Source organism: Microcaecilia unicolor, chromosome 8, assembly GCF_901765095.1.
Source record: "Microcaecilia unicolor chromosome 8, aMicUni1.1, whole genome shotgun sequence".
Lineage (NCBI taxonomy): Eukaryota > Metazoa > Chordata > Amphibia > Gymnophiona > Siphonopidae > Microcaecilia > Microcaecilia unicolor.
This window is the reverse complement of record NC_044038.1, coordinates 67,587,029-67,731,207: the sequence shown is the minus strand read 5'-3', so window position 1 is coordinate 67,731,207 and position 144,179 is coordinate 67,587,029. Positions and strand designations below refer to the sequence as shown.

Genomic DNA, 144,179 nt, shown 5'->3' with positions numbered 1-144,179 from the left:
GCCTCTGACTCTGACCCGGAGGCTCCGGCGTTATCCGGGCCCTCCGCTAGGCCCGCGAAGCCGGGGTACATAGGGGCATATGGCGGTGGCGCAATATCGTCTTCGTATGCTTCCGTCGTAGCAAGTATCGGGGCCTTTGGGGGCTTCTTTTCGGGCAAACCCTGAACTTTCCCTCGGGTTTCCTTCGGGGTTTTCATTCTAGAAAGTGTGTTGGTAGTACTGGGCGTGGTTTCTGCTTTAACAATGGTAGCAGGGGGCGTGGTCTCAGTGGCCTCTACGCTAGGGGCGGTCGGCCGTATAGGGGCGGTCCCTGCGGCCTTCTGAACGGCAGCGGTTGCCGGGCTTTGGAGAGCGAAGGCATAGGTCGGCAGGGCTTTAAGTTTAGTTTTCCGGCCCTTCCTCTGCTTCACCACCATGAGGGCGGCTTTCTCTACCTTCCGTTGGGCCCAAGCCGGCGGATCCCGGACTACATCCAACCACGCTTGGATGTATGGAATGTCCTCGGGGCAGCCTGGGTTCCCTTCAACTATGACAATATTCATGACCGCCGCCACCTTTTCATACTCAAATGACCCTCCCGGGGGCCATTCAGCAATCCCTAGCCCTGGCCACATAAATTGACATCGCTGTATCATCCCGGCCCTGCTACACTTATCTTGATCGAACACTTCGCTAAAGTGTTTCGTCATTAAATCTAACGGTGTGGACCCACCCCCGCCCATCCTAACCTGAGTGCCAAAGGACAGGTGACGGACAAAGGGGGAAAGGGGTGGTGGAGGAGTAAGGGGTCTCGTTCCACCAGACACAAAAGGTTCAACACTCGGCCTGACCAGATCGCGGTCGCCCGGCCTGGAACTGCAAGCCCATTCACACACTTTCATACGCCACAAGAAACCCTCCCGTTCGCCGCTCGGTTTCGTCGTCGGAGCCTAGTGAGTTTCGGGACCTAGTCTTATACCAATAGTCCGTATTAGTCACTGGCTAAAAGAGGGTGATCACGCCTCTTCTTCGGTCCTACTGGGCCGGTCACTACGTAGAGTATACTCGCCTGTCCGCCGGGGTCGCAGGCCGCGCCGTCGTACGCTTCTCTCTGAAATAGAAAAAGGTGCCTTGCCGGAACCACACAGCCCCCTCTACAGTCAGGCGGAGTTGATCGGCCCTCCTCCGGGAGATGGACGCTGAAATCAGCGGTGGCCACTCACCACCTTCTCGGAAGGGGATCGATGACCCGTTCCGACCGCAGTGGGGGAGGGGAAGAATATAATCCGATTTCCCTTTTGATAACACTCCTGGCTGGCTCGCCAATGAAACAGGCTAGTAAATCAGAAGACAAAAGGCCAAATTTGGTTCCAACCAAGGCAACTTTATTGCTAGCAAGTGAACAGTACCGAGTAGTCTCGGGACACTGTGTGTCGCAAATCACCTGACACTTACATTTATACTTCCCTACTGGGCCTGCGCACTAGGCCCCTTACACGTCACATTTGGCATGCGCAGTAAACAGTTGTAGTTCTTACAGTGCATAATTGTAGTTCTCAGTACGTACACACGTCATAATACTGAAAAGATACTGGCAAGAGAAACGAAACTTAGCAGCTTATTCTACATACACACAATGCTCCTTTCTAGCACAGGAGATAAGGCTCGTCGGCTCAGAGATGCAGGGCGGGGTGTTAGCACCCTCCAAGGCCACCTATTCATGGGGCATCTACGTGCAAGCTGATCTCGTATACGCCTTGCTACTACAGTTACAGTTACAAGCTATATGTCTAATAGCCCTGCATTCTGTCTTACATTAGTAAACAATAAAACTGAGTAAGGCACAATGGTCCAGTGCAGTGATAAAGTATGGCTAAAAGCCAAAAGCAGAGGTAGAATACATAAGTATAAGTCCATCAATAGGCACAAAACATGAGGTTGTTCGGGTAGGCAGTAGTATTCGGGTAGTATCCAGTGTTCCACTCCTACACTCTCTCCCTCCTTTCTTCCAAAGTATACATATTGAGATCTTTAAGTCTCTCCCCATTCACTTTATGACAAAGCCACTAACCATTTTAGTAGCCACCCTCTAAACTGACTCCATCCTGTTTATATCTTTTTGGAGATGCGGTCTCCAGAATTGTATATAATATTCTAAATGAGGTCTCACCAGAGTCTTATACAGGGGCATCATCGCCTGCTTTTTGTGCTAAAGTAGTAAACAAATCTTCTTTAGATTGTCCAATGAATGAAACCTAACCACATTAACGCTGAGAAGACAAGTGAATGCTAAGTGTCAACAGTGGTGGTTTCTGGGGTCCTTTTCCCACAAGATATGGCCTCTGGAATTACATACAAAATTCTGTGGGCCCTCTTCAACGACTTGTACAAGGACATTAACACCTCCCTTTTTCTGCTAGTGATTCTTCTCTATGTAGCCCAACATTCTTCTGGCTACAGCCACTACTTTATCAACTGTGTTTCGCAGCCTTGAGATCCTCAGACAGTATCACCCCAAGGTCCCTCTCCTGGGCCATGCGTATCTGCTTCTTGCCCCCTAGCACATACAGCTCCTTTGGATTTTTACTCCCCTTTGGATTTTTACTCCCCAAGTGCATCACTCTGCACTTCTTCACATTAAGTTTTAACTACCAAACATTTGACCATTCTTCTAATGTTTGCAGTTCTCTAAACTCTGTGGCAAATCTTTGTGTCATCTGCAAAAAGATACACTTTTCCTTCTTACCCTTCAGCCTAGGAGCCAACTTTTCAAAATTAATGGGTGTGCTAAGCCCAATGGAAATAATCCTTCCCTGGACAGATACAAGGAATTTTCTCAATATTAGGGGTGCTCACGCATCCACAGCACCCACAGAGTCGGCTCCAATGCCCTTCAGCAATGTCACTCACAAATATATTGAACAGAAACAGCCCTAGGATCCCTGAGGCACACCACTATACACCTTTCTTTCCTCTGAGCAAATTCCATTTACCGCTACTCTTTGTCTGTCAGAGCACTCCGTATGAGCCTTCGTGTCTCTTTATCAGATCTTTTGATTCCATATGTTCCAGGAAAGACTCTCTGCTCCCAAGATGAGCACTCTTTAACAATACCACCAGTAGGCTGTGTAAGGCTAGAACGTACTTGCTGGTCTGTATTTTACTACCTTACTAGCTATCCTGAAATTCCATCCTCAAATATCATTAGGTGGGAGCATCCTTCCCTAGGTTCTATATCGTTTTTATTATTTTAACTATGCCATTTTGGCTTTCGTTCTACTTTTCTTATTTTGAAGTCTGTTTTAATGTTTTTTCTTAAAGAAGCATATTGAATGTAAACCACTTTGATGCCTTGGAAGAAGGTTTCTATAGAAATCAGGGCAAGGGACCAGATGAGTGTGCAAGATCCCTACAGATTGAATTTCTTAGGAAAGAAGTGGAGGAGCTGAGACAGGAGATGCACGGCTGAGAAGCGTCCAGCACATGTAAGATGACACTGGACAAAAAATGACAGCTGGACATAGATCACCCGATCCTGCAGAATCAACACCCTGGTTCCACCTTCCCTAGAACTGAAAAACTGATATAAAACCTAGAAGTGGAAGACATGAAAACCATCCCAGGAACAGGAGAAACTGGACTCAAAACCCCAAAGATGCAAGACCATTGACCACTAGGTGGTTGGTGAAGGACCCCTTTTTGACGGATAGGTAGCAAAATGGAATCAGCCACTGGGCCATGGCCTGAGCAAAATTTTACCCAACATGGCATCAGCAACTAGAGAGCTTGGAAGTATGGATTGGTTTGTTTGCCCCCTTCCCCAAACAAAAAAAGGTGTTCTACTGCCCTTGTTCTGAGGGATACAGAGGTATCCATCTGTGTCAATCCAACATGATGTCCCTGGAAGTGTTCTGTCTGCCTGGTTCCAAGATTCAAGACTTTATGGAGAGTTTTCCAAGACTCATTAAGCTTACCATTATTTGATGCTGTTTATCCATATTGGCTTAAATGATACTGTTAGATACCCACCCAAATATATCAAAAGTGGCTGTGGTTCTAAGAGAGAAGATGAAGCAGATGGATGCACAGGCAGGGTTTGCCTCAATCCTCCTTATCAAGGGTAAAGGTTAAGGCAGTGTAGCTCACCTCCTGGAAATGAATGCACTATTGCATGGCTGATGTCATCAAGAGCATTTCAGCTTGCTAGACCATGCACTGCTGAACAGATAACATATACATAGAGGGGCATAATCGAACAGAAGCGCCTATCTCCATGGGCGTTTATCTCCGAGAACGGGTCCGTGAAGGGGCGGACCGAATAGTATTTTCGAAAAAACATGGACGTTTATCTTTTTTTGAGCTGGGCGTTTTTGTTTTTCAGCGATAATGGAAACCGAAAACGCCCAGCTCAAAAACGAATAACTCCAAGACATTTATTCGTGGGACGGGCCAGGATTCGTACTGCACCGGTCCACCTCACATGCCAGGACACCAACCGGGCACCCTAGGGGGCACTTTTACAAAAACAAAAAAAAAGGTAAAACAGCTCCCAGGTGCATAGCACCCTTCCCTTGGGTGTTGAGCCCCCAAAATCCCCCTCAAAACCCACTGCCCACAAGTCTACACCATTACTATAGCCCTAAGGGGTGAAGGGGGGCACCTACACGTGGGTACAGTGGGTTTGGGGGGCGGTTTGGAGGGCTCCCATTTACCAGCACAAGTGTAACAGGTGGGGGGGGGGATGAGCCTGGGTCCACCTGCCTGAAGTCCACTGCTCCAGTGACCTGCATACTGCTGCCAGGGAGGTGGGTATGACATTTGAGGGTGAAAATAAAAAGTTGTGAAACGGCATATTTTGTGGTGGGAGAGGGTTCGTGACCACTGGGGGAGTCAGGGGAGGTCATCCCCGATTCCCTCCAGTGGTCATCTGGTCATTTAGGGCACTTTTTGGGGCCTTATTCGTGGAAAAACAGGGTCCAGGAAAAGTGCCCTAAATTCTCGCTAAAAACGCATATTTTTTGTCCATTATTGGCGAAAGGCGCCCATCTCTGATCGGCAGATAACCACGCCCCAGTTCCGCCTTCAACACGCCCCCATCAACGTTGTCCGCATCCGCGACGGAGTGCAGTTGAAAACGTCCAAATTCGGCTTTTGATTATACCGCTTTATTCGTTTTTGGGAGATAAACGTCTATCTCCCGATTTGGGTCACAATATAGGCGTTTTTCTCTTTCGATTATAAGCAGGATAGTTACATAGTTGATGACAGAAGACAAAGACCTGTACAGTCCATCCAGTCTGCCTAACAAGATAAACACATAACATAAGGTATGATAAGTGGTCCACTTATCAAAAAAAGGGCAAAGTGTCTTCCGCAGAAGACTGGCTAACCTGCTGAAAAAGGCTTTAAGCTAGGGTTGTTTGGCATGAAAGAACAAAGCCCCAAGATAAGTAAAAGCTCTCAGGTAAGTAAAACATTAAACACTTGTATCGAAAATACAAAAAGGAATGTACTGTAATATCTAATGCTCATAGTATGGAAAATAAAGTTCAAGATCTAGAAGCTGTAATAAAACAGACCTACTTGGACTTAATGGCGATTACAGAGATGTTGTACATGGAGAATCATGACTGGGATTTAGTTATACCAGGCTATATTCTAGTCAGGGTGGGCAGGGTAGGAAGAAAGGGAAAAAGGAGTGGCTCTCAATGTAAAAAATAATATTAAAGCACGAGAATTTCAGAGCTTAGCAGATAGCAAAGAGGAACTGTGGTTTAATGTGGTGTGATTATACAAACCACCCTCTCAAACAAAAGAAACAGATTTAAGAAAGCATTCCAAACACCATTGTGAAAAGAGAAGTGCTATTTATTTATTGGGATTTATTTTACCGCCTTTTTGAAGGAATTCACTCAAGGCGGTGTACAGCAAGAATAAGTCAATCATAAGCAATAGACAATTACAGCAGTAAAAATATTCAACAATACAAAGTATGGCATAGTTTGCTACATTACAATGTCAACACAATACACAATAAGACACTTTAATAGTCAGAACAGGGTTTAAGCAAAGATGGAACATATAGATAAATAAGATAGAGTAACAGGAGTAAGAAAATAAGAGACTAGCTTAAAGGAAGTTGCTTGAACATTATCTTAGCTAGGGTAGGAGTAGATAAACATGTCCTGCTATAGTATGTGCAGCCAGTGTCATTTACTTCTTCTATTAAAGGCCTGGTTGAAGAACCAAGCTTTCACCTGCTTCCTGAAGTAGAGATAGTTTTATGTTAAGCAAACTCTTTCAGGGAGTGCATTCCAGAACGTGGGGGCTATTCCGGAGAAGGCTTGTGTGTAGGTATCACATCGTGTGATGTGATTTGGAGAGGATGTAGTTAGGGAAATTCCTTGGGAGGAGCTTAGTGACCTCGAAGTTGTGTAGAGAGAGATCCTGTTCTTCAGGTACTTTGGGCCATTTCCTTTAAGGGCCTTAAAGGTCAAAAAGAGTTTTAAATTTGGCTCTGTATTGTACTGGTAGCCAGTGAAGTTTATGCAAAAATGGTGTGAAGTGGTCATTTTGCTTACAACCTTGCTGCAGCATTCTGAATCAACTGGAGCTGGTGCAAACCTTTTGTAGTCAGACCAGTGTAGAGTGCATTACAATAATCCAGTCTTGATGTTATCATGGCATGCTCAACTGAGACAAGGTTTGCCTTCTCAATGTAAGGAGAGAGGCAGTGTAGTTGTCGCAAGTGATATAAGCTGCTCTTAAAGGTTGCTTGGATATGGGGGATCACAGTAAGTGTTAAATTGAGCTGTATTCCCAAGGTTCCTGACGTGATTTGAGGGGGGAGTTCATATTTCCCCCAAAGAAATTTTGATGTCAGGTATGTCCCCACTTGTGTTAGGGACCCATTTTAGCCCATTCTTGAATTGATGTTAGACAGGTAGTCAGTTTATTCAGGGCTGTGGGTAAGTCAAATTCAAAGGGTATGAGTAGCTGCACACTATCTGCATAGATGTAGAACCGAGTGTCCATTGACTGAATCAGCTTGATAGGCGATTTCAATTTGATGGATGTTGATTGGGACATCCCAGCTGTAATGTAATCTACAATTAAAGAGATCTTGAATTCTCTACCAGTAGAACTGGTCCAGCAACTGGTAGCAGAACCCATCAGTAACAGGAGGGGCAATGCTGAACCTTGTGCTTACAAATGGGGAGAGTGTTTCTGATGTTATAATGGGTAATCATCTGGCATCCAGTGTGGTTTAGTATTAGGACATGAGTGGAGAAGGTTCATTTAAAAGTGAGAGTCCTAAACTTCAGGAAAACTAACTTTGTCAAGATGGGGGGATACCTCAAGGAGTTGGTAGCAGGATGAGAACATCTGGGGGAGTAGAAAAGAAGTTGGCAAAATTGAAAGGAAGTATTGTAATGGCTAAAACCATTTTGTAAGGAAAATAAATAAAAGTAAGAGGAAAAAAAGCCACTATGGTTTCCAGAGGTAGCTGAAAAGTTAAAGAAAAAGAGGTTAGCCTTCATAAACTACGTCTCTTGTAGAATGAGAAGGACAAGCAACAATATTTGGAAAGGCTAAGGGAAGCTGGTAAAATAGAAAAGCAAATATGCACATGGAAGAAAAATAACCAATACAGTAAAATGGGAGGACAAGATGGTTTTTCAGATATGTTAATGCTAGAAGGCAATGCAAAAGTGGCATTGTGAGACTCAAGGGTGAAGGGAGGGGGTAACATATGTAGAGGCCGATGAAGATAAATCAAATTGCTTGATAAATATATCTGCTCTGTGTTCACAGATGAAGAGCTGGGAGTAAGACAACAGAAGACAAATACAAATAGGAATGGAAGTGAGGTAGAACTTGAATGATTTTCAGAAGTCATGAGAAGTTAGCTAAATTAAAAGTAGACAAAGTGATGAGGCTAGACAGGATACATCTGAGAATATTGAAGGAACTTAGGGAAGTTCTAGCAGCTCTACTGTGTGAAATTTTCAATGCTTCTTTAGAGTCAGGAGTGGTCCTGAAGTGCTAGAGACAAACAGATGTAGTTCCCCTCCACAAAAGCAGATGTAACGAGGAGGCTTGGAACCACAAGCCAATTAGTCTGACCTTGCTGAGTAAATTAATGAAAATGCTGTTAAAACAGAGGACTGGGCACATTCTGGAATCCAGTGGATTACAGGATCCAAGGTAGCCTGATTTTGGTCTTATCAATTTCTTTGACTGAGTGACCGGAAAATTGGACTAAGGGAAAGCATTAGATGTAGTGTACTTAGATTTCATCAAGGCCTTTCCCATGGTTCCACATAGGCAGGACCAGTGTGACTGACTGCAAATTGTGCATTCACAGGAGGCAGCAGCTTCAGGAGGGTGGCATGGCAGTGAGTTAGCTGGACCTATGTTTAGCAAAACAGTGGCAGGCAAACGGAAAAGCATAATAACTGGAATTCAAAAGAAGTGTGGTGGCCTTCGAGGGCATTCCTGCATTGAAGGTCTGATGTAATTAAAGTAGATATATGCTGTAATATCCAGGGAGTATAACCTTAGCACACAAGAAGTCTGTTCTTTACTGAAAGGTACTTTATTGACTAAATGTAGCTAATTTACTCAGTTTGTAGATTCTCAGAAGCTTGTTGCCCTAAGGCAAGATACTTCATAGTTCTGAATGCTGCAACAGAGGGTGGAGAAAGAGTTTTGAAGAGAAACAAATACTGGCCCCACAAATAGGGCAGTCACACAATCATAGAAGAATGCTTGATAACAGAATACCACACCTAATTTTGGTTGCAGCATAGTCACATTCATTGTCAATACTTGATTAAACCAGCAATCCAACAGTGTTGCAAACTGACAACATTTTACTTGCTATTAACCTTAAGATGTCTCCCCTCCCCCTCTGAGATACACTCACAGCATGTGATGAATGTGACACAAAAAAAAAACCCCACACTTATTCTTGATATGCCGTTTTTTATTGTTTTTATTTTTTTATTTTTTGAGGCGTGCAAGGGAAGAGAAAGAAGACACAGGAGATGCTGGACCATAGTAGTGGAATGGAAGGGAGATAAGGTGCTAATAGAGAGGAAAGATGCTGGACAGTAGAGGTATAGGAGAAGGGAAAAGGGAACAGAAGATGGTGGACCACAGGGAGTGATAAAGAGAGGCGATGAAGGCCTGCAGGGGAGAGAGAGGGGAAGAGAGATGGGACAGCAAAATATTGGACCCTGGAGGTGAAAGAGAAAGGAGAGAGATGGGGAGATGTTGAACTGCAGTGAAATGAAGGGGAAGAGGGAAAGGGAAGACGCTGGACTGCAGGAGGGCAAGAGAGGACAAGGAGATATGTTGAACCATAAGGGTGGAGGAGATGGGGAGATGCTGGACTATTAAGGGAGAAAGAGGGGAAAGTGCTAGGAAGGGGAAGGAGAGGAAAAGAGATGACTCTGGCTGAGTTCTTTCATGATAAGGTTCACAAGATTAAACTTGAATTCTCAACCAGGTCACCTCCACCTCTCCTTCCCTTAGTCCATTCTCTCAACCCTCCAACCCCTGCCTCCTTTTCTTCCTTTTCTGAAATCACTGAAGACAAAACTACACATCTTATTTCCTCCTCGAAACTAACTACCTGTTCCTCTGATCCTATTCCCACCCATCTACTTAACACCAGCGGCGTAGCTACTATGGGGCCACAGGGGCCTGGGCCCCATAGATTTGGCCCTGGACCCCCCTGCCATGACCCTTTTGACCCCCTTCCCACCCCAACCCTCCCCCACCGCCGTCGCGTACCTTTGCTGGCGGTGGACCCCAACCCCCGCCAGCCGAAGTTCTCGGCCGCACAGCATTGCTTGCTGAATGATCTGATCAAGTTTCTGTGCGTGCGGCCGAGGGAGAGGGGAGATCCTGGGCATGGTAGAACCATGTATTCGCCAGGGTGGAGAGGTGGGCAAGGAGATGAGTGAGAGGAGGATGGATAGAAATAGAGCTAGGAAAGTGATAAAAGTGAGCAATCAGAGAATGGTTGGGAATAACAGACAGGGGGGAGGGGAGGGGTGAGCAACAGATAAAGAGCTGTGGCAAGAGGGTACAGAGGATGGAAATGTGGCAGTGGGGAGAGGATGAAAGACAAAGGAATAAGAAGCTGGGGAAGGAACAAAAAGAGAAATGGAACTGCTAGAGGAGACAGGCTGAGAAGGAGATGGAAGGTTGATAAGTAGGTGATAAAGAAACAGGAAAACTGAAAACTGGAGGGTGAGAAAGAATGTAATGTTTAAGTGGATGGAGAAGCAGAAAAGAAACAAACGGAGTAAAGATCAAAATTGAAAAATAAATATTGTGAAGAGTATGAGGACATGGAGTGGGAAATGGCCAGGGAAGGGGAGAGAAGGGCTCCTTCGGGGTGGCCTGAGTCCACCCATAGGGGTGGTCGCTATAGATTCCGGTCCCCAAGGATCCAGCATGTTAGGGACAGCAGTTGGTCACCTTCCTCAGAGGAAATAGTGCGAGCCAAAGACTACAATTCCCAGCAACCCCTGAGGGAGACACAGAGTAGAGCCATGGACTACCTTTCCCAGCAACCCCTAAGGGAACACCAAGTAGAGCCAGGGACTACAATTCCCAGCAGCCCCTGAGGGAGACACAGAGAAGAGCAAGTAAGAATTATTCACACTACTAGTCCCAGAGGGCTAAAGGGAAGGAGGAGACTCTGAGTAAATTCAATCAGGGGAACGGAGCAGCTGGGAGGGGGCAGGGTAGAAGAACCCATGGATTGGCAATCAGGGGACAGTGGGGAAAAAGAGAGAGAGGAGAGCCTGGAAGAGGAGCCTATGGATATCTTAGCTCTTGCCAAAGCTAAAGGTAGAGAGTTAAGAGGGCAGATGGCAGCCTGGTTCTCTGGCTTGATGCAGGGGGGCAGAAGGTGGCTGCATCAAAGGAAGAATTAAGGAATGAATGTTTCAACCTGGGTCAAGTGGGAGGTTGTCAGGAGTTGGTGCTGACAGTGAAAGGGTGGGACCCTTACATTCCCCTGGCATGGTAATAGGTGGAGAGGGGGGAAAAGGTTGAAGCGGAAAAGTGAACTGTTTAAATTGAGGTTTGTGTTGTGATAAAAGGTGAACTGTTTAAATTGGGGGTTTGTGCTGCAACACTGACTCTCTCTCTAATCAGGGAAGTTGCAGGAACCTGAGAGAAAAGGGGGGGAGAAGGGAGCGCACAGATACTCCCCTTCCCTTCCGTAGAGAAGGGAGAGAGAGAGAGGGATTGTTTCAGAGGGAGTTTGGAGCTGAGTGGGGGAAGCGGTGGTGGATTCTGGGACACACTGGGGGCCACACCCTAGTCCCAAGCAGGGGACAGCTAAGGGGGAAACCTCTAGACTGTAAAAGCGAAGAGGTTGAGTGGGATAGCACTGACTGTGGATTACAATATAGCTCTCCCTGTGGTCCGGTGGATTGCAGAGGACCTTGTGGAATTCTAAACCCCCAGAACGCGGAGGGTAAAAAGAAAACTTCCAGACTGTAAAAGTGCAGAGATCGAGCAGGGCAGAACACAGGCTATGGGAGCCCTATCATGCTCCTCCGTGGCTGGGAGTTTTACAATATTCAGTGAGGAATGAAGAAGACAAGAAGAGAGAAAAATGGCAAAAGGCCAACAGACACTGGAGAGTTTTAAAAATTGCAGAGGAAGGTAGAACTTTATACACTAATCAATTTATTGAAGCATGAGCTGTTGAGGACCAGAGTTAGTTGGCAAACAGAAGAAAGCAGAAGAGAGATACTGGGATCAATATGAATGGAGAAATAAAATGCCCAGAGAATTTTATTTTGAATTTATTAATTGAAATACGTTAGCATTGGGAAATGTGCATCTCTAATGTGTTTGTATTTTGTTTAGACTTCTTGGGGTTCCCAATTCAGTTTTTGGCTGCACACTTCTATTTCTAATTTGTGGTCCCTTGTTCTGTATTTGGTGATGGTCTTATCTGTGTTTTGTGTGTGTCACCAAGGTGTGGTATTCTGTTAGTATGTTGTTACTATATAGCAATCTATAGCATACACTTGTTCTGTTTTCCCAGTAATAGGTGCACTGGTGTTCTAGGGCATGGTGTAATATTTGAACTGCTGCCATTTCATAATTAGGGTTGGTGATATGCGAGTCTTACGAAAGGTACCGGGGGGGTTGGCACTGGAGAGAAGACATGTAGAAATATGGTGTCCTTACTATAATACAGGGATCAACCACCAAATAGTTAAATACATAAATAAAACAAGATAGATAAATAGGATAAAAGTGCTCTGGTATCAACATTCAAAAATGTATTTAGAAATCTATAATAAACATATCTGTTAGATATTATCAGTACAAGAATAGGAGCTCATAAATCACACACACTAGGAGTGGCCTAGTGGTGAGGGTGGTGGACTTTGGTCCTGAGGAACTGAGTTGAATTCCCACTTCAGGCACAGGCAGCTCCTTGTGACTCTGGGCAAGTCACTTAACCCTCCATTGCCCTATGTAAGCCACATTGAGCCTGCCATGAGTGGGAAAGTACAGGGAACAAATGTAACAAAAATAAATAAATAATAAAATATTCATTTTCACATTCAATATTGTTAATTCAGTGCAATGAAAAATGCTCATCTTCAGTACTGTTAATTCAGTGCAAATGAAAACATGGAAAACTCAAAAGACATTCAAGGTGTGCACTCCTAAGAAGAGCAATCCTACCTAATATGTAAAGTAAAATTAGAAACCTTTTTTTAAAAAGTTTTTTCTTGGATTGAGAGAAGGGGATCTTCTCCCGCCCAGATTGTTGATACAGAATTTGAATTAATTTGGTGGGTAGGGTGTATTGCTATTTATTTATTTTGCTTTTTTTAACTTGGAGTTCTGGTGTATATGTGTGTGCTGTCTCTTGCTTTTTCTTATTTTATTTAGGCATTCTTTTTGTTTCTGCTTTTTAAATATTATGTAAACTACTCTGATTTGTCTGACAATATGGGTGATATATCAATTTTTAAAAAACTATTAAGAGGGTAAAACAGATAAAAACGAAAGTGCTATCGCTTACATTTCTGCAAATAAATTTCAACAACTATAACGGCATATATCTTAAATACAAAATCTATGGTATTTCAAAATACATATCTATAGTGACCAAGAGTTGCATGTGAATGAAATACCCAAGGAGCACTGTGTTTAAAAAGGATGGTGTTAGCCACAGAGGACGTGTAGGGGCATAATCGAACGAAAACGTCTATGTCCATGGGCGTTTATCTCCAAGAACGGGTCCATGAAGGGGCGGACCGAACCGTATTTTGGGAAAAAATAGACGTCCATGTTTTATTCGACAATTTGTGAGCTGGGCGTTTTTGTTTTTCAGCGATAATGGAAAATGAAAGCGCCCAGCTCAAAAACGAATAAATCCAAGGCATTTGTTCGTGGGAGGGGCCAGGAGTCGTAGTGCACTGGTCCCCCTCACATGCCAGGACACCAACCGGGCACCCTAGGGGGCACTTTTACAAAAAAAAAAAAAAAGGTAAAAGAGCTCCCAGGTGCATAGCACCCTTCCCTTGTGTGTTGAGCCCCCCCAAATCTCCCTCAAAACCCACCACCCACAAGTCTACACCATTACTATAGCCCTAAGGGGTGAAGGGGGGCACCTACATGTGGGTACAGTGGGTTTGGGGGGCGGTGTGGAGGCCTCCCATTTACCAGCACAAGTGTAACAGGTGGGGGGGGATGGGCCTGGGTCTACCTGCCTGACGTCCACTGCACCCCCTAGTAACTGCTACAGTGACCTGCATACTACTGCCAGGGAGGTGGGTATGACATTTGAGGGTGAACATAAAAAGTTGTGAAACGGCATATGTTTGTGGTGGGAGGGGGTTTGTGACCACTGGGGGAGTCAGGGGAGGTTATCCCCGACTCCCTCCAGTGGTCATCTGGTCATTTAGGGCACTTTTTGGGGCCCTATTCATGGAAAAACAGGGTCCAGGAAAAGTGCCCTAAATTCTCGCTAAAAACGCATATTTTTTTTCCATTATCGGCGAAAGGCGCCTATCTCAGATCGGCCGATAACCACGCCCCAGTTCCACCTTCACCACGCCTTTGACATGCCCCCATCAACTTTGTCCGCATCCGCGATGGAGTGCAGTTGAAAACATCCAAATTCGGCTTTCGATTATACCGCTTTATTCGTTTTTGTGAGATAAACGTCTATCTCCCGATTTGGGTCGCAATATAGGCGTTTTTCTTTTTCAATTATAAACTGGATAGTGGGCTAGAGAAATAAAAAAAAATGTAAAAATAGCATAAGGAAATGTAAGCCAGAATTTGAAACAGGGTACCTGGGTTGATGAAAATGGTAGAGCGGCTGTTTATGAGGGCAAACTTAAGCAATCTTTCAAAAAAATCTATAATCTGATAAACAAAAGAAAAAACGGTTAAAGGCAGTGGTGTGCTGGAGCCAGCTCGCACCGGCTCACAAGAGCCGGTTGTTAAATTTTCTTCCAGCTTGCGAGCCGGTTGTTGAAAATAGCGAGCCGGCTCTGGCTCTCCTCCCTCCCTCCGGATCCGCCTCACCGCCCGCTTGTTTTTTGAATTCTTTGGGGCAGGCAGTCTTGCCTGCCCGCTTCCAGCGCTGACTGTCCTCCCTTGCCGATTCGCCCTTTAAAAATGGCCACCGAGACTTCCAGAGGCGGCCTCGCGAGACTTCAGCTGAAGTCTTGACGGCCATTTTGAAGCGCGAGTTGGCAAGGGAGGACAGTCGGCGCTGGAAGCAGGCAGGCAAGACTGCCTGCCCCAAAGAATTCAAAAAACAAGCGGGCGGTGAGGGACCGGATCGGGAGGGAGGGAGGAGAAGAATTCACGAAACAACTCGGGAGGGGGTGGCAGGGGGGAAAAGGGAGTCGCTGCTGGGCATGGGTGGATGGAGGTGGTCCCTGGGTATGGGTGCATGCAGGGCAGGGCAGAGGAGGGTCACTGGGTATGGGTGCATGCAGGGCAGGGGAGAGGAGGGTACACTGCTGGACATGGGTGCATGCAGGGCAGGGGAAAGGAGGGTCACTGCTGGACATGGGTGCATGCAGGGGAGAGGAGGGTCACTGCTGGACATCTGAGTGCATCCAGGGCAGGGCAGAGGAGGGTCACTGGGTATGGGTGCATGCAAGGCAGGGGAGAGGAGGGTACACTGCTGGACATGGGTGCATGCAGGGCAGGGGAAAGGAGGGTCACTGCTGGACATGGGTGCATGCAGGGGAGAGGAGGGTCACTGCTGGACATCTGGGTGCATGCAGGGCAGGGCAGAGGAGGGTCACTGGGTATGGGTGCATGCAGGGCAGGGGAGAGGAGGGTACACTGCTGGACATGAGTGCATGCAGGGCAGGGGAAAGGAGGGTCACTGCTGGACATCGGTGCATGCAGGGCAGAGGAGGGTCACTGCTGGACATCTGGGTGCATGCAGGGCAGAGGAGGGTCGCTGGGTATGGGTGCATGCAGGGCAGGGGAGTGGAGGGTCACTGCTGGACATGGGTGCATGCAGGGCAGGGGAGAGGAGGGTACACTGCTGGACATAGGTGCGTGCAGGGCAGGGGAAAGGAGGGTCACTGCTGGACATGGGTGCATGCAGGGGAGAGAAGGGTCACTGCTGGACATCTGGGTGCATGCAGGGCAGAGGAGGATCGCTGGGTATGGGTGCATGCAGGGCAGGGGAGAGGAGGGGAGAGAGAAGAAATGCTGGACATGGATGGAGGGGAGAGAAGAGTGAGGAAGGAGATGAGATGAGAGAAAAGGAAGAGAGGAGAAAAACTGCACATGGATGAAGAAAATAGGCAGAAGCTGAGGACCAGAAATGAAGAAGAAAGGAGGAAAGAAATAAATGGAAAGGAAGCCCTGGAAACGGAGTTAAGAGGACAGATAGCAGCAGAATCGGATACTGGGCCAGCATGATCAGAAAAACAGTCACCAGACAACAAAGGTAGAAAAAAAATCATTTTATTTTCATTATAGTACATAAGTACATAAGTAATGCCATACTGGGAAAAGACCAAGGGTCCATCGAGCCCAGCATCCTGTCCACGACAGCGGCCAATCCAGGCCAAGGGCACCTGGCAAGCTTCCCAAACGTACAAACATTCTATACATGTTATTCCTGGAATTTTGGAGTATTCCAAGTCCGTTTAGTAGCGGTTTATGGACTTGTCCTTTAGGAAACCGTCCAACCCCTTTTTAAACTCTGCTAAGCTAACTGCCTTCACCACTTTCTCCGGCAACGAATTCCAGAGTTTAATTACACGTTGGGTGAAGAAAAATTTTCTCTGATTTGTTTTAAATTTACTACACTGTAGTTTCATCGCATGCCCCCTAGTCCTAGTATTTTTGGAAAGTGTGAACAGACGCTTCACATCCACCTGTTCCACTCCACTCATTATTTTATATACCTCTATCATGTCTCCCCTCAGCCGTCTCTTCTCCAAGCTGTATAGCCCTAGCCTCCTTAGTCTTTCTTCATAGGGAAGTCGTCCCATCCCCACTATCATTTTAGTTGCCCTTCGCTGCACCTTTTCCAATTCTACTATATCTTTCTTGAGATGCGGCGACCATATGTTCACTTTGAGATTCAGGTGCTCAACATTAAAAGTTTATATTTATTTACTTACTTATGGCATTTTATCCCATGTTAAACATGAATTAGATTGGAACCTGGGATCATTTAATTTTTTTTCCTGGAGAGAGTAATGCATTGCCCCCCCCCCCCCCCGGCTATAGCCAGCTGTACAATTTTGGGGGGGGGGGGCGCCGAGGTGGCCGGGGGGGCGCAGTGGTGGACGGGGGGGGGGGGCGCCGAGGCGGACTGGAGAGAGAGCCTGTTGTTAAAAATTTACCAGCACACCACTGGTTAAAGGAAAAGGGAAAGCAAGTGGGCTCATTTTCGAAAGAGAAGGACACCCATCTTTCGACACAGGGTCGTCCAAATTGGTAAATCGAAAGCTGATTTTGGACGTCCCCAACTGCTTTCCGTCGCAGGGATGGCCAAAGTTCAAGGGGGTGTATCAGAGGTGTAGTGAAGGGGGGACTTGGGCGTGCCTAACACTTGGACATTCTCGACCCATAATCAAAAGAAACAAGGACTTCCCTGATGAACACTTGGACTTCCCTGATGAACACTTGGATGACTTTACCTGGTTGTGTTTTTCTTATGACCAAGGCACAAAAAGGTGCCCGAAATGACCAGATGACCACCGGAGAGAATCGGGGTTGACCTCCCGTTACTCCCCCAGTGGTCACTAACCCTCTCCCACCCTCAAAAAACATCTTTAAAAATATTCATTGCCAGCCTCAGATCTCATACTCAGGTCCATCACAGCAGTATGTAGGTCCCTGGAGCAGTTTTAGTGGGTGCAGTGCACTTCAGACAGGCGGACCAGGCCCACACCCCCCTACCTGTTACATTTGTGGAGGAAACAGCGAGCCCTCCAAAACCCACCAGAAACCCACATCTAGGTGCCCCCCTTCACCTGTAAGAGCTATGGTAGTGGTGTACAGTTGGGGGTAGTGGGTTTTAGGGGGGGGGGGTTGGGGGCTCAGCACACAAAGTAAGGGAGCTATGTTCCTGGGAGCAATTTATGAAGTCCACTGCAGTGCCCCCTAGGGTGCCCGGATGGTGTCCTAGCATGTCAGGGGGACCAGTGCACTACAGATGCTGACTCCTCCCATGACATATGGCTTGCATTTGGTTGTTTCTGAGATGGACGTCCTTGGTTTCCTTTATCACCGAAAATCAGAAATGACCCAGTCTAGGGACGACCATCTCTAAGGATGACCAAATTTCAGGATTTGGGCGTCCCTGACCGTATTATTGAAACGAAAGATGGACGTCCATCTTGTTTTGAAAATACGGGTTTCCCCGCCCCTGGATGGGGATGTTTTGCGAGGACATCCTCATCAAAACTTGGACGTCCCTTTCGAAACACTTTCCAAAATCAGAGAGATATCACAACTTTCTTTGTAGAGCAGAATATCAAAACGTCATACAGGAGAGTTCACTGGTTTCATTTTATCAATCTTCTGTCTCATTTCTGGTCCCAACACTGGCCGTGTTTCCTAGTTCACTTCTTCAGGAGACCTTAAACAACCTCAAATTCATGTTAGGCACACTGTGAAAATCTCCAGCTTCTGATATGTTAACATCACTTCCTATACTGTATGATACTCTATAGGAAGAAAGTTGTGATACCACTCTGACGCTGGATTTAAAAGTAACAAGGCAACACTACTAGGATGGTTGCAAGTGAAGTTACAAGATATATGCTGGAAATATACAACAGATGTTAATTGGTGTTAGACGTTCAACAGCAGTAGCTTATAGAAGGACCTTAGTTTCCTTTCTTTGTATCTGGTGAGGTTTTCAAGAAGGAATATCATCAATGTCATTTTAATTTTAGTTTATGTAATATAATTTTGTAATAAACAACACAATTGGAATTGTATGTTAACAGAGTGTTAGTCAAATGCTATGGGAATCTGAATATGCAAGAGATAGGTTTGCATACCAAGTAAAACGGTGCATGCAAACAGCGGCGTAGCCAGACCGGACATTTTGGGTGGGCCCAGAGCTAATATGGGTGGGCACTATGTATGAGTAGTGTTTCTTGGGATACTACAAAATAATGCCTTAGAATGCACTTGATGATGGATTTCTAAGTAGTCTGCCCAACACCTGCCCTGCATCAACATAAACCATATACATACTTAATATGAAAGAAAAAGCAGAGCCATCATTTTGATTACTTACAAGAGTAATCAAAATGCTGGCTGACTGTGGGCTTCTGGGTGGGGGTGGGCTCTTCACTACCTAGGGCAAAAAAAAAAGGTATATTTAATCATTAAATATACCTTTTTGCCCTAAGCAGTGAAGTGCTTACCCCACCCTGAAGCCCACCACCACCAGGCAGCATTTTTGAGTACAATTATACATTTAAAAAATATGTTTATTACCTGGCTCCTATAGCTGTGTTGTGGGGCCGCAGGGGAGTGCTGCTGCTGTGACTGTGATTAACTCGGGAACTGACAACCACTGAAAATTATGGACCCCACCGCAGGGCATAGGCAGGCACAATGTGGACTGAGGAGCCGTGCCTGTGTCACAACATATTCAGGCTGGCAGCCTGAGCCTTCCCATGCAGCACACTAGATGTCTTCTGCATCCCCCTTCTGGTGGGATGGGCTAAGCTGGCCCTGGCTTTATCCCATTGCATCTATGCAGCTGTAGTTCCAGTTTTTCTTTGCTACTTCTGAAGTTCCCCAGTTCCAGGACAGAAACCTTTTGGCCAGTGCTTGTTTTGAACTTACCTCCCAATGCAGTGCGTGGTATTTGTAATGCTTGATTCTTCTACCCATTGAAACCAGCACTGCCAGGGGCTGCCAGCGTGCGTGCGTGCAGCGCCATCGTGATATCGCGCATGGCGGGCTGGGCCCTGGCCGGAGGGGGGGGGGGGTGAGCGTGCAGTAGTACATCAGTGTGGTGCATGCAACTGAGATTAACAACAGAGCAGCCGCGAAACTTTAGTGCGCTGCGAGATTACAAGAGCGGCCGAGGAGCAGAGGACCGTGACTGTCCAGATCGCTGCCGTCTGCCAGTGAGCGTGCCGACTGCCAAAAAAAAACAGGTGGGAGGTGGAGCGGGCTGCCACAGCACAAAAAACTAAGACTCTGGCAGCTGAGCTGGTGTGCACTTTTGGCGTTTAAAACTGGGTGGGCCTCAGCCGAGATTGGGTGGGCCGGGGCCCACCCAGGCCCACCTGTAGCTACGCCCCTGCATGCAAATCTATATCAAGAAAATTCATTGTAGATATCCTGAACACCTGACCAACTGGGTGTGCCATGAGGACTGGGTTGAGAAGCATAGATGCAGTTATTAAGAGGGTGGGGCTCAGGTTAAATTCCTGTCAATATATCCATTGCACTAAGACTTGGTCAAAGAAGTTAATTACACCAATCTACAAGCATAGGGATACTAATAACCAAATAATTATAAAGGAATCTTTGTCCATGGTAGTATTAACCAACTATTCTGCGGTGTCCTCAACAAACGAGTACTACAATTCCTAATGTAGCCCAAGCCAGGGGTGTGGCTTGTATAATGGTGGATTCTCTAAATATGAATAGGCTCTGATAGCAGCTGCCCCCAAAATAAGTATTCTATTAGTGCACCATTTACCTGTGAGCAAATAAATGTACCAAGGTAAAACAATGTGGAGGGGTATTTGTGAAAGAACATCCAAGTCAGAATTGGGACATGCTGCTCATAACATCCAAAAAAAAAACCCCATCCATCTCACAGCCATTTTTGAACAGGAAAAACATCAAGGTTTCTTGTTCAAAAATACATGAGCATGTCTAAAATGAACAGCCATTTTTGAAAAAAAAAAAAAAAAAACATCCAAATTATGAACGCCAAGAAAAACAGGGACAAGGACATCTGTCTGGCAGCATAACTGGCCACACAGACATACCTGCCAAGTAGAGGGGCAGCCTAGTAGCCAGTGCAGTGGACTTTAATCCAGGGCACCCAGGTTCATATTCCACTGTAACTGTTATTTTAAATGCTGAGCCCTCCAGAGACAGGGAAATACTTACTGTACCTGAATGTGCACCACCTCAATTGCCCTCAGGCTTGCAGGTGTCTTTAATATTTAGGTACAGTAGATATATCTCTGTTTCTAGAGGACTCACAATTCAAAGGTTAAAAAAAGAGTGGGATTTGAACCTGGGTCCCCTGGTTTACAGTCCACTGCACTAACCAGTAGGCTACCCTCAACTATGCTTGCTACTGTGTTCAGAATGCCCATAATACCTGACATTGTCAGGGAGTCTAGTTTCCCTTTCCTGTGTCATTTTCATGGCTGATGAAGGGAGACAGTAACCACTGGGGGATTAAAGGTCATGCCTTAATCCCTCCAGTGCTCAGTTACTCCATCAGTGCACCTTTTTATACCCTGGACGTGAATGAAGCAGGTCTAACTTAAAACGCCCTTCTTTTTTGACTTGGATGTTTCTTCCAGTTCGATTATCACTGCTGAATGTCTTAAATTTGGGCCCTCCCTAGACCTGCCCTAAACATGCCAACAACACACCGCCTTGCTATTTGGAAAAACTGCAGAGTAGGACATCCAAATTTTGCCTTTCAAAAATCGTGATTTGGGCGTTTTTGGCAGATGGCAGGTTTTTTTGGTCATTTTGAGACATCCCTCTCCTTCAAAAATGAGCGCCATAATTTCTATTATTTGAGAAACCAGGGCTGCAGTAAAAGAAATGCATAAAAGGAGCAATTCTGATGTAACTACACAGAGAACCACTATAGTTGTTACATTTGCCTTGGAACCTGATTGAATCACAGTTTTGAAACTTTCCTTTAGACATCTGGAGACGCTTTTTTGGGGATCAAAAATTTGTATATTTCTAGATCTTCCAAGAGAGACACAGATGCGGTGTAAGGCTTTCTTGGCCTAGAATATTAGCTTTAGGAGCCAGTTTTGTGTTACGATTTCCTCGTTTGTGTTTTGTACTTTATGAGGGTAAACAATTTCAATTTTTTGACCCAAAACAGCTAATTGATTTTTTAGAAGCTAAAGAGGAATTGAATGTCATAACATATTCCTGAATGCATCCATCCCCAAACCCAGGGTATCTAGAACACAATGTTTTCATATCAACTATCTGGAACTCAAAGCAATCTACTCAGGGTCATCTGGCAGTGGCTCTCCAACTAAGTTGTTCTCATCCAGACGGTCAACCAAGTTGTGATGTTTCATATCAATAAGTAGGAGAAACGGGCCCCTCTTGTCTCTGCATGGAAGTCTACTATATGCCACAAAATGTCTCCTACAGCCCCTTACCTTCCGGGTGATCAAAACATCCTGGCTGTCAAACTCAGCAGAACCCTCAACCTTCATGAATGGCTTCTCAACTCCACAGTGCTGGGGAACCCCAGAGATCGACCTCTTCACATCCACCATGAAAATAAAGGAATAAACTAAACCAAACATTTGCAACTTTCTTTAAACTAGTATCTCATTTTCTTACTCCTGTTACTCTATCTTATCTATCAATATGCCATTAAAATAATTTATTGTGTTGACATTGTAATGGAATATTACAATGTAATGTATTACATTGTAATGTATATTATGCCATACCTCGTATTGTTGTTTGAATATTTTTACTGCTGTAGTTGTCTATTGCTTATGTTTGAATTATTCTTGTTGTATTCTTGAGTAAATTTCTTCAAAAATACAGGAAATAAATCCTAATAAATAAACAAACAGCCAACAATACTAAATGCCTCCAGTTTTTCTCAAAAGGATTGGCCTGCAGCAGGGTAGCCCAAGATGCCTTTGCCATCTATTTTGGAAAGGGACAAAGCTATGCATTTCCTCCTATACTGCTAACTGCATTGATTTTCTTATATTTTGTTCTTGTGATGGCTTATACTGTGCCAAAACTGGAAATAAAGTGAGACAGAATAATAGAATTCTGTAACATCCAAAACTTATTTTTCCTGTTTTAATCATTTTTATTAAAAGCAAAACATGTTGGTTGATAAGCTTCATTCAGAACAAGAAAAAACAGTAAAACATCCAACATGGCACAATAAAAACTTTTACAGAGAACATACCCCAAGGACCCTTCACCTCTCGTACTCCCCTCCCTCCCTATAAGCCCACCTGTTTCCACCTGCCAAAATAGCACAACAGATGTACAGATCAGTAGGACTCAAAGCATTTCATAACAAGCACTGCCTCCACTGTATGCAAATGTCTCTCATGAATATTCATTGTCAATATCCTGACAACCCTGACTGCCTTGGGTAACTCCAGGACCAAGTTGTCCTAACTGCCATAAGAGGCAGACACAGTCGTATAATTAACATTATAATTTTATTTGGGTAATAACTGAGAAAATGCTATAAAAATTATATTACAAAGCATGAAGTTGGCTTGGTTAACTTTTGCTGTATATCAACCAGTAGTAAATAATAGTAATAAACAATATTAAGTGCATTTTTATATCACTGCATTGTTCAAAACAGAAGGAGCAAGTTCCCACAAAGCATCTTTCTCTTTTGATCTACAGTGGTGGAAATAAGTATTTGATCCCTTGCTGATTTTGTAAGTTTGCCCACTGACAAAGACATGAGCAGCCCATAATTGAAGGGTAGGTTATTGGTAACAGTGAGAGATAGCACATCACAAATTAAATCCGGAAAATCACATTGTGGAAAGTATATGAATTTATTTGCATTCTGCAGAGGGAAATAAGTATTTGATCCCCCACCAACCAGTAAGAGATCTGGCCCCTACAGACCAGGTAGATGCTCCAAATCAACTCGTTACCTGCATGACAGACAGCTGTCGGCAATGGTCACCTGTATGAAAGACACCTGTCCACAGACTCAGTGAATCAGTCAGACTCTAACCTCTACAAAATGGCCAAGAGCAAGGAGCTGTCTAAGGATGTCAGGGACAAGATCATACACCTGCACAAGGCTGGAATGGGCTACAAAACCATCAGTAAGACGCTGGGCGAGAAGGAGACAACTGTTGGTGCCATAGTAAGAAAATAGAAGAAGTACAAAATGACTGTCAATCGACAAAGATCTGGGGCTCCACGCAAAATCTCACCTCATGGGGTATCCTTGATCATGAGGAAGGTTAGAAATCAGCCTACAACTACAAGGGGGGAACTTGTCAATGATCTCAAGGCAGCTGGGACCACTGTCACCACGAAAACCATTGGTAACACATTACGACATAACGGATTGCAATCCTGCAGTGCCCGCAAGGTCCCCCTGCTCCGGAAGGCACATGTGACGGCCCGTCTGAAGTTTGCCAGTGAACACCTGGATGATGCCGAGAGTGATTGGGAGAAGGTGCTGTGGTCAGATGAGACAAAAATTGAGCTCTTTGGCATGAACTTAACTCGCCGTGTTTGGAGGAAGAGAAATGCTGCCTATGACCCAAAGAACACCGTCCCCACTGTCAAGCATGGAGGTGGAAATGTTATGTTTTGGGGGTGTTTCTCTGCTAAGGGCACAGGACTACTTCACCGCATCAATGGGAGAATGGATGGGGCCATGTACCGTACAATTCTGAGTGACAACCTCCTTCCCTCCGCCAGGGCCTTAAAAATGGGTCGTGGCTGGGTCTTCCAGCACGACAATGACCCAAAACATACAGCCAAGGCAACAAAGGAGTGGCTCAGGAAGAAGCACATTAGGGTCATGGAGTGGCCTAGCCAGTCACCAGACCTTAATCCCATTGAAAACTTATGGAGGGAGCTGAAGCTGCGAGTTGCCAAGCGACAGCCCAGAACTCTTAATGATTTAGAGATGATCTGCAAAGAGGAGTGGACCAAAATTCCTCCTGACATGTGTGCAAACCTCATCATCAACTACAGAAGACGTCTGACCGCTGTGCTTGCCAACAAGGGTTTTGCCACCAAGTATTAGGTCTTGTTTGCCAGAGGGATTAAATACTTATTTCCCTCTGCAGAATGCAAATAAATTCATATACTTTCCACAATGTGATTTTCCGGATTTAATTTGTGATGTGCTATCTCTCACTGTTACCAATAACCTACCCTTCAATTATGGGCTGCTCATGTCTTTGTCAGTGGGCAAACTTACAAAATCAGCAAGGGATCAAATACTTATTTCCACCACTGTAGGTACAGGAAAAAAAAAAAAGCTTTCAAATGCTCCCTGGTTTCAACCTAATACATGTTAAATGTGGGATATGAATGTCATAAATAAATAGAAACTCTGAATGTTGAGCACCTGATTCTCATAACATGGTGTCTGTTTTAGTGGCTCATTACCAGGAGAACAAAAATCTCTACACGAATATAACTATATAACACGTACTAGGATGTCCCTGTAACCAGCCCCTCCAACTGACCACTGATTAAGATTTATAACAAATGACTTCTCTACCTATGAAAAGTTATTCCATTATTATACTTCCTCTGTATATATCCGTATGCTGCACAAGCTGGCATGTTTGAAAATATAGGTGAGATTAAATAAAAATGCTACCAACAATAAAGAACGAGAAGGTGGATGCAGCAGCTCATAGATTTGCTTGCTTTGTTTTGAGTGAACGGGGATGACAGCTGTGCTGGGAAGGGGAAACTTAGACTGACCTACTTGGTTTCAGCATCCTGATGTCACTTCATCTCCTGTCTATTAAACCTCTTTAATGATACCTATGTTTGGCTGACTTATCAGCTATCCATTACAGGTAAGCAACCTAGCTTTCCTTTTGTAGCAGGTCAGGCCAGGTCATTGACATGGAAACTTTTTGCTGCCTTCAAAGAACATGTAGAAGCAGGTGCACATAGTAATAAGAACAGGTTGTTGATCACAGTGCTCAGGCTGCTTTAGTCACTGCACTTGTACCACATGACCAGGCTGGAAGAAGTCAAGTTTCAGGCCCTGGGAGAAAGTACAATTCCAGTACAGTGAGGAAGAAAGCAGCAGCAAGCTCTTCACAACTCCAGGAGTGAAGAAGCCATATTGATTGCATCTCCAGGATTTACGCAATGTACCATCTTTCCAGATAATGAGTTTGCATGAACTGAGATCTAGTACTTTCTGAGTAACCTGCAACCCTACTTTCAATGTTTAACTGGCAATGGAGTTTACGATCTTAGGAACCAATTACTTTTAATTTTTCCATCAGTTAGTCATCTGAAGTCTAAAAGACAGTTCAGTGCAATGGTGTCCTATCAGGCTGTGTTATTATGGAATTCATTACCTTTGTCTCTTAGATTAGTCAGGAATTATAATCAGTTTAGAAAACAGCTGAAGATATTTTAATTCACAAAGCCACGCTAGCGGCTGCCGGTGCGGTAATGCCGACTCAGCCCAGTCAAAATGAATGGACTGAGTACAGCATTGCCGCGCGGCTTTGTAAGAAGTGTGGGGGGGGGGGGGGTAAGTTTGTGACCATGACTTAGCTATTATTTTCCTGACCTACTTTTGTATCACTGTAAATTCCTAGAGAATCCTCTAGTTCTTCTTTTGTTAGCTACATTGAACTGGCTAGAAGACCCAGATGTAATGTAATGTAAGATCCACTATGAAACTCTTCCTATATAATAATTCTCACCACCAACGTTCTAATGTGTCTGCCTGTGTCCGTGGCGCCTTCGGAGTTGCTGAGCTAGGCTCCGTAGCCAGGCTAACGTCACTCACAGCTGATTGCGAGGCAGCTGAGCTAGGCTCCGTAGCCAGGCTGACGTCACTCACAACTGATTCCCAGGCAGGGGGAGGAGTAGGGAAACACGCGGAGCAAGTAGCAGGGAGCGGCGCATCAAACAACGACCCTCCTCTCCCCTGCCCCCCTCCAGCCACCCAGGTCCTGCGACCCTCCTCTCCCCCTGCCCCCCCCCTGCAGCCAACCATGTCCAGCGACACTACTCTCCCCCTGCCCCCCTCCTGCCACCCATGTCCAATGACCCTGCTCTCTCACCTGCCCCTCCTTCATCCACCCAGGTTGTGTAAACAATTCGGGGCAGGCAGGAAAGATCCCCGGTCCTGCCTGCCCGATGCTGGCGCTGACACTCCCCCGCTGCCGGTTCGCTGTTCAAAATGGCCACCGATACTTACAAAGGCGGCCTCCAAGACTTCAGCAGAAGTCTCGCGAGTCTGCCATTGGAAGTCTCAGTGGCCATTTTCAACAGCGATCCGGCAGCAGGGGAGCGTCAGCACCAGCAGCGAGCAGGCAGGACCAGGGATCTTTCCTGCCTGCCCTGAAGAATTGGTTACACAACCTGGGTGGATGAAGGAGGGGCAGGTGAGAGAACAGGGTCATTGGACATGGGTGGCTGGAGGGGGGCAGGGGGAGAGTAGGGTCGCTGGACATGGGTGGCTGCAGGGAGGACAGGGGGAGAGGAGGGTCACAGGACATGGGTGGCTGGAGGGGGCAGGGAAGAGGAGGGTCACAGGACATGGGTGGCTGGAGGGGGGGGCAGGGGGAGAGTAGGGTCGCTGGCATGGGTGGCTGGAGGGGGGGCAGGGGGAGATTAGGGTCGCAGAACATGGGTGGCTGGAGGGAGGGCAGGGGAGAGGAGGTGGGATGGAAGGGGGGCATCAGACCATAAAGGGAGGGGGGATGGGGCACTCACTCACTCACTGTCTCTCACATACACTCTCTATGACACACTGTCTATCACACTCTCCATCTCTCACACACACACTCTCTCAAACATACACTCCGAGGAAAACCTTGCGAGTGCCCGTTTCATTTCTGACAGAAACTGGCCTTTTTTACTAGTTACCTAATAAACAGTGCAAGCTGCAGAAATTACTGTTATTTTGGGTATAGTTAAAAGCATATCTATTTGGACAAGCTTTTCCTATAATAAATGTTCTGCCCCCCATTTACATGGAAGCAAGGAATTGGGTTGTGTCCTTGAAATACAAATCCCTGTAATCCTGTATTTCCCTGTAATAGGCTCTTTTAGAGCTTATGTCCAGCTCCCTGTGTCTTATGGAACTCTTTCTATTGGCTTGCCTTGTTCTCTGTGCATGCTGGGTTGATCTCTCCCCCCCCCCCCCCCCCCCCACCTTTTTTTCTCTATATCGAGTCTGTAAGAATTAGTCTGCAGCATATCTCTTCTGTGAGCTGAAACTGCTTATGCTATATATTGCTGTGCCACTCCCTTCAAGCTACTGTGACGCTATCAAGATTTTATCAGTGTAAAAGTATAAACAGCATTATAACAGGGTGTTGTTAAATTACTCCCAGCTTCTCTCTTGTATGGAGAGAGAGAGAGCAGGTGGAGAACAGACTCCCAGTTTGCAAGGCAAAAGCTCTTGTCCAGCACATCTAAACTGTAAATTATTTGTCCTTGTTGATTACTGCATTAAAGAAGATTTTGGTTCACGAGTTCTGAGTCTTCTTAAAGTGATGTTCTATTCTTTGGCTTAAGCTGTATGCCAATCACACCCAGTGAGAAAACAGAACAATAAATGTAGAATAACACCCTAGTGGACAAATGGTTTATACAATATATGAGCTGGAAGTGTAGATGACAGTAAGACTGATAATCAGTTTTGTTTAAATGTTATTTTTGTCTTGTGTGATTATTTTTTTAACTTACGGTGTAAGTTTGTTTAATATGATGTCTTATACACTTATATGGTCTATTTTATAAATCTGAATCCATGTTCTGGTGTTATTTTTTGGCTATGTGTATGTTTTGTGATCTACTAAGAATTTCAGATTGTGCAGAATAGACATTTTTTGAAATAAACTATGTACTGCTGCTGCAGGAAACAAGGGAGATGATCAGATCATGGCCTTGGAAAATGTGGTGGATCTCTACTACACAAAGGATAGCAGAGAAGATTGGGGGGCAGCAACAACAGCAGCAAAAAATATTAGAACCTGGAGATAGAAGACACAGTGAAGAACCCACAACACTGAAGTGGGGAAGACATCTGGCATGCTCCCTAACACTTTTTTGTCTGTTCTCCAACTGCACTGCTGCATTTCTCCCTTTCAAACCAGGACCTTTATTTATTTATTTATTTACTTACTTACTTATTTTTAAAAAATTGCCCCTCTAAGACTCCTTATTCATTTGAAGGGCGGGCTGGAGTTGTGTTTCCCTGACTATTGTCTCACCCTAAACCCTCCCTCACTCACCCACCCCATTTCCTGTTTTTCTTACTTAGGTTGTCATGTGGGGTTAAGACACAGTTCTTACAGCTTCATCAGTTAGATTAATTCGACCCCGTTTGCAAACACACCACAACCATTAACCCACCTTTGAATTGTTAAAACTTCCATGATACATTCTAAACTCTTATTAGTCTTGCTGTCTCTCTGTCTTCACTAAATTATAAGCTCATTGGAGCAGGGACTGTCTTATATATTGTTACACCAACCTTCAAAGATCCGCCACACCCTAACATAAGCAAAGAACGTGGAGCGGATTAATACCTTTCAAGTATTTGAACGTCTGTGTCATATCACCCCTGTTCCTCCTTTTCTCCAGGGTATGCATGTTCGGGTCAGCGGGTCTTTGCTCATGCGTCTTGGAGCGCGGATCCCATACCATTCTCGTGGCTTTTCTTTGCACCGCTTCCATTTTTTGAGCATCCTTCGCAAGGTACGGCCTCCAAAACTGAGGCCCCACCTGGAGTATTGTGTTCGGTTTTGGAGGCCGTACCTTGCGAAGGATGTTGGAAGGATGGAGGCGGTGCAGGGAGGAGCTGCAAGAGTGGTATGGGATTTGCATTCCAGGACGTGTGAGCAGGGACTTACCCTACCGATCCTACTTAAATGCCTGATCCCTGCAATACAACAAAACTAAAGTACGTAATGGACAAAACTCAACTCTTCCGTTGTATGATTCCCTAATGTGGCTATGCCACATGATCTCTATCTTTCCACAACATCACTTTGTTATCACCAGAGTCTGCAAGCACCTCTCTGGTACTATGTAAGCCACATTGAGCCTACAAATAGGTGGGAAAATGTGGGGTACAAATGTAATTAATAAATAATCTCATTCTCAAAACTTTCACAGCTCATGCTCTTTTTAATACTTGCATTGTAATGTAAGGTCTACTGACAACTCCCACTATTAGTGGTTCAAAGTGGGTAATAAAATGTCAGGAAATAGTAAAAGAAAAAAAATTAAAATAGATCTATTGAGGTAGAAAATGATTAAACAGATAAGATTCTTATCAAATTGCAAATAATTAACGAGTTTCAAAGTGTAATAGGAAGAGTAAGCCAAAACTAAGGAGCCAGCTTAGAGATGACATTAGCAAACGCAAAGAGTCTCTAGAATTAGATAAGCCATGGACATTGGGAAACGAGATTAAATTTAAAAGTTAGTCTGAAGCTGTACCATCAAACATTAAAAAAAAAAAACACAAGCTACTTTGAAAAGGGCTCTACAATGAATGGGAAGCCAGTGCAAAGATGTCAGAGCAGTAGTTCAGCTATCATGTATCAAAGAGAACATCTTACTAGAGTTTGTAAGGTGTAACTAATACTATTCCTCCTAGGGCTGCTAACTGGATAAGTCCCTGTGAGAGGGATATTTGGACAGTGCTGGGATGGTCTGTGGCTGGAGCTTCAGTGGAGGAAGAGGTCATCCCATTAACAGCCATATTCAAACCGCTAACCGGATAGCAAACCAGAGAAAGAGGGCTTTGTCCAGTTTGCTATCAGGTTAGTGGCCTGAATATCACCATTAATCAGACAGCATTTCCAGATCAGCGTTAATAATGGATATTCAGCTCTAGCCAGTATCCAGATAATCAGTGCTGAATATTCAGTTTTATTTTAACTACAGCAGCCAGCATGTTGCTGGTGGCTGTAGCTCAGTATTAGCTAGTCTTTTTATTACTTATATAGCTGTTTGCACTGTTGTGCAGATATGTATGAAAAACACATTCCACTGCTCAATGGAACTTACAATATAGATTATATACAAAGGTAATATGTTAAGGTGTGCTCGGGAGATTTTAAAACAGGCTGGTGGCACCCAAGACATTTTCAAGGTCTAGGCACCCCTTTACAGAGTTGTCCAGATGGTAGTCTGCTAATAATGCAGTTCTTGTGTTACTAAGCTTTTTTCTCATAGACACAAAATAGAAATCACTTTATACAAATGGCTCTCAGTCTAGTTTTCTAGCATCAAACTTTCTATTAGTTGGTATGGGAATGTCCCATCTGATCAAATCTTTATTCTCTGGAGTTCTGTTCAGGTCAAGATTTCAGTGAGGAACTAGTCCTTCAATGTTGTGGCGTTTAGACAATTTCTAGTAGAAATTGTGCCTTACTGAATCCCAGCACATCACACCCAGTCATGTAATGGGAAATCTGGTTTTCCTTTGTACATCCCATGAGGTCAGATAATGAGATTTTGTGGAAATATCTCCTATGAGGTCAGACAGGTAATAAGACAAGATTTTTGGGCCTCCTCAGAAGTCAGTCTGGTAATGTAAATAGGGGCTTAGGTGCTGGGACCATCTCTGAGGACAAGCAGATGATCTGTCTTGGTGTTGTGACTTCTTGCAAAGTTAGGTAGCTGGTATGACCTGGTGCCCAGGTGCAGAGAACTCCTGTGAGGTGCACAGGGACATCCCTTGAAGTCATGCAGGGAGTATTACTCAATGCTGGTTTGGTGCTCTAGCTTTGTTACTGTCACTACCTCTATGACTTTCTTGTTGTTAATGATACCTTATGGGCTAGGCCTGGGACTTCAGGGACTTTACGCTCTAAGTGCCACCCTTTCAGTGTACTGTAAAACATGTCTGTCTGTTCTTCTATTGTGTTGGGAATCCCCAAATTCTCCAGGTCATGAACCCTCCTCTTTCATTCCCTGTTCTCATATAATCTTAAACATCAGATCCCCTCCAGTTCATTCTCTTGATCAGGTTTATGAAAGTTATGATTAAATCATAATGCCTCACCCTATCCCCAACCTACCCCTCCCAACCAGAACTCTGCTCAGAAAGTCCCTGTCCCATAGTACTCACCTCTGCAGTGTGTTAGAGTTACTCTGACTTTTAGGCAGAAACAAGGTTTGTGACTACAGTGGTCATTTGCCTTCTGTCTTACTACTGATGTATCAAATCCATCTTTTAATAACTTGTCCATACAGTAAACAGCCAACTTTCCAGATCAAGGGGTCACGTTATGACGTTGGAGATGAGAGGTAACAAAAGGAAGTATTTTTTCAGAGAGAGGGTAGTGGATGCATGGAGGTGGTGAGGCAAAATGGTAATAAAATTCAAGAATGCCTTGGACAGGCACAGATGATCCTTAATAGTGGGGCAGTGGAGGTAAAGGGAAAAGGGGTGGGACTTGATATACCACCTGGTTACAAACAAAGTGGTTTATATGCAGGTACTTATTTTGTACCTGGGGCAATGGAGGGTTAAGTGACTTGCCCAGAGTCAAAAAGGAGCTGCAGTGGGAATAGAACCCAGGTCCCATGGTTCTCAGGCCTGTGCACTAACCATTAGGTTAGGCCTCTGCTCTGGTACAAGCTCAGAAGATCGTCACTAAGAGGGAAGTGATAGCAAAACTGTGGCACAGGCTCGGAGGATCAGCATAAAGGGGGAGTCAGTAGTAAAACTTGGCACCAGCACACATGATTCTCACAATTGGAGGTGTGAGAAAAAAGAAGCAAAAGCCCAAGACAGGCCCAGAGTATCCTCAGTGGTAAGGGGTACATTTGGAGGTCATGCAGAGTGTGTGCTATTACAACAAGAAGGGAGACTCGGCAGAGAACGGGTGTGACTAAATTCTTATTTGCTGTGAAGTGAAATTAGAAAAGGTACAGAGAAGGGCAACGAAAATGATAAAAGGGATGGGATTACTTCCCTATGAGGAAAGTCTAAAGCGGCTAGGGCTCTTCAGCTTGGAGAAAAGACAGCTGAGGGGAGATATGATAGAGGTCTATAAAATACTGAGTGGAGTGGAATGGATAGAAGTGAATCACTAGGACTAGGGGGCATGCAATGAAGATAGAAAGTAGTAAATTTAAAACAAACTGGAGAAAATATTTCTTCACTCAGTAAGTAACTAAACTCTGGAATTCGTTGCCAGAGAATGTGGTAAAAGCAGTTAGCTTAGCAGGGTTTTAAAAATGTTTGGGTAGCTTCCTAGAAAGTCCATAAGCCATTATTAAGATGGGGAAAATCCACTGCTTATTTCTAAGATAAGCAGCATAAAATGTATTGTACTGTTTTGGGACCTTGCCAGGTAGTGGTGACCTGTATTGGCCACTTTTGGAAACAGGATGCTGGGCTTGATGGACCTTTGGTCTGTCCCAGTATAGCAATGCTTATGTTCTTACGTTTACGTTTATATAAGTGATGTTTGAAGCATTTTCTTAATATTATATGAATCATCTCACTGGACAAAAGTTACTACAACCTCACTAATCTACCTAGGTGTTACTACCCACCATGGTAGGGGTAAATATTCAGCTGGTGGCAATGAGCATTTTGCTGACCACTGCCAGCATTATTCCTGGAGATTCAAGGCTGGGCCATGCCTGAACTTCAGCACTGAATATCCAGTTTATGCGGAGCTAGTTAACACATAGCTGGTTAAATCAATATTCAGAACTTAACCGGCCATGGGTTGCCATATAAAGACAGGACTGTGTTTTATGTGGTGCTGTTTATGCAGTTACCCTGACCAGTTAAATGCTGAATAATGACACGTAACCAGCCAAAGCCGACTCCACCCCTGGAATGCCTCCAAAATAGCTGGTCTTCACTTAGGTGCTAACCGCTAATTTTCAGTAGCAATAATTGGTTAAGCTCCACTGAAAATTGGTGATAGCCCCAAACAAGCGATTTAACTGGTCAGCAGCCATTTCAAATCATTTTGAATATCAATCAGAAGGTGTCCTAGTGTTCATAAGTACATATGTATTGTCATACTGGGAAAGACCAAAGGTCCATCAAGCCCAGCATCCTGTTTCCAATATGGCCAATCTAGGTCACAAATACCTGGCAAGATCCCAAAAAAGTACAAAACATTTTATACTGCTTATCACAGAAATAGTGGATTTTCCCCAAGTCCATTTAATAATGGTCTATGGATTGTTCCTTTAGGAAACCGTCCAAACCTTTTTAAAACTCCTCTAAGCTAACCGCCTTTACCACATTCTCTGGCAATGAATTCCAGAGTTTAATTACACGTTGAGTGAAGAAACATTTTCTCCAATTCGTTTTAAATTTACTACATTGTGGCTTCATTTCATGCCCCCTAGTCCTAGTATTTTGGGAAAGCGTAAACAGACGCTTCACATCTACCCGTTCAACTCCACTCATTATTTTATAGACCTCTATCATATCTCCCCTTAGCCGCCTTTTCTCCAAGCTGAAGAGCCCTAGCCGCTTTAGCCTTTCCTCATAGGGAAGTCGTCCCATCCCCTTTATCATTTTTGTCGCCCTTCTCTGCACCTTTTCTAATTCCACTATATCTTTTTTTAGACGCAGCGACCAGAATTGAACACAATATTCGAGGTGCGGTCGCACCGTGGAGTGATACAAAGGCATTATAACATCCTCATTTTTGTTTTCCATTCCTGTCCTAATAATACCTAACATTCTATTTGCTTTCTTAGCCGCAGCAGCACACTGAGCAGAAGGTTTCAACGTATCATCAACGATGACACCTAGATCCCATTCTGGGTCCGTGACTCCTAACGTGGAACCTTGCATGAAGTAGCTATAATTCAGGTTCCTCTTTCCCACATGCATCACTTTGCACTTGCTCACATCAGGAGCGTAGCTACGGGTGGGCCTGGCTGGGCCCAGGCCCACCCAATCTCAGTTCAGGCCCACCCAGGCAACTGGCAGCTCTCCGGTCCTCCTCCTCCTACTACTTGCTTCCTTTTTTTTTAGTGCGCGCCAATCCAGAAGCGGAATTTGGTACGTACCTACGGGTGGGCCTCGGCTCAGGCCCGCCCGGGCAATCGGCAGTTCTCCGGGTCCTCCTTCTACTCCCACTTCTTATATATATATTTTTTGTGGTGCGGGTCAAGTAAGTCGGGTTGGGTCCTGGCTGAAGCGAAATGTAAGCCATTGCACACTACATGCCGATGTTGTTACTCCAGCGCTCATTCCCCGCTACTGCTGCTATGCCTTGCCTTGCTTTGCTTGCTTCTACCCCACCCAGTGCGCACGACGGTGCCACTGAGCTGACGGACTTGCGGTTCCTTCACCATGTGCCCCCCCTCCGCCCTCAGCACTCCCCCGCAGCCCCAAACAATGGAGCAGGACACAGTGAGTGCCACCACCGATGTCCAGCTGTACAGATAAAATGAATGTGTATAGTTTTTTATTTTAACATGTACAGTGACCAGATAATGTATTGCTGGCTGGTGGTGGGCTTCTGGGTGTGGGTTCCTCACTGCCTATGGCCAAAAATCATTAAATATACTTTTTTCCCCCTAGGCAGCAGGAGCCCACCCAGACCCACCATCAATAAATTTTAATAGTACCCATGTTAAAATTTTTAAAAGGCTGCATATTTGTCATGGTGCCTTGGTGGGTTTTTAAGTAGGGATGTTCTCTGCAGTGCCTGGGTTAAAATTTAAAAGAAAAAATAATTTTAAATCTAATGTAGGCGGGTTTCTGGGTGAAGGTGGGCTCTGCAGTGTCCAGGATATAAAATAAAAATAAAGGCATTATATATAAGACCTTTGTCTTATATAAAATGCTGGTGTCCTTTAGGGTGAAGGAAAGAGATGCCAGACCATAGGGGGATGGGTAAGAGGTAGGACAGGGCTGACGCTCAGCTACAGGGAGGGGCTGATGCCTAGCTATGGGATGGATGGTGGGGAAAGGAAGGGATGATCCTGGGCTATGGGGATAGATTGGGGAGGGTTAAGGTAGAGAAGGGAATGGCTGATGCTGAGCTACAGGAATGGATGGGGGTAGGGAAGGGAAGTGCTGATGCTGGGTTACAGGACAATTTCTAAATTTTGGTCCTTTATTTTGTAATTGATGAGGGTTGGTCTGTGTTCTGCATGTGACAGAGTAGGTGAGAAATTCTTCTGGCAAGTGGTTTGTGTGGGGATCTATGAGTCTGACTTGTCTGGCTTTTTCGATGGAAAGCAAAGTGCTGTTCTGTATACTACTGCCTTTGCAAGGTATTGTTACTGGAATTGGTGTTAAGGTTTACAACATAGGCTCTAAGAAGCCTCTTTGCAGGATTTAGTGTTACTTCACAAAGTACCTGGCAGTGACTTGTTTTTGTTGCTATTACTGAGGTGCTACCAGAATTTGAATACATTGTTATATGTCATTGCTGTAATTATAATGCAGGATCCTGTCATGTGCATTGAGATGTTTGCCATTATAGTAGACTTATGTCTGGTCAGGTTTGATATGGTATAATGTAACTATATTTACAAATATCAATTTTTCCATTAAATATGTACGTGGTTTGTATTGATGCAGGGCAGCTGTTGGGCAGACTATGTAGAAATCCATCATCAAGTGCATTCTAAGGCATTATTTTGTAGTATCCCAAGAAACACTACTCATACCTATATACATAGTGCCCACCAAGATTAGCTCTGGGCCCACCCAAAAAGTCAGGTCTGGCTACTCCACTGGCTCACATTAAACGTTCTAGGGATGCACCCAGTATGTGTCTCTATGTAATGGATTATATGTATCACTTGCCCCACCACTGAGCTAAGACACAATGTGCAAAAGAATTTGTTAGCTAGCTTTCCAATATGGAAGGTCAAGGGAGGAGTTAGATGAAGAAGAAAAATTATTAAATAGAGAGTTTGGAGAGAAAATTGTCTTCTCCTTCCTTTCTATCAAACTGACTCAGTGGGGTGCTGATCCAGGGTGCTGACTTAGGCTGTGTGGGATAGAGGATTTGTAGCTAGAGGTTCGAGGCAGAATTCTGGCTGACGGGGCCAGTCCTTCCTTTAAACCAGGCATTCGCCTAGAGCATAGACATGTCTGGGGTAGCAAAGATAAGCAAGCAAGCTTTTTAAATTTACCGGGGACTCAGCCTCTGAGGCCAGAGGAGGAGGAGAGCATGAGCATGTTGCTTTCTTCTGAGGTGTGGGGTCAGTACTGACAGCTCAGCTCCTGAGACCAGATTGGTTTCGTCTGAGGCATGGGGGTCAGTCTGAGAAAACTGACACATTCTTAAGCATTCTTTCTCTTCCCACCTCAGGAGCTGAGCCAACTGTACCAATACTGCACTTCAGAGGAAAGCAATGCACTCTTAAGTGCCCCTCTTCTTCTGATTTCAGGAGCTGAGCCCCTGGTTAATTTTAAATGTTGGTGGCAGATTTTTAGGGTGCAAGATTGACAAGGGGGTGTAAGATTAATGAGGAGGATACTATCCTGCTGTCCAAGGAGTAGTGAAGGGACATGGGGCATCCAATCCAGGCAGGCCACCAAAAGCTGAGCAGATAAAATCTTTATTGCCAATGACCAGATATAAAAAAGACTGGACCCAGTTCCGTGTTTCAGCAAATGGTATGTCTGCCTCAGGAGTCAACGTATCTACATATGTAAAAAAATATATACAAAGAACAATGTACTCTTTACATATGCAAGTTTTTCTAAGATCAAATAGAAAAAATTGCATATGTAAAGAGTACATACATAATAGCCATGAATGGACATATAAAATGATACAAATTGTCATGCAAAAACAAAGGGATTGTATAATGAAAATACACATGTGCAACAATGGAAATTAGAAATGTTTGAAGTGCTTTTAAAAGAATATATCTTGTATATGCAGTGTAAAAACAAATTAAAATACTACTAATGAAACACTAAAAAGTGAACCAAGTTGATAAAGCATCAAAACAATGAGCCAAATTCTCTCATAAAGTTACGTAAAGATAGTCTACTTAGAGAATGAGTGGTATATTTAAAGTGTAACAAGATATAGTACATGTATGTGTATTTGTATACATCTCTATATATAAAAGGCACCACCAACGTTCTAAATGAAGCCTCCAGCTGGAAGTGTGAAGGGGGAGAGATATCCGGTTTCCCCATGAGTGTCTGCCCCACCCTCGCTCTCTCTGTAACACAAACAGTGAAGGAAAACACAGCAAAGCACGAAATCAAATCGCTCTCTCTGTAACAGTGAAGGACTCAGAGGGGGGAGGGGAGAGAGGGCAGAAGCCCTCACTATCTCTGTAATACAAACACAGCACAGCAGGAAACTTAACACTGAAGGACTCAACTCCGAGGGGGGAGGGGACAGAGAGCAGAGGGGACACACAGCACAGGGGAAGGGAGAGAGGGCAGGGACATACACACTCCCACATGCACACAGAAGAAAACCTTGCTAGCCCCCGTTTCATTTGCATCAGAAACAGGGCTTTTTTACTAGTTAATGTATAAAGGGGAGTAACAAAATGGCCAAAGAAATATTAAGTGAAATATGAGGAGGACAAACCTGTGTCAATTGTGGATGTATTTTCAGTTTTTATAGCTGGAAAGCTACCTTGGCTGCAAAATCCAAACAAAAGAAAGCCAAGCAGAAAATAATTTTTAAGCAGAAACATTTAACAGGTAATAGACCAGAACAACAAATACCAAATGGGGCAAGTGTTAAATAACAAAGTACCCTCATGAAAAAGATTTTTTTTTTAAGGGTAGTTTTAAAAGGGTTTTAAAAAGGGTGAGAACACACCAGTGCTGTGTATTTCAAAAGCAGTAGACACCAATGGGGGAAGTGGTAAAACTAGAGGACATGAATTGAGGTTGCAGGAGGGTCAACTTTGGAGTAACACCAGGAAATACTTTTTCACAGAGATGCTGGTGGATACCTGGAAATGCCCTCTCACAGGAGGTAGTGGAGACAAAAACAGTCATGGAATTCAAGAATGCATGGAATATACACAGAGCATCCCTACATGGAAAAGAATGGAATCAAAACAAACCTTAATGGTGCTTAGATGGCAAGTCAAGTAGTTGGGAAGTAAGGCCAGGCTGGGTAGATTTATATGGTTTGTATCCCAATTATGGCTAGAGAGATCTGGCAGGGTTGGCATGAGCTTCAACAGCAACTCCAGTATTTGAGAATTAAAGCCAGTGCCGAGCAGACTTCTATGGTTTGAGCTCCGAAAACTGCAAGGCCAGATCAAGACCAAGTTCAAGCATGCATATGTTATCATATCATATGGCATACTATGAGTTTATCCTGTTGGGCAGACTTACGGACTGTACAGGTCTTTATCTGCAGTCATCTACTACACTATATACTATGTTATGTTAAATTGTGATTTTACCTCAAGTATTAGCTTTGGTGGCTTTTTGGACTCATGGCAGATGATGAAACTATAGATTAATGCTATAATTCGGTTTGCCATTTTCAGGCCAAGACCTGAGAGCAGATTTAAAAGTATATTGCCACTTGTGGAATTTAGGATAGTTTTGCAAAGCCTTGTTTTATCAAAGCTAGGTTATTGTAATTCCCTTTATTTTGGACTTCCACAAGCTAGCATTAGAGCATTACAGACTGGCCGAACTCTGCAGCTAGGCTTCTTACTGGTGGGCCCCATGATTTGAACATATACTCCTATATCCCCCTTGCACCGGCTTCCTATTTTTTTTATAGGATTTGAATTAAGATCTTGCTTCCAGTGAACAAAGCTTTTCTAAATGATGCCCCTCTATATTGATCTTCTGTTTTAAACACTTATAGGCCTAACCAACTTAGAGATCCTTTTACTAAGATGTGGTAACAAATTGCTTTAGCGCACCTTTACATAGGTCTTTCCTGCATGCTAAGGCCATTTTTACCATGGCCATTAAATGGCCTAATTTGTATTTATTTCATTAAGGTCATGCGATAATGTTACCACTAACATGCAAACCCTTGAAAAGAATTACCGCAGTAGACTGTAAGAACTCCTATGTCGACCCTGCAGTAACCAGTTAGCACACAAGCTAACGTGCATGTGCTAACTGGTTATTGTTTCCATGTTTTTAAAAATAAATACCACGCAGTTGTTCACGCAGATGGCACAACTAAGACAGGATGCTTTAGCGTGCCCTTCTTTAGGTACAATTAGCGCCTTAAGCAGCTTAGTAAAAGGGCCTCTTAGATTTTTGACTGGCATGGCTGCTTTTAAAAGACAATGAAAGACCTGTTTTTGCCAGCGTTTTCTTGATTTATGGTATATCAGCTCTATATGTTGCTCAGTTGGGCAGTTGTGAATGGAGGCTCACGGTGCCCAATCACAGCCCAGATTCCAAATGAGCTGGAACCCCAATGGGGCAGTCAAAAACTGCCAAACCCACAAAATAAAAAAAAGCATAATAAAGTGCACTTAAATGCAGGCTACTGTCAGTTTGGCTATGAGTGATGATGTTGCTATCTCAAATCTGAGAATAAGCTGTAATGACTCTGCATGCAATCTCCCTTGCTGTACAGCAATCCTCTCCTCCTGTCTAGTAGTACTGTTTACTCTGTATGCTGTTGTATCAAAGAGTTGCAATGTTACATACAGTTCTTTATACAGTGGCAGCTATAAGTGTTAGTTATATCAGATAATGAGAACTAGATTCCAAGTCAAAACACATAGCTGAGCCAGAAGCTGTCTTTATTCCTTTTTTTAATGTTTTTATTTACGGTAATATATCCAATTACATACAAGCATAAGCTTGATAAAAATAATAGAGTTGGCATAGCAATAATTAAAAAGAAGAGCAGAAAATTTAAACAATACAAGGAAACTAAGTTCCTTCTTTACCGTTAAAGCGCTGTTGTAATAAAACATACTCAGAAGCAGAGCTGCCACCTGATTCTGGTTTCCGGAGCAAGACCTTATGATAGTCCTGGCTTTCTGACAGAGGTACCACATGACCCAGTTCAAGGAAAGAAGATTTTAGAGCAGCCCTGGTTATTAAATCTTATATCACAGTGCACTGTGGTATTTGTAGTCCCTGTTTCCAGAATTTGAAAGCTGCATTGCAGGTACCAGAATGCACCGGGATGTGGCCCGCAGAAATCCAGAACTAGCCTTAGATTTTCTCCTTGAATTGGATCGCTTGGCATTTCTTAAACTTTCACCTACCTGCAGCACAGATGAATCAATGCCCATTGCTGAAAGCCTACCCAGCAGAACACAGTGGTTGACAATATCAAAAACCACAGAGATATCACAGAAGCCACGGGTGGACCATCCCAAAGAGTGAAACCAAAGGCAAAAGATGGTGCATCTGAGATACAAATCTTTTAAAAGATTTTAGTGTCATGTTGCTTTGCAAATGAAAAATGCAGCATGAAATGATTACTTGCTTTTCCTGCAATTACAACCCGTTTAATCAGCCCCCCCCCCAAAAAAAAGGGGAGAATGGTAATTTGTTGATAGCTACCAGCCACTCATATATAGAAGACTAGTAAAAAAGGCCTGTTTCTCAAACCAATGAAACGGGCGCTAGCAAGGTTATCATTTAATGGTGATTATGTTTTTAAGGGAACTGTTAGGAAGAATGTGCTGTGATGATAAAGAATAATTGGAAAGGGTGTATAATTAGTAATATGGTCCAGGGGTATGACATGTGGATTGTTTGTTTTTTTTAATCTTTGTGTTTTAATTTTTATTAATAGTATATTTCCAAAAAGCTAAAGAGTACGCAGAAATTTAAATTTTTTTTATTAGAAATAAAATGCTTGCAAGATTTCTTTATAAACAGTATTTTTAGTGAAAACTTTGTTACATTGAAGGATTTTTTTTAAAGGTTCCAGGGGAGATCCGGGAAATTATAGCCCGGTGAGTCTGACGTCGGTGCCGGGGTAAATGGTAGAGGCTATTATTAAAAACAAAATTACAGAGCACATCCGAGGACATGGATTACTGAGACCAAGTCAGCACAGCTTTTGTGTGGGGAAATCTTGCCTGACCAATTTACTTCAACTCTTTGAAGGAGTAAACAAACATGTGGACAAAGGGGAGCCGGTCAATATTGTGTATCTGGATTTTCAAAAGGCATTTGACAAGGTACCTCATGAAAGGCTACAGAGGAAATTGGAGGGTCATGGGATAGGAGGAAATGTCCTATTATGGATTAAAAACTGGTTGAAGGATAGGAAACAAAGAGTGGGGTTAAATGGGCAGTATTCACAATGGAGAAGGGTAGTTAGTGGGGTTCCTCAGGGGTCTGTGCTAGGACCGCTGCTTTTTAATATATTTATAAATGATTTAGAGATGGGAGTAACTAGCGAGGTAATTAAATTTGCTGATGACACAAAGTTATTCAAAGTCGTTAACTCGCGACAGGATGTGGGAAAAAAGAACCCGAATTATAGCTACGTCATGCAAGGTTCCACGTTAGGAGTTACAGACCAAGAAAGGGATCTGGGTGTCGTCGTCGTCGATAATACACTGAAACCTTCTGCTCAGTGTGCTGCAGTGGCTAGGAAAGTGAATAGAATGTTGGGTATTATTAGGAAAGGTATGGAAAACAGGTGTCAGGATGTCATAATGCCGTTATATCGCTCCATGGTGCGACCGCAACTGGTGTTCAATTCTGGTCGCCGCATCTCAAGAAAGATATAGCAGAATTGGAAAAGGTGCAGCGAAGGGCGACTAAAATGATAGCGGGGATGGGACGACTTCTCTATGAAGAAAGACTAAGGAGGCTAGGGCTTTTCAGCTTGGAGAAGAGACGGCTGAGGGGAGACATGATAGAGGTATATAAAATAATGAGTGGAGTGGAACAGGTGGATGTGAAGCGTCTGTTCACGCTTTCCAAAAATACTAGGACTAGGGGGCATGCAATGAAACTACAGTGTAGTAAATTTAAAACAAATCGGAGAAAATCTTTCTTCACCCAATGCATAATTAAACTCTGGAATTCATTGCCGGAGAACGTGGTGAAGGCGGTTAGCTTGACAGAGTTTAAAAAGGGGTTAGATGGTTTCCTAAAGGACAAATCCATAAACCACTACTAAATGGACTTGGGAAAAATCCACAATTCCGGAAATAACATGTTTAGAATGTTTGTACGTTTGGGAAGCTTGCCAGGTGCCCTTGGCCTGGATTGGCCGCTGTTGGGGACAGGATGCTGGGCTCGATGGACCCTTGGTCTTTTCCCAGTGTGGCATTACTTATGTATTTATATGACTTTTACAATTGCATCAGAAGAGTTTCGAACTCTTGAAAATGCTACATACAGTTGCCCATGTGTAAACACTGGTTCTGGGAGGAAAATGCCAACTTTTTCAAATTTTTGTCCTTGTGACTTGTTAATTGTCATTGCAAAAGCCAATTTCACAGGAAATTGTTTTCGAAGTAATGTAAATGAGAGGTCAGTGTTAGATAGTGTTAGTTCAATACGTGGGATAAAAACAATACTCCCTGCAGTTGACCCAGTGATTACTTGACTAATAATGAGGTTAGTTTTCAAGTCTTTCACTATTAAGCGAGTTGCGTTACATAAACCTCGCTTGATATTTAAATTCCTGAGTAGGATAATTATGGCTCCAATTTTTAAATATAACAAAAGAGAGGGAATGAAGTACAAACTAAAGTCCAAACAAAAAAAAACAGCACCACGGGCCTTTAAAAATGGAACACAGTTCTTTAATGAATGAGCCTTGATAAAAAGATACAGAAAGTGAAAGTGCCTTGGTGCTTTGTAGCTTTTACTATATGAGACGTGGGGTAAGGAATAATATATTGTAGAGGAATATATTCGAGTTATTCCCCAAGTTTTCTACGTCATCACTGTGACCCCTGACGCAGGTGCTAGTCACCGAAACACGGCCCGTGTCGGGTCTTTTTATCAAGGCTCATTCATTAAAGAACTGTGTTCCATTTTTAAAGGCCCGTGGTGCTGTTTTTTTTGTTCCAATTTTTAAATGCAGTTTATGGCAAGGCATGCCAGTTGGAGTTTGTTCATGAAGGAATTCTACAGGATATAACTGATGTTCCTCATCATTGGAGTCATGAATGGAGTCCGAACTTAAATAAGTAATTGTCTCACCTTCTAAAATATTTAGAACAGCTTTATTTATCTTGTCAACATGTGCATTTTTTGGGCAAAGAATAGCCTTTTTAGCAAAGTTGTAAACAGTAGCTGCGGTAATTTTTTCTCCAAAAACGGCATTAACTATATCGCCGTCACAAATGTGCTTCTGTAGGATTTCGATAATATCTTTGAAACCGTCTGGACATGGAAGATTTCCGTCTGCTAAAGTAATAAGCCAGTTGTTGTAATCTGGGTCTACAGAGCAGACATTGTTGTTTAATTTTAGTATTTCAAGTTTTTTTCCATAGTTTATTTAACTTAATGCTGGCTTCAATAATGTGAGCTCGATCACCGTGTGGTACCACTGGTAGAGTTTGTCGAAAATCTCCACCAAGGAGAACTTTCTCGCCAAATGGTTTCCGATTGTTCATGATGTCTTTGAGGATTCTATCTACACCAGTAACTGCCATACTGGGTGCCATATTTGACTCATCCCAAATAAGGATTTTAGCATCTCTAATGATGGAAGCATCATTTGATGTTAATCTGATACTTGATATTGATGTTTCCAGTAGAGGAACAGGTAACTTAAACTGTGAATGATAAGTTTGTCCTCCTGGAAGGAGATTTGCAGCAATTCCTGTAGAAGCAACAGGTAGTGCAATTCCTCCATCTCTTCGGATGGAGCTCAGGATAGTATTATACGTATACGTTTTTCCACTTCCAGCAGGACTGTCTAGGAAGAAGCACGTGTGGGTCATGTTTTTTGTATTGCAGGCAGAAAGTATAGTATGAAATGCTTCCCTTTGCTCATTATTTAGTTTTTCTACCATTTGTTCAGCTTTCTGCTTTTCATCTCCAACATTGAAGGCAAGTTTAGGATCTTCTGTTCTGTGAATGACTGTTGGTAAACCAAAGTGTTCAAGTTTCTTGCCATGTGTAGTCAGAACGGCTTGGATTTTCTGAAGGCACAATTGCTCACAAATCGAGCAATCACCTTTGCAACCATGGATGTGTTTAAAATCTTGTATCATATTAAGTTTGTATTTTTGGAAAATTTGGAAAGCATTTGATGGTACGGCAAAAACACAAATGTATACCAGGTGACATCTAACTCGATGACTTCAGCCACATGGATACCTGAATGCGGAGTCCCACAGGGATCCCCCCCTCTTGCCAACTCTGTTCAACTTAATGATGATACCCTTGACTAAACTACTATCAAATCAAAACCTCAACCCATACATATACGCAGACGACGTAACGATCTACATCCCATTCAAACAAGACCTAAAGAAAATTTCAAATGACATCAACCAAAGCCTCCATGTCATACATTCTTGGGCGGACGCATTTCGGCTGAAACTTAATGCAGAAAAAACCCAGTGCCTAATTCTCACCTCGCAACATAACAAGAAAGAATTCACCGCCATTAACACACCAAATCTAAACCTTCCAATTTCAGACACCCTAAAAATTCTTGGAGTTACCATCGACTGAAACCTAACACTCGAGAATCACACGAAAAACATAACCAAGAAGATGTTCCACTCAATGTGGAAACTAAAAAGAGTAAGACCTTTCTTCCCAAGAAATGTTTTTCGCAATCTAGTACAATCAATGGTGCTCAGTCATCTAGATTACTGCAACACACTCTACGCCGGCTGTAAAGAGCAAATAATCAAGAGACTTCAGACAGTCCAGAACACTGCAGCTAGACTCATATTCGGCAAAACAAAATATGAAAGTGCTAAGCCCCTACGATAGAAACTACACTGGCTCCCACTGAAAGAACGCATCACGTTCAAAATATGCTCACTAGTTCACAAAATCATCCATGGTGATGCACCAGCCTACATGTCAGACCTGACAGACCTACCACCCAGGAATGCCAAAAGATCATCCCGAACATTCCTTGATTTGCATTTCCCGAACTGTAAATGTCTAAAATATAAACTAATGCACGCGACAAATTTACCTACCTGAGCACACAGTTATGGAACACACTACCGCACAACTTAAAAACGATCTACGAAATAACGAACTTCCGCAAACTACTGAAGACCCATCTCTTTAACAAAGCATACCACAAAGATCAACCAATATGAATATACATAACTCCCCCACATATACTTAGAACTGTATTTTAATATCTGCTTGTTATCCTATTATTATGTTTTATCATTATCATGTTGTACAAGATCCTTCTGTACCACTAAATGTCTTTTTAATATATTTCCACTACTCATGATGTATTGTAAGCCACATTGAGCCTGCAAAAAGGTGGGATGCAAATGCAATAAATAAATAAATAAATAAATAAAAAGGTGTCTGATTTGCTGTGGCATGCTGCATATGAGTTAATCGTCTAAGGTGTTCTCCCACAGAACTTCATCGTCAATGAGCCCCATTTTCTTGGCTGCATCTTCAAATGTATTATAAAGAACACATGCAACTGTTTTTAAGTCTTCAAAGGACTTAGCCCCTGGTTTGTGTAGCAGAATTAGCCTTAAACAGTAATGCTCAGGGTCCTCTGAAAAATGAACTGCATACATTCTCCCAATTGTTTTGTCATGTCCTGTTTTTCCACATTTCCACTTTCGTTCTCTTTTGTCGAAAGTATAGTACATAGGAATATCTACATACAAAATGGTCTTTGGAGGATTGTCTTCTGCATTAAGTTTAAACCACACTGTTAAAGTGGTGTCCCTGGTTCTGGCTCTTTGTACTGCAGCCTCAACTTCATTAGGGTGAAAAACAATGCTTTGTTGATCTGGTAAGTGTACTTCCAATCTCTGGATAGTATGTGATTGGTGATGCATTTCAAACCCGTTTAATCGCCATGCAGCTTCAGGAGTACTAACATATCTAGAGTCAGTAAACGTTTTAATTTCATCATGTTGTAAAGTTTGGTGCTCTGTAATAACCACAGTGGCACAATCGTGTCCTTTATAGACATATTTAAAGAAGTATTTGACACTTTTAATAGATGCACATACTTCCACATTTATATGAGAATTGTACTTTAAACGTAAGTAAGGGTTATAAGGGACTACCCAACTGTTATTAATGAATTTTCCATTTAAAAGTGTACCGCCCCTCCGAAGGGACACCACCTTGTTGTGGTGGAGGGGCTTCTGTGTTTCAATGACTCAGAGGGCTATGCTGAAGGGTTACCCATATCAGACAGGCCTCTGAGGAGAAACCAGACAAAGAGTGTCCCAAACTAGGGAGAGTGGAAAGATGGTGACCTGAAGCTCGTAAGCTCAACAGCCCAGCTGTCCTCTGAAGTTCTGTCTTTATTTGAAATTTCCTCTCTGCATTTGCAGCCGCCGATGACCAGCGTTTTGTCCTCTGTGCAGCAAGTGTGGAACCGCTGCGCGACAAGCTGCCCACAGATGTTCTAAATATGTTCTCCTTTTTCTATTTGTTGCTCTTTCTTCTTCTGTCATTTTTTCAAATCTTTTGCGTTGTATAGCAGTGTGCCTTGTTCTATGTGTTTGTCTCTGTTCGTCCGTCATTTCAGCAATTCTGTGCCTTTCTGAATCGGCGTTTCTTTGTCGGTTACTTGCACTTTCCTCATCAGTCATCTTTTGTATCCTGGACCTTTTTCTTGCAGTGGCTTTTTGACTTCCATGTGCCTTTTTGTCTTCACTCAGAGCTGCACGCCTTTTTCATTGTGCTTCAGCTCTTTTTCTTTTAACTTCAGCCTGCTCCTCAGCAGGTAGTGTTCTTTTTCTAGTCATGTGATGTTCACCACGTTGGAATGTGGCTCTGATTGTTGTTTGTGAGCTACAGCACGTTGGACTGTGCCTCTGCTTCTTCTCAGTGCCCTGCCTTCCCCTCTATGGGCTGCAATTCTTCCCTACGCTCTCATCCTCTCCGATGCAATCCATGTGCAGCGATTCTCCAATGCCATTCCCTCCCCTTCCCTCCCCTCCGTCTCCAGCGATTGTGGCCTCTACATGATATGCACCGATTCTCCTATGTTCTCCCCTCCCCTTGCCTCCCATGCCATCAATATCCTGCAATTCGCCTGTGTGTGTGTGTGAGAGAGAGAGAGAGAGTACGTGTGTGTGAGAGAGAGAGTGTGTGTGTGTGAGACAGAGAGAGTGAGTGTGAGAGAGAGAGACAGAGAGAGTGAGTGTGTGTGTGTGAGAGAGAGAGAGAGTGTGTGTGTGAGAGAGAGAGAGACAGAGAGAGTGAGAGAGACAGAGAGTGAGTGTGTGTGAGACAGAGAGACAGTGTGTGACACAGTAAGAGAGAGTGTGTGTGTGAGAGAGTGAGAGTGTGAGTGTGAGAGAGAGAGAGTGTGTGTGTGAGAGAGAGAGTGATTGTGTGTGAGAGAGTGATTGTGTGTGAGAGAGTGATTGTGTGTGAGAGAGAGTGAATGTGTGTGTGAGCAAGACAGAGTGTGTGTGAGAGAGAGAGAGACAGTATGTGTGTGTGAGAGAGAGAGAGACAGAATGAGTGTGTGTGTGAGACAGTGAGTGTGTGTGTGAGAGAGAGAGTGTGTGTGTGTGTGTGACAGAGAGAGAGATTTTGTGTGAGAGAGACAATGTGTTATAGAGAGTGTGTTTGCGAGAGAGAGTGTGTGTGAGAGAGAGAGAGAGAGTGTGTGTGTGTGTGTGTGTGTTATTGAGAAAGAGAGAGTGTGTGTGTGTGTGTGTGTTATTGAGAAAGAGAGAGTGTGTGTGAGACAGACTTTGTGTGAGTGTGTGAGAGAGACATACACACAGACAGACTCTGTGTGTCTGTGTGACAGAGAGAGAGAGCAAGAGAGAGTGTGTGCAGTGATTGCACTGTCTGTGTGTTTTGTATCCTTTTCTTTTTTAGATATTATCCTGTTTTTTCTGTTATATATAAATGTATGTGCTGTGTCATCCACTGGGTACCTCGCGGTTCCATGTCTGCCTAACATCAGCTCAGCTTGCCTCCAGCTTTCCCTTCCCTCTCACAGTTCTACCCTCTGATGTCATAACGTCTTTTTGCGAGTGCGGGACAGTGAGGGGGAATGTAGCGTTGTAGGCTGCTGTCCTTCGCCTCTCAGTCTCGCGCCATTGCTTACTGCGTTCACCCACTTCCCGCCACCCTGCTGCCTAAATTGTACCTCGGGGTTCTATCGCTGTCTGCCTGTCTGTTTTCGTAACATCCCCTAATGTCAGTTCAGCTCCAGCGTTCCCTTCCTTCTCACTGTTCTGCCCTCTGACGTCATTACATTTTGACGCGAGGGCGGGGCAGTGAGGGGGAACGAAACACTGGAGGCTGGCTGATATCATTTGATGTTACAAACCCAGGCAGCCAGACAGCGATGGAATGTTGGAGGTGCAAATTATTATATAGGATATGCTTTTTAAGAAGTGGTGTAATGCACTGAAACAGGAAACTTGCATGCAGCTGAATTTTTCCTAGGAGAGTAATAAACTGTGATGTGAGAGTCTGCAGCACTCAGGGGCCCTTTTACTAAGCTGCGTAGGTGCCTACACGCACCCAATGCATGCCAAATTGGAGTAACTGTATGGCCATTGCGGTAAGTTCAATTTTGGCATGTGTCCACTATGTGCATTTGAAAAATATTTGTTATTTTCTGGTGCGCGGCATTTGGCGTGCATAGACCATTACCGCCCGGTTACCGCGTGTCACCTTACCACTAGGTCAGTGGTTTGTGGTAAGGTCTCAGACCCAAAATGGACACGCAGCAATTTTCATTTTGCCGCACATCCATTTTTGGCAAAAAAAGGCATTTTTTGTAGGTGCGCTAAAAAATAATTCTGTGCGCGCCCAAAACACACATCTACACTACTACAGGCCATTTTCAGTGCACCTTAGTAAAAGGACCCCTCTGTGTTAGTATCCTCAGCCTCAACAAATCACTAGGACCCCTCTGACTTTCTTTACAAGCTGAGGTTTCGCAAGCGTTCTTCAAATTTAGTTTTCATAGAGAAAATAGTAGTTTAACCAGTAGTGTTACCAGACCACCAATTTTGGGTGGGCAAGAAATTTTCTCTCCACTCCCACCCTCCCTTTCTCTCTGCCCCCACCCCTGGCACCCCCCACCCCTACCAACTTCAAATATAAATAGCTGGTGGGTATCCCCAAGCCCTACTAGTTAAAGACATCTTCCTCCTTTGGCAGCCAGAACTCCTACCAACCTTGGCAGTCAGTGGTAGTGTCCCTGAGCCCCTGCCATCAATACCCCTCACATGCTCAGTTTTCATGCAAGGGTAAAACCTTAGCATGTGCGGCTTGCCAGTGGTGATGGTTTATGGACCTTACCGCCAGCTGCCAAGCTTGGTAGGAGTTCTGGCCATCAGAAGAGGAAGAGGACTTTAGCTGGTGGGCTTGGCAATTCCTGCCAGACACAGCAAAGGTGTACTGTTGCTGAGTATGCCTGAGCCCAACGTTAGTGGGCAGGGGCCCACCCATGGATACATCACTGGTCTGTACATGCTTAATAAGTTACATATAAGAGGACACTGTAGAACTTTATATGTTTATGCATCCTCAATGAGGAATACAATACAGATAGGATACTATATCTTGGAGGGGGGTGTCTACTTCTCATGTATCAGGCTGCCCTCTCCCCCTACTAAGAGCCAGGTTCTGTATAAGACGCAGTGAGTAGTATGTGTTAAATTGTGCATGCAGCCAATTTACGTGCACTACTCAATTAAGTAACAAGTCAATCAGTGATGATAATTGGCCGATTACCAATTATCATCACTAATTGGCAATAATTAGAATTTGCATGAACTTCTTTTTAGGCGTATTCTAAAAAGAGGCATGCATAAATCCTGAAAAGGGGGTGCAACCATGGGAGGAGTGTGGGCACGTCAGAGGTGTTACTCGAATTTAAGTGGGTTGTTACAGAATTCGGGAGAACTCACCTACATTTAGGTGTGGGTATTTACACCAGGTTTAGGCATGTTATATAGAATAGTGCTAGACATGCTAATCAGATGCATATAGATTTTAGATGCCATTTACAGAATCTGGCCCTAACAGCCCCAGTTTTTGTAGAGAGACGAGAACTCAGAAACCCAGAGCTGCCCTTTTTTTCTTGCTTTGGATCTTCAAGGATAAATTTAGGGCCTGATACACTAACCTCTTTTCCAGTGGACAAAGAACGAAAGGAGTTAGTGAATTTGCTGCAGGGCTCCTGTCTTCACATCTCACTCTCCTTTTTTCTACAGTCCTGTGAAGTGGTGTCCAGGTCTTTATGAAGTGCCTGGACTGCATCCTTTCCTGAGTCAAAGAATGTGAAAACACACCTTAGCATTCAATGGCCTAGAATGTGGAAATGCTCTCTCTTCAGGCATGTTGAAGTGCTTCTGAACCCTCTTCTGGAGACACACCTAGCCAGTCAGATTTTTAGGATGACTACAATGAATATGCATGAGATACATTTACATATTTTGGAGAGCCACTATATGCAAATATATCTCATTCATACTCGTAGTAATCTGGAACACCTGTCTGGCTAGGCGTTCCTCCAGGTGAAGGTTGAAAAACATTGCATTAACAGAACTTTAACATGATTACAGTTAATACAGAATATCTCTGTTAAGTTTCTTTGCTCAGCTTCAAAATCTGATTGTTCATTTCTGTAGCACCACTAAATGTACAAAGTGCTGTACGGAGACAGTCCCTGCTCCACAGAGCTTACAATCTATTCAAAAGGACAAATAAAAGATTATGGAGTTTCCGTACATTTATTATGGGAATGATTAATATTGAACAGGTGAAGAGTTAAGAACAACCTCAAAAAGATAGACTTTTAGTTTGAACTTGAAGAGGGCCAAAGACAAAGCATGGTATACAGACTCAAGAAGTCTATTCTAGGTACGCAGCACATGACTATCTCATTAATTACACAATAAAATTTAAAGTTTTACATCTGGTACTTAAAGCTCACCTTAGTGGCTGGCCTAAACATTTAGTTTAGTTCAGTTGCACGTGGAGGGGCATAATCGAATGGGGATGACCATCTCTAAGGGCGTCCATCTGTAGGGACATTCCAGCAAGGGGCAGGGAAACCCGTATTATTGAAACAAAATGGACGTCCATCTTTCGTTTCGATAATACGGTTGGGGACGCCCAAATCTCAACATTTAGGTCGACCTTAGAGATGGTCGACCTAAATGTTGAGATGGTCAACCTTAGAGATGGTTGTCCCTGGTTTTTGGCGATAATGGAAACCGAGGACACCCATCTCAGAAATTACCAAATCCAAGCCATTTGGTCGTGGGAGGAGCCAGCATTCATATTGTACTGGTCCTCCTCACATGCCAGGACACCAACCGGGCACCCTAGGGGGCACTGCAGTGGACTTCACAAATTGCTCCTAGGTGCATAGCTCCCTTACCTTCGGTGCTCAGCCCTCCAACCCCCCAACCCACTCCCCACAACTGTACACCACTACCATAGCCCTTAGGGCTGAAGGGGGACACCTACATGTGGGTACAGTGGGTTTCGGGTGGGTTTTGGAGGGCTCACATAACAGGTGGGGGGGATGGGCCTGGGTCCGCCTGCCTGAAGTGCACTGCACCAACTAAAAACTGCTCCAGGGACCTGCATACTGCTGTGATGGAGCTGGGCTCTGTTGAGCAGTGACTGTCTCTTCATGTTCAAGTGTATAGCGCTGCGTACGTCTAGTAGCGCTTTAGAAATGATAAGTAGTAGTAGTAGGTATGACGTTTGAGTCTGACATAGAGGCTGGAAAAAAATGTTTTTTAATTTTTTTTGTTAGGGTGGGAGGGGGTTGGTGACCTATGGGGGAGTAAGGGAAAGGGAAATGGGACTTGATATACCGCCTTTCTGTGGTATTTTGCAACTACATTCAAAGCGGTTTACATATATACAGGTACGTATTTTGTACCTGGGGCAATGGAGGGTTAAGTGACTTGCCCACAGTCACAAGGAGCTGCAGTGGGAATCTAACCCAGTTCCCCAGGATCAAAGTCCGCTGCACTAACCGGGGAGGTCATCCCCGATTCCCTCCTGTGATCATCTGGTCAGTTCGGGCACCTTTTCAAGGCTTGGTCGTGAAAAAAAAGGGACCAAGTAAAGTCAGCCAAATGCTCGTCAGGGACGCCCTTCTTTTTTCCATTATCGGCCGAGGACACCCATCTCTTAACCACGCCCCCGTCCCGCTTTTGGTACACTGCTGACAGGCCCCCGTGAACTTTGGTGTCCCCGCGACGGAAAGCAGTTGAGGACGCAAAAAATCGGCTTTCGATTATGCCGATTTGGGCGACCTCGGGAGAAGGACGCCCATCTCCCTATTTGTGTCGGAAGATGGGCGTCCTTCCCTTTTGAAAATAAGCTAGCTAGTATTTCACCTTTCAAAGCATGAATCAAAGCAGTTTACAGCTAAAACAACAGGAAACAAAAAAGAGCTATAATAACGTAAAGTTAAAGAGAGGAGGAGGGTAAAATAAAGGGAAAGAAGATACGACTTGATATATTCTGTGGTTACAATCAAAGTAGTTGACATATTAAATACAGGTACTTATTTTGTACATGGGGCAATGGAGGGCTAAGAAGTGACTTGCCCAGTGTCACAATGAGCTGCAGTGGGAATAAAATCCAGTTCCCCTAGGTCTCAGTCTACTACACTAACCATTAGGCTACTCAGGATGCCTACTGTACCGCTAGCCTACCACACAATCTATGAAAAACCATCAAAAGTCTTGAAAAAAAGGGTTTTAAGAGAAGCCTTAAATCGGGTATATAGTGGTCATGTGGAAGAAAATCCCAGAGAGAGGGAGCAATGAAGAAGAAAGTAGAGTGGTGAGAAGACTCTAGTATCAAACAAGAGGCGTGGGGAATGGTTAAATGATTTCCGGTAGGTGAGCATAGGTAGCATGCAGGGAACAAGCAGTGTTGATAGATAGGAGGGAATACCAGTATCAAGGACTTTGTGGGTTATTGTCAAAAATTTGTGTTATGTTGGAAAGAAACAGGGAGCCAGTGGTGCTGTTTTAATAGAAGTGAAATATGGTCAAAATGGCAGGCACCTGAAAGAATACGGATGGCAGTATTTTGTACTGTTTGAAGTTTCTTGAGAAGAAGGACAGGAAGACCAGCATAGGAAAAGTTGCAGTAGTCAAGTCTGGATAGTTTATGTATAGATTCCTTGCCGCCTGTTATGATTGGGGTCTGAACCCCTCTCAAACTTACCTCTTTCCTGGGGGTCAGCTTCTTAGCTGGCTTCTGTTTCTTTTCTCTGTCCTTTCTGAGCTGGCTCTGTCTCTCTGTGCTGGCAGCTTCCAGCAGCATGGGGTTAATTGTTTTACTTTACTACTGCACCTGTGTGTGTGTTGCCTGAGTTGCTCTAACTCTCTTTGGGTGTACTGGCTTCAAGTGTTTCACGGTTTGCATTAGTGTGGGTTGGGCCTCTCTGGGTCAGTGTGCTTTTGCCTAGGTCTAGGGAGTGTGACATCATCAGGGAGGGCCTTGATAAGGAAGTGGTCTTGTTTCCTTCAGGGCCTTTGCAACAGTGGTGTTTGCTGTAGGTAGGGTGGTGCAGTGTGCACTTCTGACATTGTGTCTAGTTTCCCTGCTTGCTTTTGCTAAGGGCCAGGTTAGTGTTAGTGCAGTGAGCACTGGTGACTGTGTGTTTAGCTTTCCTGCTTTTCCCTTTTGGTTCCCTTCTGTTCCCTCTTGGTTTTGGTAGCATTGCTGTGTGTAGGGCTTTGGAAGCTCTGTTGTTGATAGAAGTACTTCAGGGTTTGGTGTTGTTAGGAACACTGCAGAGTTTGCTGTTAGAAGTACTTCTGGTGTTTGTGCTATTAGGAGCATTGCAGTCTTTGCTGTTGGTGTTTGGTGCTTTAGAAGCACTTTTGGCTTATGTGTTAGCTTCCCTCCTTGTGGCTCCCCTGTCTTCCCTTTTAGTGCTAGGAGCTCTTCTGGTTGCTTGCCAGAGTAGTGCTTAGGAAGCACCTTGTTAGTTGTATCTAGCTTGCTAGAGCAGTGCTTAGGTAGCTGGTTTAGTTTTGTGTTTAGCTTATTAGTGTAAAGCTCTGCTTGTAGCTTGGTGCTTAGTAGCACCTGTGTTAGCTTTATATTTAGTACCCTGCTCTGTTAGTTTAGGGCTTAGGAAGTCCCTTTCTTGAGCAGGGCTTAGGAGCTCCTGTTTAGTATAGGGCTTAGGAAGTCCTTTTGTCAGTTTACTGTTAGGAACACTCCTGCTGGTTTAGGGCTTGGGAGCAAGTAGATCAGTTTAGGTTTAGGAGCACTTCTGTTTCCAGTCCTGGTCCCTATGTCATCCGGTATCCAGTAAGTCCTGTCGGCTACTCGAACCCAGGAGCTCAACTTCTGGGGGGCTTAGTAGCTAAGTGCAGGTGAAGCTGTGTGGACCACTCCAGTGTGCTCCAGTCCCATGTTCCAGTCCTGTGTCCTCCAGTCCGGGGGACCAGTCCAGTGTGTTCCGGTCCGGTGTGTGTTCCAGTCTGGTGTGCTCCAGTCCAGTGTGTTCCGGTCCGGTGTGTGTTCCAGTCCGAGGGATTGCAGTCCAGTGTTCCAGTCCTGTGTCCTCCAGTCCGGGGGATTCCAGTCCAGGTGTTCCGGTTCGCTGGGCAGTGCCTGCAGTCCCTGCTGGTGTGCTTACCCAGTGTTGGTTGGTGGGTTTTGCCTGCTGCTGTCGCTCCTCGGCAGCAGCCCAAGGGCTCACGTTTGCTCCAGAGCCCGGCCCCGCGGGCTCTGAACCTGAGAACCTGACACTGCCTGTCTAGAGACCTGGGATCTTCTCAGTCCAACCTTCTGGCATTTCCACCACCCTCTAGGATTTGTTTAGAATGGACACAACTTGGCCTACAGTTGGAAAACTGTACATCACAAAAGTACTGCCTTTAAAGATGGCCTGAATATCCGATATATGGTTGATAGTTTTTTGGGTTCAAAGATGCCTATATTTCCTGACACATCAAGGGAATCGCAGACTGGGAGGTGTGAAGTCTTGGCTTTTAAGCCAGGAATCATTGCCCTAGGTGGGACCTTCCTAGCGCGATTCCTTTGTAAGTGTTTTATTTCCTTATTACTTATTTGTTTGAACATAAGGAAATTATAAGAGTTTGTGGAAACAGAATGCTCTGCAGCAAGTTCCTTCTGTTACCACTGTACCGGCTGCAATAACCGAGTAACCTTCCTCCCTCAGAAAATGTGAAGTGTAATATTAACCATTTTGAGTTTTTCTTATTTTCTTTAAGATTGTTTTCCTGATCTTGGATCTTCCAATTGTGGACAATTATGTAAATAAATATTGTTGAGAGAAAATGTTTTCCTTTTTATATTAATTTCTGTATTTCCTTACATTTATGTGATAAATGTGAATGTAATTAAGTAAAATGATTAATAAAATAAAATAAAGATGGCCTGAAAACCCAATTACTATTTCTAGCTTTTCAATGCTGTTATTTTTTGAAGTCTCTATTATGTTCTGATCAGAACAGATACTGGTTTTTGCCTTTTTTGTTTGTTCTTAGGCTGCAATATGGATCTCTAAGATAAACACTGAAAAAAACAGAAGTCCTGTTAGTGGAAAAATAAGGGTAGCCCAAGGGAAGGCCCTTCAAAGTAGTCGATCAAGCAATCGAACACCTAAAGAAGAATTAGAAAAGCGAAACCTGCTCTCAGATGATTAAGTAAAATGGAAGCTGTCCAACAGAAAGCTTTACCAAAACTGCTATGGCTCTTATTTTACTGTAGAAACATCTCCACATGTAACATAGTAACATAGTAGATGACGGCAGAAAAAGACCTGCACGGTCCATCCAGTCTGCTGAGGTGGAAGGAGGTGTTTCAGAGAGCTCTGCAGACTTCCAGTGGGAGGAGAGTGAGGCCTAACTCCCTCCCCAAGGATGTGGAGGGCCTCTGGGGAGCGTTCCCCAGGACAGGCCCAGGCCATGGGGCCTCTTGGGCTCAGGGACCAGAGGGTCAGGAAAAGCGGTCTCCTCCCTTGCAGTGCCGCAGGGAGGAGGGAAAGGAGCCCTGTGGATAGAAGAGGGCCAGACTCCAAGGGAGGAAGCCGGACTGGTACCCCCCTCGTGGCCGCACGACGTCCAGCAGGTGAGGGGGAGAGAGAGCTGGCGGAGACCCTAGAGAAGAGCTGGTCTGAGAAGGAAAGAGTGGTAATGGAGATCTGTCAAGAGGCCCTGCCGGAGGTGGAGGAGGAAAGCAGTGAGGATAGTGACGATCTAGAGGAGGAAGAGCTTGTGGATTACTGCCAGGATCCAGAGGACCCGGCCAGTGGCATAATTAAAGTGGTGAAGAGAATTAAAAGTACGGAGAAGGAGGTGGTGGACCTGGGGAAGCGAGTCAAAATGGCAAAAGCCCTGAGCAAGCTGGCCCCAGCAGAGCATCGCAAAACCTATATGAAAGAGGAAACCAGGCTGCTTAGGCTTCTCCAGAAAAAAGAACAGCTGCTGAGGGCCCTGAGGAAAGGCCCTGGAAATCCTCTGAGAGAACTGTATATCAACAGAGACAGGATGGCCTCGGGGGGACAGGCCCCGTCAGCCTCGGTACAGTGGAAGCAACAAACAGAGCAGGAAGGAATCAGCCCAGGCTTTGGACCCCAGAACATTAAGCATCAGGGGAGCTGCCAGGAACAAGCACCCAAAATACATTAAAATTCATGCAATACCTTGCTAGTCAGTCGGGGCCTCTGCAGGCAGCTTCTGGAGTAAGCAGGACTGAAGGTGGGGCTGTGGAAGCCTCATTGAGAGCACCTGAGTGTGGGAGAACAGAACAGGAAAAAAACTTAAACACTAAGACTTTTCACATTGTTGAAACAGAGGCTGCAATTTCAGGAGAGAAACCTTTTTCCACAGAAGTGGTGGTGGAAGTTGAAACAGAGAACTTACCTGGAGAAGAGGAGGTTGTCCTGTTCCCATTGCCTGTAGTAAAAGCAGACGGCAAGGAAAAAATGCCTGGGAGGCCTCACCCACAAAGCTCTGAGGAGCAGGATGTTCCAGCCAATCAGCCTGCAGCAGGGCTAAGGACTGAAAGTGGAGATGTTCCTGCAGGGAGCTGCCTCTTAAAGGAGAATGCAGGAAGAAAGGCAGGTGAAGACAAGGAGTGGTTTTCCATAGAGAAAGCACAGGAGGCCACACAGTGTTCCCCACATAAAGGTTCAGAATGGCAAGGAACTGCGCTGCCGGGTGGCGGGATGCCATGCCCGCCCAGCACATTGGAGCAGGAGGCGCCAGCCAATCGGGCTGGAGGAGCAGGGATGGCCGCAGAGGAGAATGCTACAGCGCAGGAGGATTCCCCATGTTTGGGAGAGCGAGTGGTGCTGGAGTGCGGGAAGCCACTCTTACTTTGCAAAACGGCAGAGCAGGAAGTCCCAACGAAGCAGGACGCCAGAGGGGAGACCAGTTCCCAGGAAAACAGCGGGCCCGCACAGGGAAAGCTGGAGCAGCACGTTGCAAGGAGGGACCCAGCACAGAGAGCAGGTTCCGGGGGGGAAGGAGGGGGGGAGGAGCGGGAGGTGTTTGCCTTGCAGTGTGCGCCAGAAGGAAACTTGACTGGTACCTTTGACTTTGCAGTTGGCCAGGCTGCAGGGGTGCGAGCCAGGGGGGAGTGTTCGGGCCGGGAGGGGAGGGTTGGCTCGGTGGGCGGGGGAGGGGGTCAGGGGCATTGGGAGGGGAACAAGTATTTAGGGGAACCTGCTCTCACTGTCTCTAGCGAACGTTTTGAAGGGGACAATGGCAGGTTTTTTGCTGCAGGGGAAATGGTACAGAAGCACACTGTGAAGGCAGGGGATGTGCAAAGTCTGCTGACAGAAGGGAGAGAAGGGAGGGAGGCTGAGAGGGGAGGCAAGAGAGAGAGCGGGGGTACGGCGCAGCAGGAGCAGGGGGGTCTCAGTGCAGGAGATGGAGGAGGGGGACGGTGGGGGGGGTGCTCCATCCTTTGCGGCGGTAGTAGGTGGGAGGGGCGGGCGCAGGGGGAATGGGGGGGCAGGAAGCATTGGGGAAGGATGGGGGGGAGGGTGGGGGGGCCAGGTTCCCAAAAGGAGGAATGTGATTCAGTTAAGGTGGGTGGGGGAGGGGGGGATGCCAAGTAGGGATGAGGCCCTGAAGTTGGTCTTGGGTTTAGGATTTCTCCCAGAGGACCTCTATGCCTGTATCCACCCGGTGAATATCCCAGAGTATGATGTTAGTTTTCTGACCCAGCGAGGCATGGAGGTCTTCTGGGAGAAATACGAGGGGGTAAGGGGGAAAGGGGATTGGAGAAACTTTAGGGCCGTACCGATCAGCAGACCTGACCTGGTGCAGGTAACCCTGCTGGTCCGAAATGAATCCATTTCAGGGGCGGACCTGGCCTTCTGGCTACAGCGGTACGCAGAATTGCGTACCCCCTTGTCCAAACTCCCTGACCCCAGTAGGGTGTGGGCGGGAGGATGGTGTGCGCAGGTTAGGCTGAAGCAGGCAGGACACGTGACCCAGCACATTCCCTCCGCGGCGTTCATTGGCAGGGATCGGATCCTCTGCTTTTACAAGGGGCAGCCGCGGCAATGTCACAAGTGCGGGTCATTCAGACATTTTAGTATGTCGTGCCCAGTACGGCAGTGTGGGAAGTGCGGGTCTAAGGAGCATCCTACGGAGTCTTGTGCATCTATCCGGTGTAATTTGTGTGGGGGTCTGGGGCATGCATTCAGAGCTTGCCCTTGGGCCTCCCATAACGGGGGAGAGGAGGACATGGGAGGGGGCGGTCCAGTTCAGAGGGAGAGGGGGGGAGTGAATGTAGGGCGAGATCAGGTTCCCGGGGTGGGGGGGAAAGGAGCTGCGGAGGGACAGGGAGTGGGAGGTGGGGAAGGGTTGGGGGAAGGGCGGAAGCGGCAGGACGGGGCAGATGAGGGTTGGACGCGGGTGTCAAAAAAACAACGGAAGGTGACGGGGGTACGGGAGGAAGGGGGAGGGGAGGCAGGAATGGGGATAGAAGTAGAGAACAGATTTAGGGGATTGGAAGATGAGGGAGGGGGTGACGAACTGGCAGGAGAGGAAGGAGAGGATGGGATGAGCCGGCAGGATGGGTTGGAAAGCATGGCAGACGCTGGAAAGGGAACAGCGGGTAAAAGGAAGAAGAAGAAGAGGGAGAAGGTTTTGAGGGACGAAGAGGAGGAAATGGTAGTGGAGGAGGTCGGGGAGGTGGGGGGCAGATTGGGGGGGGCTGAAGGGAGGGTGGGGGAGAAAAGGAGGGTAGGACAGGAGGCAGGGATGAAGGCAAGAGAGGAGAGGGAGGATGGGCTGGAGGCAGGATTGATGGAGGGGGTCGAAGAAGGGGCAGAAGGGGCGGGAGAGGAGGCAGGGGGGGGAGGGTCAGTGGACGACTCCCAAGAAGGGAGGGAGGTGGGCGAAGAAAAGAGGAAGAAGGGGAGGAAGAAAGTAAGGAAAGGGGGGGGGGGGTTTTGAGCTAGGGGTCCGGGACTGGGCGGACGAGGAAGGGGAGGGTGAAGGGGAAGGGATCCCTGGAGGTAGTATGGAGCAGAGGGAAGGTAGCCAGGAGGGCGGGGGGTATGGAACGGCACAATGATGGCTGGACTGCTGTTAACATTCGCCACACTTAATGTGGCTAGTGTCGCCTCCCAGAGGGCGAGATGCTTGGCGTTCGATGGCCTCTCTGCCGTGGCGGTGGACTGTTTTCTTCTGCAGGAGACCAGGCTGCGAACGCTGGAGGAGGTTCGGCGGGCAAAGCAGGCCTGGAGATGGGGGCCCTCTATTTGGGGTCTGGCAGGGGAACGGTATGGGGGGATAGGCATCCTCTTCAAAACATTTAAAGTAGAGATCCAGAGGGTGGTGGAGCTGGGAATTGGGAGGTGTCTGGTGTTAGATGTGAGATTGCGGGGGGTGGCTTTGCGGGTGATTAACATCTACGGGCCGCAAAGCAAACGGGGAAGGGCAGCACTGTTTGGGAAAATTCGGCCGTACCTTTACACCTCACGGCAGCTAGTTTGGGGGGGGGATTTTAACACAGTCCTGAGGAAGGAGGATAGGGGGAGGAGGGCGGCGCAAGTAGGTTACGATGGGGTACGGCTAGCAGGGATCATGAAGGGAGCGGGATTGGTGGACGCGCACATAGAGTTTGGTGGTGGGACGCAGGGTTTCACTTTTGCCCGGGGCACTTGTAGAAGTAGAATCGACCGGTTTTTAGTTCGGGGAGGGGCGTGTGGGAAGGCACCAAGGGTGGTAGAGGTTGATTTCTCAGACCACAAGATGGTGCTGGTCGAGCTGGGGGGAGGGGGGATTCACGGATTGGGGAAAGGATTGTGGCGTTTAAATCAGAAATGGTTGAGGGAGGGGGTGTTGTACCAGGAGTATCTGGAGTTTCTGGCAGACCAGGTATCCATTCAGGGTGTCTTCCCTTCCCTAGGGGACTGGTGGGAAGTTTTGAAACACCGCACCAGGGGGTTCTTTCTCCGTCAGGCGAGGAGGCAGGGGAGGGAGGTCACCCGGCTAGGAACTGCTCTGAGGAAGCGAAGGGACAATTTGATTTCCAGGGGAGGGGAGGACATTGAGGCCTTGCAGCAGGAGGTGGAACGGGTACAATACAATCGGTACTCTTCCCTCGTCTATGAGCGGGACTTTGGGAAGCTGCTCAGCCCGAACCCTTATGACTGCTGTAAGGAAAGAAGGGAGAGGAGGGTGGTAGAGGGGTTAAGGGATGAGGGGGGGACGCTCCAGCAGTCTAGGGAAGGTATCTTGCAGGTGGTGGGGACCCACTTTGGGCGGGCCTTTTTGGACCAACGGTTGGGGGAGGAGGCCATGGCGAGGTACATTGAGGAAACCCCAGGGGTGGGTAAGGGGGGGCCTCATCTTCAGGCCTTGCTGCGGCCGTGGACGCTGCGGGAGGTACAGGAGGCCATTGGGGCCTTGCGGCGCAGGACAGCGCCGGGGCCAGACGGACTCCCGGCAGAGTTCTACCAGCAGTTTAGGGATCAGTTGGCGCCAGTCTTGTTGGCAATCTGGGAGGCGGCACGAACAGGGGGATCCTTGCCTGAGTCGATGGGGGCATCAGCTTTGGTCCTTCTTAGCAAAGGCAAGGACCCCCAGGATGTGGCAAATTGGCGGCCGATTGCACTTCTGAACACCGACCGGAAGATCTTCGCTCACATGCTCCTTGCCCGCATGAGGAAGATCTCCGGGGAAGTGCTGGCAGCCCCGCAGGGGTGTGGGGTCCCGGGAAGGGGGGTGCTAGAGGCAGTGGCCTGGGTGAGGGAGGGCCTGGAACGTAGTCGGGTGGGAGAGGGCAGGCTGGTCGTGGCCTTGGACCAGGACAAGGCTTTCGACCGAGTGCAGTGGGGTTTTTTATGGAAGGTCCTAGACCACTATGGATTCCCGGGGGAATGGATCGCGCAACTTCAGTTATTGTATGCGGGGGCGCGATTCTTTCCCCTGGTGAATGGATGGAGGGGGGCGGAGGTGGGGATCTCGGCGGGGGTGCGGCAGGGGTGCCCGTTGAGCCCCTGCTGTACGCTTTCGCCATTGATCCCCTGGTGAGGAGGCTGGAAGGGGGGGGGGAGGACGGGCTCAGAGGAGTGGAAGTAGGCAAAGGGAATGTGTTGCGAGTCATCGCCTATGCGGACGATATCACCGTCTGGGTGGCGGATCGCAGGGAGGGGAGGAGGCTGCAGGAGACCCTTGCAGCATACTCCCAGGCTTCGGGGTCTCGGGTAAACCTGGGCAAGAGCACCAGCTTGTGGGTGGGGCCAGAGGGACGGCGGTTTAATTTAGGTGGAGGGTTCCCGGATGGGATAGAGAAAATGAGGGTTTTGGGAGTGTATTTTGGGGGAGGGGATTACGGGCGGGAAAATTGGGAACAAAGGATAGCGGAGGCGAGGGAGAAGGTGGACCGCTGGAAGGGGTGGCGGATGCCCATGGAGGACCGGGTCCGGTTGCTGAAGAGCCAGGTGGTCCCCATGTTCCTGTTCCTGAGCTACATCTGTCTCCTGCCGGAACGCTGTTTCACGGCAATTTACAGCGTGTTCTTTCAACTCCTGTGGGGGAACAGGATGAACCCAGTTCGACGTAATTTCACTTACCGGTCGCGGGAGGAAGGGGGGGTGGGAATGGTAAACCCAGTCTTGCTATTCTCCTCCCTCTTCATCCAGTTTAACCTGGGGCGGGCGGGGGGTCTGAATGCCCCAGGATGGGTACACAGTGTTGTCCAGTGGTGGGAGGGATTTTGGGGTCCTTGGTTGGGGGGAGGTAGGGTGGGACGGTTGCGGAAAGGGTTCCCGGAGGGGGTAGGCTACTATAAATCTTTGGTAAAGCTGGTTCGGCTGTGGGACATTACATGGGAGGAAGTTAGGGCAGGACAGAGGGAGATCTGGGTGGAGCGGGTTCGCTCCCAACGCTTCTCCTCTCCCCTGGCTCTTAGGGATGCTCCGGAGCCCGTGCTGAGGCAGGGCCTGCGGTTTATTTCATCCAAACGCATCCCACACAAGTACAGGGACATTGCTTGGCTGTCCCTACATGGCAGGTTGTATGTTAGGGCAAACCTTCGGTGTAGGAACCAGCAGGACCGAGACTGCCCGAGGGGGGAGTGTGCTGGCCGGCTGGAGACCATGGACCACTTCCTGAAGGAGTGTCCATTCTCCATAGCGGTTTGCCGGAGAGTGGCTGCCTTGCTGGCCATCCCCAGCTTCACGTCCTACACCTATGCGGACTGGGTGTATGGGAGGCAGGGGGAGACGGGGCGGCTAGAGCCAGGTACCGCCTTTCTAATCTCAGTTATCATCAGATACTGCCTATGGATGGCTCGCTGCGGGGTGTCCCTGGGCCAGGAGTGCAGGTCTGCTGAGCAGGTCTCCTGGGACGTTGTCCGAGCTGTCCAGGAAGTGGCCCGATGGGAACGGGTGGAGGTGGGGGTAAAGACCTTTGGGGTTTGGTGGAAGCATGTACGCTTGAAGTTGAGTTGAATGTTTGGGGGGGGGGGTTAGGGGGGGGGGTTTGTGTAAAATTTGCATTTTTGTATAAAAGTATAGAGGGGCTGGCTTTATAACTGCACAGTGTAATGTATTGAAATTTGATTTTCCGCTTTCATTTAATAAAGGAATTCTCCAGTCTGCCCAACAAGATAAGCTCATATGTGTATACCTTACTTTGATTTGTACCTGTCTTTTTCAGGGCACAGACTGTATAAGTGTAAATAGCAGCATTTACATATGTAGATTGCATACACACATAGATAGTATTTTTACTGTTTTTACATAGAGATCCACATCACGCAGATATTTCAAGGGGGTGTGGTTTGGGCAGGGCTTGGGTAGGACAAAAACCTACTTGTATTTCCCATTTTCACAAAGGGAATACTTGTGTATGGGGAAAAAAATTCCCCATTAAGTTTTACAGCAGCTTAGAAATATGCACAGGTTTTTAAAAAGTAGTTGTTTCAGCCAGGGATTAATTCTCCTTAATCCCCTGTTGTTTATTTCCACTTCCAAAACAAAGTTAAATTAAAATTGTGGCCTCAGGACTTAATTGGTTACATGTGTAGGTTTGTTAATGGGGCAGATGGATGTTGCTGTTCATTTTATCCACAAGTATGTTTCCCAAATGGCTGCTTCTGCTGCACAGGATGACATATACACGTACACTCCTGCAGGTATTTTAGAAAAAGCCTGGAAATGAGTACATCCTGACCTGGACTTCTCAAATCTGATCTCCACGTTAAAGTGATATACAGCCCAATTTTACATGTTACCAGTTAAGCTGCCTCCCTACATTCTTCTGCAAAATGAATAGAATGATTTTGTATTATTTATGGAGGGTGAAGAGATAAAGCCAGAACAGCATGGGAAGCAGTGGAGCTGTCCCTAGACTGAACTGCAGACCTGGTATGTCCTGGTTTTAGGGTCCATCGCATAGGAACTGCTGTGTTGTTTTAAGTATCTGTATAATTTCGATATTGCTCCCTTTGTATATCGGGCTGAACCCAAGTTCTGGGAAAGCTGCGGTCAAGCAGTATAGCATTGACATTGACTTTCCTGAGGCATGAGGTAGGTTTGAAAAATAACCTCCAAAAATCTGAATCTGTGTGTCCTGTGGACCCTACCAACTACCTGCCTATCTCTGTGTCATCTCCAAAATCATAGAAAAAATTGTCTTCGATTAGCTTTATTCTTATGTTGAGCAAGTCTTGGCATTACACCCCAGACAAACTGGTTTTCGTACCCATCACAGCACAGAAACAACCAGTGACCTTTGTTCTATTTTGGAAAAGGGTGAGATCACCGGCCTTGTATCACTAGATCTATCTGCTGCCTTATTGATCACCAACTTCTCCTAGCTTGTCTTCAGTCTATTGGACTATCTGGTCTCACCCTTTCCTGGTTTAAGTCATTCCTTTCTAATCATGTCTATTCAGTATCCAATCTAGAAAATATATCCTCAGAAGTGCTCCTCTATTGTGGGGTACCCCAGGGGTCGGTTCTCTCCCCATTACTGTTCAACATTTTTCTCGGACCATTGGTGCTTCTAATACAAGATTACAACATCTGATTTTTTATTTACACTTATATCTTATTGATCTTTCCTACATCCCCTAATTAAACTTTGCTCCACTTTGGATGGCATTGCTATCACCATTGGAATGGTTATTATCTCATTAACTCATTCTCAACACTTCAAAAACCACTGCATGTTGGATTTCAGGATCCTTAACCACATCTACTACTCCACTTTTGATTTATAGATCTGTTACATAGGCGTTACTATCAATTCCAAACTCATCTTTGAGAAACAGATTTCTCAAGTAGTCAAGAAGGGCTTTTTCTGGTTACATCAGATATATGCTACTAGATACTTACTTTCCTTCAATCTACACTTTAATACATGCTTTTATCATGTCCCTTACAGATTACTGTAATACAGTTTATGCAGGTCTGCCTAAAGTCCAATTATGTCACCTTCAAACATTACAAAATTCACCTATCAGAATGCCAAGCATTATAATCCCGTTATGCCTCTTCATATGAAATTGCACCAGTTACCAGTTTTCTATCGAATCTGCTTTAAGATACTTCTAACACAAAAGACACTCACCTTACTTTCTAACTCTCCTTACTCTCTAACTGATCTATATGTTCCATCTTTGCTTTACCCTTCACTATCAATTAAAATATTCTATTACATATTGTGTTGACATTGAAAGTAGTTTACTGTGCCATACTTTTTATTGTTATTTGAATATTTGTACTGCTGCAATTGCCTATTGCTCATGTTTGATCTATTCTTACTATACACCGCCTTGAGTGAATTCCTTCAAAAAGGCGGTAAATAAATTCTAATAAATAAATACATAAATATTCAGGAAGTCTTATTTGTCTGTACTCGTTATTCGCTATACACCACATCTGCTTTGATCTCGATTCCAATTGCTTGGAACTTCTTCTGGAGTAGAGGAGTAGCCTAGTAGTTAGTGCAGTGGTCTTTGATCCTGGGGAACTAGGTTCAATTCCCACTACAGCTCCTTGTGACTCTTGGCAAGTTACTTAACCCTCCATTGCCCCAAGTACAAATAAGTACCTGTATATACTATGTAAACCACTTTAAATGTTGTTGCACTAACCACAGAAAGGCAGTATATTAAGTCCCATTCCCTTCTCCTAAAAATTCTCACTAAAGGAGTCTACTCACACATCTGCCTTTTTCTTTCTGTACCCTAGTCCATTGGTTCCCAAACCTGTTCCTGGAGGCACCCAGGCCAGTCAGGTTTTCAGGATATCCATAAAAGAAGGAGTCCTGGCTGGAAATGGAGGAAAAGAACTGAGAAGAAGGGGATGGAGAAGAGTCTGATGGTGCTGAGGGAGAGGGAGAAGGGTAGACACAGGCTCTGATTTCTGTAGATAGTTTGTGAAGAAAAGAGACTAAGAAGAGATTTGGGCTGTGAAAGGAAGGATACAGCTGAAGTGAAAGAAAGGGGAGTGGTGCATTGGGATGTGATAGAAAGAAGTGGGTGAGGGATTAGCTGGAGAAAGAGAAGCAGAGAGATGAAGAGGACTGTGAGAGAAACTCTGCTGAACTTAGTGAGTAGGCGACTGATAGGGGTGAGAAGATTAGAAAGGGATTCTGAGAAGAGAGAATCAGGTTGGAGGGAAGAAGCACTGACTAGTGAAGAGAGGGATGGAAGTGGCAGAAGAGGTGAGACTAGGAAAAGAAAATCAAGAAGAAGCAGAGAAAGAGAATAAGCCCAACATTTTAAAATTATAGCTGCTCCCTACAACTGAGCAAGCCCAAATATCACTGGGTGGGAGATATAATATTGCTAATTTGGCTGGATTAGTTTTGGGTGGCTGCTGGTATCTGATTTTTATTCCAATCTTGTAGTCACTGGGGTAAATAAGATATTTTATTAGAAAGCTGGGGAAAGGGGAAGAAGTTGTAGAAGCATGGAATATCATGAACTGAAAATCTATATACAAGGGATCTCTCTCTCTCTCTCCATATATATATATATATATATATATATATATATATATATATACAGTGCAATCCGCTTAAGTGCAAGGGTCTGGGACCAAAGAAATACATGCAGTTAACCGGAGCGTGCACTTAACCGTTGTGACCCAAAGAAGCTTGACATCTGATAAACATATGTACAGTACTGTTTATTATACGTACAGTATACAGTCTCCGTTAACTGACGTTAGGCTTACTTGAAGTAATCAGTCATAGTCCTGTGTACACTCTTGTGTCTGTGAGTTCCATAGACTATGTCTGCCAGACGGTAAAAACTGTCATAGCACTGACATCCAGTGGCCTCCAGATAGGCCCGCACGGTGTTGAGACTCGCCAGCGCGCTTGCAAAAGTGACAGAAGGTTGTTGAATTTCGTCAGCATGTGCCTCGCTGCTCATTTCAACATCTGTTTCATCATCAGCTGTTCCCTGCATGTAGGCGCATATCTCGACATCAGTGCTATCGTCAGCTGTTTGTAGATCGTAATCAACAGCTACATAGTGATGAAACTCCTCTTCAGTAACACCGGCTCGGATGTCAATAGCCTGTTCATCTGACGTGTTTGCAACAGCTGCCTCTGTTTCGTCCCTCTCCACATCCTTAACAAAGCTAGCCCGCTTGAGGCAGTTCCCAGTGGTTGCCTGTGTAACATGATTCTAGGCTTCTTTCTACATATGTAGGGAATCCCTCAGTGATAAATTACAAGCCAGTTCAACAGCACATTTATCCTTGCCAGTCTGGTCATCCATAACGCTCATCAGATGACATAGCACAAGAGCCCGATAATGTTGTTTGAAATTGGCTATTATGCCCTGATCCATAGGTTGGATCAGAGAGGTAGTGTTTGGTGGCAAGAAGACTACCTTGACGTTAGACAGCCTGACATCATCACTGTGTGCAGCACAATTATCACAAAGCAACAAAATCTAGACGCTTTTGTGCCCACATTCTAGTGTCTAACTTCTTTAGCCACTGCTTCCAAATTTCCCCAGTCATCCATGAATTTGCGTTAGCCTCGTATGACACAGGAAGTTTGCTCTTTCCAATGATGAGTGGTTCCAACTTCTCACTCCCATCCATATTGCAGCAAAGCAGGATCCTTCGACATCCTACTTCCTGTAGTTTCGGCTTGTTTGAATGCAAGTATTCCATCAGGAATCACTCGCCAGTAGAGACCGTTTTCGTCAGCATTGAAAATGTCACGAGGTGCAAACTCATTCAAGATGGAAGATCTGAAACAACTCAATTTTCAGCACCAAAGTCATCAGCATCTTGTTTTTCACCATGCTGTTTCTTGAATTTTATGTTGTTCCTCTCCTTCCATCTTTCCAACCATCCAACAGTGGCTTTGAATTCAGTTAGTCCAAGACTTTCAGCTAGCTGATTAGCTTTCTCCATAAGCAGTGGACCACTGACAGGAAACTGCTTCTGACTTGAGTAAACCACCGAAGAAGAGCATCTTCTATATCCTCAGCTTTTCCCGCCCGTTTACATTTCTGGTGTGGATTTGTATTGTTTTGCCAGTCTTCCAGATGCTGGTCTTTCTGCTTCAAGATACGTGAAATTTGACTGGGATTGACACCATATTCTTTAGCAATAGATGCTTGACTTTGTTTGTTTTCTAATTTTTTAAGAACTTCTATTCGTTCAGCCAGTGTTAAAGTCTTACAGTTGTGCGACGACGACTCCAGTGTACACTCTAACAACATTCTTTTGCTTCTTCTGCCTGTGGCAGTTAACCAACGAGATTTAAAATTTACTGCCCCTTTGTCACGCGCCAATCGGCTTCCATATTCCGTGCGTGCGCTTATGTGGAGTCTTTCCTGCAGAGGAGCGGTCTTAAACCATGAATATAAGCGAATCTTGCACTTATCAGTGGTGTGCTAAACCAAAGTTTGTCCCCATAGAAATTGATGGCGCCAAAAATGGGACTGAAGTACGGCATGCAGTTAAACAGAGCATGCGCTTATCCGACGTGCACTTAATTGGAGTGCACTGCGTGTGTGTGTGTGTATATATATATATATATATGGGATATAATGATAGATAGATATGTCTCCCATTATATCCCACGTGATGTAGAAATGGTGGACTTAGTGGGGTAACTGGGCTATGTAAGCCTAAAGAAGTAGCACAGCAGTGGCAGTAGGAAGACATGACAGGAAACTATTGGCATAGTTTTGGGATGAGGGGAAGCAAGGGACATAATGTCTCTCCAACTCTGTGTGTTTCCTTTTTTGGCTCCCTGGCTTTTCCCCTGCTTAATTGCTGAATCCATAGGCGCCGACTCCATGGGTGCTGTGGGTGCTCAAGCACCCCCAATATTTCACCCACAGGAAGTTCGTTCCCTCCCTCCCTCCTCCCTTCGAGTTCCAGGCCCCCTCCCTCCGAACTTTAAAAGTCATCTATTTTACCTTGTCGGGGTTAGGGCGGCAGCAGCGGTAAAAAGCATGCAGGCTCGGCTCGGTGCTTAGTTGTTTTCCCTTCTCTCAGCTCTGGTTCCGCCCTCATTTCCTGTTTCCACAAGGGCGGGACCAGAGCTGAGAGAGAGAGAAGGGAAAACAACTAAGCACTGAGCTGAGCCTGCATGCTTTTTACCGCTGCTGCCGCCCTAACCCCAGTGAGATAAGATAGATGACTTTTCAAATTTGGAGGGAGGGGGCCTGGAACTCGAAGGGAGGGAGGGAGGGGGGAATGCTGGAACTGGGAGGGAGGGACCCTGGAACTCGGAGGGAGGGAGGGGGGACCCTGGAACTCAGAGGGAGGGAGGACCCTGGAACTCAGAGGGAGGGGGGACCCTGGAACTCGTAGGGAGGGGGGCCTGGAACTGGGGAAGGACTGGAATTCAGAGGGAGGGGGGCCTGGAACTCGGAGGGAGGTGGAGGGGGGACAGGGGAGGGGGAGAGGGTGGAGGGAGGGGGGGACAGGGGAGAGGGGGAGGGGGACAGGAGGGAGAGGGAGGGGGAATGCACCACCTGTAAAAAAAAAAAAATTCAGCACCCCCAATCATTTTGAAAAGTTGGCTCCTTTGGCTGAATCCTTGCTCCCCTCTTTGCTCTTGGTAAAACTGTGCAGCTACCGTCCAGGTCTCCAATCAGCTCCCTGAGCTGGGTACTTGTTCCTTGGTCTCTGGGGCAACATCATGCAGGCAGGTCAGAACACAGCGGCTTAGTACACAGCGGCTTAGTATAAGTGCATGCTCCCATGCCTTGGGCTGCTGGAACATGTTCTACTCTGTGTGTAATCTCTAAGGTTTCAAGCTGTTATCTTTGTTAGGCTTCCAGGGCTCAGGGTGAACATGTGGCAGAGAATCTCATGTGGACTCTGAGGGCAGGGGGTGGCCATTGCCCTGTAATCTGTGATTACCAGTAGAAGTACTGCACTGCAGGGGATGGGGAAGCAGGACCAGTCTCAGAAAAGAGGGATGTGCCCACATTACTTGCATTGTACTGTAGTAATTGTTTCCTGTTAGCCACTTTGATCCTGATCTTGCTTGGGATAATATGGGATATAAATGTCTCTAATAAATGATCCAAGCCTATGGGCGATGGGGAGTCACAAATTAAAGATGAATTAAACCTACTAATGAAAGGAAGTTTCACCTGTAGAGAAATAGGAAGTAGCAAAAGGATGGCAGAGTCAAACCTACATGGAATGGCCACTGGCTAGGGAAAGGTGCACTGGAGCTTGCTGGGGAGATGGCTGGGCAAAGGGGAAATGAGAAGCAGAGCAGGCTGAAAAGATGTAGAGATGGGCAGGCAGAGAGCTATTAAACTCTCTGTCCCCAAATATAAAACATCAAATTATATCTGTGAAAGAGGAAAAAAATTAAAACATGAAGGGGGAGTAGGGAAGAAACGTAAGTAGATTGGGCAACATTCTGTGGAAGGTTGAAACGAGGACAAGGAGGAGAGAGGATGAAGAAAAAGGAATTAGGAGAAAGTGAAAAAAATTGGGGAAAAAGTGTGGTTGTAGATGGGCTGAGGAGAGAGAGGGACTAGTTGTGTGAAAAGTGCTGTGGATGGCTTGAAAGGGGGGGGAGAAGGGGGGGGGGGAGAAAATCCCAGCTGCAGTCTGGCAACTTCTGTACTGCCATGGAGGGGAAAGGTCTCCTGAAGGGAGAGCATCATTGTGAAGAGGCAGGAAGTGATCCTGTAGCCAGGAACTGCCCTCCAAGGGATGCAATGAGGATGTGTCTCCAGGGGTTTCTGCCCAGGAGGGAAGGGTTTGGACTGCCATTGTAGTTGGAGATTTAATCATTAGGAATGTAGATAGCTGGGTGGCTGGTGGATGTGAGGATTGCTTGGTCACTTGCCTGACTGGTGTGAAGGTGACAGACCTCACATGGCACCTAGATAAGATTTTAGACAGTGCTGGGGAGGAGTCTGCTTTCTTGGTTCAAATGGGTACCAATGAGACAGGAAAATGTGGTAGGGAGGTTCTGGAAGCCAAATTTATGCTCTTAAGTAGAAAGCTCAAATCCAGAATCTCCAGGGTAGCATTTTCAGAAGTGCTCCACATTCCACGCGCAGGGCCTAAGAGACAGGCAGAGTTCCGGAGTCTCAATGCATGGATGAGGCAATGGTGCAGGGAGGAAGGTTTTAGATTTGTTAGGAACTGGGCAACATTCTGTGGAAGGTGGAGCCTATTCCAGAATGATGGGTTCCATCTTAACCAGGGTGGAACCTGGCTGCTGGCAACAGCATTTAAAAAGGAGATAGAGCACCTTTTAAACTAGACCTTGTGCAGGATTAGGCCCCCTTTCTCATAGCAAAAGGATATCCAGGAGGAGAGAGCGTGCTTGCTGACGGGGGCGCCTGGCCTGTTGGTGTTGGAGACAAACAGCTAAGAAGCTTTCCGCCAAGGTCGAGTACATTGCAGATAGAAACGCAGGGCGCAGGTGCAGTCCAAAGTGTGAGGGAGCTGTTCATCCTGCCTGGTGTATGGTCCCAGGTAGAAGGAAGGGAGCACAATCTCCTGGTTAATAAGGAAAGGGGAGACCACCTTGGGTAGAAATCTTGGGTGGATTCTGAGGAGTGCATGGTCATGATGGAGCAGTGTGTACGGTGAGTAGGTTACAAGGGCCTGAAGCTCGCTGATGTTATAGCGATGAGGAAGACGGTCTTCCAAGTGAGGAACTTGGTTTCTGTTATGCTTTCAAGGCAGAAACTAGGTTCGTGAGCCCTTGGGCCACTGCCGAGGAGCAGCAGTGGCAGGCAAAACCACCCCACACCAGGGACAAGACAGGACTCTGACAGAAACAGCTAGACTTCACCTGCACTTGACCGCCCTTCCTCAGGAGTCAAGCCCCTGGGTGCAGGCGGCTGGCAGGACTTACCGGGCAGGGCAGGAACTGAATACCAACTAGGCTGACCAGGGACTGAGGGTCAGAGGGGAAAGGAATACACATGGGCAGCAAGGCAGGAAACTGGGCTAGGACTCACAGACAGACAATACTACACAAAGCAGGAAATGGACAAGCTAAAGGACAGGAACTGAAAGCTGCCAAGCAGCCACTGAAACAGGGTACAAATACTGACAGACAAGGGATAGGACTGAAATCTGCAAAGCAGCTACTAAGCAAGAGACACAGACAACCAAGAACTAGACACAGACATACAAACAAGAAACAAGACTAGGAAACAAGCAATAAACCTAAGCTAAACTACACACAGACTAACTAGAAACAGACAAGGAACTACACAAGAAACCAGACTAGGCAGAAGTGCAGCAAAGCACCAACAAACCAGGGACCTTAGACGATGCAAAGGCAAACACAGAAGTTTCCAGGTCATTAATAAAGCCCATCAGCTGCTGAAGTTCACTGCAGGAATCACAAGGCAGCTACGGGTGCTGTTCAGGCACAAACAAGAGGCAGCCTGGAAGATCCGGACCGGACTGGACTGAAGTCTGGAACGAGTAGGGACAGCAAGACAGTCTATGGCAGCCACCAGTTCTGGCCACCACAGGGCGAGAGGAGCACAAACCAAGGAAAAAGTCACAAACGTGACAGCTTCTGACATTTTTAATGGTTCGAAGGGGTAGAGAAGGCGGCAGAGGACAATGTTAAGGTCCCAGGCTGGGGGAGGGTGCCACAATGGGGAATGGATATTCACCAACACCTTCATGAACCTGGTAACCAGGTGGTGGGAAGACAGTAGTCCGCTGACCAGTCTATCATGGAAGGTGGATATGGCGCTGACGTGGGCTCTGATGGAGGCAGTCCTGAGGCCAGTGTCTGATAGGCTGAGCAGGTACTCCAGGATGTCTGGGAAAGGGCACAGGAAAGGGTCTATCCATGCCATGGTGCACCAGGTCTGGAATCTTTTCCACTTGTGGACATAAGATTTTCTGGTGGTGGGCCGCCTGGCCGCTGGTAGGACATCTGTGACTTCCGGAGACATGTGGAATGGGGTTAATGTTAGCCTTTCTACATCCATACTGCCAGGGTCAGAGTGCTCAGGTTGGGGTGTGGCATGACCCCTTGGTCTTGTGTGATGAGATCCGGTCGGCCAATAGGCGTACTGATGATAATGCTGCCAGGTGTTGTAAGAAGGAAAACCACACTTTTCTGGGCCAATAGGACATGACAAGGATAATGGTGGCCTTGTCCTGAATGATTTTCAGCAGTGTCTTGTGGTGAGGGGTGTTGGGAAGTAAGCGTAGAGCAGTTGTTGCCCTCAGTGGATTGCAAAAGCACAGTGGCTCAGCCTGAGTGATGGACATGTGGAGCAAGAGAGTCTGCACTTTTTGTGTTGGCTTCACTGGCAAAAGATCTATCAGTGGTGTGCTCCACTTGTGGAACAATTCGTGCATGACTTGCAGGTGGAGGAACTATTTGTGGGAGTCCAGCTTCAGGTTGAGGCTGTCCGCCAGCATCTTGTGGAGTCCTAGTAGGTAGGTCGCTTGTAGGAGACAGTGTCTGGAGAAGGCAAAGGTCCACATCCGGAACACCTCCTTGCACAGGGGAAGGGAGCCTGTGCTACCCTGTTGGTTGATATAAAACATGGCAACCTGATTGTCCATTTGGATCAGAAGGTTCTTGTTGGAGATCCAGGGAGCGAAGACCCAGAGTGCATTTCTGATGGCTCTGAACTCCAGGAGGTTGATGTGATACTTTGATTTGGAGGGTGACAAGGAGCCTTTGTTCATAGGTGGAGATGGGCTCCTCACCTGAGCTTGGAGGCATCCATGGTGACTGTGAGCTGGTGTTGGGGTAGTTAGAGGGGTTTTCCCACCACCTGAGTGCCTTACAGGTGCACTGAATGATGGCAAGATGCATGGCTGAGGGCCTCAGGGCTCCACAAGGACACACACAAATGCCTTGCGGACTCCCCTTGCTCTGGGGAGAACCTGTTTGGGAAGAAAGTCAAAGAAACAGTCAACTCCCTGAAGGACCAGTGCACTACCTTGCAAACTCTCTCCAGAGATGGAATGGTATGCCCTTCCTCATCGAGAAGACAACAAACCGGCCAATACCGCATACACCATCACAGTGCAAGATGCTACGATGGCCCCTCGAAGTGGCAATGGCAGAAACCCTAGATGTATGGCCCCACCTATCACCAGAGGCAACGCTTGTGGGAGTGAAAGCATCAAAAGAAAACCACGCCGTCACCTCCAAGGCGGGCCTCAGTTTTGACGCTGGACCGATGGTACCGCCGCCTGTGGGGGGGGGGGGGCATCTCTCCCTCTTTTTCGAAGCCTGGAGACAGATAACAATGGACAAATTGGTCCTCAACATGATACAAAATGGATACTGGATCTGAGTGATGGTAATTTGCTGAGACAGAGATTGGCTGTGCTGGTTCCATCTCTTCTGGAGGTACCACTGGAGTGGCTGCATGTGTAGCTTGGCTAGGGGTATGACATGGATTGATACAGCAAAGTGACCCAAGAGGCACAAGAGGGTCTGTGCCAGAACTCTTCTCACAAATATGATGTGCTGCACCAGGTGTAATATCACCTGGAGAGGGATAAGAAGGCCATGCTGCATCTTGTTCAAATCTGGGCTCTGATGAATTCCAGTGTTTGGGTCAGTTGCAGATGGGACTTTTTTTCATTGACAAGGAAGGTGAGTGCATGGAGGTGTGCTGCTGCCACAGCCACACACTTGGTAAAAACCCTTGGTGTAGAGGAAAGTCTGAATGGGAGGACTCGGTACTGAGGAAGTGTTGGCCCAGGACTTTGAAGCTTAGTAATTTCTTGTATGCTTTGTGGATAGGGATGTGGGTGTATGCATCCTGTAGGTCCAGGGAGGCTAGCCAATCTTTTTTTTTGGATCAGTGGGAGGATGGTTCCTAGTGAGTGTATTCAGAACTTCTCCCTTATGAGGCATTTGTTGAGGGGTTGGAGGTCCAGAATGGGCCTCAATTCCCCTGACTTCCTGGGAATGAGGAAGTAGCGGAAGTAGAACCCCTGGTTGAGCTCTGCAGGGGGAACACACTCTATGGCTCCCACTTGGAGGAGAGTAAGATGCTCTGGAGTTCTGTCTCTGGTGTAAGCTGGTGTAGCGGCAGGGAGTGGAATCTGAATCCAGTATCCATGTTGTATCATGTGAGGACCAATTGTCCATTGTTATCTGTCTCCAGGCTTCAAAAAGAGGGAGAGATGGCCCCCCACAGGCGGCGGTACCATCGATCCAGAGTCAAAAACTGAGGCCCGCCATGCAGGCTGCAGCATGGTTTTCTTTTTGATGCTTTCACTCCCACGAGCGTTGCTTCTGGTGATAGGTGGGGCCATACATCTAGGGATTCTGCCATTGCCACTTCGAGGGGCCATCGTAGCATCTTGCACTGTGATGGTTTATGCGGTATTGGCCAGTTTGTTTTCTCGATGAGGAAGGGCATACCATTCCATCTCTGGAGAGAGTTTTCAGGGTAGTGCACTGGTCCTTCAGGGAGTTGACTGTTTCTTTGACTTTCTTCCCGAACAGGTTCTCCCCAGAGCAAGGGGAGTCCGCAAGGCATTTGTGTGTGTCCTTGTGGAGCCCTGAGGCCATCAGCCATGCCATGCATCTTGCCACTATGATGACCCTGGCTGTGCGGAGAGAAGTCTCGAACGCATCAAAGGCAGCTCTGGTCATATGTTTCCCACATTCTTCCATGTCCTGGATAGTGGGAGAGATGAGGGTCCTGTTGTCCAGAGGCAGGGATGACAGGATCTCCTCAGCTCAGGTGGGCATTGATTTTGGCATTCAGCATGGTTCCATGGTATACTTTTTCCTGATGATGTCCAGGGTTTTAAGTTCCTTTCCCAGAGGGTCATTGGTGCGGGTTTTGGAGCCCCTTGCCTTTTTGAGGGCAGATTCTATAATGATAGATTGGTGAGGAAGCCCCAGCTTGTCGAAGCCTGGACAGGTTAGGTCTTGGCACTTGAGGTTGAGTCTCTTGAGTTGGCGGATCCAGCGAAAAGTGTCTGCCAGATTTTTTTGCGGCAATCCAAGAGAAGTTTGTGAAATGGCATCGCAGTAATGGGCTTTGGTGTATCCAGGTACTTAAGGATGCCCAGAGCCTCGTTGCACTGGTCCGGGGTTCAGTTGAAGAGAGTAAAAGGATGGTGGGTATCTTCTGAAGGAACTTTCGGAAGGTTAGGTCATCTGGAGGAGAGGCCTGAAGAGGTGCTTGGGACACTGGGTCTGTGAGGATGCCAGACGAATCCTGGGGAGTTGTAGAGTGAAGGTCCTCTGCATCAAAGGCCGAGATGAGGGCTTCGCTCTCCTGTTCTGAGAGGTAGTCCGAGGTGGATGGTTGTGGTGAGGATACCCCTGTGGAGAGCCATGGGGGCTTTGTGGCAGCCAACAAAGTATCTCCAGGGTTCGTGCATCCCAGGTGGTTGTGCGGTGCTGTGGATGGAGTGGAGAGGTGCATGATGAACTGGCTGAAGAGGTCAAGCAGCTGTTGGTGAGGTGCTGTAGCCGTGGGCTCTAGGGCCCCAGATAGGGGCAGTCCAGTGGCTCCTGGAGGTCTAAGTTGAGTCGGTTCCGGGAGGCCCAGCGCTTGCACTGGCAAAATGTTTTCTTCCTTTGAAGTGAGTAGGAGGAGGCAGAATAGGAGGAGGAGGAGGTTTTATGGCATTTCCAGCACTCTGTGTCCGAGTGGCAGAGGGAAATCATCTCCTCTTTCCTGTGCAGGTGTTCTGGCTGCTTGCCTGGGTCTCAGCAGTGCTGGGAGTCTCGGAGTACTGGCCCTTTAAGGGGGTGGAGTCATGACACGAGTCCAGAGGGTGCAGCATAACACTGGATGTCTGGTGGCTTAGGAGGCTGATGATCGGGGCCATGCATCCTCAGAAGAAGGCCCTCTCCAGGCCTGTCTGCTGGCTCAGGGGGCAGATCCGTAGCCCAAATGGTGGAGAGCAAGTCTTCTGTGGCACCCTGAGAGTTGGAGTTGGAGTGGGCATGGGAGTCACATTGTGCAGGCCAGAAGTCAGGAATGGAGCCGCATTTGGACAGCAAGAGGGTGGAGCCAGTACCTGCAACGGCGCAGTGGGGAGCAGGGTGAAAGCCAGAGTCGGCACTGCTGGAACTGCTGTGGGTTGTTCAGATTCTCCCCCAGGTAAGCCCGGGTTGGGGCATTCAGGGTGGTGGTTCTTGGCGTGGTTCCTCAGCCTCCGTGGCTGTGGAGGTAGAAGGCCTGCTTGTGGTCTTGGATGAGAACCAGAGCTCTTTTGCCTTTCTTTATCACCGGTGTTTGCGGGAAAACTGCTTATTTGTTCCACGAGGAAGTCCTTTAGTGCATGGAGTCGGTACTTGCGAGTTCTCAGCGACATCTGGAGGCAGAGGGGGCAGGCAGCATGAGGTGAGCTGTGCCCAGGCAACGGACGCACACCTTGTGTGCATCTGCCATGCTCATTTTTCTCTTGGAGCCTGGGCATTTTCTGAAACTCGACTTTGTTATGCTGGAAGCCATTTCTGCGGGGTCCGTCGTGCTGATTGGAGAAGGAGAGAGCAGATAAATCCGACCATTGTGCAGGGCGAATGAGGTAAACTGAAGCAGAAAGGGTCACTCTGGGACATATAAAGGGCAAGCCACGCATGCTCAGAGGAACTTTTTCAAAAGATCCCTCTGAACTCTGGGAGAGCATAATCCCTTTCCAGTTTGTTGGATGACATCACCAGTGTGTAGCTGAGTCATCCTGCTTGTCCACGGAGAATGAGTTTGTCAGAAATCCAGGACTGGCTTAAAATCTCCCTGCTGGAACTTAGTAACTTGGCAGGAAGTGGGTATTTGTTTTGTTTGACCTAACAATACATTTGTGACTAGCTTTCTAGAGTTATAATTCCCCCCACCCCGCCAAACTGATGAAGGTCTAACTCTGGAAAGCTATTAAGTTAGTATAATAAAAGTTATGAACAACAACTTGTTTGTTGAACTTTACTTCTCCTGGGCTGTTGAGAAGATTGGCATAGCAACCTCTATCACATCCTAGTCAGTTACAATAGCTTCAGCTCTGCCCAGTCTCTCCTTAAAGAAGTCAGTGTATAGGGTTCCTGGCACAGAAGATGCCGTTGCTTACGTGTGCCAGGGCTTGCTTCCTCATTCTGTAACAGTAACGAGGCATTATCTTTCCATCAGATCTAATGCTGCTAATTACTTCCAGAGGGCTAACCCTGAGCTAACTTCTCTCACTGTCAAACTGTCTCTGTGGTCTCTCTCATCCTAGGGTGGCCAGGTGTCTGTCTGTGAATAGAAAGGAGAATCCTGGTGGTATGTTTATTAAAGAAATTGTCCTAGGTTTTATTTAAGGAAGAACAGAATGTACAACCATCTTATTTTTTCAATCTGACTATAGATGGAACTATAAATGTGAATGAATTAATACACACCACTCATGAGCAGATCTAGGATTTTATAAAGGGGGAGGGGGAAGGCTGTGTAGGGCATCACCATCCTTCCACCCCCCTCCCATTCCCATGCTCAGTTCCTTTTTCCAGGTTCCTCCCACCCATTCTCTCCCATTTCTGACTGTGCCCTCCCACATTCTTCTCAATTTCCCCCTCCTTTCTCTCATGTTGTCGCTAATCCCCTTTAAAATTAATCTTCATTTTCAACCCTCAAGTTCTTTTCCATCATCTTCCCTCCCAAAAGTTATTTTCCATCTTCTTACACTTCCCCTGCCACCATCCCCCCCCCCCCCAAAAAAAAAAAGTTAATGCAAGGAAACGAGGGTTGTTCCCAGGATATGGGATGTGGGTGTCTCGGGGACATATGTCTATGTACAAGGGAGGATGCAGAGTGTTGTACAGAAAGGGAGGTGTATATGCCTCTGATGGCGCATTTATTTGATGGGTGAGAGGTTAATGTGTATGCCTAGGAGGTGTGTATATTCCAGTGCTGTGTGTGTAGGGATGTGTGCATATTCCTGAACAGAGGGTGCATGTGTTTGTTGGAACGTCAGGATTTATGCCATCTGAAACCTGGTATAAATCCCGGCATGCACATTGGGTGCAGGTCCTCAGAATTCTATAACACTGCACATATCTTTTGAGAACATCTCTGACCCGCCCATGCCCCCTTTCGGATTGCACGCTATGGGATTTGGGTGCCCAGGCATATAGAATAGTGCGCAGCCAAATGCGCATGCAACCCCTAATTGGTGTCAGTTAATGTCAATAATTCATTGTTAGCATCCAATTAATGATGTTAATTGGCTCATTAATCAATTTGGGTGTGGCTATTTGGGCACTCTTTATAAAATTGGGGGGGGGGGGGGGGGGGTTAACCTTTATCTGTGCTCACACTCAGTAAGTTTGTTCTAGCAGCGACACTGTGAGTTCCTGTATACTGGAAATATATGATAGTTGGGCATCAGAAAACCCTAGTCAGAGGCCTTTGCCCTAAGCTTTTCCTGCTCCCAAACTTTGATCTTGTTTGTAACTTTTTTTTTCCTTCAGGCTGAACCACTGTAAACAAGAAACGGGGGAGCTGTAGGACACCAGGCAGGAAATATTCTGAAGAAACCGTAGCTCTAGATTTTACACCTTATCCTGGGAGCCCCTGTTCTGGCTTGAGAGTGGTGGTAGTGGGGGTGGAGGCTCTGAGCAGTCCCTCAAAACCCAGCATTGGGAGCAGCAGGGCAGGTGTTTAGGAGTAGCACCCCTTCAGGGAAGAGGCGGTGCAAGCTCTGAGAAAAGTACCTCAGATTCAGGAGAAAAGCAGGGGAAGTCCCTACCAGAGCCGAGGCTCACCCAGAGGAGGAGGCAGTCAGCGAGTGAGTGAGCGAGGACCTCAGAGCAGACACAGCGACCCATTGCAAGAGTGACAACTGCACCGGCAGAAACTTGCAGAAAGCAGGAGGAACAGGGCTCTGCACAGAGGAAGAGAGGACAGAACACTTCTGGGATCACAGTGCAGAGAGAGATCGCTGGGAACCCCCTAGCCCTGTCCTCCCACGGAGTCTTCCCTCTGACCTCAAGACACTTTGCTGGCAGTGAGACAAGCTGGGACGAGCTGGAGGAGAGGCTCTATCTGTGTAACTGAGTTCTGTAGCAATGACCCTTTCATGACATGCTTTACAACATCAAATCTCTGCTGACATCCCAGGAGCTGGTTTGGGGTGTCTCTTGACTGGATGATCCCAAGAACTGGAGTAGTGCTGGCAGAGGCTAAAGCCTTGGATGAGCCCGAGGAGCAAAGCCGTGCAGAGGCAGGAGGCAGAGAGGGAGCCAGGGGTGATGGATAAGGAACGAGCCTGCAGTGTCCTTCCTTTAGACCTCAGGACAAGGAAAAGCAGCAAAGATATGGAGGCTGGGGAGCTGATGGAGCACTCACCCACAAGACCCCAACATCACAGTGTGTGCCAGAGTACCCCTCCAGGAATTAAAGGCTCTGAAAGTGAACTAAAACCCCTCCCTTCCATTTCACTGCCCACCCATCTGCCAGTGCCTACTGCACTCCCTGTTCCAGGGGCTCACATGATTCCAGAGACTCAGCATCTGCCAAGTGGGGGACTCCCCAAAATAGTCTTCTGCTGGGCACAAAGCTCTGAAGGTGCCACACCAAAATGTCTCCAGCCTGTTTTTACAGAAGGGGCCCGTCAAAACTGTCCCCAGCCTCATGTCACAGGTGGGGCACCTCAGATTTTCCCCAGTCTCCTGTCGCAGGGCCCCTCAGAACGGTCCCCAGCCTCCCATTACAGGGACCCCCTTGGAAATGTCACCAGTCTCCTGTCGCAATGGACCTCCCGTGTCCTGTGGAAAGCAAAGTCAGAGCCGAAACCAGACAGAGAGGTAGCATATGATACAAATTTGCACAAGCAAGGGGTCCTAGGACCCCCAACAGGACTCAACCTGGGAGTTCCTTGGAGGCCCTGGATCAGAGCGGCACCCAGGTGGCAAAGAACCAGAGGGACAGCAGGCCTGCAGAAGCCCCAAGCGTCTCTCCCCCTGAGGAAAAGGCGCCATACAGTGCAGGACAGTGAGAGGACCCCTCAGAGCATAGGAAAAGTTCCCAAAACTGAGGAGTGTAAGGAAGCAGCCTGTGAGAAGGCAAAAGGATCACAACATGAGAATACAGAAGGGCCACAATATGCCCCTGAGGGTTGCCCTCACCCCACTGCTTATTATTCTCCATATGTGACTGTCAGCTTCCCGCACTGGCCTCACTATTACCCAGGTGAGTGCCCCAAAGTAACCCGAGAAACAGAGTGATCAGGAATCAGGGACAGAGGTGGTTGTGTATGTCACTAGAAGAGAATACTTTGGGAATTGGGGATGGAGAGGGTAGGTTGATATATGTATCTGTCTGTCTGTCTGCTCTAGAGAGCTGTCCTGGTTGTGTCTAGGGAGAGGCTCCCTGTGTATAATAAGAGGGTTTAACTTCTTCTGGTAGTGACCCTGGTCATGAAGGTCAGGTTGTTGATTTTTAGAGGTTGCTGCAGGAGTTAAGCTCCTCTGGTAATGACCTTGGTTTTGAGGCTGAGTTCTGGGACATGCTGCCTGTGTATCAGTAGGAAATGTTAAGATGTCTATGTAATGACTTATATTTTAACAATTTGCTATGATATTATGATGATTTTATTCTTTATTTTTCCCCTCAGGTGTGTCAGGCTCCTGCGTCTCCCCCAAATTTGCCTCTCTATCCTGTCACATCATACCCTCTACTGCCAGGCCCCATCTTGGGGTCATGGGCCCACCTGTCACTCCTTTACCCCCCGGAGAACCAGTTGGCCACAGATATTTCAATGGCATCCAAGCAGGATGAGGATGGAGACACGTAAGGAATAATCCTGTGGGGAGGAATCACACAGAAAAGAGCAGGAGGAAGGGGCAGAGTAGCTTTCAAGAACAATATAGAGAGCAGCAGTTCAGGCTTCTCTCAGCTGTCTCTCACACACACACTGCACTGTAACAGAACAGGTACAGCACAGGCAGCAACAATGCAAGCTTCCCTCACACCAGGGGTTCTTAATCTTTTTGGTTTCTGTACTCCTTGAACTAATCAATGAAACCCTCACACCCTCTTCCTAAACCACAGGTCCACTAGTGACTACTCACAGCTACACATGTTGCTGAAGCCACTGACAGTGCTAACTGCTAACATATCTCTAAAATTATAGTAGTACACAGTTATACTACACTCTGTCTAGAAGTTTCACTAAATTGCCTCAGATTTCAAGACCCATCTCCATATCAATTTAACCTTTTCCCGCTCCCCTTGGGGGTACAGGCACTACTGGTTAAGAAATCTTGCCTTGCACACACATACTACTTCACTACAGCACAGGCACAGCACAGGCGGCCAGAGCCCACCAAGGGAGGTAGCAAGGGGGACAAGATTTCCTGGGCTCGACCTCCAAGAGAGGGGGGCCGGGCACTGGCAAGGTTTCATTGGAGCAGGCTTCTTCCTGCCTGCCTGCTTTCGGGTCTGCCTCTCTCCTGCTCCAGTGTGCCAGGACCCGGATGATTGCGTTAACACGATAACCCGGGTGGAGCAGAGTGACACTGACACAGGAAGGTAAGGTAAGGGGTGGGGACCTAAGTGTGGGGGGGGCGGCCTGATTGTGGGGGGGATACAGCGTAGCGGCAGTGCAGGTGGTCCTGCTCTGGGCCAAGCTCTGCCTCTCAGTGGCCCTGCAGGCGGCAGCAGCATAAGCTTCTCTCTCACACACACTGCCCCATCACAGAATAGGTACAGCTTTACAAGTTTCCCTTACACCCACACCCATACACTGCCCCATTGTAGCACAGATAGAGTATAGGCAGCAGCAGTGCAAGCTTCCCTCAAAACACACTGCCTCACCATGAGACAGCTACAAACACACACATTCTGCCCCACCACTGAACAAGTACAGTACAGGCAACATCAGTGCAAGCTTCCTGGGGAATGTTTGTCTGTGTGCATGTTTACTGTAATATTTGCCCTGCATATGGTCTGTGGTTTTGTTTGTCCATCAGGTACCATTAATGGGAAATGTAAATCTAAATATTGTGAAAAGTGAGCAGGGGAACTCCCCCAAACCACAATACCGTACAGCTTCCCCTTGGGGCCATGGAATCTGAGGATGCATTGAAAGATATGATCTTCAATCTCCTTTTGCCTCCTGTGAACAGAAATAGTGCCACAAATTTCAGTAAGAGACCAAATTCACCACAATTTCTGACTCTACATTCTTTCTACAGCACACACACACAATATATCCTTCCTGCAACATTTAGTACACTCACAGTGTTTCATTCACATAGAGATACACACACACACACAAACACCTAAACTATAGGCTTCCTATGGACTGTCTCAAACACAGTCACATAAATATAAAATACTCTTGACACACTTGCAAAATCCAGGGCTGGCTTAAACATTAGGCAGAATAGTTGGCTGCCTAGGGCAGGGGTTCTCAACCCAGTCCTTGGTGCACACCCATCCTGTCAGGTTTTCAGGATATCCACAATTAAATGCACGACATAGATTTGCATGCCCTGCTTCCTTGGTATGCAAATCTCTTTCATACATATCCAATGTGGATGTCCTAAAAGCCTGACTGGAAGGCTGTGCCCCAACTGGGTTGAGAAGTGCTGGCCTAGAACGGCAGCAGCAGCAGCAAAGAGCAAAACAAGAAATCCCCTGACCACTAAACAAACATAGAGAACCATCAGCGTATACTTTTACCAACAGGATGATAGCAATGTTTCAAATAGCCAGTTGCCCAGATACATAGCTAATTAGCCTGGACAATTACTTTTGTAAATTACCCTTATTCCCCCTACTTCTAGAAAGCTGTGCGCCCCAATTTTCAACTAGCACACAACTTTGCATGCACAACTTTTAGCATAATTTAATAGATTAATTAGATGCTAATTGGTCCTAATAATCAATTATTGGCTATAATTGGTGTTAAGTGGCGCTTGTCAGTATCTGTAACTGCATGCTCAAATTCCAGAGCATGCAACGCCAAGGGGGTCGTGGACCTGGGAGGGCATGGGCAGGTCAGGCAGTTGAGTACGCAGTTTATAGAATACCAACTTTTACACACCTAACTGCCTTCAGTTAGGTGCGAGCATTTACACCAATCATTGGTCTGACATAAGTGCTCATGAATAAAGTTAGGTGCGTAAATGTGGACTTACGCTCATATTCTATAACAGCAGTGGAATGCGCAACTGCCGTTATAGAAGCCACGCTTAGTATGCACCTAACTTTGGGAGACCTTTTGATAACTGTGTATAAATACACAAAACAAAGTTTAATACTTAAAAGTACGCTGTTCAAACTGTTTGCTGTTACTGGGAAAGGTGGTGTGTGTGGAGGGGTGATTATGATGGTTGAGTTTATTTGTAAAAGCCTTGAAATGGGGGGGGGGGGGGGGGGGGACAAAGCTGAAGGTTTGCATAGGGTACCTAGTACCCTTGTACCAGCCCTGGCAGATATTCACTTTGCAATGTGGCTGTTACAGAAGGAACTTTCAGAGCTAAAATCAATAATCATAAAACTCAGGCTCGTTCCCATTCATGGCAGTGAATAACACTATTATCTTTCATTTAAAAAAATAAATTTTCTAACACTGTTCTTGTGGCAGCACCACAAAAGGAGAATCCAAAGGGAGCACCCTCTCCACCTACTACACAAAGCTCTTTCCCCTGCCTTTTACCACACCTGTGCCCTGTCTGCCGCTCCCTCAGCCAGGATGTGAGGTCAGACAGTCTACAATTACTGGAACCCTGAGCCCCTCCCGTCCCTCGTCTTCCCCCCATCTTTGCGTCTTGACATAAAGTTTCGCTTTATTGTAACACCCTGCCCTTCTTTGCAGCTGGAGCTTCCTCTCTCTGAAGTATCTCACGCTGCTCAAGCACACAATCTCTGAAAATCTATTTCCCTGCTAGTGATTAGGGTCACTCTAGTGATGCTCTGGGGGTGTGGGAAGAGTTTGATCTTAAGCTGCCACCTCACCAGATCCACCAGGACAGGCTGATTCAGCCCTGTTGTTGCCCTATGGATGCATGGATATGTATGTCAACCTGAATCCCTTAAGAAAACTAGGATTAGATTTCTTTGCATGCAGTGGGGCAAACCCGGGACTGAATCAACCATCTAAGAAGTAGTGTCAGTATTTCAGTTATTACCAAAATAGCAATACTAACTGGGGGGGGGGGGGGGGGGGGGGGGGGCACCCTATATCCAAACAGGAAAAGAGGCTGGAAAGCTCTTTAGTTAATGTGATCGTATAAGCATTCAGAGTATGCTCGATGTCTGACCATGCCCTGAGCAGGGGACACATCAGATCTGAAGCAGCATAATTAAGCCTGGCTCTTGCACAGGAGTGGTGTTTACTGCTTTCTGGCTATGGGGATTAAACCTCTGTGTCTTGTTTCAGAGCTCTGCATATTGCTGTGGCCCAAGGAAATGTGAACATGGTGCATCGTCTCATCTACCTGTTCCTGCACGGCAAGAAGGAGCTGGATACCTACAACATCATGAGACAGGTCAGTGGCAGGGCTTCCTCGCAGCCCAAATTGTCTCATACTAACCAGACACATCTATGTGATTGGTGTGGTAACTGTATTAGTCCACTTTTAAAGGGAATAAATAGAAATAAAACAAAGCAAAAAAAAGAAGATAAAATGGATCTACAGAATCTTAGCAGAGATTGGATGGCGACGCCGGTAATTGGGAAGCGAAACCAGTGCTGGGCAGACTTCTACGGTCTACGCCCTGATTGTAACTGGATAGGGATGGGCTGGAGTGTAAATTTTAAGGGGCTTCAACGTTAGCTTCAGAACTTTTAATACAAGAACAGTGCTGGCCTGGGCAGACTTTTACAGTCTGTGCCCTGAGAATGGCAAGGAGAAATCAAACTCAGGTATAAAGTATCACATACCATGTAAAATGAGTTTTTCTTGTTGGGCAGACTGGATGGACCGTTCAGGTCTTTATCTGCCGTCATTTACTATGTTACTATATGATATCTTTTTTACTAGACTAACCTAATACATTTCGAAAGCTAGTCAAAAAACATTAAGAGGTCTTTTACTAAGCCATGGTAGTGTTTTTAGCTTGCGGTACAAATCAGCTGGCATTAAACACCGAGACGCCCATTATATTCTTATGGGCATCTCGGCATTTACTGCCAGCTTATTTCTACCATGAGCTAAAAACGCTACCGAGTCTTAATAAAAGACCCCCTAAGTTAGTCCAATTTAAAAAAAAGATATAATTTTATGTTCTCTTTTTGGTGTTTTGTTTTATTTCTATTTAGTATCATCCAGGGGCGTAGCCATGGGTGGGCCTGGACGGGCCCAGGCCCAGCCACTTTTCCTTCAGGCCCGCCCAGCACCCACCCTAACAAGCCCCAACCCAAGCCATCTTTTCTTGCCTCTTCTGCTGGCTCTCCCCATCCGCGTGGTCTGTTTAATTTTAGTCCTTGAAGCGCCGTCCTCCCTCCAGGACCGCACCGGCGATTCCGATAGCCTTCTGCCAGCGTGCATCGTCGGGGGCGGGGCTTCTCTTTAGGCGCATCCCACCTCAGGACACGCCTGAGAGGCCCCGTCCCCGACGACGCACGCTGGCAAAAGGCTATCGGAATCGCCGGTGCGGTGCTGGAGGGAGAACGGCGCTTCAAGGACTAAAAATAAACAGACCACGCGGACGGGGAGAGCCGTCAGAAGAGAGGGAGGGGATGGCGAAGGGAGAAAGCGCTGCCAAGGTAGGCCGAGGGAGACAGAAGAAAATGCCGGGGGGAGGGAATATTTTAAAATTACTGTGTAGGGGTGGGGTTGAGAACAGCCCACCCAGGTTAATGCGGGGCCCGCCCAAAATGGCAGGTCTGGCTACGCTGCTGGTATCATCCATTATAGAAACCAGAGATAAGATTTTGGTTCTCTTCTGGTGCAGCTTGTGCTACCACTGTATAATTTTGGATTATCAGAGAGCGTAGCTTAAGTACAGGTGGTGTCATTAAAAATGGCAAAGAGGCATCTTATAAATTAACCAGTTTATTGAGGCATGAACCTTTGATGACATGGGTCCATATCATCAGGTTGCATTTGGCATTGTTAATACTGCTTTGCTCATTAGTGTTTCATCAGATATGCAAATAAAGATTTCTCGGGAAGCTGCTATAATTACACTGTTGATTAGAGTGACAGAGGGTCCACAGGTTCCTCCTGTTCAGCCTTCCCAGCTCTATTCAGGGAATAGAAGTACTAAACTGAAAGACTTTTTGCCAATGATATATTTTGTAATGGTAATTCAGAGGAAAGTGAAAATGCGCTATCTATCCATAGCAAACAGTGTAAAAGTTACTTCCTAAGCCTGACTGTGGCAACCAGCTCAGAATCTTATAAGTTGATGCTAAGAACTCTCGCAGTAAGCCAACAGCGCAGAAACCATACTGCCGGAACAGCGCAGAAACCTAGTTCACCAGTGCTCAATGAAATAATATTCAAATTATATGTGCGCTGTAAAAGCAAAAGCAAGGTGTGGGGAATGTGCTTGGCACGTGGACAGAAGAGTTTTGCAGTAAGCTCAGCTCCTGTGCACATGTGCTTGGCAAACCCAAACTTGAAGCACACTTTGGCGTCCGTTTTCTGCGCCTTTAAATATAAGTGTTTCAATTTTTTTTAAACTTGGAATGCTTATATTTAAACACAGGAAACAGGCACCAATGTGTGCTCTCACTTTTGGGTTTGCTCGACATTGCACACATTCATCTCTCACTAGCTGCACTTAGGGACTTCCTTCTGCTTCCAAATTATATAAAAAAATGGCAGATTTTAAAGAAAGAATCTTGAGAAATCCTCCGAGCTGGTGTTATTTTTGTTTTGTGCACTGTTCTCTGATCATTGGGAGGGAATAGGAAATGACCTCATTAACATCCGTTTGACTACATTAGCATGCTATTTGAGCTAATCTTTGGTGCGCTCATTGTCTCCCGCGCTAGAGCCTTGCATTCTGTCCTCTCTGATGTGGGTGTTAGTTCAGCGCTAATCACCTCTAGTGCCCACAACTGGTTCTGAGCATCAGCCCATTAGAAATTTCTCCTCAACATAATTTTAGAAGAGGCCACCTAAAGCATACGGGGAGGCACTTTTTTCTAAACATGTATATATTGGAAGAAAGGCAGGAGAGGGGAAACATGATAAGAGATATTTAATACTTCTGTGGCATAAATGCACAAAAGATGAGTCTCTTTCATCTGAAAGCTCTGGAGTGAGGAGGTTACGGTAAAGGTGAAAGGGGATAGATTCATGAGTAATCTAAGGAAATAATTCTTTACAGAAAGGGCTGTGGATGTGTGGAACGGACTCTCAGTGGAGGTGGTAGAGATGAAGACTATCTGAATTCAAAGAAAGCATGGGAGAAGCACAGAGAATCTCTAAGGAAGGGGAAGGGATTAAAGACTGGATAGGCTGCATGAAATATCTGAACGTAACTCACTTTGAATTACTGGAGAGAGGCATGCGCTATGTCCAAATTTCTTTATTAGAAGTAATGTTTCTGGTACATAGCAACACTATTATTTAGAATATACTTTTCTCTACCAATAACTACTTTTGCTGCTAAACTGTTCCATATTGATGCTACTCTGAGGCAAAATTCCCTTCATTTGGCGGTGGTGGACAGGGCCGGCATAACCATTGGGCTCAAGCGGTCGCCTAGGGTGGCCATTTTGGGGGGGGGGGGGGGGTGACAAAGAGAAGCTGAAAGTCAAAACAAGAGGTCATGACAGTTTTCAAATAGCACATTTACCCAGGTAAATGGTGTTTTTAAATGTTTTCATCATATCGTCCCGATCTTCAAAGGGGTTTAAATGGGCAGGAGAGGCTCTTGCACAGTTAAATCCCGCTGAGCTGGCCGTTCGGCAATATTCAGCAGCACTAAAGCAGTTAGTGCCACTGATTATTGTCTGTGACTGCCCAAACACTGTCCAGTTGTGTAGCAAAAAGGCTATCCTAATTTTATCCATCGAGCTAACTGGCCACTGGTCTGAATTTAAGCCGGTGCCCAGTTAACTTCCAGATGATTATATGGACCAGCACTGAACATCTAGGGCCCTGTTTACTAAGCCGTGCTATAGGTGCGCTAGCGTTTTTAGCTTGCGCAAATGCTAGAGACACCCAGAGGAATATATGAGTGCAGTGACGATCCTAGGTCGGCTGCCACCTGGAGCGGATCGACGATGCACCCCCCCCCCCCCCCAGTGCCTTCTTAGCTGCTGGGAGCAGCCGCACGGCTCTTGACTCCGCTGGCTCCCTGCTCCCTCTGCCCCGGAACAGGAAGTGACCTGTTCCGGGGCAGAGGGAGCAGGGAACCAGCGGAGCCGACAGGCACATGGCTGCTCTCTGCACCCGTCCAGCAGCGTGCACCTGGGGCGGACCGCCCCGCCCTTGGTACGCCACTGTAGTCTCTGGCATTTAGCACGTTCTAAACACTAGTGCACCTTAGTAAACAAGGTCCCTAGAGTTCATTCAGTGTGTGGCTGTAAGCTGCTTAAAATCTATTGACCACCACGGGCTACCACATGTATAGAATGATATAGATATATTTGAAAAAAGTTTAACATTTTAAAATTGATGCATACCTTTTTCAAGAAACATAAACATACAAAATGATGGCAGATAAAAACTATTGGGCCTTTCTGTTAAAGTTTAAGCCGCTCAGACATACTTTTGATGGGCAAGGTAGAAACTTGAAAACTTGGCCTATCTAGTCTGCCCATCCCACCAACGGCTAAGCTCCACAATCATGTCCTCTTCCTCAGAGATCCTCTGTGCTTGTTCCATTCTTTCTTGCATTCAGATCCAGTCCTTGTTTCCACCACCTCTGTCGGATGGCTGTTTCACAAATCTACCACCCTTTCCGTAAAGAAATATTTCCTTAAATTACTCGAGTGTCTAATCCCTTTCATCTTCAGCCTGCTCATTCCAGAACTGCCTTTCAATTTGAAGAGGCCCAGGATTGTTAGTGGAGAGGTGATGTTAGGGCATGATCATTATCAAATTATCAGAGGAGGGGAAGGAGGAGGCCAGGGGTCTGACAGCTTGAGGAGGGTACAAAGTGAAGGTTCACCTAGAGGTGGAGTGGGCAACCATGGTCCTCGAGAGCCACAACCCAGTTGGGTTTTCAAGGTTTCCACAATGAATATGCATGAGATTAATTTGTATGTGCTGCTTCCATTGTATGCAAATAGATTTATGCGTATTCATTGTGCAAATCTAGAAAACTCCACTGGGGTGTGGCCTTTGAGGACTACAGCTGTCCACCCCTAACCTAGAGCATCTAATACCCTTACGCCAGCCTAGTGGTGAAATCTATTGCCCTGCGTTTTTAAAGGGTGCTCTTTTGTTCCATTTTTAGCAACTTGAGGAAATAGATCACCCCTGAGGATGGCTTTTAGCTACACTTATATGGGCCTCAGTTGCTAAGCTTTTCTCCCCTAGACACAAGGAGGGTAATTTTATGAGGCCACCTAAGTTGTTTGGCAAGAATGCTCATAAGTTACACCAATTTTAATAGGGAACGAATGTGTACGGAAAATGTCTGCGCACATTTACACCTGCCCTTCAACATGCACAATTTTGCTGATTTATTTCATGTGCTTTTACATGTATTTTATAAAATATATGCCTTATTACAAATCTCACTCTCTGAAACACCTCCAGTCAGGTTGGATAAACGTCAGCATACACACGGTGCATGTGCATAAATTTAGGAGCCACAAGCAATTTTTTAACAGGTAGTTCCTGCACATAAAACAGGTATTGACAAGATTTATGCTTCTAATATATCGACAGTAGTAAATTCTCATCAACTTAAACAAAAGGGTCACTAAGGTTTTGGCAAAGACCTTATAACATTTCAAACAGAAACCATCTAGTCCTGGGGCTTTGTTGTGTTTTAAGGTTTTAATGTAACATACTATTTCCTCAAGGTATTTCTTTATCTATCTCAAGTTATCATCTAATGACAGAGGAGATGGTGACAAAACTCAAAAAATATCTTAATATTCTCATCTGCAGATATATTTTCCGTATGAAGTGTCTGGTAAAAATTAGTAAAATTCCCTCTGTCTATACAGCAGCTAATTTCCCACCCCACCCATTTTTTTATTTTAACTATACATATATATTAGGGTAATTTGGGTAAGATTTAAATTTAAAAGCTAGGATCTTACCTAGCTTAATGCCATTTTTGTAAAATGTTTGCTTAGTTTTTTTGTATCTTAAAGGCAACCTCATCCATTAAAGCCTCTTCTAGCTTCCCCTAAGGCTGGTCAACTTTCTTAAAAGAATTTCAGACCCATACCTTTTAGGCACGAGTTCTGCATTATCAATTTGTTTTCAAATATCCTCTCTTCTCGCATTTCCATTGTTTTGTTTTATGAGCCTGCAAAAAGGTGGGATAATGTGGGGTACAAATGCAATAAATAAATAAATAAATGATACAATTTTTATAAATGTAGCTCTGTTAAAGGCTTTGACTCCATCCCAGGCTGCTTCAAAAGCAACTTACCTATTATCATTAAGCAGAAAGTGTTCTTCAATTATTTTTCTTATATCATTAATAACACCCCCATTTCCTAACAGAGACTCTCACTCAGAGCCCATCTTCTGGAGATTCCTTCTTACATCAACCTGCAGGCCCATATTTGCATTTCTGCAAAGGCACTCCAATGAATGAGATTTTTCCACTGGCATATCCAGGGTATCAGTGTCTATGCTGCATCCCCCCCCCCCCCCCCCCCAGCAACCCCTGTCCTTTGGTCCCAATCACTTCCTCCACTCCCATGGTCCACCCCCATCATTTTGACCTCAATCACCCCTCCACCCTTTAGCAAACTGACCCTCCTTGGCCTCAATCAGTTCTCTACCCCTTAGTAAAATCCTTTTGGCCTTAGTTACCCCTGTCAGCCATTATCCCCCTGAACTCATTTCTTCTATCAGGTCCTCTCTGCCGATCCCAGGGCCTTTTCTCATGTCTTTGCCCGTGGGGCCTGGGGATCCCTGTCAGTCTCATTCTTCGGCATTCCATTTGTCTGCTCACTTCACTGCCAGCAGGGCACAAGCTACTTGCTGGCCACACATCTCTGCAGGCTCCCAGTTCATGAGAAAAGAGGCTCTTCACATGATAGCTTGAGATCCTCTCCCATCACGTGTCACATGCTCAATGCATATGTCTTAATATTTGTGCCTTTGGCATCAAATATTGAAGGTGCTATATGCTTAACCCAATGCTAAAAGAAGCATGCCGAATCCTGGTGGTGCTGTGCCCACAGCAATGACAGAAAGAGAATCGGTGTAGGACCTATAGTGAAACAGCCTGCACTCACAGGCGCAGAGATATCCCCACCCCTTGAATGGGTTCACATGGATATTGTACAGAAGGGAAGAACCCCAACAGGGAGAGTACCCTGGGGGACACTCTATTCTGTGCCCCAACACAGAGAGCATCTGTGGCTGCCCAAGTTCTAAATGCAGACCTGAGAACTGGTACTTAGTCAGTCCATGTAATATTTGCCAATCTTAACCTCTTCAGATCCATAAAATATAACTGATATGCAAACAGGATTATTTTTTTAATCCAGTATTAGCTTCTAGAAACCTTAATGGTCTGGCTTCCTTTGGTACCTTTGGGTGTAAGAACTGAAGAAAATCCTGTATTAGTCACTGCATTTGATCTCCTAGAACTGAAATCTCTGAATGCCACTGGCAGGACAATTCACTGTAATGTAGGTCACAGGCACTCTCAGGGAGGAGTCTGCAAATCAGCAGGACTGGGGCAGAACTGAACTGGGTGCATTCAGAAAGTGTGGTACAGGTCTGTGTGGTCTCATGAGGCTGTTTGACAATACTAGTGGTGGGACAAACCTTCACCCTGGTAAGTTAGCACATCCATATCTAGATTCCCTCTTGCTTTCTCTGACCTAGGGAGGTGCCTCATCATGCTGACTTATAGAGCCCGGGTGTTGCAGGAAATGAGTGAGCAGTCACTGAATAAATTCATGTTCCAGAGGGGAGGGTGGAGGGAAGACATGTCTGATCATTTGTGCTCAGGAAGGAGGTTTCCCTGACCCCAGGTCTCTGTTTCTGGCATAACTGACAAATCCACAGTTCCCGTTCCTGGAATCCTACAGGAAGGAACATGAATTGGAGACAGTCTCCAGGCTGGCTTCCTGCCAGGCAAGGGAGGAGCTTTATAAAAACTGACAATGCTAGGAGCAGATCATTTGGGGGGGGGGCTTACTCTACCTAAAAAATAAATAAATAAATAAGATCCAGAGCTGCCAAGTTACCCAGTTCCAAGAGGTTTGGGGGCCAGCTCTGGTTTTAAACTTAAAGCCTAAAGCAGTGTGATATTTGTAGTTCCTTATTCAGATCACTGCTACTGATCCTGTAATGAGCTGATTATGATGTCAGACATCCAGGACTTGCCTCAAATCTCCCTCCTGGAATTGGTAACCTACGTCTTTCCTTTTCTGGAAGAGCTACAGAGGGACAGGGTGGGAGGACATAAGCTGTCACCAGTCCACACCCAAAGAGTTTTGGGAAGTGATTAAAAACAATTGTCTCTTTAAACCTGATGCTCATATCCCTCTCCAAGTGGAAATAAATAAAGGGAACAAAGATATGGGAAGTGCAGGAAGAGAGGGGTAGAAGGCTGAGCTGCCAGGTTACTCATTCCAGGCAGGAGACTTTTTGGTTGGCCCTAGTTTTAAACTTACAACCCAAAGTAGTGTAGTATTTGTAGTCCATGATTATGTCCATTGAAATCAGTACTGCAGGTCCCATAATGCATCAGGATGAGTTTGACAAAAGAGCCACCCTCCTGGAATGGGTAACTTGGCAGCTCTGAGAAGAATAAAAAGAAGTGAGCCTTAAGATTATGCATGATGAGAACAGAAGGAACGGCAATATGGATAGGAAAGGAGTGAGGGGTCACGTTAGGGTGAGTTGGACCTGTGCAAGATCTGCAAAAATATTTTGTCAGGACCGTGGGCAAAATTAGGAATTTTTTTGCTGTAAATGTTTTAATTGCACACATTCAGTGTGAAATGACGATAACTGCTGGTTCCACGCTGTTTCAAGTTTTAAAAAACACAGAGCTGCCAAGTTACCCATTCTAGGGGGGGGGGCGACTTTTTGGCCAGTCCTGGCTTTAAACTTACATCCCAAAGTAGTGTAGCAATGCTATCGGGTCCCATAATGCAACTGGATGAGATTGCCTGAAGAAATCCAGGACTGGCCAAAAAGTCTCCCTCCTGGCATGGGTAACTTGCTTGGCAGCTCTAAAAACAAAACACTATGGGGTGAGGGGAGTTCCAAATGCAAGCATAGAGGGAACGCGTTTCTTCAAATGCAAAATGTTCCCCCGTCCCTGCTTTTTCTTCGCGGGCGCCCGCGTTATTTCTGTAAAGGAGGAAGCGCGAGAAGTAGCCAACACCGACCGAAGCTTGAACAGAAATCACGTGAGCGCACGCGGCGTGGTGGCCCTGCCCCTGGGGAGAATGGGTACTTTCCCTGTTCGAGAGGCAGTCTAGGCAGTAAGGCAGGCAGAGCCAAACTTCCTCACCGAGGCCACGCAGCGAGACCCGCCCTGCGTTGCTATGACAACGGACGGGAAGGGCAAGGGCTTGAAGTGCAGCCAAAACAAAAGCTGGCCGGGAGAGACGGCCTTGGAGAGACTTGGGGGTTTTTTTTCCCTTTGTTTTAAACCTACTTTATTATTTTGGTAACAGTTGTACAAATTGTCGTGCCAATATTAAGGTTCCTGAACTTGGCAGGAGGAGCGGAAGAAAAAGTGAGAGAGAGGGAGACAACCAGGGAACAGAGCCAAGAAAAGAGAAGGGGTTGGCCTGGCCTGAAGAAAGGAGAAGGGCCACCCACCACCGGTGTAGTTGGGGAGGGGGAGGGGAAAAGACTCTAGTAGGGAGGGAGATCAAATCATACTAGTCCTGGCCTGGGAATAGGGAAGCCAATTAAGCACCAGCATTTGGAGGGAGGAGGCATAGCCTCCTTTGTCTCCTAAAACTATGTTTATGAGAGAGCCAACGATAGGGAAGAGAGTGCCAGGGACCAGAAGGAGGATAATAGAGACAAAAGGGGTAGGGAGGGATAGCTGGGGAGAAGAAGGGGTAAGACTGGAGAAGTAGGTAATGCCCTTACCATAAGGGAGGAAATACCCAAGGAAAGAGAGTGGAAGAACGGCCAAAAAGAGAGGAGGGAAAGATGGTTGTCTGTAATGTATCTCTAGGTCTCTTGTCTCCCTCTCTACTTAACAATGACAATAAAAACATTACAGCTCTAAGGCAGAAAATGTATGCTTCCTCCTCACCTATGTGCTTTTGCCCTGCACACATCCTATGTAATAAAACTCACCCTCAAAGTTCTGAGGACAATGACGTCACTGTCAGTACCTGCGGGCACTTCCGGTTCGTGGTGGTGAAGCCACCGAAATCGCTGTGTCTGGGCCCCACCCTCGCGTCGAGCAGTGGCGTCAAAGAGCGAGGGCGGAGCAGTGGCGTCAGTGGATGAAGGTGGCATGCGTTGACGAGGTGCGGAGCAATGGCAGTGAGTGGGTTCAAAACGCCGAAGGGGTGGGTAGGGAGGGGGGGGTTTGGGAGGAAAACCTTGCTAGCGCCCATTTCATTTCCTCCAGAAACGGGCATGTTTTACTAGTCACATATAAAATGTAATCGCTACACATCTGGCCTGTGTTTCCAGAACTGGAACAGGCTTAAAAAGACAGACTGTGCCCACACTAAGCCATTAACTGACAGACGCTATAGAAATGATAAGTAGTAGTAGATCTTGGCAGCAGTGTTGCTATGAGTACAAGCCAGTTCTTGAATTGCACAGTCTTCCATGCAGATCACATTCAAATAGAGGATTAGGTAAATGCAAAACTGCTTAATTGCACTGATGTTTCTCAATCAGCAATGAGATATTCTAGCGTACCTAGGGCAGGGGGTGGGGCAGTCTGAACAAAGGTGCCGGCAGCAAGGGGGTGCATGGAGCAGGCGCACGGTTGTCAGCTCTACCAATCCCCTGCCCAGAACAAGAAGTTGACGTCAGAGGGGGCATGGGACCAGCAGAGCTGACAGCCACATGCCTGCTCCACGCACCCCACTGCTTGGAGGAGGGGGGTGTGCTCTGCCCCGGGTGCCATATAAGGTAGTTACGCCGCTGATGACTACTACTACTACTTAACATTTCTAATGCGCTACTAGGGTTACGCAGCGCTGTACAATTTCACAAAGATAGTCCCTGCTCAAAGAGCTTACAATCTAATAGACACTTGAACGGTCGGACCGATAGGGGCAGTCTGGATTCACTGAATGGTAAGGGTTAGGTGCCGAATGCAGCATTGAAGAGGTGGGTTTTAAGCAAAGACTTGAAGATAGGCAGGGAGGGGGCTTGGCGTAAGGGCTCAGGAAGGTTGTTCCAAGCATAGGTGAGGCGAGGCAGAATGAGCGGAGCCTGGAGTTGGCGGTGGTGGAGAAGGGTACTGAGAGGAGGGATTTGTCCTGTGAACGGAGGTTACGGGCGGGAACGTAAGGGGAAATGAGGGTAGAAAGGTAGTGAGGGGCAGCAGACTGAGTGCATTTGTAGGTAAGAAGGAGAAGCTTGAATTGAATGCGGTATCTGATTGGAAGCCAGTGAAGTGACCTGAGGACAGGGGTGATATGAGTATATCGGTTCTGGCGAAATATGAGACGTGCAGCAGCGTTCTGAACAGATTGAAGGGGGGATAGATGATAGATGATGAGATGCAGTTCTATTGAAACAGGTGCAGCTAAGCAGAGTCCAGTGTTCTCCCATCATTGTGAGTTCTCATACTATCTTTCCAACTGAACTGTTCAAAACACATTTTGTTCTAATAATATCTACTCTGTTCCCCATCTTTTATATTGTGCAGCTGCAGGTATTCAGTACACAATACATGCTTCTTGTTACTCAAGAACAGACAACCTTTATGTACTATTGTCATGTAATGACTAAGGACTACCCCTTGCACCCACCTAGCACCCTGTGGCCACCTAGAGTGTCCCAGCATGGCCCAGGCCTGCTCGCACCTGCTCCTCCACTGGTATACCCTCCATCCACTGTACTGGATCCCGCTTGCCCCTGGCTGAATCTCCCACCTGCAAGTTATTCCCCCGGTGGCTTCTAAGGACACTAAGGCCACAGGGGTCCCACAGTTCGTAAAAAAAAAAAAAAAAAACACCCATAAGCCGAGAACACAAACCACCAGGATTCTTAGTCCAGGACAACAGAGCTAACAACCTATAAGGTTTAGTAATCAAAAAATTATATATATATATATAAATTTAAAATCCACACCCATCATACATTCTAAGTGGAGTACAGGAAACATCAGACATATAAAACGATCCAGCTGGACCTAAACCACTTTAAACTGTATGTGCAAATGCTTAAAAAAGAATACTTTTGAAATAGAAAAATGATGGCAGATATGACCTATTCAGTCTGCCCATCAACACCAACTATTAAGCTCTACAAGTATACTTAATCTCATTCAGAGATGCTCTGTGCTTGTCCTGTGCTTTCTTAAATTCAGAAATGTCCTGGTTTGCTACTTGCACGTTAAACTGGCTAGAACCAGTTTAAAACCCACGTTACTGGCTCGTAGGTTTCTTACGTCAGACAGGGGCGGGGCCAGGTCAGGGAAGACTAAGGAGAGAGACGTCCTGAAGACTGCAGCGATCTGGTCTTCTTGCCCATGCAGCGCCTTCATACAGAGGTGAGAGGCGCTGCACGGGCCCGGTAATGCGGGGGGGGGGGGGGCGGCGGCGGCAACGATCTCAGGGGGGGCAAGGGGCGGAGGATGGCGGGAGGTGGAGCTGTGTGGGGAAAGAAAGAGTTGAGAGACAGGAAGGGACGGGGGCTGAAGCTTTGATTTTTGTTTTCTTTTATTAATGCTGGCGGAGGAAGCGGGGAGCAGCAGCGGTGACCAAGGGCGGGGGGGTGGCAAGGCCATCCATACAGGATGCTTCTGACGAGCGCCTTTGCCCCCTCCCGATCCACTTGTTGGTGTTTTGGGGTTTCTTTTGGTCTTTTGACCTTTCTGGCATGCACAGAGCAGCCAGCATAACGCTGGCTGTTCTGCGCATGCTTTAGGAGCCGATTACCAACGGGGATTGATGCATTGTTCTTTACAATACCGCACCAAACATGTGCGACTTGTTTTTTTGGAGCATTGTTCATTTTTTAAAATTCGGTAATGGCTTTTACGTTTTTGCTTTTTTTTACGTTTGGTTGATGCATCTGGGCCTCAGTGTAAAACACTGCAAAGCCTTCTTAGTGGGGTATAAACCAACTGTAAATCACCTTAAACTGGACTTCCTGAAGACAGACTGGTAGGGTTTGCTCAACAAATCCATCCACAGATGAGTGGATATTAAGAACCAAAAGTTCTTCTCCCAACAGACCTGTCTAGTTATTTGAAATGCTTTACAAAGGAGAAATCATTGCAGGTTCTGATACCTTTTATTAGGCCAATGTAAAAATCCTACAAAAATGTTCTTCAGCTCAAATTGGCTGTGACAGGACACTGTTACCATGAACCTTACACTGGCAGTGTTAGAGCACTATTATGAGGAAGCTCATGCTAGCTTTGGCAGGGCACCACTATTATGAGGAAGCTCACATCAGTACTGACAGGGCACTGCTTTGAAGAAGCTCACACCAGCATTTTCGGAAGAAGTTCATGCTGGGAGTGACAGATTTGCTGTGAGATAATTCACATGAATGCTGATAGGGTACTGTTGTGAGTTCACACCAGCACTGCTGTGAGCAGACTTGTGAAAAGGCTCACATTATTATTGGCAGGAAATGGTTGGGAAGGAGTTGAGGCTGGCCCTGAGATCCCCTTTCTCACCCCTTGAGCATGATGGGTCGTTCCTCTCCTTCTTGGCAGGAGCATAGTGTACAGATGCGTAAACGTGAAAAGGTTCTCAGACAGTTCCCGTGCACAGGTTAACAGTGTACTGCTTCCAGTAAACAGAGCACCTGACGGAGGCACTGTGGTTCTCAGAAGGGGCTGTTTGCGTCAGCGGCGAGATAGTGGCTGATGTGGTTAGTTAGAACTGCACAGTTACTGGGTTTCCTCTGGTTTCTGCAGACAGAGATACACAGAATGAGTGAAACTGGATGGCATATCTTTCATACACATCCATATTGACGCAGATATACACAAACACATTCCCTCACAGTCAGTGATGGGCAGGATGCTTTACCATTTACATTTTACAAACACCGAATCACAAACACACAATGTATTTGAGTTTACTGCATTTACTCCAAACTATGCGAGCTTCCTCATAGCAGTACCCTGCCAGTGAGTCTTCAGCAGTGTGAACCTCCTCACAGCAGTATTTCTTGTCAGTGGATGTCTAGCAGTGTGAACTTTCTCACAGTAGTACCCTTTCAGTGGGACTCCTCATGTGTTCTTAAAACAGAGACTTGATCTTGTGGTGCATCTCAGCTGGTGCTTTTGTTGGGGAAGGGGATATTTTCATTTGCTGCCCAAGAATGATCTTTCCTTCCCCCCCTCCCCCCAATCGGTCCCTGAGTCTCCCTCTCTTATAACTAGCAGGAGGAAACCCCATTACACCCTCATTAGCCAACATCCGTAGGCTCCCAGTGATCTGGAGACCATGATTTAAGTTCACGATGGAGTTCCCTTGCAAGTGTCTAATTACTGGCCAGTTTTGAATTGGCAAGGTAATTGAAAAAAAAAATGGTTATAGAGCAGGTTATTGAGTTTCTGGATGATAGAAACATCCTTGATGATTATCAGTCAGGATTTAGGTGCTTACGCACAGCAGAGACAATTACAATGCTTTGGGTTTTGTGCCTGTGGAAACAGCCAAGAGAAGGAAGTTCATACAGAGATGTCAAGTTACCCAGTTCAGGCTGGAGATTTGGGGCAGTCCTGGATTTCTGACCACCCCATCATGGTGCATTATAGGATTTGCAGCACTGATTCAATAGGCAGGGTCAGGCACTACAAATCCTACACTGCTTTAGGGTGTAAGTTCAAATCCAGGACTGGTCAAAAATGTCCATCATGGAACTGGGTAATTTGGCATCTCTGGTTCTTGTACAATGGAACTAACCTTAAAGAAAGGCTATTCTGTAGGTTATTGCTCTACTGAAAGAATACTGTCTTAAGAAACACATCTAGCTGCCATTAAGGGCTCCAGCCTGATTAGTGTAGAAGGGGGAAGGGTAGCCCCTTGGGTAGATGCACTAAGGTCCTTGGAAGAGCCGTTCCCTTACCGATTCCATAGCGAATCGGTAGGGAACGGCCATGCATCAAGGAAAGGGAATGCAAATGAGCTGCTCGTTGTAGCTCACTTGCATTCTCTATTCCCTCGGAGGCCAGTCAGCCGGTCAAGCATGCGCAGAGCAGCCAAGCGTTATGCTGGCTGCTCTGCACATGCCAAAGACATCCAAAAAGGACGTCCCTGATGAGTACTTGTTAGAGCCGTGGGCCGGAGCGGAAGAAGGGGTGGATTGCGGCTGACTGTGCAGACCCTCCTCCCTGGGAACGCGCGGCTCTGGGGGCGATGGGGGGTGAGAGTTGCCCTAAATGACCACCGCCAGCATCGGGATGTGCGAGGACGTCCAAATCAAAAAACCTTTTAGACGTCCCTTTCGATTATGCCCCCCTCCGGGTCTCTCTCAGCCAATCACAGTGCGTTTAGCTGACACCAGTGACAGCTAAACGCGCTGTGATTGGCTGAGAGAGACCTGGAGGAGGGGCATAATCGAAAGAGAATCACAGTGCGTTTAGCTGACTCCAGTGACAGCTAAACGCGCTGTGATTGGCTGAGAGAGACCTGGAGGAGGGGCATAATCGAAAGAGACATCCAAATATTTTTTTGATTTGGACGTCCTCGCAGAAGACCATCACAAAAACAAATCTGGGGGAAAACGTCCAAGTGCTCATCAGGGCCATCCTTTTTTTTTAACGTCCATGTTAGGGACTTTAGAAGGACGGCTCTGATGAGCACTTGGATGTGGCTAAGCAGTGAAGAACGTCCATAAAGGACGGCCCTGACGAGCACTTGGACGTTGTTAGGCAGTGAAGGACGTTCATAAAGGACAGCCCTGACGAGCACTTGGACGTTTTTTTCCCTGATTTTTTTTTTGTTACATTTATAGAAGTTTTGAAATCCCGCACAGCCCCAACAAGAGGTACAGACCTCCCGTTAGATTTTCCACGGTTAGGCAATCGGGGAAAACGGTAGTGCATCTTATTACAATACGATTTCTACACATTATAATACTATTTGCTCATCTGCATTCCGTTTTCGTTAGCTGCTATCGTGATCGGAAAATGGCTCGGAGAAGCATTTAGTGCATGCCATGGTTTACTACGTGCTCAATGGCTCGTTAAGTTTAGTGCATCTGACCCTTAGAGGCATAGATAAAAAAGCCATTAACCTAGTATCTGAAGTAAGATAGGACCAGGGGAATTAACTAAGGGGTTTACATTGAGGCTCCCTTGTGGGCTTGGTGTTGTAGACTAATGAATTTGAACTTGGGAATGCTATGCCTAAAGAAGGGGGCAGATTTGGTCAGAAGGTTGACTAGAAGCTGTAATACCTTGAGACGTTTCTTGTTCTTGGAGGAACGTTGGCGAAGTTTCTGTACAGTCTAGATATAACCTTCAATAATGGGAAATATAATTCTGTGAAAGAGAAAAATTGGAAGGTTGGAATGATTCTTTTGTGTTTCATTAAATAATAAGAATCTCTAGTACTAGCTGGAGGCGGAGCTGTGTCTGCCCTCAGCATTTGGAGGGGTGGAGGAGGACAGGGAGAACCCAAGAAACTTCCTTTGTAAGGGTAGAGGAATGTAGGGCTAGTTAGTTCCTGAGGATAGCAAAAGGCCCCAAGAGATCAGCTGCCTGATACCAGGGCATCTTCCTTGATGGCATCCGTCTGGACCTGGGAATTGTGAGTGCTAGTATTCTAAATATTTATACATACTGTAGGCATAAATGTTTACCCTTCATGCTCAGCACTGACTCAAGCCCATTGGTCTATAGTTTCCCAGATCACCTCTGAAGCACTTTTTAAAAATTGGCATTACTTGGCTACCCTCTAATCCTCAGGTGTCGTAGCAGTTTGAATGTTAGGTTACTGATTACTAGTAACAGGCTAGCAGTTTTATGTTTGAGCTCTTTCAGGACTCTGGGCTGAACACCATCTGGACCTGGTCATTGCTCTTGAGCTTTTCAATTTGATCCATTACATCTTCTAGACTTACAGCGATGTGCTTTAGCTACTCCAAATCATCTTTGATGACCCCAACATTCTCATCAGTGAAGACTAAGTTAAAGAAATCGTGTCATTTTTCTTCTATTTCCTTACCCTCCCTGAGGATAAGGCAAATCCCTTACAAGATTTTTTTTGTGCTTTCCTCTATCATGCACCCCTAAATGCTGCTGCCATAGCCCTATCCTCGATGGACTGCCTCTTAGTGATTCAGATGTGTATTTCATACTGTGAAACCTACTAACTGAACCATATAGCTTTCTTAATGGTTGCTATATGTACTGCCAACTAATAACTGTTGCCCTTGACAGTGGCATTCTGTTGTTAAACTGTAAAATCTTTGAAATCAGTTGGCAAGGACAGCTAATGATTTAATATGTTATCTCTCGTGTTTTCATTATGTCGTCTTTCAAAATCAACAGAATATTTCGGTACTACTCCGTTTTAACCACCACACTCCACCAGGTCAGAGACACGTAAACACGGGTTGGAAAATTTCCATGAGCCATGCTCTGCATGCGTTTACTACATGTTTGGCATGGTTGTTCAGGACCATGATAAAATCAAGACCTTATTTATAACATTTTACTCTGTCACTGTCGTATTTTTTCTGTGCTTCTTCCCCTCAACTAATTTCTTCTCATTCTGTTGTAATCTTTCCCCAGACCCCTCTACACCTGGCAGTGATCACTAAGCAGCCAGCCCTGGTGTCTCTTCTCGTGCCACATGGAGCCTCCCCAATGACACTGGATCGGAATGGACAGACATGCATACATTTAGCATGTGAGCATGGCAGTGTTGCTTGCCTGCGGGCACTGACTGAGCCCTCCCAGGGGAATGTAGACCTGGAGACACGAAACTACGAGGGTGAGTACAAAGCATACACCATCACACATATGGAGGAGTGGCCTAGTGGTTAGAGCACTGGTCTTGCAATCCAGAGGTGGCCGGTTCAAATCCCAATGCTGCTCCTTGTGATCTTGGGCAAGTCACTTAACCCTCCATTGCCTCAGGTACAAACTTAGATTGTGAGCCCTCTTGGGACAAAGAAATATCCAGAGTACCTGAATGTAACTCACCTTGGAGCTACTACTGAAAAAGGTGTGAGCAAAATCTAAATTAATAATAATAATATGTGCACTTAGCATGCATAGGAGTGGAGGAGTAGCCTAGAGGTAAATGCAGTGGACTTTGATCCTGGGGAACTGAGTTCAGTTCCCACTGCAGCTCCTTGTGACTCTGGGCAAGTCACTTAACCCTCCATTGCCCCTGGTACAAAATAAGTACCTAAATATATGTAAACCGCTTTGAATGTAGTTGCAAAAACCTCAGAAAGGCGGTATATCAAGTTCCCTTTCCCTTTATAGCCATCACATTCAGGTATATTATCACACATATATTATTATTATTACATTTGTACCCCGCGCTTTCCCACTCAAAGCAGGTTCAATTTGGCTTACATAGTAATAGGGATTACAGGATATTGATAAAGAAAATAAAAGTTAAGTATAACAGAATAGACAAAAGTGATGGGTAGGTAGAGAAGGACAGGGGTGTGTGTATAACCATTACATTTAAGTGCACAGTACACACATATATTTGTAGGGAACTAGGATGCAGGAAGTATACCCAAGATACAATCAAACCTTAAATACCAGAATTTATTCTACTGAAGGGAATATTCTAATCTTAGAACATAAGAACATAGGTGCTGCCATACTGCCACAGACTAAAGGTCCATCAAACCCAGTATCCTGTTTCCAGCAGCGGCCAATCCAGGTCACAAGTACCTGGCAAGATCCTAGAACAGTAAAATAGATTTTATGCTGCTTATCCTAACAATAAGCAATGGAATTTCCCAAGTCCTTCTTAATAATGTCTTATGGACTTTTCTTTTAGAAAATTAGCCAAACCTTTTGTAAACCCTGCTAAGCTATCTGCTTTTACCACATTCTCTGGCAACGAATTCCAGAGTTTAATTATTCATTGAGTGAAGAAATATTTTCTCTAATTTGTTTTAAATGTACTACTTAGTAGCTTCATTTGGGTCCCCTAATCCTAGTAATTTTGGAAAGAGTAAACAAGCGATTCACATCTACCTGTTCCATTCCACTCAGTATTTTGTAGATCTCTTATCATATCTCCCTTTAGCAGTCTCTTCTCCAAGCTGAAAAACCCTAGCCAATTTAGCCTTTCCTTATAGGAAATTCATCCCATCCCCTTTATCATTTTCTTCGCTCTTCTCTGTAGCTTTTCTAATTCCGCTATTTCGTTTTTGAGATGCAGTGACCAGAATTGCACACCGTATTCAAGGTGTGGTCACACCTTGGAGCAATACAAAGGCATTATAACGTTTTCATTTTTGTTTTCCATTCCTTTCCTAATAATACCTAACATTCTATTTCTTAGCCGCCTCTGCACACTATACCCATACCATCCCCACATCCCTGTAATACGAGAGCATGGGGCGGGGGAGGCAAGGAGAAGAGAGTCAGAAAGAAGGACGAGAGAAGACTTCTAGGCCCAGATGCACAAAATCTAACGAGCCAGCAACGTGGTTTTTAGACTAGTTCTACACGGTTTGGCGAGTAAGGAGCAGGGTTGCCGGGGGGGGGGGGGGGGGGGGGCAGGTGGGGCAAAATTCCCCAGGGCCCGGCATCCAAGGGTGACCCGCCCGGCGCTAGCATTGCTCTCCTGTTCCTGTGTGTGGCAGCGCCGCAGGGCAGAGTACTTCCTTCCTGCCGCGTCTAAACAGCCTCTTTGGACGCATCTGGAAGGAAGGAAGGACTCTGCTGCCATGCACAGGAACAGGAGAGCCATGCTAGCACCAGTCCCTGGGGAATTTTACCACCCACAGTGACAGGAGCAGGACAAATAAGTGGGGCGGGCCCAGCTTTGTCTCTTGGCGGCCCTAGCAAAGAGTACAGCGAGACAGGTACAAAAGGGTTCTCCAAGCTCTTTTCCTGTCACGGTAGCAGCTAACAAAAACGGAATGCAAAGGTATTATAATAAGCTAATTACTATACAAAAATGCATGCAAAGCAATGTACAGCCATTTTCTGAACGATGCACACAAGCAGCACCTATTGCCATACTGCGACAGACCAAAGGTCCATCAAGCCCAGCATCCAGTTTCCAACAGTGGCCAATCCAGGTCACAAATACCTGGCAAGATCCCAAAAAGTACAAAACATTTTATGTTGAAATAAGCACTGGATTTTCCCCAAGTCCATTTTAATAATGGTCTATGGATTTTTCCTATAGGAAGCCGTCAAAACCTTTTTTTAAACCCTGCTAAGCTAACCACCTTTACCACATTTTTTGGCAACGAATTCCAGAGTTTAATTACACGTTGAGTGAAGAAAACTTTTCTCCGATTCGTTTTAAATGTACTACTTTGTAGCTTCATTGAATGCCCCCTAGTCCTAGTATTTTTGGAAAGAGTAAACAGATGCTTCACGTCTACCCTTTCCACTCCACTCATTATTTTATAGACCTCTGTCATATCTCCCCTCAGCCATCTTTTCTCCAAGCTGAAGAGCTTTAGCCACTTTAGCCTTTCCTTATAGGGAAGTCGTCTGATCCCCTTTATCATTTTGTCGCCCTTCTCTGCACCTTTTCTAATTCCACTATATCTTTTTTTGAGATGCGGTGACCAGAACTGAACACAATATGCAAGGTGCGGTCACACCATGGAATGATACAAAGGCATTATAACGTCCTCATTTTTGTTTTCCATTCCTTTTCTAATAATACCTAACATTCTATTTGCTTTCTTAGCCGCCGCCGCAGCACACTTATTAGAAGGTTTCAACGTATCATCAACAATGACACCTAGATCCCTTTCCTGGTTGGTGACTCCTAATGTGGAATCTTGCATTACGTAGCTATAGTTTGGGTTCCTCTTTCCCACATGCATCACTTTGCACTTGCTCACATTAAATGTCATCTGCCATTTAGACGCCCAGTCTCCCCGTCTTGTAAGGTCCTCTTGTAATTTTTCACAGTTCTCTTGTGATTTAACAAGTACATAAGTATTGCCATACTAGGAAAGACCAAAGGTCCATCAAGCCCAGCATCCTGTTTCAAACAGTAGCCAATCCAGGGCACAAATACCTGACAAGATCCCAAAAAAGTACAAAACATTTTATACTGCTTACCCCAGAAATAGTGGATTTTCCTCAAGTCCATTTAATAATGGTCTATGGACTTTTCCTTTAGGAAGCCATCCAAACCTTTTTTAAACTCCGCTAAGCTAACCGCCTTTACCACATTCTCTGGCAACGAATTCCAGAGTTTAATTACACATTGAGTGAAGAAAACCTTTCTCCAATTCGTTTTAAATTTACTACATTGTAGCTTCATCGCATGCCCCCTAGTCCTAGTGTTTTTGGAAAGCGTAAACAGACGCTTCACATCTACCCGTTCAACTCCACTCATTATTTTATAGACCTCTATCATATCTCCCCTCAGCCGCCTTTTCTCCAATCTGAAGAGCCCTAGCCGCTTTAGCCTTTCCTCATAGGGAAGTCGTCCCATTCCCTTTATCATTTTCGTCGCCCTTCTCTGCACCTTTTCTAATTCCACTATATCTTTTTTGAGTTGCGGTGACCCTGATGCTGACTCCTCACAGAAAATGACAGCTAAAAGCAGCAGAGAGCATATTCTGCACTTTTCCCACTTTTTCCCGGCAGCGGGGAGGCAGGGAGCCCCAACACAGGTCTGCCCATCAGCTGTCCCACCCACCGCCTACATGCTGCTCCATCTAAAAAAAAACAGTGCTTTTGTGCTTGCAAAAAAAAAAGGCTACCTCTACTGCTTTTGTACACGCTGTCTGAGTGTATGAGAGCCGTGCATCCGCAGAGCAGCCACGCATAGCAATTGGCTGTTCTGCACATGCTCAGCTCACCGACTGGCTTCCCCCATATTGTATGCAGATGAGCTGGGTTGCAAAAGCAACGAGCAGCTCATTTGCATGCGATTCTCTTTGGGAATCCGTCTGTATTTCCAGATCGGTAATTTTTAGCGATTTGGAAATACAGTTGGATTCTTAACTGGATCTTTGTGCATCTTGGCCTAAGTGTGAACTTGGGCTCAGAGAGAGAACGAGAGCTGCAGCAACAGAAAATCTGTATACCTACTCAAGAAAGTTCCAGATATTAGCTTTTTGTAGGGCCTTCTCGCCCCATCTTTATATCATATAAACAGAAAAAAATGATCATTTTAGTAGCTTATTTATATCTTTTTGAAGGTGAGGGCTCCAGAATTGTACACAGTACTGTAAATGAGATTTTAACAGAGACCTACACAGAGGCAGTATCACCTCCTTTTTTCTGTTGGCCATTCCTCTCTCTCCTGTCCATCATCCCCCTCCATGTTAATTTATCTGATCTGCTGTGTGCTCTTTTGTGTTTTCTCCAGGATTTACTCCTCTCCATGTTGCTGTGAACACCAAAAATACAGATGCTGTTTTGTTTTTGCTGGAGCATGGAGCGGACATTGATGCTGTTGTACGTAGCCACAAGTGTATAATTTTGTAAGTCTGTGTGGGCAGGGCTGAATGCGCATATGAGAGTGCATGCATTGCAGGTAATTTGTATGTCAGTTCTGGGATATATTGCATTTTATAAATCTTTATTAATAACCCTTTTTTTCTCTCTCTCTGTAAGGACATTAAGAGTGGTCGCTCTCCTTTGATACACGCTGTGGAAAATAATTCCATGAACTTGGTGATGCTGCTGCTTCAGGTGAGATCCACTTTTAGGGAGCAATTTTCTAACTGTGTTCCACAGTTTAGGTGCCCAATTTAGGCATGCTAAATACTACTACTACTAAGTGTTTCTGTAGTACTTCTAGATGTACGCAGCACCGTACACATTTTAAGCTAGATTCAGTAAATGGTGCCTAAAAAAATTGCTGCCGGAAACCCCCCCCCCCCCCCCCCATTTAAGCGTTATTCTATAAGCTGTGCCTAAAGTTCAGCGTGGCTTATAGAATAATGCCTAATCCTTATGGCCATACATGCACCCACCCTAAGACATCCATGACCACCCACTTTCCGAGCCCTGTGTAAAGTTTAGGCGCGGATCCTGCGCCTAACTTTACACACATAACAGCCAATTACATCTAATTAGTGCATGCTTAGTTTAAGGCCCCTCTGAGATCGGAAGGTTCTGGGAGACTATAAGAAACCTAGTCTCTTGGACTTTATTAGGGTGAGGTTGGGAATTTGTTATAGAATGAGATGTGGAAGTAATCTTTCTGGACTGGGGGGCAGGAGGGATTGGTTTCTGTGGGATACTCTTCCTTTTGGTACAGTGCTGCTCTTTCCAAGGATGCTTCCAATTTAGTGTTTTTTTTATTATAGGTCTTGTATACTTTACCGTGTTAAAAATGGCTTTAGTTTATTCCCTTCAGATGTGATACAGTTTAGGGGAGGGTGGAGTTGGGCTTATGATGGATTAAGGGCTTTCTTTCCCTTCATTTGATCACGGAGGATTATTTTTAATTTGGCCTTTGTTTGTAGTATGCTTTGATTCTTGAAACATGCAGATTCTTGGCATCATGTAAACCGGTATGGCAATAATAGTAGTTGCAACATTATACGGAGGGTAGGGGTGGGGTTCTTGGTAGGAGTTGGGGGAACTAAAATTATTAAAGGTTTGATAACAGATACATATTTTGATCTGTGATTTTCTATAAATTTTGGCTGTATGTTCACTTTTGAATTGTCATCAATAAAAGAAGCAACAGTAAATCTAATTACTGCCAATAACTGCTTGTTAAAAAGTCAATTATTGGCACAAATCGGCTCATCTTATTAAATTGTGCATGCAAATCAGGACCGTGCCTAAATTTGTGCAGAGGTTTTGATGGCCTTTACAGAATCAGGGGGTATATGCAGGTACTTTCTCTGTCCCTAGAGGGCTCACTTCACCATGTCACTATCAGGTGTAAATGTGTGTGACTAAATTTGGCATGTATGCATGTATCTACGAATAAAGGTTTATGTGTATCTATTATTGATCTACTCTTGTTATTTCCATCTTGGAATTTGTGGATCGTCTGCCTTGTTTTCAGTATCTTACAGTATTCTGTAACTTACATGTGTAAGTGGGAGTCTCCCCCCCCCCCTCCGAACACCCCCTTGGCTTTTAAGCAGTAAGGCAGTTGCATGTTAAAATTACAGAATACCATTGAATGTGTGCTTAGCATGTACACACATAACTGTGACAGTTACGAGCATAAGTTCTAGTGTTCTATAACTTACATGGGCAATTGGCGCCACTTGTTATGGAATGAAGGAGTTAATTCTCAAATTATCTTATTTAAGTACTTGAAGGTTTTCAGCCAGTCACTTTGCGAGATTCTGTGAGCATCCAGTGTTCTTCTATTCTGTGTGTAGTGAACTATCATGTAGGTCAGGGGTGGGCATAGGCAATCACGGTCCTTGAGGGCCACAACCCGGTTGTGTTTTCAAGATTTCCACAATCAATATGCATGAGGTTGATTTGCATGTACTGCTTTCACTGTATGCAAATAGATCTCATACATATTCATTATGGAAATTTTGAAAACCCGACTAGGTTGTGGCTCTCGAGGACTGTGGTTGCCCACCTCTGATGTAGGAGAACAGAAGTGGCTCTTGTCAAGAGAAGGAGCAATATATTGTTACATTGAAGGAAGAGCAAGGGGCCTGTTTCAATGCCCCAAAAGAGGGGGAGATTTGGCTAGTCTGTTTTGGGGGGTCTTTTTTTAAATGAGTAATTATTTAAATAGTTCTGGGGCAGACAGAGCTGACCCTCTAAGCTTGAATGGAGGAGGCTAAATGTCACTGTTCAAAAGATGACTTTGCTAAATTTGTGTTTTAGCCCCTTTTTCTTACTAAATTGGTGTGGTTCGGATCACAGTTGTGCAAATTTAGCTGAGGAAAAAATGGGGCCAGAGTGGAGGCACTCTGGGATGGGCTTTCGAATTTGGTCAGTTTGGCTCCTCTCCCAAGCCTTTAATGGACGGAGCAACTTACTAGCTAGTCACCAGCTTCACATACTGTAGCAGGACTTGCTTATCCACTCCTGCCCAAGCTGAGCTCATTTTCATGTATCTTTTATTTATTTATTTATTTATTTATTTATTTTATTTATTTATTACATTTGTACCCCGCGCTTTCCCACACATTGCAGGCTCAATGCGGCTTACATAGTAAATACAATTACAATTACAATCACAAGTCTTTAAGGAGACTATTTTAAATTGTAGTAAACATAGTGAAAGTGGGGTTTTGAGGAAAAGTGAGTTAAGCAAGTCTGACTCCACGTGCAATTTTTCCTTAAGTTAGTCATCTTTATCTCTGTCCAACTCCTGTTACTGTGTGTGTTATGTTCCACCTCCGCTTCCACCCTATGTTGTCTATTAAGATGTTTTAATGTGTATTGTTTTGACTTTGTAAGTAGCATACTAGATAGTTGAATATGTTTGCTGCTATAATTGTCTATTGCCTATGTTTGTTTTATTCTTGCTGTGCACCATCTTGGATGAATTTGTTAAAAAAAGGCAATAAATAAATAAAATAAATTAGCATAATATTAATGCTGACCGGCTACATTTATCAGGGTAATTGCGGCTGCACAAATGACAGACTTAAAATCACATATTCAAATTCTGAGAGGAATTAACCGCACAGATGATCAAATAAGTGTGGTTAAATATACAGTGTAGAAATAACCGTTTTATCTTTGTGCTCAGCTTATATATAGACCCCCTAGAGGGCACCTGATGGGAAAATAGAGTTAGAATCTATGTATGGCGCCAGAAAAATCTGTGCAGTAAAAAAGTACGCTTACATTTTATAGAATAGTTTTACATTTCCACGCAGTATATAGAATACGCCGAGTGCCTCTCCATGTGACCGACCAAATTTGGTCACATTCATTTAGGCCATGTTTTAGTTGACATAAATCCCAGTGCCTAATTAGACACAGAGCAGATATATTCTATAATAATGCGGATCGATTTTTAGAAACTCCCATCCCTCATGGCCTTCCCCTTTTCAAATAGGCAACTTAGAATTTATGTGCACCATGTTACAGAATATTATTATTATTATTTGTAGCATTTGTATCCCACCTTTTCCCACCTATTTGCAGGCTCAAAGTGGCTTACATTTGCCGTAATGGCGATTGCCATTTCCGGACTACAAATATGCACATGGTTTTGCAATCAAGTGCGTACATACATGGTAGAAGAATGCATTGTGATCTTGCGTACATATTAGCACATGGTTTTTCAATCAAGTGCGTACATTCACGGTAGAAGAATACATTGTGATCTTGTGTAGGTGTCGGCATTATGTAGTTGCTCAGGTGAGGACATTAGGGTGAGAGTAATAGTGTATGACAGTGAGGTTAGTCGGCTTTTTGTGGTTGCATAGTAGTCGATATTAGATTAGAAGTGGTATTGTTTGTTCATTAAGGTCATTGAGTTTGCTCGGTCGCGTGATTAGGGTCGGTCCAATCTTATTCTTCATTCTTATTGTTTGGTGATTAGGACGGTTGTTTGTTGTATGCCTTCTTGAATAAGTCAGTTTTCAGTAGTTTTCGAAAGATAGTTAAATCTTGCGTTGTCTTTATGGTCTTCGGATGCGCGTTCCATAGCTGCGTGAAAATGTAGGAGAAGCTGGTTGCGTAAGTGGACTTGTATTTTAATCCTTTGCATTTGGGGTAATGGAGGTTGAGGAACGTACGTGCTGATCTTTTTGCGTTTCTAGCAGGTAGGTCTATAAGGTCTGTCATATAGGCCGGAGCATCCCCATGTATAATTTTGTGGACCATGGTGCATACTTTGAACTCAATTCGTTCTTTTAGAGGGAGCCAGTGTAGTTTTTCTCTTAGGGGTTTGGCGCTTTCGTATTTTGCTTTCCCGAATATGAGTCTAGCTGCTGTATTTTGGGCTGTCTGCAGCTTCTTAATGACTTGTTCTTTACAACCTGCGTAAATTGCGTTACAGTAGTCTAAGTGGCTCAGCACCATTGATTGTACTAGGCTGCGGAATATGTCCCTTGGGAAGTAAGGTTTGATTCTTTTAAGTTTCCACATGGCGAAGAACATTTTCTTTGTTGTATTTTTCGCATGGTCTTCTAGTGTGAGATTTCGGTCAATCGTAACTCCCAAAATTTTCAGGCTATCAGAGACCGGGAGAGTATAGTTTGGAGTGTTTATAGTATTGTTTTTATTTGAGTTGTATTGTGAAGATAAGATGAGAATACACTTAGCAAGTTGTGTGTATAAATCTTAATACCAATTAGTGCTGATAATTGCTTGTTAACATCCAATTAACAGCACTAATTAGCTATTTAACCAATTAAGTTATGCGTATTGTTATAGAATAAGCTTCAATTTGTGCACGGAAAATAAGGCACGATATATAGAATTTGGAGGATAGTCTATAAAGGAAAGTAATGCCTACTTTTCCTTTATAGAACACTAGCATAACCACGGATATTCTTGCATACACGGTTAAGCACAAGCATTTAGCTAGCCATACTCATGCCTAACTGCTGGAGATACTTGTCTAACTTATACCATGCTATAAGTTAATGGGTCGATATTCAAAGGGATTTAAACAGCCAAGAGAGACTCCTGGTTATTTATATCACTTGTGCAGGGCTATCTGGGATATTCAGTGGCTCTTGGGGACCCTTTTACTAAGCCACGTAGGCACCTATGTGTGTCAGTTTTGAACTTCCGTCCGGCTACCTTGTGGTCTGGGCGGTAATTTAATTTTTTACAAACGTCCACTAAGCGCAGCGGAAAATTTACGGCACGCAGCACTAACCAGGCGGTAATCGGCATTGTACGTGCGTAGACTATTACGCGTGAGACCTTACCACTAGGTCAGTGGGTGGCAGTAAGGTCTCAGGCCCAAAATGGACGCGCACCAATTTTTATTTTGGTACACGTCCATTTTCAGCCAAAAAAAAGAGGCCTTTTTTCAGGCACACTTAAAAATGGACCTGCGCGCGTCCAATACACGCATCTACACCAGCGCCAGGCCACTTTTCGTCGCGCCTTAGTAAAAGGACCCCTTAATCAGATAGTGCCACTGAATATCCTTCTAACCACCTATGCTGAAACTGGTTAGTTTGTGAGTGGTCCAGGGGCAAAATTAGGGCAGAGCGGAAACTTAGCTGGTTAACCGAGATTTTCAGTCTGCTAACCAGCTAAGTAACTGCATAATGGCAGAACAGCAAAACATCTGTCAGCGGGGTCTAGGTCACCGTTCGTACTTGCATATTCAGTGCCAGGAGCCATACATGCCCCAACAGTGGATTTTCAGAGTTAACTCAAGCCTATTTGTTAAATTGGGTTCAGACTACTAGTAAAAATAGAGGTTTTCATGATAATTTACAACTTCATTGTCCCAACCCTAGCAGTTTGAAACATATGTTTTTTTTCTGTATCAACCACCAGTTATCTGGAATTCAATTCCATTATATTTGAGAAAAACCCAAAACTATTTTGAATTTAGATTATTAAAAACTTTAAAGAAATTTTTATCCTAAAGCCCAGGGATCCCCAGAAGCTTAGCCAAGATTGGGAGGCGGGGCTAGTGCTGGGCAGACTTATACGGTCTGTGCCCTGACAATGGCAGATACAAATCAAGGTAAGGTATACACAAAAAGTAGCACACGTGAAATTATCTAGTTGGGCAGACTGGATGGACCGTGCAGGTCTTTTTCTGCTGTCATCTATGTTACTATGTCTGGATAGTTTTTATGCTGGTATTGTTGTATTGTATTGTTTTATATTCTGATTGTGCTTTGTTCGCTTGCATTGTTTTTCTGCTCATTCTTCCCTGTGATCCGCACTGAGCTCTAAGGGTAGCTGCAGAATATAAAAAGCAATGTAATGTAATGTAAAAAATCAGCCCGCAGCTAGAAACGACTTGTAAGCCAGTCACCATCATAGACTGAATATTGACCTGATAGTAAAGTGTGAGTCCCATCCATGTTCCACTCAGAGTCTGCCCTTACTCCGTGCATGTATACATCTACCTATCAAATATACATAATATAAAATATGCACATATTTACAGAGTAGCATTTGAGCAGGGTTTCAGTATTTACACATGTACTTGGCACATATTAGCACCTACTTTATAGAATTACCCCCTATATGACTCAATCACAGAAGAGATACGGTGTGGTGGCGATTGCAGTAAGATTAGAAGCTGTATCCGTAAGTGCTAGAGGTCCAATAATTTGATACTGTAAACCAGATGGTGCGAGTTGGTGGAGTCTGGTCTGCAAGAGGGTAATTTTCAAAAGCATTCCAGGAGATAAAGGGGTACATTCCGTGGAAAAATAAGCTTTTATAAAATTATGCACCCAATATGCATATTAAGGGGGGGTCTTTTTTCTCACATTTTTAGCTCGCGCTAAAATTGGTCACGCGCTAAACGTTAGAGATGCATATATTTATTTTATTTATTAGGATTTATTTACCACCTTTTTGAAGGAATTCACTCAAGGCGGTGTACAGAAAGAATAGATCAAACATGAACAATAGGCAATTAGAGCAGTAAAAATATTCGAACAACAATACAAAGTATGGCATGGTATATGCTACTTGCAATGACAACACAATCAGGCACATTTTCGAAAGAAAAGGGCGTCCAAAAAGCGACACAAAAGGCACATGGGCGTCCCTGTGAAAGAAGGTCGCTCAAATCCAATAATCAAAACTGGGCCGTAAGGGCGTCCTCAGCACGAGGACGCCCATCTGTGGTGGTCCCCACAGGGAGCGTGTTATGGGCGGCATTATGAGATGGGCGCCCCCAGCGTATAACGACTTGCGAAATGCTTTTGCATGGGTCGGAACATGGGCGTCCTTAGTTAGACCTGAAATAAAAGCGACCAGGATAAGGGGGAAGTCGTCTTTAGACCCATTAGCGATTTTGTGCAGTTGGAGAGTGGCGAGAGTGTTGTTTGGAGAGAAAGCTGAGAGTTTGTTGAGTACCTGTTACCTTTGTCTGTGTGCCGTAGTCAGAACGTTTTCACCCTCCCCTGCCTCATTTGTGTTTTATCTTTTCAGCTTTCCCTACCCCTTCTAGCCCCCAAACCCAAACACCACTACTCCTTCCTCTATCTCCCCCATCCCCTCCCCCTATCCCTCTCCATTCACTGTCCCCAAGTTCATAATTCATTCCCTTACTTGTTTGTTGTCTCTGTTTGTCTCTTTGTCCTGTGCACTGCTGCAGCCTGTTTGTGAAGACTGTCATTTGCTGCTTGGAGAGTGAGTGGCTAGAGGGTGCAGGAATGCATTGGTGTCTCTAATATTTAGCACGTGCCAGAAACGCGAGCGCGCCTTAGTAAAAGACCCCTTAAGTTATACACAAACAGTCCATAACTTTACCTGGGCTGAATGGAGGCATTTCTGGAAATGGGGTTGAGGAGGGTGTTGTAATTATAAGTATACTTTTAAAAATACATGCATATCTGTGCTAAAGCTTTTCCTTGTTATTTATATCAGGTCGCCAAAAAGTGCATCTAGCCAGAAACTTTGCAGGCATTCTGCACTATAGCTCTTCAAAGGTCCACATTTTTCTATTTTATAATTGTTTAAATGAACATTATTTCATGCAAACCCTTTTAATTCTCACTCTTCATGCTTCAAAAATATATGTAAAAAAGTCACAAAACATATCTTAAACGTATCTTAAACCAGCTGTCCCCTGAGATGACCATGTTTCAAATATTGCATCAGGGGATGGTTCCCATACTGGCAGAACCCACGTTCCTTCCTTCAGAATGGTCTTGTCAGGAGGCTACGTGACAGCTGGTTTGAGATAAGGTTTTTTATTTTTATACATATATTTTTGAAGCATGAAGAATGAGAATTGTGTTTGCAAGAAGTAATGCTTATTGAAACAATTATAAAATAGAAAAATGTGGGCCTATGAAGATTTATAGTTCTAAATGCCTGCAAAGGTTTTTGCTAGATGCACTTTCTGAAAGAAAGGCATTGCTTAAGGCAGTGGTTCCCAAACCTGGTCCTGGAGGCACCCCAGCCAGTTAGATTTTCAGGATATCTACAATGAATGTTCATGAGAAAGATTTGCAAATCTTTCTCATGAGTATTCATTGTGTATATCCTGAAAACCTGACTGGCTGGGGTGCCTCCAGGACTAGGTTTGGGAACCACTGGCTTAGGGGTTTTGATTGGTTGTATGATTTAGCGGTTTACCCCAACTGAAAGTGTGTCCCACGTATATTGTTGCAATTATAGGACTTATTTTCAAAGCACTTAGACTTACAAAGTTACATAAAGGGGCATTTTCGATAGTGTGTCTGAGTCAGACTTTGGACGTTTTGCACTAACGTACCAAAACTGAATAGAAAATATATCCATTATGAAAAAGGAAAAATGTCGATCTTTTTTTCAAAGATACCATTTCGAACAAGGTTTTGTGCTTTGCGCGTTTATCTTTTGAGGCCATTTTCAGGGGGGGAAAAACGCACAAGTTGAAAAAGCACAAAATCAAGCCATTGGGATGTCGAAGGGCCCAGCATTTGTAACAGACTGGTCCCCCAGACATCTCAGGAGAGCAATGGGGCACCCTAGGGGCACTGCAGTGGACCTCATATAAATGCTCCCAGGTACACATCTCACTGTTGCTCCCTTATTTTGTCTGCTGAGCCCTACAAAATCCACTACCCCCAACTGTACACCACTACAGTAGCCCTTATGGGTGAAGGGGGCATCTTATGTGTGGGTAGAGTAGGTTTCTGTTGAGCTTTGGAGGGCTCAGTTTCCACCACAAGTATAACAGGTAGGAGGAGGTATAGGCCTGGGTCCACCTGTCTACAGTGCACTGCACCCACCACTACACTACTCCAGGGACCTGCATGCTGCTCTAATGGACCTAGCTACAACATCTGAGGCAGTCATAGAGGCTGGTGAATACTATTTTTATTCACATTGTTTGGGGGTGGGAGGGGGTCAGTGATCACTGGGAGAATAAGGGGGTCATCTCTGAATCCCACCAGTGGTCATCTGGTCATTTAGGGCACCTTTTTGTGTTATTCGTTAGAAAAACATGTCTAGACCCAAGCATTGAAATTTTTGCCCTTAGACGTTTTGGTTTTGTTCCATTATGGCTGTAAAATGTCCAAGTGTTAGGTACGCCCTGATCCTGCCTTTGAAACGCCCCCAACATGCCCCCTTGTGACTTGGACGCACTGCAAACAAAATGCATAGATTGTTTTGATAAGAAATCCATCCCAACAATGCTTTATGACACTTTTTGGACGTTTTTCGCTTTCAAAAATTAGCCCCATAGTAACCTATGTAATTTTATAAGTCTAAGTGCTTTGAAAATAAACTTTTTCTCTTTCAAAAATGAGCCCCACAGTAACTTTGTAAGTCTAAGTGCTTTGAAAATACATCTCTATGTGTACTAAAGAGCAGGTATAACTATAAACACATAAATTCTCTGGGGTAATTTTAAAAGTGGAAGTCCAAGCATACTTTTGCTTTGAAAATGTACCAAAGTCAGCACAGGGAAAACTGTATGCATACCTGTGCTTACATATGTGCACACAGTCATAAAATTACTCCCTCGTGTCAGAGTTCCTGTCATGCCCCAGTATCGGTCTCTAAATCGTTGTTTGTCAGACAATAAGTTTCTGCTTGTCTCTGTTGTACAGAATGGTGCAAATGTAAACTCACAGACATACTCTGGAAACACAGCTTTGCACTCTGCCAGTGGCCGTGGCCTACTGGATATTGTTCGACTGTTGATGAAGAATGGAGCTGACTGCAGCATCAAGAACTACCACAATGACACCTCGCTTATGGTGGCAAAGAACAAGAAGGTGCAGCCATAGGAAATGGGGCATGAGGGAGGGGGAACCAGGGGCATGTGGGTAGGTTAAGAGATGAATGTGGCAGGCTTTCATCAACCTGGTGCACTATATCTAGTGCAGAGTTCTTGGAGCCATGCTGGACCAGAAAACTGGATTCCTTATACCTTTTGATACATTTGAACCAGTGGAGTATTAATTTAAGGTGCCATGGAGGGCAGGAGAGAAAATGCAGATAAACTGACATCTCTCACTTCCCATCCCAGCCCTGCAAAGCTCTGCAATTTTCCCTGCCCACCCGCCCCCTCCATTCATGCCTTCAAATCATCTCTGCTCAAGTTTTTGCCCAGGCAGCGGCACTTATAGGCTGCCTGCGGTGGTACTTTCTCTCTGAGCTGTCCCGCACCTTCTGACACAACTTCCTGTTTTGTAAAGGGCAGGACGGTTCAGAGAGAAAGTCCCAGTGCAAGCGCAGGAAGCCTATGAGTGCCTCTGCCGCTGCCTGGGCAAAGACTGGATCAGAGGTGATTTGAAGATATGGGTGGAGGTGGCAGAGACACACCCCTTGTGAAACATTCCAGGGTACGTTGCTGGTTTGAACAACATAAAATGATGCTCATTAACATTAAAGATTACCTGGATCCCTTCTTTAGACGTGACTATAAGGCTGAAGGAAGTATTTGTATCTGGAGACTAGGGTGGTTATTCTGTGAGTGGGTGCTTCTTTGTAGATACCTTGATGCCACATAGTGAGAGCCAATTCTGTAATGTTTTTATAAAATACTGGCATCGGCATGCCTTACATTTATGCGTCCTATGTTACAGCAACTGTAGACCTGACATAACGGAGTGCACTTAAATGTATTCATTAAATTCAGCATAGTTGAAACAAAGTACTGTTTTCAATAGCAAATCAGTTCCATCGACATAGCACTATTCCAAATCAAGTATATAACAACAAGAAAATAGCATGTTGCAGTGTAAAAATGCATAACTCAGATTAAACTTTTATCCTATTTTCGTGAAACCTTTTAACTTATAGTGGCTGGGAGACAGACCTATGTCTATCCCACATATAGGCCCCCCCTTACATTTGCACACTAAAGCAGTTATGTGGGTCCATATACAATAGCAGTAGTGCTACATTTTGGTGCATATACATGCACAAAGGGGCACCTAACTTCATGCCCCTAATTACAGAATTGTCCTTTATGTATCTAAGTCTATGTCAGTAACATCTGTCCTTTCACTTTGTCATAACAGATTATTGATGCCCTGAGAGGGAAAACATCCCGACCACTGTCCCATCAGGATTCCATCTCAAAATTTAGTGTGGAGAATGGAGGCGAGACACTATCTCCTCAGGGCAGCTCCTCCAGTTCCCCCAGCACAAGACTAACCCCCAATGGTGAGAGTCACACCCGCTCCCCAGCACAACCTGTATGAAAGGTTCTACTCCTACTTGTGTGTCTCTGTCTTGCCTACATATACCTCTCTCCACTTATTTTGAATGTCTTTCCTCATCTGTGGATATCTCTTTCCACTTTGACTTGTGTTTCTTTTCTTCTAACCATTTGTGTGTCTCCCCCTAATCCCCTCCCCTTCTATCTATCTTGTCTCCTGCCTTGAATGTCGGTCCCTGATTTTAAACTTTTGTTTTCTTTCTGGAATTACCCACAGATCTGATTGGCCAGACTCCAAGCTCCACCCCTCAGCACTCCCCAGTGGGTCCCTTCCTTGCTCTGCCCTCAGTCCCCAGCCCATCCCTTCCTCCATACTCAGCATCCAGTCATTCATGTAACAGCAGGTTCTCTCAGAATCACAGATCATCTCCAACTACAAATTCAGGAAAAGTGGAGCGATGGGAGCCTGCTGAAAATGTATGCACCTTAAGGACTTCAGTAACTTACCCTTCTCCAGTGAAATCAGAAGGAAGCCTGTACAGTTCTGCCAGTGCCACTCCTGTCAGTGCCAGTGAAATCACCTGTCCTGTGCTAGGGCAGCCCCAGAACCTCCCAAGGACTCCCAGAGTTTTCCTGCCATTCAGAGATTTTGCTATGGATCCCAGAGCCCCTTCCCCTCGCAGCCTGTACCCACTCACTGCCTTGGGAGGCACTCTCCTCCAATCCCAGCCGGAACTCCCTCCCAGTCACATCTCTTTAACGTCGCTGACCTTACCACAGCCAAGCTTTCCACTCTCCACGGACTCCACAGTCCAAAGTATCTCTGCATCAGGCACCTTCACCAGCTGGAGCTCAGACCAGAGGATCAGGACTCATGGGGAGCCTTGTAGCAAAGGCAGTGAACAATCGCAGGCCTCAGCGGTCAACAGAATAAAAGATGAAGGATGATCACAGTAGGAGATTCTCTGCATAATTTAACGGGCCACGTGCAAAACAGGGATAGCCAAAGAAGAAAGCCATCTTTGTCACAATCACCATGCATAATCATCATCTCTGTTGACCCCTGAACCCCCAGATACTTCCACACCAGCATTTTGTTATTTGTGCTTCTGGTTTTCAGAAGAATCATTGGGACTATAAGTCACTGGAATCTAAGAGCTTGCAGTATAAATATCTGAATAGCCTCTTAGCTTCTGTTCATGGCCAGCTGAAGCTTCTACTATATTTTCATTATGTTGAAATGGTGGTTTGTGGGTGTCTAGGAATCAGTGAAATATTCTGCTTACACTTCATGATAAAGCTCACTGTAAAATGTGGTGTCATGCTCCTCCCTAAAAAAAGACAAATACTATCCTGCTCCCAAAACATAAATGCTTCCTAACAAGCCCACTCCAGATCACAGTACGTCCCCCACCACCTGCCTAAAACTGATTGCATTAAAATCTGGATAAAGGGGGCCTTGCCACTGTCATTTCCTCATCTTTTAACTAAACAAACCTCTGCTTCCCACTGCACTTCACCATTCTTCAGGTTTGCAGTGGGTCTGTCCATAGCTTCTGCAAGAGAACATAGTTCATAAAGGAGCACTTAGAGGTAGGTGCAAAATGCAGCCTACCTCTAAGTGCCCCTATTCTGTAATGGCATCTGGGTGTCCATATTTTGTTATAGAATACAAGCGTAAACCCACATTGGTGCACCTAAATGTAAGCCAGGTCTAGGGCAGGTGTATATGCCTAAGTGTGGCAATGAGTGCAACATACAGCATTGTATAAGTTGTGTATGTAAGTGGGTGACACCCAGGCCCTGCCCATGTGTATACCCCCTTAAAGTTATACGCTATCCTTCAAATTCTGTATATGGCACCTAGAGTTACCTGTGCAAATTGGCACGCGTAGCCGATTTGTGCACGTAACTTAACGAGCCAATCAGCGCCAGTAATTGGATGTTAACAAGCAGTTATCAGTACTAATTGGGATTTACATGCACAGCTCACTAACCTCCCTGTTTACAAAGCCATGCTAGTGGCTGCCACACAGCAATGTCAACACAGCACATTCAAAGCAGGGGCGTATCTGCATGGGGCCACAGGGGCCTGGGCCCCCGCAGATTTTGCCCTGGACCCCCCGACCGCCGTTAACCCTCCCCCGCCTACCGCCAACCCTTTCCCCGCCTACCGCGGTCACCTACCCCCGAGGTCTGCTGCTGCCGGTTTTTTAAAATATTACTTCAGCTGGCGGGGGACCCCAACCCCCGCCAGCCCAGCCGAGGTCTGTAACTTCTTCATCCTCGTGCTGTTAAACCTGCAATGCATCCTTCCAGTTGGACGGAGTTTGACGTCGCAGCACGTTTAGATACGCTCCTGATTCAAAGTGAATGGGCTATGTCGGCATTACCACACCAGCAGCAGTTAGTACGGCTTAGTAAGCAGGGGGAGGGTAAGTGTATTCTATAAGGGAGTGGGCTTAAATCACGTGGCCATGGGAGGAGCACGGGCATTCCTAAAATTTACACACAAGTTTTATAGAATAACCCATTCTGCACCTAAGTTTGGGCGTGGGCATTTATACCAGCTTTACATTGGTGTATTTGCTTCACCTAGATTTTACTTCACGTACACAGTGTTACACATATTCTATAAACCATGCCTAACTTTAGGAGTGGCTTACAGAATAAGCCTATGCGTGTTTTCAATCAGAGCTGGTTTTTAGGCGACATATATAGAACTAGGTCCTATGCCACTTCTGTGCGTGTTTATAGAATAATGCTTAGGGCATTTGCGCAAGTAAGTGGCAATTTTTGCTGTGTTAACACATACAGGACACACCCAACTGTAGGCGTGCAGTTATAGAATTGCCCTTAAAGTGCTCTGTGATGCAGTTTGCCCTAAAAGCACTTATCTCTCATCCTCTCCCCCAGCAACTCCCAGTCCTGTTGTGACCCATAGCTTTCACTGACTAGTTTGAGGTCAGATGTCCTCTTCAAGGCTTACATTGGGAATGATGAGGCTGGGGACAAATCAAAATTCTAATCCAAACTATAGAAGACTTAGGGCACAGTTTTCTCATCCTGATAGGACAGGGGGTAAGTAAGGGTTTAGATTCTAGGTCTATCAGACTCTCCAGCTTATAATCGAACGAGAATAACGCCCAAGTTCCGACCTAAATCGGGAGATGGGCGTTCTTCTCACAAAAACAAATAAAGCGGTATAATCGAAAGCCGAACTTTGGACGCTTTCAACTGCACTCCGTCGCGGGTGCGGACAAAGTTGACGGGGGCGTGTCGGAGGCGTGGTGAAGGCGGAACTGGGGCGTGGTTATCGGGCGAACAGAGATGGGCGCCCTTCGCCGATAATGGAACAGTTTTGAGCTAGAATTTAGGACACTTTTCCTGGACCCTGTTTTTTCACGAATAAGGCCCCCAAAAGTGCCCTAAATGACCAGATGACCCCCAGAGGGAGTCGGGGATGACCTCCCCTGACTCCCCCAGTGGTCACTAACCCCCTCCCACCACAACAAATGATGTTTCACAACTTTTTACTTTCACCCTCAAATGTCATACCCTCCTCCCAAGCAGCAGTATGCAGGTCCCTGGAGCAGTTGTTAGGGGGTGCAGTGGACGTCAGGCAGGTGGACCCAGGCCCATCCCCCCCCCTACCTGTTACAATTGTGCTGCTTAATGCTACTAGTCGTCCAACCCCCCCCAAACCCACTGTACCCACATGTAGGTGCCCCCCTTCACCTCTTAGGGCTATAGTAATGGTGTAGACTTGTGGGCAGTGGGTTTTGAGGGGGATTTGGGGGGCTCAACACCCAAGGGAAGGGTGCTATGCACCTGGGAGCTCTTTTACCTGTTTTTTTGGTTTTGTAAAAGTGCCCCCTAGGGTGCCCGGTTGGTGTCCTGGCATGTGAGGGGGACCAGTGCACTATGAATCCTGGCCCCTCCCACGAATAAATGTCTTGGATTTATTCGTTTTTGAGCTGGGCGATTTCATTTTCCATTATCGCTGAAAAGCAAAAACGCCCAGCTCACACCTTGACGAATAAAACATGGGCGTCTTTTTCTTTTAAAAAATACGATCCGCCCCGCCCCTTCACGGACCCGTTCTCGGAGATAAACGCCCATGGAGATAGGCGTTTCTGTTCGATTATGCCCCTCTCTGAGACCTATAGCCCTATAGAGTGAAAGAATCTGTAGATTTCAAGACAGAGACAAGGTGAGAAAACAGGCACTTTAATAATACACATGTACATACACATAACACACTCATTAACGTATAAATATATATACAAATATAAATCCACTTAAATACATGTACATCTATGTATGCACACAAAACACATCGTGTATATTCATAGATTTGTACATATATAGACATGAATATGTCAGCATTTGCAAATATGTACAGCCACTAACCTCACAAATTTCATTTGGAGGGGTTGGATTTAGGGTGTTCTGTAAGATTTTATTGTCCATTCTCAAGATATAAGTTATTTTTAAATGTTTTTAAAGCAGTTAATAAAATATTTTTGTACTTACCTACGTTTCTTCGTGGAGGAAATGTGATTGGTACCAGAAGAGGAATCTCATTCAGCTAAATGGGCAGGACTGGACCTGGTGGACAGATGTAGCTGGCTGAATGAGGAGGAATGGTACCTGTGGGAAGATCATGCTGGGTAATTGGAAGGATTTGCCTGATTTGATTGAGGAGGGATGAGGTCTGTAGACAGGGTGGGGTTAAGTCATAAGCAAGCTAGGCACTTCCCCAGGGGCCTAAACATTAAGAGGGGACCTCTCAGATGTGCCAAGACAAAACTTTTCCATGGTAAGTCAGCTGCTGGTAAAATGTTGGGGGGGGGGGGGGGGGGGGGAGTTGATGGGTAGAGTCACCACTGCCCACAGAGGTCTGTGTATTCTTCTCATGCTCAATGCGTTGCTAGGAGCAGTCAGCAAGTTTGCTTATCTGTTGCTTTCCTCTCCAGTCAGAACCATGTGGGAGATTTAAATGTTTGTATATTAGGATGGGGGGGGGGGGGGTCCAATGTGCTTGTTTACCTTAGGCTCACAAAATCCTGTTCTATACTATACTTTATTATACTAGAGACTTATATCCCACCAACTCCCTTAAAAGTGTGAGGTGAATAACAAAAAGACCCAAGCATAACAATCATATAGGTACCGAAAGAAAACGTATAACTTAAGCACAACTATACAAATCAATCTCCTAAATTCACAAAACATACTTTGCAAAAAGATAAGTTTTCAGTTTTTTCCAAAACTACAGATAAGGGGAAGAAGAATGAATATCCTGTGGAACAAAGTTCCAAATTCTAATGGCATGGAAAACTAAATATTGACCATATAAAGGCGTATTTTCAAAGCACTTAGACTTACAAACTTGCACAGTAATCTATGAAACTTTAAGTCTAAGGGGCCCTTTTACTAAACAGCGGTAAGACCAACGTGGGCTTACCGCTTGGCAAACTGGAACTACCGCCAGCCCAATGCGGGCGCCGGTGGTAGTTCCATCCCTAGCGCATGGCATTTGTGGCAGTAGCGGAAATATTTGAAACATATCTCCGCAGAGGGTTACCTGGCAGTACCACCTCAACGGATGGTAGAAAGTGCTTCCGCCCCCCCCCCCCCCCCCCCCGGCATGGACATGTGTTTTTTGGCTTTACCAGCTGTAAAAAGGACCTCAGCATACTGCAAAAACAGCCCTCGCAGCTAGCGCAGGGCCCTTTTTACTGCAGCTTAGTAAAAGGGCCCCTAAGTGCTTTGAAAATGAGCCCCATAGTGGTCTAATATTTTACACCTTTCAAAGATGGTAGCTGAAAAATAAGGCCATCCACGGTTCAACCATTAAAAGAAGTATCTGAGAAAGAAAATCATCTGGAGAATCACCATATAATGTTTTAAAAACTAAACAACACCCCTCCGAAGGGACACCACCTTGTAGGGGTGGAGGGGCTTGTGTGTTTCAATTACTTAGAGGGCTATGCTGAAGGGTTACCCATATCAGACAGGCCTCTGAGGAGAAACCAGACAAAGAGTGTCCCAAACTGGGAGAGTGGTAAGATGGTGACCTGAAGTTCGTATGCCCAACGGCCCAGCTGCCCTCTGAAGTTTCGTCTTCTTTATGTAAATTTCCTCTCTGCAATTGCAGTTACCTTAACTGAGAGGAAGGGGACAACCGGCAGTCAGCCGCCGATGGCCAGCGTTTTATCCCCTGAGCAGCAAGTGCGGGACCGCTGTGCAACGAACTTCCCACAGATGAAAGGGTTGGCGAGTCCTTTGATTAGTGCCGGCGAAGGAGCGTCGATGCTCTTGGACCTGGAAAAAACAACTCCATCACTCCCGAATTATTCAACCACCATGCCCAAAGGAGTGGAGGAGTGAGTTAGAGGTATATGCTGAAACGGAGGACGTTTACAGCAGAACCCGAATCGGCTGAACCACTCCTAAACACCCATGAGAAATCAACTTGGAGTTTTTGGCTCCCATGGAGGTTACATTGAATACCATCTGGAAGGCGCTTCGGGACCTAACGGTGGCAGTAAATAATTTTGTTTCAGATATAATTTTATTAGAGAGTTACATGGACAATTCAACTGAACCCCTTTGAGAGTAAAAAATTGATATAACAAATGATTCTACCTGAGCAAGAAGTGGTTATGATTTTGAAAATGATAACAGACCAGAAATTTTGAATATTAAAATGAATATTATTATAGATGATTAATATCGAGATTATTGTTAATTTAATTTTCTTTATTGAATTTTTCAATTATACAAGATAAACTAATAAATGGAAATACAGCAGTAAAATTGTCATAGGTTACTATTGCCATGAAATACAGTATGATCTCTAACTAATAAGTATTTCAGTATACCTAACAAATAATTAACTATGTAACAGAGTCTACTTTCTTAGACCACAACAATCAGATAGGGGGAGGGGGAGTAAAGCAATTCAGGAGATAAAACAAGAAACTCGGAAAGTAAATAGCCTGGCTCATATTCCCCCGTCAAATTTTCATATCCTTAATATCTTCTACACATTTACTTGGATAGCTTTTTAGCATCTATAAACTTTTTTAACTGGTCTGGTTCAAAAAAAAATATATTTATTCCCTAAATACTTGATACAGCATTTGCAGGGGTAAGCCAGCACCCATAATTTTAACCTCTTCTCTGTAAGCTAGAAATGCTCTCCTGCGATCCTGAATAGTTTTTATCACGTCTGGAAAAATCCAGATTTTTTGACCATGGAAAAGTTTAGTTGCATTCTTGAAATAAAGTCTTAATAACGCATTTAAATCTTGCTCGAAAACAAACGATATCAGTAAAATCCTTCGACTAGTTATTTCTGAAATAGATTCTTCCAGAAATGCTGACAAGTCTTGCAGATTTATCTCTGGACCTTGATTATTATCCCTCGGATTCGCTTTGGAAATTTTATCTGGCAAATAATAAGCTCTATTAATAGGTGGTATTGCTGATTGAGGATAAGCCAGAACTTCCATTAAATATTTTTTAAGGAAATCCACTGGGGTAACTCCAATTAGAAAAGGAAAGTTCAGTAACCTCAAATTTAATCTTCTGTTGTAGTTCTCTAAATGTTCCAATTTTAAGCAAGTTTTCATTTTATCTTTTATCAAAGCATCTGTAACAGATTTTAACGATGTTATTTCAGTTTTTTGGGTAAATTGTTCAGTCTTAGCAGTTTCTAAGGTTAATGTTAAAGAGTCAAGCTTATTTACCAGCAATGCTGTATCCCGAGAAGTTTTTGTGACCGTAGTTGTTAGTTGTTGAATCGCTGCCCAAATAGAGTGTAGAGTCACCGCTTGGGGAGCCTTAGGCTCTGTGATCGAACCATCTGCGTCCTGGGGAAGAGTTCTGCCATCTGAGGCCCTCTGGTTACCGACTTCCGGTCCCATCAAGTCCTCATCGCTCATCCGAAGGGCTGCAGGGCAAAGCGGCGGATTAAGCTCTGGCGGGGATAATGATGTCTCCGTCCCAAGTGGAAACGCCGTTCCTTCGGCGGATCCAACAGTGGGGTCTCTCACGCCAGTATCCACAGGGGTGCTCGTGGCAAACTGTAGGAGCGTTCGCTGGCCAGGAGGGAGTGAATGGGCCGACGGTAAGACACCCTTCACTGCACCTTTTCGCTTTGTATGCGGCATATTGGAAAAAAGGTAATGTTAAACAGAGCTCAGCGTTGGCTTCCACAGAGCCTCAAGCCCGAACTGCCATCTTGAGTCCTCCCCCCATCGAGATTATTGTTTTTCCCAGAGTTCCAGGTATGACTCCTAAAGTTTTCCTCAGAAATATTTCCTCAAATTATTACTTTAAAAGGAGTGAAGCCTGTGAAAACTGGGATTACTTTAATCAGTGGGATTTGAATTAGAGACTTAAGTATATGTATTGTTAAATAACTTCTGGTTTTTAAAAGAGAGAGAATGTAATCAGATGTATTATTTCTAACTAATATTGGACAATAAGTATGTTTTCAATGAAATGATTTGACTATACACCATATTGGCCTTGAAGAAGCCAACCAGATTATCAATGTGGAATAATGAATTAGACAAGTATTATCTGGGGATACAGGTTAATACCACATTTTTTTTTTCTGTTTACAGTTTAATTGATCTCCTTATCTTGTTTCACTCTCCCTATTTAGTGGTCTAAGGAAGAGAATAGAATTACCTGACTGAAATAATTCCTACATATTACTTTCTCTGTATTTCCAGCAAGTTGTTTTATTGCTTGTAAAAATTTAAATGGTTATAAATAAAAAATTTAAATAAAAAACTAAACAACAAAGTGCTGCTATGGGGAGCCAATGAAAATCAGTATATAATGGGGTCACATGATCAAATCTACTTTTCCTACAAATCAGCCTCACAGCTGTGGTATCAACCTTAGCTTCTTCAGCAATTTCTGTGAAATACCTAGATATGATGAATTACAATAGTTCAGAGATTACAAAATAACAGCCTGAACCAGTACTCTGAAATGTTGAGGAAAAAATTATACATAATTGCTTCAATTTAAACAGAGATTTTTTCAAAATACCACATTAGTCTGAGGTTCTATCGTTAAAGACGAGTCTAAAAGCACCCCCAAGCAGTGCCTTAGCCACAGGTGGGCCGGGGCCCACCCACTTAGGGCTCAGGCCCGCCCAACAGTAGCACACGTTTAGCGGTAGCTGGTGGGGATCCCAAGCTCGGCCAGCTCAAGATTTCCCCCTGATGGTAACGAAAATGCTACTCTCCACAATAACAGCACCTGCGCATGCTCAGTTTTCAATGCATGCCTGCTGCAGACTGCCAAAATGGAAAGAAGCGTTTTCTCACCAGCTGCGATATTTTTTGGGTTGTGGTTGGGGGGGGGGGGGGGAGAACACTTGGTGCCCACCCACTTCTTGTCTAGGCCCACCCAAAATCTGTTGTCTGGCTACGCCCCTGCCCCCCAAGACCCTGAACTTCTTATCCACTGAAAGACATGACCCATCCAACAATATAATCTGATCCGGTATAGAACTCTGATTAATACCAAACCACAGTAGCTTAGTTTTATTAGCGGAAGAATACAATTATTGGGCTGAATGACAAGGGATAGTGATTGCAGAGAGATACAACCATGCTAAATGAGGAGAGGGAGAGTGGCGGAAGGATACAATCAGATTACACTATGGAAGTGATGGAAGGATACAGCATGGCTTGAATGAAGAAGGCAGGACAGTTTGAATGTGTGAGAAAGAGCGGGGCTGATAATTTATAGTTTATTAGGATTTGCTATACAGCTATGACTAACTAGCAGATCTCGGCAGTTTACAATGGAAAGGAACTACAAAATCTGACAGGAAAGCAGTAAGTCACACACAAAGATGGACAAGAAGGAAAATGTGGGGGGGGGGGAGAAGAGAAGGTAGAAGGGAAAGAATACAGAATGGGGGTCTGCTATAAGGGGAAAATGGGGGGCAGGAGCAGTCATTCATAGTAATTCAGTCTAGGCTAAAGGCCTTGGTAAACAACCAGATCTTCAATTTTGATTTGAAAGTCTTAAATGAAGATTCTGCATTGATATCTAACGGGAGGGAATGCCAATGAAAGAGACTTAGCTTGGATGAGAGAAAAGGCAGAGAGGACTGACAGGAATGGATGATGATGGCAAAACTGGTGAAGAAATACATGTAGGATGTGAGATGCTGAAGAGGGCCCTCACTGGCAGAATTTCTGGCTTTTAGTGCTCAATCTGAAATCGCGGGACAATTCTATAAAGTGCGTCAAAATGCAGCATGCTGAGCATGAATTCTGTAATAGCATCAGTTGGTATATACATGCTAACTTGTTGGCAAGGCCACTTTCACCGTATCAGTAGCAGGCATAAATGTACACATCTAAATGTAACACTGTAACGTATAAAATAGTATTCTAGAATTTATGTGTGTAAATGTTTGACATGCCCATGTCCCTCTTGCATTTATATGTTATGCGATTTGCACATTTACATAATAGAATACAGTGTAAGCGGGGTGGACTGGGGGGAATGCATTCTTCGCTCCTCCCCCCCCCCCCCCCCATGCAAGTGCTAAAAATACCTGTGCTTGCTGAGATGGCACCTATGGCTCCAGGTGTGAGTCAACCATGACCCATTATTGTAATGCCACATAAAACTCGGCAGGATTCCTCACCCTGAAATTAGTCACTTCTGACTTCAGGGTCAGAAAATTCTTGTTCATGCAGGAAATGCCAAGAAATAGTCTGAGATGGCAACCCCATAAAATTCCTGGAAATGCCACACACCATGATGTCCATCGTTGTATTTTTATCCAATTTCAAACTAAAAATGACTAATCAGATCCGTTTGCTTCAAGCAGCCTCAGAAACAGATACGTTTGTCCCTGGTTCCACTTCTCACACCGACTGCAAGGGGGAAAATGAAGCAAGTATCAGGAGGTTCCACATTGGTGAAACTGTGTGGCCTGGCAGAGAATCACCACTCTCACACATGGCTTTGTATTTCTAGTATAGGGATAGATTTAACAATGCTGCTGCGATGCAGGTAGCATGAGGCATTATCAAGTCTACTTCCAAAATGATGTTATTTCTCCCAGTGCACAACATACCTGTTGCAGCAAATATGAAGGAGATACATTTTAAAATGTAATGCCCCTTTATTTTATTTATTTATTAGGATTTATTTACCGCCTTTTTGAAGGAATTCACTCAAGGCGGTATACAGTAAGCCTGCAAAAAGGTGGGAAAATGTGGGGTACAAATGCAATAAATAAATAAATAGATCAAACATGAGCAGGAGGCAATTAGAGAAGTGAATCCATTACCCCAGGGAAATGGTATATCCTTCTATGCTTGCTGGGAGGCTATCCTGCTTATAATCGAACGAGAAAAACGCCCAAGTTCCGACCTAAATCATGAGATGGACGTTTATCTCACAAAAACGAATAACGCGGTATAATCGAAAGCCGAACTTGGACGTTTTCAACTGCACTCCATCGCGGAAGCGTACAAAGTTGACGGGGGGGGGGGGGTGTCGGATGCGTGGTGAAGGCGGGACTGGGGCATGGTTATCACCCGAACAGAGATGGGCACCTTTCGCCGATAATGGAAAAAAAGTATGCGTTTGTAGCTAGAATTTAGGGCACTTTTCCTGGACCCTGTTTTTTCACGAATAAGGCCCCAAAAAGTGCCCTAAATGACCAGATTACCACCGGAGGGAATCGGGGATGACCTCCCCTGACTCCCCCAGTGGTCATTAACCCCCTCCCACCACAAAAAAATGATGTTTCACAACTTTTTATTTTCACCCTCAAATGTCATACCCACCTCCCTGGCAGCAGTATGCAGGTCCCTGGAGCAGTTGTTAGGGGGTGCAGTGGACTTCAGGCAGGTGGACCCAGGCCCATCCCCCCTACCTGTTACAATTGTGCTGCTTAATGCTTAGTCGTCCAACCCCCCCAAACCCACTGTACCCACATGTAGGTGCCCCCCTTCACCCCTTAGGGCTATAGTAATGGTGTAGACTTGTGGACAGTGGGTTTTGAGGGGGATTTGGGGGGCTCAACACACAAGGGAAGGGTGCTATGCTCCTGGGAGCTCTTTAACTTTTTTTTTTTTTTTTTTTGTAAAAGTGCCCCCTAGGGTGCCCGGTTGGTGTCCTGGCATGTGAGGGGGACCAGTGCACTACGAATCCTGGCCCCTCCCACGAACAAATTCGTTTTTGAGCTAGGCGCTTTCATTTTCCATTATCGCTGAAAAACAAAAACGCCCAGCTCACAAATTGTCGAATAAAACATGGACGTCTATTTTTTGCGAAAATACGGTTCGGTCCGCCCCTTCACGGACCCGTTCTTGGAGATAAACGCCCATGGAGATAGACGTTTTCGTTCGATTATGCCCCTCCATGTTTCACTCTAGTAGGTTGTATATTAGTTTAGTTTATTATTTTGATTCCACCTTTATCCAAAGCAGAGTACAGAGAACATACATATTCATAAAACATAACTGTTTTAGTATCTAAGTACCAATTATTTGTACTGCTTATGTATGTTATCATTTAAAACTTCAATAAAAAGATTCAACTTAAAAAACAAACAACTAAAATAATCTAGCAAGCAAACAGTAGTGCAGTGTTTGAAGGTCATATCTTCAAACACTGCACTACTGTCATCCCATACATCAGTCCCAGGCCACTGCATAAGACAACTGAAACGGATAACTTTTTAACTGTTTCTTAAAAGATGCAGTGTCATTGCTGAGAGTTTCTAGAAATGAGTTATCTTTGTAGGGCTGATAGAGCCACTTGGAGTAAGGGTGCTTGAGGAATCAAAGAGGTGTTCAGAGAGCTTGAAACTCCTCCCACTCTCTTTCCAGCAGGACCCACACATGGGGGTCTGTAAGTAGGAAACATCTGAGTACTGGTATTTCTGAAGCACCAATGTACTCTCATGAGAAAAGGGAAACGACTTAGGGCCCTGTTTACTAAGCTGCGCCGGGGGGGGGGCAGGAGGGACAAAATTCCCCAGGCCAGGCCTCCAAGGGGGCCCGGCGCCGAAGTCCCTGGTCTCGCCTGTCTGCCCTCAGCTCCGTCGACCATCCGCCACCGGGCTGGGCCCCCTGCATTCAAATCACAGCGCCTCACCTCTGTGTGAAAGCGTGGTAGCGGCAGATCGCCTCCCTTCGGGCCTTCCCTCCCTGTGTCCTGCTCTCACGCCACAGGGAGGGAAGAACCGAAGGGAGGCGATCTGCCGCACTTTCACACGGAGGTGAGGTGCTGTGATTTGAATGCAGGGGGCCCAGCCCGGTGGCGGACGGAGAGGGGCTTGTCAACGGGACCGGGGGTGGCGGGTGGAGACTGGGGCTGCGGTGCAGCAGCCTCGGGGGGGGGGGGTGGCAGCGGTGGCCTCGGGGGCGGGGCCCCAGGGGCGGCCTTGCCCCAGGCCCATCCCAGTCTCTTGGCAGCCCTGAGCTGCGCTAGCATTTTTAGTGCGCACTAAATGCTAGAGTCGCCCATATGTTCCTTTGGGTGACTTAGCATTTAGTGCGTGCTAAAACTGCTAACGCGCCCTTAGCGCTGCTTAGTAAATAGGGTCCTTAGAGTTTTGCATGGTGTTCAGATAATAAAACACACAAGTGGATCTCTCCATGTAGCCTGGGCACAGATGGAGTCTTTTCCGCCCTAAGGAAAATCATTTCCCCTGTGGCATTAAAGACTTAGTCCAGAATTTTCAGTATAGCAGGCATACAGGTTCTGCTGCTATAAATTACTCAGCAGGGATCTCTAGTGATTCTACCAGAGACAGGTATGTGACATTTTGACTTAAAATACTCTCTTCTAGAACTGTGTTGGGAGTAGCCCAAAGGGAGTACCTAGAGGTGTAGCTAGGGTTGAATGGGCCCCAGCCAGAAAAATTAAAGATGAGTCCTTTATAACACCATTGTTCCTGTGAGGGGGGGGGGGCACATTTCCTAAAGCTGATATATTACAATTAGGAAAATGAACACTTTTTCCCTACCTTTATTGTCTGAACATTACTTGAGTCCTAGTGTCTCTCTTCTGCTTTTGTTAGCTCTCTCCAGGGTCTCCTTTCCTTTTGACATTTCTTCTCTGTTTCAACTATCCATCTTTCCTGTGTGTCCCTATCCGTCCTGTCCAGCATATCCCCTCTGTGTCCCTGCCCTATCCTCCTCCCATGTTCAGCATCTCTCCTATGGGTCCCTATCTTACTCTGACCAGCATACTCCTCTGTGTCCCTATCCCTCCTCTTGTGTCCAGTATTGCCCCTATGCTGCATCCACTGCCAGCATCTCTTCTATGTTCCTGTCTCTCCCCATGTCCAGATTTTCTTCTATCTCTTCCTTCTTCCTGTACCCTCACCCCTGACTCCCCCAGCCCCTTCCCTCCCTGGTCTGGCACCTCTCCCCCCCCCCCCTCCCCGTTGGTCCAGTCTCTCTCTCTCTCTTCCCCTCCAGTCCTACATCTGCCCTCTGTCTCCCCCTCCCCTTTAATCCAGCTTTCCCTCTCTCTCTTTTGTACCCAGGTCTCTAGCCTCCCATCCCTGCCAGTCCTCAAAATGCTGCAGCATGTCACCAGCAGAGGCCATAGTAAAAGCAGATTCTCTCTGGCTGGCGGAGCCTTTCCTCTACTACTCCTGCCTCAATGATGCAACTTCCTGTGGGTATGATGTGTTGAGGAAAGGTTCTGTTGGCCAGAGGGAGGCTGCTTTCACTGCAGCCTCTGCCAGCAATGTGCTGAGGTGTTTTGAGAGCCAGTGACCTGGTTGTGGGATGGAGAGGGAGGGAGACTACAACATCAGGCAGCCCCTACCATTGAACATCCCTAGGCATTTTGCCGGGCTCACTCAAAGGTAGCTATACCTCTAGAAGTGGTCTTGTCTTTGATTTATGCTCCCCAGCCACCTGCTGCAAGGGAAGAGGCTTGGCTCTTGCCTCCTTCACTGAAACATATCTACTTAAAAGAAAGAAGATACAGGGTTGGGGTAGTTAAATATCTAGAGGGGCTATGCAGTTCCTTCCAGGCTATTAGAAGGGCCATGGCTTCCGCTGCCCAGATAGAGAAGGCAGATCTAAGAAATAAACACTGGCTAGCACTGCCACTGTACCTGGGGAACAAGAAGTGGAGGTGTACCTAACAAAACCTACAAAAAGCTGCTGAATCTGCAAAGGGAGAATCCTGGAATGCGAATCCAGCCCTCCATCATCATCTGGACACATGAGAGGGAGAAAGAATAACTAGATCAAGCATGCTGCCTGCATAACGAAGAGATGAGCAGAGAGGGTCTCAGGAGGATAAAACAGGCCAGAGAACCTCAGTGGCAGCGTGCCCATTGGAAAGGGACCAGCTATAAAGGACTTTGTACCTGAAGGCTCAAAGAGCCCTAATACCAGAAAAGGGAGTTACAGAGCAGCTCTCCTCTGGAGAAGGCCTAGAAACTCTAAAGCTGCAAAGGACCATTTTTCTAGAACCTCTACTACCTCATGGCAGAGTTTCTGTACCCTCTTGCCCTGGTCTTAGGACTGATTGCTTTTCCTCCAAGCCCTAGGTTAATTGCTGACACAGCAGTAGTTTAACTGCAGAAAGAAGGCCTCCATTGGGCTTGGAAAGGACTACTACTACTACTACTACTATTTAGCATTTCTATAGCGCTATGGAAAGGAGACGAGGACCATCTAGTTTAGTGGATTTAACATATTGAAAGCTTTGCACAGGTAAGTTTTTCTCTTGATATTTTTAGTGAATTGTGTTATGGATGCTGTGATTTAAAGACTGAACCCCTTGATTCTATAAATGGTGCCCAATGATAGGCGCACAATTATAGAAAAGGGTCCCTTGGCTCAATTGGCACATAATTGGTGATAACTATTAATAATTGGACTTAAGAAGTGCTAATTGCCACTAATAAGGAGTTACGTTCATAACTGATCTATGCGCCTATTCTATAAAGAGTGTGCCTAATTTTTATAGTGCACATCTCCTAAGGGGCTTGGCCATGGGAGGGTCAGAGATGTACCTAGCATGTAGGTGCTGTTTTATATTAAATTTGCATTTATGTACCTAAATGCTAATAGGTAGACGTGAGCATTAACACCAGCCTCTGGCCTAAAGTGGAATTGGAAAAGGTGCAGCGAAGGGTGACGAAAATGATAGCGGGGATGGGATGACTTCCCTATGAAGAAAGACTAAGGAGGCTAGGGCTTTTCAGCTTGGAAAAGAGACAGCTAAGGGGAGACATGATAGAGGTATATAAAATATTGAGTGGAGTGGAACAGGTGGATGTGAAGCGTCTGTTCACGCTTTCCAAAAATAGTAGGACTAGGGGGCATGCGATGAAACTACAGTGTAGTACATTCAAAACAAATAGGAGACATTTTTTCTTCACCCAACGTGTAATTAAACTCTGGAATTTGTTGCCAGAGAACTTGGTGAAGGCGGTTAGCTTGGCAGAGTTTAAAAAGGGTTTGGCCGGTTTCCTAAAGGACAAGTCCATAAACCACTACTAAATGGACTTGGGAAAAATCCACAATTCCAGGAATAACATGTATAGAATGGGAAGCTTGCCAGGTGCCCTTGACCTGGATTGGCCGCTGTCAGGGACAAGATGCTGGGCTTGATGGGTCTTTGGTCTTTTCCCAGTATGGCATTACTTATGTAAAGTCAGGCACGAGAATGCAGACAAGCTAGTATTCTATGGCAGTTCTGAATTCACACATAGGGCCTTATTCTATAAAGGTTATGCTCCTAAATTTTTGAGCATACTCTGTGCTCCAAAATAGATTATGCTTGTACTTTAAGAGCATAAATGTAGAAGCATAAGTTATGCTCATAAATTAGGAACATAAATTTTATATGCATAAATTTGGTAACATAACCTTTATAGAATAAGGCTCATAGCACCCTGTATCTCTTGCTGAATCTGTCCTTGAGTGCACACATTAGGAAGTGTTTTTCAGAACTGGTGATTAAATGTGATCCCTGTCATTGAACAGCAATTTTATTTATTTTTGTTACATTTGTACCCCGCGCTTTCCCACTCATGGCAGGCAATGGAGGGTTAAGTGATTTGCCCAGAATCACAAGGCGCTGCCTGTGCTGGGAATCGAACTCAGTTCCCCAGGACCAAAGTCCACCACCCTAACCACTAGACCACTCCTCCACTCCAATATGTATCAGGATTAATTTTCTAGGGTTCTTTTTTCTACATTTTTTGTACACTTATTTATAGTTAATATACTATCTTGGCAAAAGGTTTTGTTCTGATTTTGTAAATTTAGAAAAGTCATTTTACACATTTAAAACCTTTATGAAATTTGTCCCACTTTGCAAATATGTACAAAACAAAGTTTAACACTTAAAAGTATGATGTCCAATTTTGCATTTTTACAGGATTGTTCTGGGCTGGGCAGTGTTCGGGTGATCATAACTGTTGAGCTCAATTAGCAAAATCTCAGGAGGGTGGGGGTCTAGTCACATGAAAGTTAATTGAGGGCGTATGGTAGGGGGTGCTCAATGTCAGTTCTCAAGGTCCATAACCCAGTCGAGTTTCCAGGATTTTCCAACTGAATATACATGAGATCTATTTGCGTAAGAATAGCCATACTGGGTTAGATCAATGGTTCATCTAGCCCAGTATCCTACTTCCAACAGAGGCCAAACCAGATCAAAAGTACCTGGCAGAAACCCAATTAGTTGATTCCCCCATGGCCATCCTCCATTGAATGTAAATAGATCTCATGCATATTCATTGTGAAAATCCTGAAACCCCAACTGGTTTGCGGACCTTGATAACTGACACAGGACACCTCTGGTGTAGGGTGTCTAATACATTGTGTTGGATTGTCCTAACAGTGGTATATCAAGTAAACTAAACTCTGCACCAGCACTTGCTTCTCTCTTAGGTCCCCAAGTATATCTCCCTTTAACCTCAGCACACTTCTAGGCAGAGATCCAGGAAGAAGAAGAAAAAAAACAAGAGCCTGTGCCAAACTGGGCTCATGAGTTTTATAGAACAACACTTCCCTGAAAGACTCCTCCCACTGGGGTGTATCTAAGACCCTCCTCCTCTCTGACCTCATCACTCAGTGTCAGTAGAGGTACAGGTGCAACTGGGCATGCTCTGAAGATTGGGGGCATGCTACAGACTTGTCTATAAATGAGAAAACTTGTAAGGTACACTTGTGACACCCTTATAGTTATAATAAAGTTGTTAACAAGAGGAGGAGAAGAAAGAAAGGGGTTATTAAAACATTAAAAATTCTTTTTTAGCAAACACTGAGAATGGGGGAATTAGCCATCAGGGTCCATGGTTGGCGATGGGTTTGTGTCATGTGCTGCTCTGTTGCCTTAAAAATAATAATAATAATAATAATGGAGACCTAATAAAGTCTACATTATAGTCCTGTAAATGTTTTCTAATTTCCAATTAGTAAAAGAAACATTTGCTACAATGTGCAATCATTATTCATATTCTAGAAAACTAAACACCCTTATTCTTGGCATCTTCCACTCTTTCCAGTGATGAACGATTCCCTCCCAGCCCAGATAAACTCTGCTGGCAAAATTATCCAGGGGAGTGTTATTTACCTAAGATAAATCCCTAGCATTATCATACTACCTCCTATCCAGGGATTTCTCACTTGCCTAAGCCAAACTGTACAAGGCTGAACAGGCACTGTGCATGGTCAGCACTATGTGTCTTTACATTGTAGAGCAGGGCTGGGTTGGTCTCTGAAAAACCAGGGCAGATTTAGCACTTGCACCCAATTTGATTTATTTTGCACAATAATTGAAGAAACTGAGTGTTTTCTAAGTGGAGGTGCAGACCCGTAAATATATAGGATGAACCAGTGAGGTAAGAAAGCAAACCCATTAAAGAACCAAGAAGACCTTTATACTTGATAGTGTCAACCAGCATCCAATGGCACAGAAAACATCTGTGTTTTGGCGACCAATGCAAATCTTGCAAAAGTGTTATTGCTGACAAACCAAGGCAGAGACACTGATCAAGAAACAAGCCTTGGATTACTCATATGAGACAAATTATTACATTTTGAAGAGCGTACTGTGGCAATCCAAGTGCACTGTTTGCCACAGTACGCACTAATCAGTACACAGTATGCTCTTCAAAATGTGATAATTTGTCTCACATGAGTAATCCAAGGCTTGTTTTTTGATCAGTGTCTCCCTCTTGCTTTATCAACAATACACACTTTTGTAGAATTGTATGACTCTTGACGCAGGCATTGGTTGCCAAAACATGGTGGTGCTGGGTCTTTGTTTTCTGTGCTGGTTGACACTATCAAGTATTAAAATCTTCTTGGTTCTTTAATGCATTTTCTTCTATTTGGTTTTATGCCTCACTGGTTCATCCTGCTGTTCTCTACATGGGAATTTTTTCCTTGTATACGACCCTTAAATATGGCCTCCCCTAGGGAAGACCCCCCCCCCCCCCCACACACACACACGTATATCAGTACCAGAGACAATAGATCCCATTGACCTCTCTTGCAAGGTTTTTTTACTTCCAAAATCTATCAAGCCCTCTGAAAAGAAGGAGCCAAGACAATAAGAGTGTCACAGGGAACAAATGGGAAGGTCCTGAGATTTCTGGAGTGGTATTTTAGATGACTTTGAGTCATAGACTTTCTTATGAAATATTTTGATAAGATTTTTGTTATAAACTGCATTTTCTGAGATACTGCCACAGATCCCCAACCACATAACACTGACATGTAATAATATTCTCTCTCTCTGTCATGGGGTGAACTAGCATTATAGTATAACAGTGACATCTAGTGGCTATTTTAAGCTCTTCACTGCTGTCTACATAGTTGCGCCCCTAGGATTTGTTTATAGTGTAATTTTAAGGCAACTATTTGTGATTCAGAGTTATTTTATGAGCGGCAGTTTTTTTTTTTTTTATTAACCCAAGTTTCCTCCTGCTCCATGGGACTTTCGGCCTAAATGGAAGCAGGGTTGGGATCTGGCACCATAAAACTTCATTTAGGAATTTTTTTCCCTCTTTCATATCCCATCTCCATTCTCAGCGTATCCTATAAGCTGACCAAAACTGCAGAAAGTTGACAGCGTGCCTCTAGCCGCTGACGCTGGGACTTCTTGTGCATGCTCAGCTCGCGCAAGAGCATGCTCAGGGAGTCCTGGAGTCAGTGGCTGAAGAGGCAAGCTGCCGACTTCTACATTAAAGATCTGGTGCAAGGAGGAGGGGATCGGCTCAGGGACTGTATTTCTTCAACTGGATGGGCTTTGACATCTCCATCATGTTTAGCGCATGCATGGGGGGGGGGGGAGGAGAGAGGAGGAAAAGGAATGTGTTGTCCCCCCAGTCCACCCCCACAATTGGATGACTGGCTATGCCCCTGCCTGGAACACCCCCAGAATAGGCAATTTTTGTTCAGCACTAACTGGTTATTTTCAGCAGCAGTAACTAGTTAAGTGCTAGTGAAAATTAGCAGTTAGTCCTGAACAAGTGATTTAACCAACCAGGAGCCATTTCTGGCCAGTTAAATTGCTTTGAATATTGACCCCCTGAGTGGATAGAGAAGCAGAAAAATAAATGGGAATAAGCTGAAAGGAAGAAATCAAAGTCAGAGATGGAAATAAGTGAGGAAGTGAAGAAGACAAAAGTAGAGAAGAAAAGGCAAATAGAGGAGACCCTGGAAAGACAGACAAGAAAAGCCAGAAGAAAGTAGAAACTAGAAATGGTAACCAACCTGATTAGAAAAATAAAGTGGCCAGACAACAAAGGTAGAAAAAAATGAATTTTATTTTCAAATTAGTGATTGGGATATTTCAGTCTGTGGAACATAGAAAGCATAGAAAAATTACAACCGATAATGATCATACAGTCTATCCAATCTGTCCATTCATTTCACACCAACTACTAAAGCTCTATAATCCCTTCCTTTCCTTCAGAGATTCTCTGTGTTCACCCATGCATCTTGAATCCAGATACTGTCCTTATCTCCACCACCTCCACTGGAAGGCTGTTTCATGCATTCATCATCCTTTCCATAAAGAAACATTTCCTTCAATTATTCCTGATCCTACCTGCTTTCACCCTTATTCTATGCCTCCACATTTCAGTTTCCATTCAGTTGAAAGAGACTTGTTTATTGTGAATGAATACCTTGGAGGCGTTTAAATATTTCAATCTTATTTCCTCTGTCCTTCCTGTCTTCCAAAGTATCCATATTTAGATCTTTAAATCTTTTCCAATATGCTTTACGACAAAGACCACTGACCATCCTCTGAACCGATTCCATCCAGTTTTTATGTTTTTGAAGGTGCAGCCTATAGAATTTTACCAGAAACTTATACAGAACCACTATCACCTTCTTTTTCTTACTGGCCATGCAACTTTCTGGCTTCTGATGTCACCTTTTCTACCTGTTTGGCCACCTTAAGATCATCAGATACAATCTCTCTCAAAACCCACTCCTCTTTTTTGACGGTAGAATTTCATCCCCTATATTATACCACTCCCTTGGGTTTTTGCAGCCGAAATGCATGACCCTGTATTTTTTAGCATAAAGGGTGGAATGATCAATGTGGGCTACTGTTAAGACACGTTATGTTACTGTTAACCCCTTTTATTGGTAACTAGGTCTCATTGCATAAAATGTGATCTGTGCTAAAACAGCATGAGTTAGTGGTCAAATAATATATCTTTACAGTAGCCCACGTTGATAACTATGCCCCTAAATCTTAGTTTGCCAAACTCGACCATTCTTCAATTTTTATTAGATCTGCCTCATGTTATCTACACCATCCAGGGTGTCTAACCTGTTCCAGATTTTTATATCATCTGCAAAAAGGCAAATCTTTTCTAACTGTTCCTCTGCAATATCACTTATGTGTATGTTTATTAAAATTATTTATCACATTTATATCCCACATTATCTATGTTGCAATGAAACATTAATAAAATGTGACTATCTGTTCAAAACCACAGCAACTAAAAGGAGTTCAAATAATAAAACTAATTACATCAAAATGTTGAGAAGAACCAGACCAAGGACATCCCTGTGGCACCCCAATGGCAACAATCCTGTCCTTAGAGTGACTTCCATTTACCACTACTTTTTATTGCCTCACAGTCAACCAATTCCTAACCTAGCAACTTACTTTAGGATCCATAAGAAGGACATTTGGTTTATTTATAACTCACCTGTAGGTGCAAACCCCCTGCCTATATGGCTATTATGGGAGCTTGGTAACAATCACAGCATCAGATACTTTAACTTATGCATACATACAGCATGATAGGATGGCCTATGGACAGGTTGCCCAAAGCGATCACCTATCAACATTCTTGCTCAGTGGCAAGCACCCTAAATCATGGTGATTCAGCTACTTCGAAGCCTGGGCCTGGGGATTGAATCAGGGCTACATCCCTAGAATGTGTGGCGCCTGAGTCCCGGGAATTGCAATTCACTGATAACAACATGACTTTGCAGTAATTTCCCAAGTCAGAGGGTCCAGAACATTACATTGGGAGGAGCTTGCTAATCTTCAAGGACTTTGCCTCTACCAGAACTGTATAAAGAGCTGCTGGAAACCAAAGATTAAAAAATCTGGGTTCTCCATTCAGCCTGAATCACCATCGTTCAGGTTTCTACCAGCCATCCACTCAGCCTGCACTGCTGGGACCTGCCAGGGATCATCTGCATCTAGCTGTTCGTCTTCTACCCTCATCTACATGCAGGTTGTACACCAGCTCTGTCATTCCTAATGGGTAAGGATAGGAGGTCTGTTTCCAAGTCTGACCCAGGGTTTAATGTGTGTTCATGCTAACTAATCCTCTAATAAAACATTTATCTTAATTTTCCCGAGTTATCTTGCATTCACATATAATTGCATATAATTCCAGTTACATGTGTTTTCACTTTTGTCAGTTTCACTTGCTTGTAAATAAATAGTCTTTATTTTTATAGTAATTAACTTGTTTCCTTGCTTGTCAGTTCCTGGAGCAATAGAACTTGGATTCATATAATTTGTATGGAGGGATTTTTAGAGTTACAAATAGAGCTACCATTACACACTTGTATCCTCCCCTCATAGTGCACATAAGGCACTATACTGTAGCTAGCTCTGCCTACACATCCATTCAGAATCATGTCAAATGCCATACTGAAATCTAAGTACACCAAATCTAGTGCTATCCCTCAATCCAACTCTGTGGTCACACAAAGAATTGATCAGATGTCTGACAACAACTTACTTCTGGTGAGACCATGCTGTCTCAGATCCTGCAATCCACTGTATACCATAAACTGGACTGTCTTCTGTTTTAGCAATGAATCTGTCACGTCTGTGGCCGTGACCACCCTCATACTTACCCTGTTTCTGGGAGTCAGTGGCTGTGCTGGCTTCTGCTTGTCTCTGTGTCTGTCTCTGTCTTAGTTTCTCTCTGGCTCTGTGTGCTGATTGCCCTACTGAACCTCACCTGTGTGGGCTATGCCTCTTCCAAGATGGCTGCCGCCTCTTCCTCCTTGCCAGTTTCCAAGATGGCTCCCGCTGTTCCTTCCTATGGAATGACTGCTTTGTGTGTCAAGCCTCTGTTTGGTTGCAAGGTGATTGCTGCAGCTGTGGCTCTGGTCTTGATGGGCTTTATTAGTCACCTGAAGACTACAGTCCTGGCCTTTGCATTGCCATTCCCTCCGCAGTGCTTTAGGTCCCGAGGTTAGTGTGCTGTTAGCACTGTTTGCTTTCCTTGTCTTGTGCTCTGTGGGTTTCCAGCCCTTCTGTGTTTATTGTTCTGTGGGCTTCCTACCCTTCTGTGTTATTTGCTCTGTGGGTCTCCTACCCTTCTGTGGGTTTTCAGCCCTTCTGTGTTTATCGCTTGTGGGTTTCCAGCCCTTCTGTGTTTATTGCTCTGTAGGTTCCCTGCCCTTCTGTGTTTATTGCGCTGTGGGTGTTCAGCCCTTCTGTGGTTATCGCTTTGTGGGTTTCCAGCCCTTCTGTATTTATTGCTCTGTGGGTCTCCTACCCTTCTGTGGGTTTTCAGCCCTTCTGTGTTTAGCGCTTTGTGGGTTTCCAGCCCTTCAGTGTTTATTGCGCTGTGGGTTTTCAGCCCTTCTGTGTTTATCGCTTGTGGGTTTCCAGCCCTTCTGTGTTTTGCTCTGTAGGTTCCCTGCC

General features: G+C 45.3%; 2 protein-coding genes across 2 annotated transcripts; one reads left to right on the top strand and one right to left on the bottom strand.

Annotated features, from left to right (window-relative positions):
• Positions 1-40,455: 40,455 nt before the first annotated feature.
• LOC115476778 (ATP-dependent DNA helicase pif1-like) lies at positions 40,456-44,547 on the bottom strand. Its single transcript, XM_030213357.1, has 4 exons — positions 43,839-44,547; positions 43,387-43,768; positions 42,698-43,019; positions 40,456-40,614 (listed from the first exon to the last, which is right to left on the bottom strand). The coding sequence occupies exons 1-4, from the start codon at positions 44,545-44,547 to the stop codon at positions 40,456-40,458; spliced, it is 1,572 nt and encodes a 523-aa protein (XP_030069217.1).
• Positions 44,548-80,193: 35,646 nt separating this feature from the next.
• On the top strand, positions 80,194-121,961 carry LOC115475746 (B-cell lymphoma 3 protein-like). Its single transcript, XM_030211703.1, has 9 exons — positions 80,194-81,583; positions 82,008-82,183; positions 85,782-85,890; positions 103,379-103,580; positions 108,135-108,223; positions 108,383-108,460; positions 118,420-118,587; positions 119,839-119,983; positions 120,256-121,961. The coding sequence occupies exons 2-9, from the start codon at positions 82,152-82,154 to the stop codon at positions 120,924-120,926; spliced, it is 1,494 nt and encodes a 497-aa protein (XP_030067563.1). The 5' UTR covers positions 80,194-81,583; positions 82,008-82,151; the 3' UTR covers positions 120,927-121,961.
• The last annotated feature ends 22,218 nt before the right edge of the window (positions 121,962-144,179 follow it).

What these genes read in the sequence shown, in the direction of transcription:
- LOC115475746 (XM_030211703.1), top strand. Translation starts at nt 82,152, where the DNA reads ATGGCATCCAAGCAGGATGAGGATGGAGACAC. An exon ending in CAGGATGAGGATGGAGACAC is followed by an intron (nt 82,184 to 85,781) that starts GTAAGGAATAAT and finishes GTCTTGTTTCAG; the next exon opens with AGCTCTGCATATTGCTGTGG. An exon ending in GAGCGGACATTGATGCTGTT is followed by an intron (nt 108,224 to 108,382) that starts GTACGTAGCCAC and finishes TCTCTCTGTAAG; the next exon opens with GACATTAAGAGTGGTCGCTC.
- LOC115476778 (XM_030213357.1), bottom strand. Translation starts at nt 44,547, where the DNA reads ATGATACAAGATTTTAAACACATCCATGGTTGCAAAGGTGATTGCTCG. An exon ending in AGCTCACATTATTGAAGCCA is followed by an intron (nt 43,769 to 43,838) that starts GCATTAAGTTAA and finishes TCTGCTCTGTAG; the next exon opens with ACCCAGATTACAACAACTGG. An exon ending in TGTATGTAGCATTTTCAAGA is followed by an intron (nt 40,615 to 42,697) that starts GTTCGAAACTCT and finishes TCTGTGCTGCAG; the next exon opens with GTAGGTGAAAGTTTAAGAAA.